Below are 144,179 nucleotides of genomic sequence, written 5' to 3'. Positions count from 1 at the left end.
AAGAAAAGATAATCTTTTCTGAGCTGACCACGTGATGCTCCTAAACTTGGGGTAACTGTTTTGATGCGATCTTTATGTTTAACTGTGGTACAAAAAAAAAAAAGCTTTAGGGCAAACATTTTTCTACATAATTCATGCCATTCAGTACACCTCCTACTCACATCAATATTTGTGTCCTCACTGAATTCATTTTGATTTCTTTTTATCCTTTCATAAGTATGGTTTTAAACAGAGCATTTTATAGATGACAGATCCAATATAAGACCCTGCCAAGCATTGTGAAACACATTTTATGTGAAGGAAGGCACTAATATATGTATTGCAATAATTTCTTTGTATCTATTTCTTAGAAGAAATTGTGCCTGCTTTGTAATTCTTTTCCAACACTATTGGAACAATGTCTATAAAATAAGTGATGCAATGTGGAGGGGGTAGAGATGCAATGTGGCAGAGGATGAGATGGTTAGTTTGCGTCACCTATGGACATGAATTTGAGCAAACTCCAGGAGATAGTGGAGGACAGAGGAACCTGGTGAACTGCAGTTCATGAGGTCTCAAAAAGTCAGACACGATATAACCACCGAACAACAATGCAGACACTCATTTACCATTGGAAAGTAGATATGATCTATTGTCAAATAAATACAACAAACGGAGAGTAAAGCAAGATGGTGACATGGGGACGCCTGAGTGGTCCTCCTCCCATGAACACCCTGAATGCACAGATACACACAGAACAATCAGGGGACTGGCTGAGCAGATCTTACACATCAGAGGAGTGAGAAAACACCCACATCGGAACAGACAGGAAATGTTGAGACACACTCTTGCCTTAAGTCCCCATACTCACCCAACACAGTCCCCAACCCCCAGATTCTCCCTGAAGAGGACAGAATGTGGATTCTGCATCTAGCACCCACAACTTTTAAGACTCTCACTGGAAGGAAGGGCTCCACTAACACCTAGCTCTGACTGACAAGGAGGCTTGTGTCTGTGACACCCACGTGATTATAGCAAATAAAGAGTCAATTCCTGGGAACTGCCCTGACTAGCTGGTGGTTAAGACTTCACCTTCCAATGCAAGGGGTGTGGGCTTGATCCCTGGTCAGGGAACTAAAATCCCACATGCCTCACAGCTAAAATACCAAAATGTAAAAGAAAAGCAATGCTGTAACACATTCAATAAAGACTTAAAAAATGGCACATATCAAAAAGAAAAATAAAAAGAAGAGTCAATTCCTTCAGGTGCTTGAGCACCTGACACCCTCAGGGATCAGGGAACAGCCCAAATCTCCTCTCACAACTTCCTGGAAAGAGGGTCATCTGCAAACTTTGCAAGCTTCTGCCTGAGGCCAGACTTTTAACTTAGCAGGCATTTCAGGCTGACCAGGATCTTCCCCAGAGACCTGGGAAGCCCACAGACATTTCTGCCTTCCCCTTTCAGCCTGCTCCAAATCCCAGTATATCCCTGGAGGGAGCTTGAACACACAACTGCATCCCAGTTTTCAAAGCTGCTGCCTAAGAGACAGGTCCCCAGATTGCTTCGTCCTAATAGCCAACAAGGTTTAATTCCCAACTTCCCCAGCACTGAGCCACCAGCGGAGCAGTGGGCAGTACTTAGGTGCTGATCTCCCTTCACAGCGCCTTCCCCCAAGGACCAGGGCAAAGAGAACAGGTAATACAAACCCAACCCCCGGTCTTTTCCTAAGAAGGGTATATCTACATGTTTTAGAAGCTGCTACCTAAGGACTGGTCTCTAACTTAGCAGGCATCTAATTTGAGGACAGGCTGCCATCCTCCCTAATAACCAGGAGGCCGGTGGATACCTCTTCCACCCCTTGAAGCCTGCTCTAGTAATAAAACCAAGTGTCCAGTATCTCCCTGGAAGACGCCTGTATACACATCAAGTGAGTGAAGTGAAAGTCACTCCCTTGTGTCCAATCCATGGATTTCTCCAGGTCAGAATACTGAGTGGGTAGCCTTTCTCTTCTCCAGGGGATCTTCCCAACCCAGGGATCAAACCGAGGTCTCCTGCATTGCAGGTGGATTCTTTACCAACTGAGCTATGAGGGAAGGCCACATGTCAAACACCCTAGCTTTTGCAGCTGCCCCCTGAGGAATGGGCCCCCAGGTTCCCTGACCGCTTTTCCACCCACCTCCCCTTACACCTAAGGCCAGCAGAGAGAAAACAGGCAAAAAACACCCACCTCCCAGTTTCTCCCTGAAAGGGGGAAGGGGCTTAATTAAGTACGAGCTTTCCCTTCTGCTGCCCGAGGGTCCAGTTTCTAAGTCAGCCTACCATGAGTATAGGAGGATCAGTTGCATTTCTGTACATCAACAACAAACTCTCAGAAGCATTTACAATAGCATCAAGAAAAAAGCAAAATACTTAGAAATAAATTTAATCAAAGAGGTGAAAGATTTGTACACTGATGGCATTCATGAAAGAAATTAAATGCACAAATAAATGGAAAGATATTTCATTTTCAAGAATTAGAGGAATTAATATTGCTAAAAGGTCCATACTACCAAAATTATCTATAGATTCAATGTAATCCCTATCAAAATTCCAAAGGCATTTTTCATAGAAGTAGAAAAAACAGCCCTAAATTTTGTATGGAACCCCAAAAGACCTCAAACAGCCAAACTAATCTTGAGAAAGAAGAGCAAAGCTGGGGGCATCATGCTTCCTGATTTCAAACTATATATCAAGCTATAGCAATCAAAACGTATGGTACTGGCATAAAAGAAGACACATAGATCAATGGAACAGAATCAAGAGCCCCAAAATTAACACACAACTATTGGTCAAATAATCTTTGACAAGAGCACAAAAAAACACAGAATGAGTGAAGAATAATCTCTATAATAAATAGTGTTGAGAAAACTGGACATCCACATACCAAATTATCAATGCCAAATGGATTGAAAACATAAAGGCAAGACCTGAAATTGTAAAATTTCTAGAAGAAAATAGGGAGGGGTGGTAAGTTCTTTGACACTGGTCTTAGTAATGAGCTACTGGACTTTAATACAAAAAAGGAAAGCTCCCCTCCAAAAGAAATAAAGCAAAAAGAAACAAGTATAACTACATCAAAGTAAAAAGCTTTTGCACAGCAAAGGAAAGACAATAAAAAGGAACTCTATGAAATGGGAGAAAATATTTGTAAACTTCATATCTGATAAGGAATTAATATCCAACATATATAAGGAGTTCATACAACTCAATTGAAGAAACATGAATAACCCAATAAAATAGAAAGCAAAAGATGTAAACAGATATTTTTTGAAAGAAGAAAATCAAATAGTCAACAGTCATATGGACAAGTGCTCAACACCACTGATCAACACCACTGCATCAGGGAAATGCACATCAAACAAAAAGACAAATGCTGGTGAGGATGTGGGGAATAAAGGAACACTGATACAGTCTTGGTGGGAAGGTAAACTGGTACAGTTACTATGGAAAACAATATGAAGATTCCTCAAGAAATTATAAATAGAACTATCATATAAAAGGTTATGACCAACCTAGACAGCATAGGTTATAACCAACCTAGACAGCATATTAAAAAGCAGAGACATTACTTTGCCAACAAAATCCGTCTAGTCAAGGCTATGGTTTTTTCAGTGGTCATGTATGAATGTGAGAGTTGGACTATAAAGAAAGCTGAGCACCCAAGAATTGATGCTTTTGAACTGTGGTGTTGGAGAAGACTCTTGAGAGTCCCTTGGACTGCAAGGAGATCCAACCAGTCCATCCTAAAGATCAGTCCTGGGTGTTCATTGGAAGGACTGATGTTGAAGCTGAGGCTCCAATACTTTGGCCACCTGATGCAAACAGCTGACTCATTTGAAAAGACCGTGATGCTGGGAAACATTGAAGGTGGGAGGAGAAGGGGTTGATAGAGGATGAGATGGCTGGATGGCATCACCGACTCAATGGACATGAGTTTGAGTAAACTCTGGGAGTTTGTGATGGACAGGGAGGCCTGGCGTGCTGCGGTTCATGGGGTCGCAAAGAGTCGGACACGACTGAGCGACTGAACTGAATTGATCATATAAAACCCAGCAATCCCACACCTGGGTGTGTATCCTAAAATCATTATCTTGATGAGATATTTGTACTCTCACATTCACAGCAACATTATTCACAGTAGCCAAGGTATGCAAGCAACCTGCATCCTCCTACAGATGAATGAATAAGAAAATGTGGTATATGTAGGATGAAGCATTACTCTACATTCAAAAAAAGGGAATCTTGTCATTAGCAACAACATGAACAAAACTTGAGAACATTACGCTAAGTGAAATAAGTCAGAGAGAGAAACATAAACACCGCATGGCATCACTTACATGTGGGATCTAAAACGACAAACTAAAAGTCAAACTCACAGAAACAATAAAAAGTAGCGGACAGGGACTGAGAATTGGAGGAATAGGGAGCATTTGGTAAAAGGGTAAAAACTTTCATTTTTAAGATGAATAAGGGCCAAGGATCTATTGTATAACATGATGACTGTATTGCTAACACTATTGTATAACTGAAATTTGCTAAGAGAGTAGAACTTTGGTGTTCTCAAACACACATAAACAGGTAAATATGTGGATGATGTCTATATTAATTAAACTGATGAGAGGAATTCTTCCACACTATATATATATATATCAGTTTATCACATAATATACTTTAACTATCCTATAACTTTTTTGTCAATTATACCTCAGTAGAGCTTAAAAAAAAATGTGAGAAAAGAAGGAATCATGAAAGGTTGGCAGTTACCATAGTACAGTTGTTTTTCAAAATTTAGTTGTATGAGAACCACCTGGAGATCTCTCTCTTTTGAGTCGTTTCCAAACACAGTTTGAGAATTGAAGATTTATTCAATTTAGAACGTTACTTCAGGGAAATAGCTTCCCTGATGGATTCTTAAAGACCTAATTATGAAGGTCAAATACAAACTATGAAGAGAAAGAAATTATAAGAACTATTTTCAATCATGTATTATAACTTTATTTCGTATTTCAAAGAAACAGTTTTCTCTGTCTTTGGAAATTGAATTGATTTTTGTGAAACTGAATATGAAAATACCCAATAAATAAAATATTTTCAGTGTTTTTCAACAGTGGGATGCTGTTTTGCCTTTCCTGTGTTTTATTTGTTTGTTGCATGCATACATTCATCTATGACATTAAAATATGATAACTGTATTTTTATATTTTTATTGCTAGAGAAATTAATGGTAAATCATATTTACTAGAAGATGTGAAATTTATCAAAGAAAATATGAAACTTATCAAAGAAAATGGATATGTTAATTCAGTCAACTGAAATACATTATTAACTAGCTACACACTACAGAAAAAATCATTCAAACAAATGATATGCATTTTATCAATAATTCTGAGATATTTGTTTATTTTGTACAAATGCAAATGTGAGAGCTTTTTTCAACTACTCAAAAAGAATGCGGGTTTTTAAATCATTAAGTACAAATTCGGACATATAATTTTAAACAAAATAAAACTGAATGTTACTTCTGCATATAATGAAAGGGTTGATCTTTGTTCTTTTATATTTCAAACTCTATTTTAACAAAACATCAGGAAGAAAGTTAGATATAAGGATTTTTTGAATTTATAAAATAGATTTCTTTCCAGGAACTCAGAATTACTTGCATTTATTCTTACAAGATGCTGGTCAGGCTGCAGGTTTTATTGTGTTGTCTTATGACTAAGGTGTGTCTGGCAGAATGAACCCAACTCCTCCTGACTTCTAATCAAAGGAGCAGAAAAGAACCGAGCAGATATCTGTGGGTTGAGTCTGATTTTGTTTTAGACATGAGGTTCATACAGGTCCCCTACCTTCATGAGCAAGTTTTTTCCAAGAGCATGTTTGCAGTCCAATTTGCATGCAAGTCCAACGAAGTTATCCCAGGTACCCAACTAACACCATAGGCTATATAGCACTGCACTGCAACAGGTTTAGAACACAAAAAAACAAGGAATGAAACATTTTTAAATTTTATTTTTATTTTTCTATCTTAATTGGAGGATAATCACTTTACAATACTGTGATGGTTTTTGCCATACATCAATAGGCACCAGCCACAGGCATACTTGTGTCCTGGACTCCCTCCTGGACTCCCTCCCACCTTCCTCCCCACCCCGCCCCTCCAGCTTATCACAGAGCATGGCTTTGTCCTACATCAACCCCCCACTGGCTGCCTATTTTACCTATGGTAATGTTGTGCCTCAATGCATTCTCTCAAATCACCCCACCTCCTCCTATGTGCAGGGCAGCAAAGGATACGCAGACATAGAGAACAGGCACTTAGACTCAATAGAAGAGAACATTTTTAATCTCACAGTACAGTACCTTGAAAAGTACAGTAGTACCAGCTACATCACCGCTGTTTTCACGCTTACTTCTGGACATCCTGGGCTACTAGCTACTGTACTACTGTACTACTGTATTAGATACAGTACTGTACTCTAAAGTTCACAAAAGCACATCCACGTGTAGAGGGTGCACACATGTGAAAATGGATCCCACACATGTGAGCTAACACACATCTATGAACATGAGAATGCATGTTCACATCTTTAGAAGTTCACAACTTGAAGATTTGTATGCAGGGGACTCACTGTATTGTGTTTGTGGGCACCCTGCCAAAGTAGCTGCCATGGAAAGATAAACATGCCATGAAGCTGCATCTGAATCCTATGTGTTTAGTCCTCTCTCTGGCAAAGGGCTGAGTCACCTTCAGAGGCAGTGGATGAGCCACTTCACTGCCACACTTCACTCAGTGAACACACTTCATTTCCATCAAACACAGCTCCAACTAATTTTTGATGTCTTACTGCTTTCATCTGCTACCCTCAATAGGTAGATTTTGTTGACAACATAAATTTCCAAAGAATGAGACTCCAAACTAGTCTCTGCCTTTCATAGGTCTGTACAATAAAGATAATGTTGATAAACACTACATTAGATAACACTGATATTCTCTTATAAAACAATCTTATTTAATGCTCGATACAACTCATATGCTCATCTGATGTGACAGTCGACTCATGGAAAAGTCCCTGATGCTGGCAAATACTGGGGGCAGACGGAGCAGAGGGTGTCCGAGGATAAGATGGCTGGATGGTGTCACTGATGCAATGGATGTGAACTTGGGCAAACTTTGGATGATGGTAAGGGACAGGGAGGCCTGGCTTGCTGCAGTCCATGGGGTCGCAAAGAATCAGACATGACTGGGCAACTGAATAACAACGATGACAACTCACATTATTGGATTCTTAAAAAGTAGATATTGAGAGATCACATAACTTGCTCTTGACCACAGTTGATAAAATGCTTCCCATGTGCAAACTCAACATTACCCATTTCCAAGTCACTTGTGACTAAGGCAAGGAATACATGAGCAGTGGACACAAACACACCATTAGCAATGCACAATGTGAGAAAACTATTTATGATGAAATGACTAAACAATCTGTAATACAGTAGACACTATGTCTACGCATCAGAGAAGCAGTCTTGGACTGGGCACCACTGCATGCCAAAAGAAGAACCTCACCCTTGGCTGATCCCGGTTTTGTGGTACTTGAAGCATATTCAATTTTGGGACCCCTAACTTAAGGAAAACATTATGTGAGTATGAATAAAAATAAGGGATAAAAGTACATATTTATTATAAATTACAGAAGAAATCTCAACAAATTTTTTTAAAAAAAGTTAAACCACCAATTATCACAAAATCTAGAAAAATAACACATCAGTATTATTAACAACTTGATACAGTCTAATATTTTATTTCACATAATTTTTAGTGCATATTCTTGGACTGCCTCTTCTTGTGAAAATTATAATATCTTTTCTAAGCAGAGAATAGAAAGATGATATTCAATTGCTCCTCGGGCATGGCTGATGGAAAGTTGGATGTGGCTTTGAAAACCATTGATTCCAAAGCGTCTTTCTATGTTCCATTTCTTTGTTGACAATGCCACATCTGTTTCCAGAGTGCTTCTTGTGTGGGGCAAGTCATCAAAACCGCTCGCACCAGCTCCTGGTCCAGCTTGGCCACCTTCTCTGTGCCCTCATCCCTTGCTATGCCATCCCTCGCCAGGCCTTTGGTTTGTAGGGCATGGTGTAGTCTTGAATCTTGGTAACTTCTGAGCAGGGAGCATCTCTAAATGAATTCCTTCTTCTTTAAGTCAAAGACGGGGTCCAGATGCATGATGAGCTCCACCTCATAGATGTCTAATTTTTGGAGGTAAAGCTGCCAGTCTATTGACCTATCCAATGCCTAGGGGAGCCAACATGGGACAGAGGGTATTTCCCATGCTGGGCAACGTGCCATGCTGCCAGCAGCTCTCCACACCCACTGTGGAGAGGGCCCCATGATTCATTAGCTTCCTGATATAGACACCACTGCCGTAATACTTTACATATTTATAGAGAAGTAGGAGTTGGCACAAACACCCACAGTGTTTGCAATAATGGAAGCTTCCCAGACACCACAGGAATGACTTGTTAGAAAACAAGGAAGCCCAGGTGAGTCTGAATAAGCTCTGCTTTCATCCTGGAAACTTTGAGTTCTTCCATTGAACCAGCTCAGATCTGCTAGCTAACTTTTTGCTAATTTATCAAATGTTTAAGAGAGTTAACAGGGACATTTAAGAGAAACTGGAGAAGGAGGAGCCTGGCAGACGTGGTCCATGGGGTCGCAGTGAGTGGCTATCACTCACACACTCACTTTAAGAAAAAAGAAAATCTCTCCTTCATGCCATAAAAGAGAATGGCATTTGGATTCAGATAGATCATATCTGACTCTACCACTTATTTCTATAAAATGGGAGTACATATTGTGGACTGTTGAGTAAGAGAGTTAGAGAAATGTTATATGAGCAAATGACAGTACACTGCTTGGCCTGTACATTTTTAATGTTAAATCCCTATAATCTCTCCTGAACCAATCAATACCAATATTCTCTACCTTGAGCTATGAGGACCAATATTACCCACCAGTGGAATAATTTTTACTGCTGTAAACTTGTCAGGTAGGGTCCCTTGTTCAGCAAAGGAAACTGAAATATGTATTGTCACAGCCAACATCAATATGTGTCTTCTTTGTTTAATGTTTCATTTATGAGTTTAGCACATAGATCCCCCATTGGATTTGCATCCTTGCTGTAAATCTCTGCTCAGTGGAGTAATTCTGAATGTATTCACAATGAGGAAATTTTGTATGAATGACTCACTGACTTAGACACTTCTTGATGTGTGTGATCCCTGCTACATTGTTCAACCCACTAAATTAGATTTCCTCAGCATTGTTGCTAGCCTGTCTCAAACCCGGGATTAGCCAAGCCCTACAGTGCTAAGGGGCTGGCTACCCAGCTAAGCCTGCTGATTTCATCTGGTGAATTTGTGCACTCCTTCCTGCTGCATCCTGCTGCCAGGGTTCTCAGAAAGTAGGAGGGTCTAACGCAGTCTCTTAAGCCACTTCCTAAAGTGGTACACAAAACCCTCTGAGTAGCAACAGCGTTGAAAATATACATTAACTCCCTTTATGACTTTAGCATATAGTCATATGTTAACATATAACATATCCCTATGCATGACTTTAACATTGTCATTAAATATGCATGACTGCTCTCTATAAACCACACTTACTTAAATAAAAATTGCAAAGGCCAAAATGGTGCTAAGAACTTTACTATCTCTCCTATTCTTTGTTATAACTCCATAAGGTAACTAGGAAAATGATTCCCATTTTATAGAGCAGGATTTGGCAAACTATGGCCCATGAGTCTGCCTGCCATCTACTTTGGTGTGCCCCACGAACTAAGGATGGATTTTAAATGTTTAAGTGGTTGAAACATAATAAAAGGAAGAATAATTGTGACATGTGAAAGTTTTATGAAATTCAAATTGCATACCTGGAAATAAAGCTTTTTGGAACATAGCGGCATCCACTTGTTTGCATCCTGTCTATGAGGGTGTTTGCTCTACACGTCAGAGCTGCGTAGTTGTGGCACAGAGACCCTATGGCCAGCAAAGCCTAAAACAGTTACTCTCTGACCCTACATAGAGAAACTTTGCTGACCCCTGTTTATAGGTAATGAAGGTAAAGATCAGAGCATTCAATAACTTACCCAAGTTACCCTAAAAGTAAGTAGTAAAACTAAGAGAAAATCTGGACCTGATTAATCCAAGAGATCATATCTTAATGATTCTGTTGTTAAAGTTTTCGTTGTTATGGAATTTAGTGAATCTCACACACGGAAAGGATATTGCATTTTCATGACTCCGTGGTCATATTTTCTATCTTGACCATTGCAGACAGGTTTGGCAGAGGATGACTGCTACTGCTTCTGTAAAATGGTGTGCTGCTGAGTTTATAAGAGGGGTATTTTGCTTTGCTGGCATCTGCATGGCACAGTGCAAGTCCTGGTGCTACTTGAAGTGGAATGATTGCCAATCTCCGTATTATAAACACTGCTACTTCTAACCTGACTTCAAAAGCACAGCACATATGCTAGGTTTTTGGAATTGGATGAAAGGTTTGGGAGCATGCCCAAGAAATAATTATAAATGATTATTCAAAATTATACATTCAGTTAATTGCCAGTAAAGAGAAAAAATACACCCTTCCTGGCTTCAGAAGGCAGAAATAGTGGCAAAAGATTCAATGCATTAAATAAATGAAAAAAATTACATCATCATAATCATTTTCTCAGAGCAGCATTTTAATATCCAATATTCATTTTAAAATCAAGTGAAATATATTTATAATTTTATTTTATTTGCAACTTGACAACATGATTTAAAATAATTGTACAGTCTGTTTTTGGTTTTTTTTTTCACCTTAGTGGCACATAATGCTAATTTTCAAGGATGTTATTTTGTATGTTACAGTACACAAGGAAAGGCATGATAGATTAAGGGATGCTGTTTTTAGGTCTTTGCAGAAAGGCATAAACTGTATTTCTCCATAGACTGGGGCACAGTGGCAAACTGATAATTAGAATTGTGACTTATGAATTAACACATTCATAATCAGTATCTCATGATCATTGTCCATGGTATTAGGATCTTTGAACTGAAACATCTAATCTGCATTTGTGCCATGCCTGCCCATTCCAGAAGGCTTCACTCTGCAATTATTATGTTGGCTCTTAGGATATCTATTTTTGTGACTTGGCTGTGAAGATAAATGGCTGGTCTCAGAAGAGCACTGCTTTTAATAGGCTAGTGTCTACCTTAAGTGGGGAAGTAAAAAAGACAAGGCTTTTTTTTTTTTCTTCCTAGATAAGAAGAAAAGACATATGTATTAGAAAATTATAAAGTAAAAAGTAACTTTCTAAAAATTAAAGCTGTGTGTCCTATTTCCAGTTTCATTTGTGAGGAACTTAGAAGCTGCCACTCCATCCTAATAAAGGTAAAAATCTTTATCGATTGATGGTGGGGGGAATAAATTGAGAGATTGGGACTGGCATATGAACACTGCTATATATAAAATAGATCACTGATAAGGACCTTCTTTATAGTCCAGGGAACTCTGCTCGGTATTCTGTAATGACCTATGTGGAAAAAGAATCTGAAGAAGAGTGGATATGTGTGTGTGTGTGTGTGTGTGTGTGTGTGTGTGTGTGTGTATACATACACATAAACTGAATCACTTGCAACATTGTAAATCCACTATATGCCAATAAAACTTTAAGAAATAAATAACAAATTAAAAAAAAAGAAAGGAAAACCAACAACTCTCTTGAATCCATAAGACAGGGGAAGATGCTGGATAAACCACTGCCCCTGAAGTTCAAGACACACACAGGTACGAACGTATGGACACCTTATCTTCGACAAAGGAGGCAAGGATATACAATGGAAAAAAGACAACCTCTTTGACAAGTGGTGTCGGGAAAACTGATCAACCACTTGTAAAAGAACGAAACTAGAACACCTTCTAACACCATACACAAAAATAAACTCAAAATGAATTAAAGATCTAAATGTAAGACCAGAAACTATAAAACTCCTAGAGGAGAACATAGGCAAAACACTCTCCGACATGAATCACAACAGGATCCTCTATGACCCACCTCCCAGAATATTGGAAATAAAAGCAAAAATAAACAAATGGGACCTAATCAAACTTAGAAGCTTTTGCACAACAAAGGAAACTATAAGTAAGGTGAAAAGACAGCCTTCAGAATGGGAGAAAATAATAGCAAACGAATCAACAGACAAAGGATTAATCTCAAAAATATACAAGCAACTCCTGCAGCTCAATTCTAGAAAAATAAATGACCCAATCAAAAAATGGGCCAAAGAACTAAACAGACATTTCTCCAAAGAAGACATACAGATGGCTAACAAACACATGAAAAGATGCTCAACATCACTTATTATCAGAGAAACGCAAATCAAAACCACAATGAGGTACCATTATACGCCAGTCAGGATGGCTGCTATCCAAAAGTCTACAAGCAATAAATGCTGGAGAGGGTGTGGAGAAAAGGGAACCCTCTTACACTGTTGGTGGGAATGCAAACTAGTACAGCCGCTATGGAGAACAGTGAGGAGATTCCTTAAAAAGCTGGAAATAGAACTGCCATATGACCCAGCAATCCCACTTCTGGGCATACACACCGAGGAAACCAGATCTGAAAGAGACATGTGCACCCCAATGTTCATCACAGCACTGTTTATAATAGCCAGGACATGGAAGCAACCTAGATGCCCATCAGCAGACGAATGGATAAAGAAGCTGTGGTACATATACAGCATGGAATATCACTCAGCCATTAAAAAGAATTCATTTGAATCAGTTCTAATGAGATGGATGAAACTGGAGCCCATTATACAGAGTGAAGTAAGCCAGAAAGATAAAGAACATTACAGTATACTAACACATATATATGGAATTTAGAAAGATGGTAATGATAACCCTATATGCAAAATAGAAAAAGAGACACAGATGTACAGAACAGACTTTTGGACTCTATGGGAGAAGGCGAGGGTGGGGTGTTCTGAGAGAATAGCATTGAAACAAGTATACTATCAAGGATGAAACAGATCACCAGCCTAGGTTGGATGCATGAGACAAGTGCTCAGGGCTGGTGCACTGGGAAGACCCAGAGGTATGGGATGGGGAGGGAGGTGGGAGGGGGGACCGGGATGGGGAACATATGTAAATCCATGGCTGATTCATGTCAATGTATGGCAAAAACCACTACAATATTGTAAAGTAATTAGCCTCCAACTAATAAAAAAAAAAAAAAAGACACACACAGATAAACACAGGAGCCATACCTTATTGGAGCAGAGACACAGAAGCAGAAATCACCATGGAAACCCAGGCTCAGATAGGAACACCTGAGCTGGAGTTAAAGACTTGCCGGAGTCTCAGTGTGGACACCGGTGAGAGTTAAAAACTCCAGGGGGACCCAGTCCCAAGGGACTCGACAACAATGGGAGACTTGCCTAGAGGAACTCAGCCAGATTCCCACAGGGAGAACGGAAAAGGAGCCACTTTGAAATACTCTGGAGCACTCTGTCTCTCTCAACAAGGCTGCCCCGAGGTCAAACGAGGGCACCAGAGTCTAACCTCCTGGGGAATCATCAGAGTCTAAAAAACTTGGGTGGGCTTCCCTGGTGGCTCAGATGATAAAGAGTTCTCCTGCAATGCAGGAGACCCGAGTTCAATGCCTGGGTCAGGAAGATTCCCTGGAGAAGGGAATGGCTACCCACTCCAATATTCCTCTCTGGAGATTCCATGGATAGAGGAGCCTGGTGGACTGCAGTTCATGAGGTCTCAAAGAGTCAGACACGACTGAGCAACTGACACTTTCACTTTCTTTTCACTTTCAAAAAGCTTGGGTAAGGGATTTACCCAAATCCAGCCCACTCTAGCTATCCTGCCTCACACTAGAGAGAAAAAAACTGAAAAGCATTTGTGAAGTTTACAGCCCAGAGGCACAGGCTAGCTAAAGCACCCAGATCTGATAACAGGACTATAGAAGGCACCTTAACAGCATGTTACTAGAAGCCTATTTATAGCAGTTTCATTTACCCAGTACATTATGTCCCCTATCAAGGAAAAAAAAAAAATTGCAAGTCCTACAAAAGGCAAAAAACACAGTCTGAAAAAACTGAGCAAGCATCATTACCAGACATGGCTGAGATGTTAGACCTATCAGACTGAGCATTTAAAATAATAGTGATTTAAAAAATAATAATAAAATAAAATAATAGTGATTAATATGCTCAGGGCTCTAATGGATAAAGTGCATAGCATGCAGTAACAGATGGGTAATGGAAATAGGGAGGTGGAAATCCTCAAAATGAACCAAAAAGAAATGCTAGAGATAAAAAACACTGTAAGACAAGTAAAGAATGTCTCCAATGGGCTTATTAGCAAACTTGATGCAGCTGAGGAAGGTGTTTCTGAAATGGAGGACCTTGCAATAGAATCCTGGAAAGGTGAAAAGGAAAGAAACTAATGACTATTAAGAAAGACAAAATATCCAAAGACTGTGAGACAACTACAAAAGGCAGTTGTTCATGGAATTCTTCAGGCAAGAATACTGGAGTGGATAGCCATTTTCTTCTCTAGGGGATCTTCCTGACCCAATAACTGAATGTGGGTCTCCAGCATAGTGGGCAGATTCTTTACCATCTGTGCCACCAGGGAAGTCACCAAAGGTATAACATATAAATAATGAGAACATCAGAAGGAGAATAGGGTAAGGAAGGAACAAAAGAAATATTTGAAAGTTTGCCAAAATTAATGTCAGAAACCCAACCATAGCTCCAGGAAGCTCAGGAAAACATCAAGCAGAAGAAATGCTAATAAAACAACACCTCAGCATATTACTTTCAAACAATGGAAAATTAAAGTTAAGGTAAAATTACTGATAAAAAACTAGGGGAAAAAAATTATCTACAGAGGAATAAAGATAAGCATTATATCCAATTTTTCCTAGGAAATTATGAGTAAGAAGAGGTTGGACTGAAATAGAGTGTTTAGAGTGTGACATGAAATATTTCCTGCCATATTGGTTGGCACGAAGTATCACAGCCGTAAGTGATTTCTGGCCTTCAAATGTGAATGAGGGCTTCCAAAACTTCAATCCAACAGATGCCACACCCCTCCATGGTGACCGCTGAGGAGTGTGAGGATTTGGGGAGTGGGAACTGAATACAAGAAGCAGCCATCTGCTGTATCTGCCACTTCTTAAGGTGAACAAGGAAACAAGATTTGGCCCCAGATAGCTGAGGTGCATATGAAAAGCATGGATTCCATGAACCTAGATGCTTGCATCCTTCTATAGATAGAACACTAAATTCCTTAACTTGATATTTGATCTTTCCTTACCTCACAATAATCTTTAATGTTCAGACTGCCTGCTCCCTTTGTTGAAAATTTGTTTATAGCCTTACTCCCCCTTCCATCTCCTTGAACCAGTTTTCTCAGAGTTAGTGAGATGCTATCTCCCAGGGTTCAGAGTCCTTAAACATTCCCACCAAATAAAATAACTGTACTTTCAGGTTGTGACTAATTTTTTAATCAACAAGAAGAAAAACCTGGAGAACCTAGAATTTTGTTCCCTGTGAAACAAAACACTTTTGAAGGGTAACTTCAAAAGTGAAGAGAAATAAAGACATTCTCAAACAAACAAAAAAACTTGAGTGAATTTCTTGCCAGTAAACCTGCCCTTAGCTTGCAAACATTGAAAGAAGCTCTTCAGAGAGAAGAAAAATAGTAAGTCAGAAATTTCAGTCTACACTAAAAAGGAAGAGTATCAAAGAAGGAATAAACACAAGTATAATAAAAGCATGTATTTTTCTTATTCTTAATTGATCTGACAGAAAACAGTTTGTTCAAAATAGTATTATAAATAATGTATCAATCACATATTTACATGTATATGTCTATATTTACTTGAAATGAAAGAAAGCAATGGTACAAAGGACAGAGGAAGGAATAAGAATTATTGTGTTATTAGAAGGTACTCACACACATGTGAAGTGATATAGTGCTATTTGAAAGTTGATTTGAGCTAATTAGTTATAAATGCATTTTGTAAATTCTAGGGCAACCACAGGGGGGGAAAAAAAGAAAGAAAGAAAAAAGTATAATGATATGCTAGTAAATGAGAGAAAATGTAGTAATATAAAATGCTAAATTAAAACCAACTGTATCAATAACCACTTTGAATATAAATGGTTTAACTGAATCAGTTAAAAGATGGAGATTGTCAGAGTGAATCAAAAAACATGACCCAACTGTATGTATTTTCATACTGTTCTTGGGGTTCTGAAGGCAAGAATACTGAAGTGGCTTGCCATTCTCTTCTCTGGTATGACAAGGCAAAAAAATAGGACACTGAAAGATGAACTCCCCAGGTCGGTAGTTGCCTAATATTCTACTTGAGAACAGTGGAGAAATAACTCCAGAAAGAATGGAGAGATGGAGCCAAAGTAAAAACAACACCCAGCTGTGGGTGTGAATGGTGATGGAAATAAAGTCTAATGCTGTAAAGAAAAATATTGCATAAGAGCCTGGACTGTTAGGTCCATGAATCAAGGTAAATTGGAAGTGGTCAAACAGGAGATGGCAACAATGAACATTGACATTTTAGGAATTAGCAACTAAAATGGACTGGAATGGGTGAATTTAAGTCAGATGACAATGATATCTACTACTGTGGGCAAGAATCCCTTAGAAGAAATGGAGTAGCCCTCATAGTCAACAATAGAGTCTGAAATGCAGTACTTGGATGCAATCTCAAAAATGACAGAATGATTTCTGTTTATTTCCAAGGAAAACCATTCAACATTACAGTAATCCAAGCTCTGTGCCCCAACCAGTAATGCTGAAGAAGCTGAAGTTGAACAGTTCTATGAAGACATACAAGAGCTTCTAGAACTAACCCCCAAAAAGATGTCCTTTTCATTATAGGGGACTGGAATGCAAAAGTAGGAAGTCAAGAAACACCTGGAGTAACAGGCAAATTTGGCCTTGGAGTACAGAATGAAGCAGGGCAAAGGCTGACAGAGTTTCATCAAAAGAATGCACCAGTCATAGCAAACACCCTCTTCCAACAACACAAGAGACAACTCTACATGTGGACATCACCAGATGGTCAATACCAAAATCAGACTGATTATATTCTTTGCAGCCAAAGATGGAGAAGCTCTATATAATCAGGATAAACAAGACTGAGAGCTGACTCTGACAAAGATCATGAACTCCTTATTGCAAAATTCAGACTTAAATTGAAGAAACTAGGGAAAAGCAATAGACCATTCAGGTATGACCTAAATCAAATCCCTTGTACAGTGGAAATGACAAATAGATTCAAGAGAATAGATCTGATAGACAGAGGCCTGAAGAACTATGGACAGAGGATGGTGATATACAGGAAGCAGTGATTAAGACCATCCCCAAGTAAAAGAAATGCAAAAAAACAAAATGGCTGTCTGAGGAGGCCTTACAAATAGCTGAGAAAAGAAGAGAGGCTAAAGGCAAAGGAAAAAAGGAAAGATATACCCATTTGAATGCCGAGTTCCAGAGAATATCAAGAAGAGACAAGAAAGCCTTCCTCAGTGATCAATGCAAAGAAATAGAGGAAATCAACAGAATGGGAAAGACTAGAGATCTCTTCAAGAAAATTAGAGATACCAAGGGAACATTTCATGCAAAGATGGGCACAATAAAGGACAGAAATGATATGAACCTAACAGAAGCAGAAGATATTAAAAACAGGTGGCAAGAATACACAGAAAATTGTACAAAAAAGATCTCATGACCATTATGATGGTGTGATCACTCACCTAGAGCCAGACATCCTGGAATGCAAAGTCAAGTGGACCTTAAGAAGCATCACTATGAACAAAGCTAGTAGAAGTGAAGGAATTCCAGTTGGGCTATTTCAAATCCTGAAAGATGATACTGTGAAAGTGCTGCACTCAACATGCCACCAAATGTGGAAAACACAGCAGTGGCCACAGGACTGGAAAAGATGAGTTTTCATTCCAATCCCATAGGCAATGCCAAAGAATGCTCAAACTACTGCACAATTGATCTCATTTCACATGCTAGCAAAGTAGCACTCAAAATTCTCCAAGCCAGGCTTCAACAGTACGTGATCAGTGAACTTCGAACAGGTTTTAGAAAGGCAGAGGAACCAGAGATCAAATTGCCAACATCCGTTGGATCATTGGAAAAGCAAGAGAGTTCCAGTAAAACATCTTCTTCTGCTTTATTGACTATGCCAAAAGCCTTTGACTGTGTGGATCACAACACACTGTGAAAAATTCTTCAAGAGATGGGAATACCAGACCACCTGACCTGCCTCCTGAGAAATCTGTATGCAGGTCAGGAAGCAACAGTTAGAAATGGACATTTAAAAGAGACTGGTTCCAAATAGGGAAAAGAATACATCAAGGCTGTATATTGTCACCCTGCTTATTTAACTTATATGCAGAGTACATCAGGAGAAACACTGGACTGGATGGAGCACAAGATTCTGGAATCAAGATTGCCAGGAGAAATACCAATAATCTCAGATATGCAGATGATACCACCCTTATGGCAGAAATCAAAGAAGAACTAAAGAGCCTCTTGATGAAATTCAAAGAGAGTGAAGAAGTTGGTTTAAAGCTCATCATTCAGATAACTAAGATCATGGCCTCCAGTCCCATCACTTTATGACAAATAGATGGGGAAACAATGGAAACAGTGACAGACTTTTCTTCCTGCGTCATATCTTTTTGCATTTTCTTACTGCCCATGGGGTTCCCTAGGTCAGAATACTGGAGTAGGTTGCATTTTCCTCCTTCAGCAGACCATGTTTTGTCAGAACTCTTCATTATGACCTATCCATCTTGAGGGGCCCTGCATAGCATGACTCATATCTTCATTGAATTACGCAAGCACCTTCACCATGACAAGGTTGTGGTCCATGAAAGGTAGAATGATTAACATGTATAATTATTCTTCTGTCCAATCCTATAGAACGTGCAACAACAAAAGTGGCCTATCATGTGAACTGTGACGTTTTGGTGATTGTGATGTGTCAATGCATATTCATCGAAAGAAAAGTACCATTCTGAGGAGTGATGCTGATAATAGGGGAGGTTATGCACATGTAGGGGCAGAGGGCATGTGAGAAATCTCCGTAACTTTTCCTTTCGTTATAAACCTAAGATTGCATTAAAAAAACTAGTTTTTTTTTTTTAAATAAGAAAAAATAAATAAATATTCTTAAACTAGGTTTGCTTTTATTGTCTTTATATCAGTTTCTTGACAAAACTCGTTTCAAAATTAAGCCATTTTTATATAACAAGTAAAGCATGCAAATCTTTGACTTGTTATACTTCCCTCCTCCTATGAGTCCTCTTAAAACACTTTTCTGCATGCCTCATTGTGCTTTTGGGCTTTTATTATCACTTTTTATTTACTTGAGTCATTCGGCTTGCTCCATATATTGTAAACTCTTTGAAGTCAACTACAGAATCTTAAAAAGGTATTTGCATTTCCTGCTATAGGGGATTAACAGAAAATCATTGACTTAAATGGAATAAAATATGTACTTGTGGAAATGTACATTGTAAGGAAGGATGAGTGCTTTTGTTTGACAGGCGCAGAGACTTTATGTGCTACATGGTTTTATGCATTAAAACTAATAAAAACCCTTCTACTTTCAATGTCTGATTTGCTTTCATCATTTGCAAAGATAAAGATTAGATACATATGAAATGTTCAGAAGAATTTATTTTATTATGAGGGGACAAATAAAGATAAGGGCTACTTTAGAGGGAAGAAGATTAGACCTGAAAGAGACTTGCAATTCCCAAGGCAAGAAAGGTACAAAACGCCATATTAGGAACATTAGAGAGAGTGCTTAATCTGAGCAGAATTCTTAGTGTTATCTCCTTTCTAGGCCCAATCACAGCATCTGAGCCTGTTCATCTCTTTCTTCTCTGACTCCAGTAATTATTAAACACAGTACAGGCAGATTATTCTAGAAACCATAATATTTTATAATTCTAAGTGCCTTTAATTGATTTTCCTGAAGCAGATAGGTAAATATGATTCTCTATTCTAATTTATGATACTAAATCTAGCTTGAATAGACTTTGTGGTTAAGACATTACTGGTCATACAATGAATTTTAAACTGTAATCAGTTCATCTAGTGACAGATGAGTCAGTTCTAAAACACAGTATTTTCCCCGTTTTATAGGCTTTGAAAACTAGTAGTTTGAAATTCTGATTCTAATATTTATTAGCTTCTTGGCCTTTAGATTATCAGGAAAGTCTTGTGAACTTCAGTTCCTACATTGGGTAAGGAGGGATGATGGTAGAAGAATCAGTTGAAATAATGCATTTTAAATTCCTGTACATATAAGTACTTGGTAAATGCTAGCTATTAATACTATTATAATTAGTGTTGATCTACTGTGCAGCTGTCTCTGTCATGGATCTCTTGACCTCTGGGGCAGATATTTTTGAATGGATGATTAAGGTTGATAAAGTTTGAACCAACTGGACTTCCTATCTGTCCATTTGGGACGTGTTATGTAAAGAGAATTTCTGCCAGTCTCATCAGTCTCCAGTGTTGGCTCTCCATACTTAGTAAAGCAGAGGATCATGAATTCTTATGGCTTTTCCATTTTCATTTTAGTTTTTTATCTAACTCTAAATAGTAAGATGTGTTCAGTCTTATACTTCATTAGTTATTTCAGCTTAATCTGAATAGAATATATAAACTAATGGTATGCTTAAAAATGTATTCCTAATGTGCTTTTGAACTGGTGTTGGAGAAGACTCTTGAGAGTCCCTTGGACTGCAAGAAGATCCAACCAATCCATCCTAAAGGAGATCAGTCCTGGGTGTTCATTGGAAGGACTGATGCTGAAGCTGAAACTCCAATACTTTGGCCACCTCATGCGAAAAGTTGACTCATTGGAAAAGACCTTGATGCTGGGAGGGATTGGGGGCAGGAGGAGAAGGGCACAACAGAGGATGAGATGGTTGGATGGCATCACTGACTCGATGGACATGGGTTTGGATAAACTCCAGGAGTTGGTGATGGACAGGGAGGCCTGGCGTGCTGCAGTCCATGGGGTCACAGAGTCGGACACAACTGAGTGACTGATCTGAACTGAATTTGTTGTCTTATAATGTTTTATAATGCAATATATATATATATATATCACATAATATATAACTGTATTGTACAATTATATGTGTGTGTATATATATCTCCAGGCTATTTAGCCTTTCTTTCTGTAAGGTAGCTGGATGAAAATGATCACAGTCACAGGACTCCAAAGCAACTGCAAATGATCTCTCTTATTACTGAATATAGTAAAACGGACAATGAAAATTTCCTTTCTCAAATGGCAAAAAAATTATATTTTGATGATCAATAAATGATATGGATTACATAATTCTAATGATCTTTTATTAAAAATAGTATACTTTACCACAAAGCTAAGTCACATTTGTCCCAAGAAGGCAAAATGGTGGAGATGTGATCCTTCTCCTTTTCTGATATATATACAGATACAAAATATCTCTTACAGCTAAGCAAGCAAGCCTACAAATTTGGCGTAGGGGGATATCAACTAACAATTTGAAGAGGGAACCTTTTTCATTGGAAAATTCTTTATGCTTAAAAATGGAGGAAGCATGATTTCTCTCTAACATAATGTCATTTATCAAACGTGGATCCTAGGAAGTATGTGAATATGTTTGTGTGTGTACATGTGTGTGACAGTTTTGCAGGAGATGACAATGAGGTGAAACAGACAAATCAGTCCTAAAGAAACAAGTTTTAATATTTTATTTGAGTAGAATATACTATAGCTAATTTTTGTGATTTCAATATTAAGTTCTGATAGTGTAAACATTTCTGACATTATTGAGGCTGAAGAATTTCCTAGAAGCACTAAGGGACTTAGCATTCAGTGGCTCTCATGTTGTGATCCCTGGGCTAACAAAACAAACATCATCCGGGGACCTAGAAATGCACACTTTAGGTCTCACTCCAGACCTAATAATGTAGAAATTCTATGAGTTAGATCCAGACATCTATGTTTTCATGAGCTCTCCAAGACATTGAGATGCACATGAATGTTTGAGGACCTCTGGTCTAAATCAATTCCTCATAAAAAGGAGAAATCTGATGTATGTGCCAAGAAGCCTGGAGCAAATGTAAATCACGAGTTTAAGTAGAATGTTTGCCAACAATGCCTGTTCTAGATACCGTCAGGTCCAGTCTAGTTATGTTACTCCTTTGACTCAGGGCGGTTTATACACTGCCACACCTGCTCGACATTGTCTCCTTAACTAGCTCAAGCTCAGCCACAGTTTAGTCTTTAAGATGGATCTTGATCCTAGTCAGGGATATTCAAGTAGCTCTAAAGCCTCCATTTGAGGATGAGTGTCATGATGCTCATGGCCAATCTGACTCACCCTACTGGCTAGTTCTACTTTATATAGTTATCAAATTACATCCTTATTTCTGAAAAACAATTAAGCATCTGTACACCTCTTCTCATGTTTCTACTTCTTATCCCAGAAGGTAACATGTCCACCCTAATATACTCCTAACTTCCCTTCTTACTAGTTGCCCTACAAGGTTTCATTGATCAGTAAGAAGATTACTCAGAGACAAAACCAATTAAATAGGCCATTGCTGTGCGCATGCATGGGATGAAACATGTGGGGCAAGAAAGGGGACAAAGAGAGGTGGGAGGACCATAAGAAGCATGAAACATAAGAAGCGTGGATGTAAGCATTAGCCCTGCTTCTCAGCCAGGCCGAGTGTGGGACAGAACAGACGCTAGTGTGCCGGGTATTTCATTATCAAAGAACCCTAGAAGGCAGAAAACACAGAATTCAAACACTAAAATTTCACTCCCCTAAACCCTAATTTCTCAGACTGAGAAATTTTTTTCTTAGTAAGAAAACACTGCTTTCTTACTTTGTTCTCTCAATCCAGAATTTTCCTTGGATACCCACCAAAGAGGGCTACCTGGTGGCTCAACAGTAAAGAATCAGCCTGCAATGCAGAAGATGCAGGTTTGATTCCTGGGTCAGAAAGATCCCCTGGAGGAAGTTATGGCAACTGACACCAACATTCTTGCCTGGAGAATCCCATGGAACTTAGTGGGCTATAGTTCATGGGGTCACAGAGTCAGACATGACTGAAGCAATTGAGCATGCATGCACCCACCAAAGATCTCCAGTTTTAGAGAAACTTAGTTGCTTAAATCAGTTCCAAAGTCAACCCAAGATGCTGTCAGGAGTAGCCCCTTTAGCCAGCCGTAACTCTCTATGCCAGCTTCTTCCAGATAAATTAGTGATTTATATGTTTCATATACCAACCTTTGGGGCCCTCCTCATATTCCTTGTTAGTACCTTCAAACGTTGAATTCTGTGTTGGACTACTGTGGTCCCTTGTTACACCTCCAATAGTCGAAGTTATATCCAATACCTTCCTTTGGTTTTTCCAGTTGGAATAGCTACACTGTCCCCATGCCTCATTAGAAGTGATTCTAGTTTCCAGTTCTAAGCAGGTCTGTTTTCTGTTCTAGTTACTCAGTCCATGTCTGATCATATTTTGAAATATAATAACTTTACTCAGCAAAAAAAATCAGGACAGAAGAGATCCTTTGTGAAAATACTTCACCATTCAGTTTGTGTTTCTATCACGAAAAATAATCTGCATAAGAGAAGTTCAAGAGATAACATAGTTAGGAAGCTATTTTCCTTGGTTGTTACATTTAGCCTAAGGAAGTTGAGGAAGTATTTAAGATATAGGGTCAGGATCTTGGATTTAAATAAGAATTTCCGAGGAAAGTGTTCAGGAAAACTGTCATTAACTATTTAAAACATACAATAAATTGCAAAATAACCATATTTTCAGCAGGGGAGATTCATTCACTTTGTGGACTGGTGAAAAGAAATAAGGCTAAAATCTCCGTTATTTGCTTTTCTTTCCTCTCTTCTCTTAATTTCTTTCCTCTTCTCTTTCTAGCTCTTTCTGGGCAGTCTTAGTGTAATTACCCACTTCAATTATCCACTTCAATGCAGATTACTTCCACATCCAACTCGGTCTTCTCCCCTGAACCTCAGATACACACCATTAACGGCTGCCTACAACCAAGTGTCTCACAGGTACCTGAAACAACTACAAATGACTCAGCATCCTTCCCCCCGCCACACACACACATACACACAGCACACCTACCCCTTCTTCTATGTAACTTACATCAGGTGAGAAGACTATGCAGCCTTCTAAGCTAAGCAACTCAAATTATCAAAACTCATCCTTTCCCTTTAATGAAAATCATATATTTGATTATCAATTATTTTATTCTAATGCAAAAATACTAATCAATTTTTTTTCCTCTTCATCCCCCAGTGCCACTGCATGTATTCATCATGAATTAACAATTTCTTGGATTACTGCAATAGGTTTTTAGTTGGACTCTGGGTTTCCTTCCAACCCATTTTTAGGATCACTTCCTAAGATTAATTTTGCAAAAAAAAAAAAAAAAATTAAAGGTTATTACAAACTTAAGAGCCTTCAGAGATTTCTCACTGCTTTCAAGATACTGTCTAGACTTTAGCTTGGCACATAGGATGTCTTAAAATTTGGCTCTAAAGCTTCTCTTCTGACAATTACTGCTCCTTATTTTCGCACCCATAGACACCAAGACCAAACCACACAAACCTCTCTATTGTTTTAGGAAAAATGCCATGCCTTTTTACATTTCTTTCTCTGTATATTCTTTTCCTCTGCCTAGAGTAGATCCTCCACCTTATCTTCCTGGAGTACACTGTGGCTTTTCACATGGGATGTTGATTGTTTCCTTGTGACTCTTTGCTCACTAAATTGTGCTCGCAAAAAGAGGGTTTAAGTGTACACCACAGGTATCAAGCAAGTAATAGACATGTAATTTCAGTGAATGAATACATAAGTGAATCCAAGGCAGTGTCCCTAATAATTCCTATAAATGAGAATCTTAGTGATACTAGAATGAGGTAGACAAAATTGTTGAAGAGATAACACATTTTAGGGAGGATGAGAAATCTGGAAAGATAACATTATCTCTTCTCTTTTTATTTGCAGAATGAAGGAAAAGTTGGCTTCACATTTAAAGCATCCCAGAAAATTCTCCTTTGCCTCTCCATCAAAAACTAATTCAGAAATGATGTCACAAGTTTCCCACTGTCTAATACTGAGACAAATCACCATTTGTAGTGTCAGGGGCACTACTTCTAAGTGAAATGCAGATGGTGATCATGAATGACACATAGACACACGTTTCAGATCTTTGATGATATTAAGAAATAATTGATAAAGTTATTGCATTTACTGTTTAAAAAAATCTTTAAATTTTAGGGATACATAATGAAAACACAGCTGTGACATGTGACATGACTTCAAAATAATATTAAATGGTGAGATAGAGTCTGGAAGAGTGGTGACATAGAGTCTGGAAGAGGCACATTTATCCATGGGTTATGAGTGTTCAGGACGGGTGATGAATGATGGTCATTCATTAAAAGACCTGTCCAGGTATGCATGTTTGAGAGTCTCTCAGTAAGTTAAAAATACTTTTTCCATCATGACCAAAGCCTCCACATGTGTGAACTATTAAAGTGACATCAAATATTGTTCTTGTTATTTGTAAGGCATTGATACTTTTTATTCTAGTGTCTCCTATTCTATTAATTTTTTAAAATGGAATTATGGACCACTAAATTTATTTGGTTTGGTAGTAGTAATGGCAAACACTGTTTTACAAAATGGAATAATTTTTCATATGTCTCACCCTGTTCAATATTCCCTCTAAGAGTTTTCTGTATTCCATACTAGGTACTAACCTCCCTGTAAGGCTCCCAGCCTGTTAAACATCTTAGCTTTTTTTTTTTTCTTTTTTTTTTAATTAGTTGGAGGCTAATTACTTCACAACATTGCAGTGGGTTTTGTCATACATTGACATGAATCAGCCATGGAGTTACATGTATATTGCTCTAAATTTGACACACGGTTTTTGTCACAAAGTCTGCCCTAGAAAATTTTTCTAGAATTGGTCTAAACAGAGGAAGGTTAAGGTAGGCCATGGATAAAGCTAAGGCAACCTAGGAAGGAGAATTCATGACATCATAAAATCGTTTCCCTGACTCAGAACAGGCAGACCCCATTTCTTCTTTGATTGCTCTTCTCAGGCACGGATTTTTTCTTTCGTTCTTTAAATTGAAGTCTTTGTGACATCGCTGTAGAAAGGGTCACCCAGAATTTTTCCAATACCATTTGCTCCCTTTGTATCTCCATATTTTGGTAATTATTATTGTTGATCAACTTTTTCATTGTTAGTGTATTTGTTATGGTGGTCTGTGTCCTTTGATGATGCTACTGTGACTGTTCTGAGGTGCTGGGAACCATGCCCATATAGGATGTTGAACTTAGGACAATAAACGTGTGTGTGCTGACTCTGTTCTGACCAGCTGCTCCCTGTCTCTCTCCCTCTCCTCAGACCTTCCCATTCCCTGGGGCACAACAGTATTATATTAGGCCAAATAATAACCCTACAGTGGTCTTTAGGTGTTCATGTGAAGAGGCATTTGATGTGGCAAATATCACTGTTGTCTTATTTTAAGAAATTGTCACCCCGCCTTCAGCAACCCTGATCAGTCTGTAGCTATTGAGGCAAGATCATCCACCAGCAAAAAGATTATGACTCACTGCAGGCTCAGATGATGTTCAGCATCTTTTAGCAGTAAAGAGTGTTTTAAATTAAGATACACACATATACTACAGTATAATCTAAACAAAACTCTTATTATGCTGCTGCTGCTGGGCTGTGCTTAGTCGTGCTTGCCTCTTGCCAACCCCGTGGACTAGAGCCCTCCAGGCTCTTCTGTCCATGGAATTTTCCAGGCAAAAATATTCATACTGGAATGCATTGCCATTTCCTACTCCAGGGGGTCTTCCCGACCCAGGGATCGAACCCACTCTCTTGGGTCTTCTGCACAGGCAAGTGGATTCTTTACCATCGTGCCACCCAGGAAGCCATAAATTTTATAAAACACTGGGAAATTTAAAAATTCTTGGGCCTGGCTTTACTGCATTTTCCTTTTATTGTGGTGGTCTGGAACTGAACTCTCAGTATCTCTGAGCTGTGCTTGTGTATTTGAACAGAAACATCTCTCGTTCCAGGTGATTCACACCCTTTATTCAAGCTTGCCCCTCGTATAAAAAAGAATCCTCCTGCACGTCCATCCTTCCCTAGACGCCACTCCGTGTGGAAGCATCTGAACTCCCCTTACTGTCCTGGTCTCTTTAGCATTACATTCTCATTTTCTTCAGGTTTGCAACCACAATGAAATGCCCTGCTTTACAGAGGCTCCAGGCATCAAACTCACCAATTCAGTTATGCTGGTAGAGCCGTTTTTCTAATTTTAAAAAATGTAATGTCGTTCTGTACTTCTAAATACTTTCTCACTCACCTAGGTTATTTTGAAACTTATTTTCTATGGTGCTAGATAGGTCTCCTGAGGCGGTGTCGTCTACAGAAAATAGATATTTTTTCTACTGCAGCATTCAGCTTAATGATAAAATTGAATGCTATGGGTCACACCAAACTACCTTTTGTATTGTCATTTCCAATATAGTGACACTTTATTCCAAGCCTCAAACCTATTTTAACTGATCAATAAGTGTATTCAATAAAGAACAACTTAGTCTCACTGTTAAGGGAAGAGTATCATTACTGGATATCAAATGTGGATAAATTATTACATGAAATATAATAGTTAATCAAAAAATAATGTTTAAGAGATAATCCCAAAATTCATGGAGAAATATTTTGAAATATGTAAAAATATAAATTCATGATGTAATAACTAAGTGAAAAACATCAGGGTCAATGGTGAAATACATGGTATGAAGAAAAAAAGTAAACAACATACAATATATTGATTTTGTACAAAATTATTTAATATTCATTTATCAGATCTAACAACAAAATTTAGAAGAATATTTGCTAACATTGTAGGTATACAAAAATTGACCCTCTTAGGTTTATAATTTCACTTTTTTCTTTTTAAATATTCTGGAACCAAAATGAATTTTATGATAAACTTTTTTTAAACAGCATCACACATAAGTCACACATTATATGAAATAATGATTCTACTTTGTATCCCTTAGCTTTAAGGCACATTAAGAATCAACAGATATTCACAAAAGAAAAATATCTGTGGAATAGTATTTGAATAACTGGAAAATCTTGAGTAAAATTATAGTTTAGTACAGCCAGAGTTAAAACTTATTTGGAGCACATCTCAATTAAATAAGATATCTGCTTCCACAAATGTAGATGTTGAAATAAACCCAGACTTCAACAGACCATGTCAAAATTGTGGCCAGCCCCAATCCCTGAAACAGAGGAATACCAGAATATTCAGGACAAGGGCACTTAAACTATTCTGAAATTATCTGCCAAGAATTACTTTGAAATCATACCTAATTTCTTGAGTTTCTGCTTACAAACCTATATATTATGTAGAGAGTAAAAATTGTCTCACCAAACTTTAATATGTAAGTACATCCAAGCAACATTATCTTTCCACCAATAATAACATGGGGAGAAAAAGGAAACATTGCTTGAAATGACTACATCCATGAAGCCTGGAAGTGTCTGTTGAAAACTCAAGACCCTGAGTAAATTATCTGAAGCATTATGTGCTTGCTTAGTCTTAACCCTGGGAGTTCCTCAACTTCAGAAACTTTGGAAAGTTACCATGTATAGATGCTGACATACAGATATTTGTGGAGGAAAACAAATAGGAGAATAGTCAAAGATAAAAGGCAGAGAGGGAAGTAAATCTGCTGTGAAAAAGCCCATGCTACCTCACAAGTGAATGGAATGAAGCCCTGGCCTTCCTACTCCATCAGTGAGAAGGGGACTCAGGAACTACTTAAAAGCTCTCCCTGTTTCCAGAAATGATGGCAACTGCTGTGGGAAAAAAAGAACAGGCTTTTGCATGTAATTAAACATGATTAAAACTCTCGTCTTTATGTAATTTCAGTTTTATACAATTTCAGTTGCATTGCTGTAAATTTCAGGACTTCCAATTTCAGAGCTGCCTAATGACAGCCATTAGCCCTTAGCTCTGAAAGAAGCCCCATCTAACAATAAGAAAGAATGGGTAATATTAAAGCCAAATTGGATGGTTAACTCCGGGTTCTGCTTTTAATAAATCTGTAAATGATTATGGTCCAGAGTCACAAAAGCAGATTTTTCTAAGAACAAAATGAAAAATCTCACTCATTAAACATCAAATCTAATAGATCACACAATTGTCAGATGGTTCTAAAATTTAACACACAAACAATTAAAAACATTTTCTTATTGCAACTGAATTCCTTATTTGATTACAAGGAAATACACATCCCAAAGGCTATTTAAAAACTCAATTCTTTCTGGTAAATATACTTGACTACTTTTCCTGTGAAAAATGACTGTTCACTCTTAATGTTTTATTTGCATACTGTTGAATTATTAGGAAGAAGTCTATTACACTCAGCTTTCCAAAACAAACATACTCCTGTTATAGCAGTTGGAAATTCCCTATGTTACAAGGGAGTTTTAAAACCAACTTTTATGAATGATGTGAAATTGAGTACCATATTCTGGATTTGAGTGTATCAAATGTCCCTGGCTGTAGTTACTTGTTTATTTTTGCAACTCTTAAAGAGATGGCTAAAGAGAAAGACAACTACTTTTAAAGAAGTTTCCTCAAGCAGAGTGGAGTAGAAGCCAGCAAGTTATGATGTGGGTATAGCATTAAAAATACAGCCTTTTGTACTCAAACCCTAGTTCTACTGATAAGAGAGCTGTTTAGCTCTTGAAAAGTTACACAACTTCTCTGAGGCTTAGTTTTCTCATGTTGAAAAAGGAGGTATTAACTTCACAGGGTGACTGTGAATATGTGATGAGACAATATACTTAACCTTGCATTCAATTCATTGCCTAGCTCCTAACCCAGTGGAGTTCCATCTCTAGAGCAAAAGCATGTTAGAGGCAAGTTCACTTCCGGTTCCTTTCTCTTCCTCTCCTTGTCAAAGGTCAACTGGAAGGAGGTCAAAAATGTTGCCTAGCAATTAAAAGTGGAGACGCCTAATTTACGTTCAGAGAGCAGCCTCACCAACTAAGAGAGTTTTAAGCTGTGCAAATGCTTGGTAGGCTGGCAGAATTCAACTAAACCTTTCCTAGTTGATTGCTGTTGAGTCAGGAAATGTAAACATTCTCTCATCTAATTCTCAACAGTCTGGGTGAAGCAGATGTTGACCATATTTGGGAGGTAACATGTGACAGAATGTTATAGAAACTTTAATACCATGACTTATTGGTGATGTGGTTTGGGGCATTAGCTCTCTGAGTCACAATATCGCAATTATCACCTATAGATAATGAGGAAAATGGTACCGATAAAATACTGCTCTGAGGACTTGAGATTCTAGCTGAGGACCTCATCTATGAATGCTGGGTTTTCTTCTCCTGCTGTTGTTTATTTTCTTGTCATGTTTCTTATCATGGCTTTAAAAACTGTGGAAAAATTGTTAATGACGTAGTTTAATGTTATTATTTTACTTAGGAATGATGCAGCTTTTAATATTTGGCTGAATTTTGAATTTTTAAAACATGTTGTCCCATACAGCAACTTAGAAGTTGTTAAACAATATATTTAACATGTCACGTGGGACTTCCCTGGTGGATCAGATGGTAAAGGATCTGCTGGCAATGCAAGAAACCCAGGTTCAACCTCTGGGTGGGGAAGACGCTCTAAAGAAGGGAATGGCTCCCCACTCCAATACTCCTGCCCGGAGAATTCCATGACAGAGGAACCTGGGGACTACAGTCCCATAGGGTCGAAAAGAGCCAGACACAACTGAGTGACCAACACTTAACTTATGGGACTTCCCTGGCAGTCCAGTGGTTAAGAGGCCATACTTCCACGTCAGGGCCTGCAGGCTCAATCCCTGTTCACGGAACTAAGATTCCCACATGCCTTGCTGCACGGCTGCACCCGCACATCCCCCCCACCCCCCAAAAAATGTGTCATAGAAATGCTTTCCACTCTCAAATAATGCATTGTTTCTTGAATTCTGCTCTTTGTGAATGAAAAAAAAGCCAAGTTACAGTTTCCGTAATGAATATGGAACTTTTATTTCATTACTCTAAGAAAGGCAAAAAGGGACGTATGAACTACATATCATCACCAAACTAAAATATAGAAAGATTTAAAAGTTTCAACCAGGCCCCAAGGTCATGGAAGAACCAAGCCAGGCCATGGAGCACTTCTCATTGTCATCAGGGTGCTCTCAAGAAAACACTATGCACTTGGAGTGCATTTGGCACAGTATAGTAAAAAGCAAAGGGTTTTGCGAGCAAAGAGTTTTGCAAGCAAAACACCTAATCACTGTCATACTAATCCAAGATAAAAATTTATGTGGAAGTTTACAGTTTTAAAGTCTTCTTCATATTAGAAAAAGGAGGGGAATAATTTAGGTTTTCCAAATTCCTTCTGGCTTGCTATAAGTTTGAAGGAAAGAATGACTATAAAGGTTCAGCAGCTGATGGTTGGGATGGCTACAGTTTCCCTTAGTCCAAAGTGGAAATAAGCACATTCTGAAAATAAATTTCTATGATTAATTTGAAATACCTGAGGTCAATATTTTGCAAATACCTCAGATAAAAAATGTGCTGAGATATGTGGTTTAAATTGTACTACTGTTGCCCTACCAGTTTCAGGAAAAATTAATAAAACATTAATAAAATACAAGTTATCCTGTAGAATTTAAAAGTAATTGAAAACCACAAATGCTTTGCCCTATTTTCACATAATCTGAAGATATGAAAACCCCACAAAGACATACTATAAAAGACTGCTGACAGTGTTAATGATCATTTTTAATAAGGAAAGAGTTTGTAATGAATGGCTAAAATCCATACACCACTTCTCCACTAAAGCTTCCATTGAAGACAAGCAGATCTTCAGTCTGAAGAAAACAATTTCATTACATTTGTCTTACCATTTAAAAATCATGTATTTATAGACATTTCATCTATAGTGTAATTAAGCACAATTAATTTTATCACACAGAACAATACTGTACATATGTGAGTTGGTAAACACATACATCACACCTCAAATTCTGCCCCCATAGAAATTTATTAGCATATTACAAAAATATGCTAATTTTTCCATGCTAACATTCCCTAATGTTCTTTGGACAAATATTTATACCCATATTGATTTTATATTTTAAAGTCTATTTGTAATTACAGTAGCTCATTTATTTTTGTGTATGAAGTTTCCAAACTTCTGCATAAATCCTCGAAACTTGTTTTCATTTGGCTGAAATGAGTGGTAAACACCAGTGTTATAATTAAGCATTGGGCTGGACCTGCCATAACTATTTCCCATAGTTGAGGATTTCACTTCTGGGCGGTGTGTACTGCTATTTGGCATGTTGCTTGTTGGCTGAATAGAGCTTTCAATCCTACAAAATGGCTCGAAACGACTGTAAACACGCCGGTCAATTGAATGAGTTCTCAGAAGCTCATCATTGGGCTTTGATCTTGGAGAAGAAGTCGGTTTTCTTTCAGGAACAACAACTGCTTTAATCTCCTTTGAATCTCGGTACTGGATCTGCTCGGTGTTGAATCTGGGGGCAGAGGCATCTCCTGCTCTTTCTGAGAACTTGCTTTCAGCTGGACCTGAAGAAGCTATGGTTTTGTTACTTTCGTCAGATGGAGAATGTATCCTCTGGGATGAATGTACTGCTACATCTTCCTTACTCTTGTGGATGGTGCCTGGAGAGTTGGATGAAGAGGAATGCTTTCTCCTAGGTGATGAATCATTTTTGGGTTCTGATATTTTTTGTTTTTGATTGTCTTCAGCCTCAGAAGTTAAGGTGTCAGAACTACTACACATTCTGTAAAAGGCAGGTGCTTTGTTTTTGGATAGATTGTCTTTCTTTTCTGGGGCAAGGCTAAGTAATGACCTTAACTTCTGAGATCCCTTTTTCAAAAAATTTGGGGAACCCTTCACTTCTTTCTTGGGAGTGACTTCTTTGTTGGGCTCCTCTTTGTTCACATCAAGCAACGCGGCCATGGAAACGGCCTTGGTAGCGGTGCCACTTGGAGGGTCTCCCTTGGGAACCTCCTCTTTCCCCCCCTCCTCCTCGTCCACGCCATGGGTCACATTGTGCATGCTTTTAGAGCTTTTTAACAACTCCTCTTTAGGTTTTTCTGGTTGTCTCACTGGATTCCTGGTAAGTGTGCTATACACATAATGCTTACTATTTCCATGATCTATATTGGCTTTTGAGTGGTCAAAGAATGGGAAACTGCGCCTTTTAAGCAGATTCTCATTTTTCTGATTCTTTAGGTTTTCCGTCTGCTTATTTGCACACAGGGTTGTATATAAGTAGTTGTTTGACTCCGTAGGGCCATTTGTAGTTGGGTTTAAGGCTGGGGGGTGGCTTTCAGGAACCTGTAAGGTGTGCATTTTTGGTGCCTCTGGCTGCAATGAGAGCTTGGGTGTTGACTCCTCTGAGGGTTTGTCTGTCATCAGCTGTGCCCCTGTTGGGGTGTCTGGGAGCTTTTTAGGTGTATCACTTCCCTGGGAACCAACGACAGTTGAATTTGAGGAATCAGTTGTACAGCTGTTGACTTCCTGCTGCTCAGGTAAAGTGGGTTTAAACACGAGAGAGGAACGAAGCCGAGAGTGAGTGTATAGGGCACTGGCTTTCAAATTCTCAGGTCCCTCATAGCCCTCAAACCTGTCGGTGGGAGCAGATCCGTTGGCATCAGGGAGGGCCTCTGAATGGTCATTTAAGTAGGACTCAATCCTCCAGTTACGCAAGAATGACTTTGTGGTATGTTCAAGGGTTGGCATGCGTTGTTGCAAGAAGCGAATATGATTATCTGTCCCATTAAAAGACCTCCGCACGTTGGAATTCCTTTCTGGAAGATTGGTCATCTTCCTCTGGGCAAGGCGGTCAGCAAAACTCTGCGCAGGTGTGTGCTGGCGGGCTCCGTAGCCACCCCGGGATGAGGATGCCACGCTGAGGCTGTCTGAAGGCCTTTTCCAGGTCCCAGGAGCGTTAACATTCCGATTCAGAGCCCTGTTGAGCAGCAAGTATGGCGTCGTTTCTGGCTGTTCCCCGGCATAACTGTGCCTCTTCCAATTTTCATTTAACTGACTGTGCTGATGCTGACGGACTGGACCATTAAAGTTGGGAATAAAGTGAGGTTTGTATGCATGATTTCTTATGTTGTATTTGTCGTGCTCATTGCGAGTATATATCCCTCTGTTTTTGAAGTAGCTAGAATCTAGTTTATGAATGCTGTCTTGTCTGCCAAAAAGGTTTCTTTGGCTGGAAGCAGAAGCTAAGGAAGACACTGATCGCTGGTAAGTACCATTCTCCCAGAGAGCTCTGCCATGGTTCACCCTGACTGCCTCTTCCGGAGCGAAAGAGCTGGGGACACAGGACCTGGCATAGAGAGTTCTAAACTCCTCATCGAAGGACTCCACAAGTTGTCCTGTGATGATCTGAACCATGCTGAGGTGCGCTTTTTCAAAAGACCACATGTAGCTGGAGGAAGGAAAAAAAAAAAAAGTCAAATGTTAACTGTGCTGATAACACTTAGTTCTACTAAGAAGTGTCATTTAATGTTGACAAAGAGTATTTTTGTTTTCTTTAATTACTGTAATTTAGAACTTCAGTCATTACATCTTTGCAATATGTCTCCTCACGCCTGTATTCCTATTTTAAATAACAAAGCAACTCAAGCCCTGGCTTTGAATCCATCCATAACTTTGAGAAATACAAGAAAAGCTGAGTGTGCATTTTGCATCTCTGCCTACTAAGATTTTATGGAGCAAAACTTGGCATTCTACTTCATATGCAGCATCCTGGTCAGGTGCAGGCAAGCTAGTATTAGAGGGAAAATTGAGAGAACTGGCTTCTTCCAAGCCAACACAAACTTGGACCTTAGTTTCCTCCCAGCCAGAATGGGAATAAGGACAGTATAATTGTTAAAATTCCTTATGGTCATAACATGTCATTATGCAAGACAGTCTGTGCTAATGTACACATTTCATCTCTGTGTCTTAAGTGTACATGCAGTTTAGGGTGCTAGAAGTTGGAAACGGACATAGGATTTGTGGCAGCAGCCTCAGACACTGAAGGCATCCTTCAGTTCACTCTGTCCACAGTAAATTTAGTCCTCACAAACCAAGCCAGTTAGAATGCCAATTTAGGTCTCTGCTTGTAGAATACAATTGCTTTTATGTACAAAAATGCCTTTATTGTATTTGGAATTTCTAAGTCTCTTTCCCAGAGTTTAGATGTGACAGTTGTCTTGAAGTTTCATATATAATTTTAAATCTTATTTTAGAAAATCTTGATAATGTAACAGAGTCACTGAGCTGAAAAAAAATGCTATGTAATATGCTATGTCGCAAAAAAAAAATGGACATGATAGAATGGGGGGGTGGTAATATGCAAGGAGCATACTGTTTATACAGGGAAGACAGTAACAAAGGCTGATGGAAATAGTAAAAGAATGTACAGAACAATAAAATACATAAAATATCATAAGCAGCAGTGTGCGACTTAAAAATCTTATACTGATATGTTCAATTTTTTCTAGTGTGCTTACTAAATGCATGGTATGAACAGAGTACATCAGGGCACTTTTTATGTACAGATGTGTGGCAACCATGATGACTTCCAAGAAATGGTACAAAAGTGAATTGTTACAGGAATTTTCAATCCAGCTGTAGATGTGAATATAACATTTGCTAAAAACAGCAAGCAAAGGCATGAATGATCAGCTTTCAAATAGAAGAATATCCCCAGAGACAGAGAGTTTAGCAGTATGTTGACAGAAACTAGCAGCCAGGGAGTTCAGACTTGAAAAGTGGGAAAACCATTTTGGTGAAAGAAGAAACATGGAAAAAGAAAGGAAACAAGAGTGGCCATGTTTTGGTTGAACACAGAAAGCGAATTATACTTAGTTGAAGAAAGAAGCTATAGAACAGACTGATAGGGTCTTCCCTGACAGTCCAGTGGTTAAGAGTTCACCTTCCCAATGAAAGGGGTGAGGGTTTGATCCCTGGTCAGGGAAGTAAGATTCCACACGCCTCGTGGCCAAAAAACCGAGACAAAAAACGGAAGCAATACTGTAACAAACTCAATAAAGACTCTAAAAATGGTCCACAGCAAAATAAAATCTTTAAACTAGTGGAGGAAATTTTGAAAACAAAGCAAAGAGATCACAAGATTAAAAAAACAAAAAACAAAAAACAAAAAATTCTCTCTCAGTCAAACCTGTGGGCAATAATAAGTATCTTCCAGGTTTTACAGTGACAATTTCAAATGAGGGTATCCAATTCAAGATCTGATTTACACACATTGACAAAGAAAAGTTTATGTGTTTTATGTCCTCATTCTTGGTATCATGATGTAACCAGACACCTCTTGTGTCTTCCTGATGACACTGTCCTCGTGATGTGAGAGCGGTCCCACAGTGTGTGATATAGGGGTATAGATGCCAGACCTCTCTAGAAATGCTGGGAGCCTAGCATATAAAGACACTGCCTGGCAAAGAAACATGCATAAAGCAGATAACTAATGAAAACCTCCAGCGGAGCACAGGGAACCCTGCTCAGCGCTCTGTGGTGACCTGGAAGGGAAGGAAATCTGAGGAAGGGGGATACACATCTGTGTACCGCTGATTCATTTTGCTGTACAGTACACACTAACACAACACCATAAAGCAACTATACTCCAATAAAAATAGCATCGTCAAGAAGGAGGCATTCTGAATTTGCCTACAAGGAAAACAATGGCAATACTAGAACAAAAGAAGTGAAAGCTGTTTTTACCCAAAAGGGTGTACATTTTTAACCAGTTTCCACAAAAACCGGTTCATAACTGTTCCACCAGATCCTGTCCTCATATTTGCTGATGATAAGAAAAATCCATAAAGATTAGTCAGAAAAAAAAAAACCAAAAACCCAAAATGGCAAGGGCTACAAGCATCATTTTTTTTTAAAAGAAGTTTATTTGAAATTAACATGAAATAATAGAGAGTAGAGTTGTTAGATAATAGTTTTGATGAATTTTAATAATCTGTGGTCCTACAAGTCCATATTCACTTCCACAAATAGTAACTTAAGTTCTTCTCTATCTTATGATATAGATGAGAAGATAAAGAGTTTCTGCAGCCATTTGTTTGTTCTTCCCAACACCAGTTTTAAAGTAGCTCAGTTATAGTCAACTCAACAGATATCACCTATTAATAGTAACATGAAGCTGACATGAAGTTATTGCTGAAGATAACCTTCAAAGTCAAGTTAATAACAAAAATAGAAAGCACTCATTAGGATGAGATTTACTAGGTAACATCATTTAATAAGTCAAGTGCACTTTCATTTTAATTAAAATTTTCAATTAAAACCCCTCTAAAACCAAGTGGGTCTGAACAAATAGATATACAAATAATGTCTTTGCAATAATTCATTAACTTCAAGCACTGCTCTTAACATGTTTCCCTTTAAAACTGCAAAGAGGATTTTCACTAGAGGATCCCTGAGCAAATATTAACAGTTAAAACATGCCTAGAATAATAGCTGATTTTGGGGGGCTTTGGATGCATTAACTCATTTAATTCTCATGACACGAGGTAGGTTCTATGATTATTCTCCTTTTACAGAGGAAGAAACTAAGAGGCACCCAAAGTAAGTAACTTGCCCATGGCCATTCCCTTCAACGTGCTGCCTCCTTCTTCTGGACTTCTAAGTTCTTAACACAAGAGGCAGACTTTTCCCTTTCCTCATCCTGTTGATGTGCACAGCTCTCCTGAGCTTCCCCCACAGCTTTTAGTCTGCTGTGCTCTGCTGACCCAGGAGTTCAGGTGTGTGTCGGCATTTTTATCTGCCTATTGCTCTGGCCTTACTGTGTGACCTATTCAAGATCTATGTCTGAAATTTACACGGGAGTTTTAAGGCAGCATTTTACTCTAGAGCCAGCCAGACCTGGACGTGGTTGCCAGACCTGAACTGCTTTTCGGTCCTTAGTGGTGATGCTTTTAGACAAGCCATGGAACCTTCTAGAACTTCCGTTTCATCACATATAAAATGTAGATAAAAACAAGTAATTAGCCTCTAACTAATAAAAATAAATGGAAAAAAAAAAAACAAGTGCCTTGCAGACATGTTGTAAGGACTGGGAATGAAACATAAGGGCCAAGTTAGAACAGATGTGGATACAGTCCTCCAGTGGTGGTATAGAAAGACGCCAAGGAGTAGACCTGGGGCTGGAAAACCCGCTCACCATAGCATTTAACCGTCAGACTCTTCAGTGACTTTTCAGGAATGCTCTGATTATAGCATAATAATCATCAGGGTCTCAATAATACTAAAATAAAAGCAATCCATTAAGCAGTTTCTTCAAGGTGAATCAGTTTCTGTTTATATGAACAATTATTATGCTTCACACTGTTTTCATAAGGAACAAGAACACCTTAAGCATTATAAAGCTTTAGGGAACCTGAGATATCAATTCCCTCATTTTGGGGAGGAAGAACTTGAAGCCCAAGTAAGTTATGTGACTTGCTGATGACTTAATATTCTTTCAGCCAGAACTGAGACGCAAGTCTCTCCAAGTTTTCCATGCAAGGGTTTTTCTTTTATTTTTAAGAAATAACTAAGCAGATTACATTAAAGCTTGAAACTCATAAATTCTATAAATGATTGATAATTCTGGAGTGTAAATACAATTACCTTACCTGTAGGAACCATACATAACTTTCTGGCAGTCAACCAGCAAAAATTTCTGTTCCATTTTTCCATGAAATTTTGCTCCTGTTTTGGAAAGATAATCTTGGCCTTTTACTGTCCGCACTCGAATATTCTAGAATTGAATGTAAATATAAAGTAAATATTATGGTTAGAGTGGGGACATTTTGAAAACTAAAATGTACTAACATAAAAAATTTTAATCAAAAAGTACACATGTAACAATTTCTTTGAACATATAACAACAACAATAAAGATAGGGAAAAGTACATTTTAAAACAAAACCTTTCTGAAAAGAAAGCACTCAAAGAAAATGGTCACTTACATAATGCATTTTAATATAACTTAAATCATTTAAACATGACGGTTTTATAAATCTCTTAGGGTCCTACTGCAAGAGCTCCTCTCAGGGTATAGTAACATGACAACAAAATAAGATTAAAATTCACCCTCATCTTGATGACTCAGACATCACTGAAATGATTGTGACAAGAAAACATATGCTGAATGAAAGAATCACTCAGTCAGTTGTTTCAAGTTTGCCCATGCAAAACTGAAATATTAATTATGACTGACAGCAAAGTGAACTCAGGAGCTTAAGTGCCCCACCATCAAGAAAAGCATCCTGTAAAACCATCATGAGGATGATGAAGTTGTAATCTGAAAAGGACAAGGGGACCCTTCTGTGGTCACCACCTTAAATATATGGTGTACATTTCCGGTGATATAGCTTAATGTGCCTTTCATTTGACCGAGAGAGAGTACCTGCAGAAAACAAACAAAGTGCAGAATTCTTACTCTGAGACGTTGAACTTGACAGCCCTGTTTCTCGGTCATACTTAGGAAATGACTAAACTTGGACTCATCAAGCAGAATGTACACAGATATTCCTCGAGCTGATGCCTCCACGATTTCTTTGAAAATGTCCACGTCTGTAAATATATCCATCACTAAGGCAATGACCTGTTAAAGATACGAATAGGAAACAATGTTAGGTACCCAATAGAGGAAGATCAAGAAAGTGCTTGCTTTCAGAAAAAAATGGATAAAATAGAAAATAGCTAAATGTATACTGTAAATAAACTATATACAGATTTATCGTATTAAATAATTTCATACTAGCTTTAAGTCAAAGGGAATCTGCATTTCAGTAGAGTGTTGAGTGAAGGGCAGATGTGAATCTTGGTGATCAAGGTTGTCTGCAGGGTGGAGGGAGGAGGCAGGTAGGTGAAGGGTGGAAATCAGTGCTACTGTTCTCATGGGAAATGTTTCCAGGGGAAAGCAAGATTTCTGGAACTAGTTGTTAAGAAAAGTCTTGGTGAACTGGGACAGAAAAAAAAACTTCTAGAAATAGAAATATAGCTGAGAAAGGACCAAAGATAAGAAAGGTATAAGGAGAATTAAAGACCAGAAAATTAAATACATATGCCTAAAATTAGCTGGGCAGACAGAACAAGTAAAAGAAAAAGAAAAAAAAGAACAAAAAGAGATGATTAAAAAGGTAAATGCAGAGAGAAATATCTTAAAGGAACAGGGCCCTGAAATGGAGAGAGACCAAGTTAACTGCTGAAAACAACCATTACTGACTGAGAAGCATGGGGAATGAAATGATGCTGCCTGCCCGATGCGAAGGACAGAGTCCCTGCCCTCCTCGAAGCTTACAAAGCGGGAATGAGGCCATAAAGAATGCATAGAGGAGGGAAATTACGTGATACGCTGTAAGATAACATTTACTGGGGAAAAACGGGAACAGGGTGAGGAGGGTCACGAGTTCCTGGAAATGGAGAAGTGGGGGGTCTGTGGCATCTCTGAGAGAATGTCCTTTAAAAAAGCCCTTAAGCTGGATGTCCTGACAGATTGTATCTCAGGCAGGGGGACTCAAAAGTGCAAAGGTCCTACCTCAGGTTAAGAAACAGCAAGGGTGGGAAATAAAACAAGAAATGGAAAAACTTACCAGAAAGCCTTGAAGACATTACAAAGCTTTCAGTGTTTTTTCCTAAATAAAATGTAAGCTGTTGAAACTTTTTATTGAGGCAATAATATGGTCTCATGTATGTTCGAAAAAGATTGTTCTGGCCTCTGAGTTAAGAACAGATGGTAAGACTGGGAGGCAGGGTGGAAACAGGGAGGCCAGTTAGAACCACCGGAGCGATTCCAGTGGGAGGTTACGGTGGCCGGGACTAGAACGGTCCTGGGAGCAGCCACTTCCAGTGATGAGGACAAACAGTCAACATGGGGTGCTTTGAGCGGCAAGGACTTCTGTGTGGGCTGAATGTGGGATGAGAGAGAAAGAGGGGGAAAGAGCACGACTCTAAGATTTTGGGGGCTCTTTAACCTCAAGGACCAAGTTGTCATCAACTGACATAGGGGAGGGTACAGCTGGAGTAACTTTTAGGTAAAAGATTAAAAAGTCAAGGGACCTGGATTTTCAAGGGGAATGCTGCGTAGGGAGGTCTAGGTCAGAACTGTCAACTGGGTGTCATGGGGTAGAGATGATGATTAAATCCAAGTCGACAGGGGACACTAGGTGAGTAAGTTAGGTGGTCTAGAACAAGGGGTAGGACAGCAAAGAAAGGCTAAGAAAAGGGGGCATCCTGAGAGGTGCGTCAAGACGAGGTGTTAATAAGAAGGATGTCCTCAAGGGTGTCCTATCATGCTGCAAGGCCAAGTAACACGGGGATTAAGCATTCTTCAGATTTAGTAATAGACAGGTTTTGGATGACCTCACAGTGTAGTTTTAGTGGAATAGTGAGATCAAAAGCTTTCTGGAAGGGGTTTAAGAGAGCTCGAGTGGCCAGACACTGGAAATAGCAGGTACAGGTAACTCTTTTAGAGTAATCTGGCTACAAGAAGAAGCAGAAAATGGAGCAGTAGGAGTGGGTTAAGCTGGGTCAGTGGAAGTTGTATATTTTAAGGTGAGAGAAATAACAGCAGGTCTGTGTGCTAACGAAATGCTCCAGTGAAGAGTGAAAATTCACGATGCAAGAGATAGTTGGAGGCGGTATGGGGAACTGAGGGTTTCTGGAGGAAAGTCTTGGAACAGGCAATAAAATATAGGCTATGGGGTTGAATAATCAGAGTCCAGGGAATAAGGCCAGTAAAAGACCACTGTACCACCAAGGAGAAGCCAGGTGGAAGGTGCCGGTGGAAGGCAGGGGTGGCGCCTGTGGGGGCGAGTAGGGAGCTCTCCTCTGAGCGCTGCCGTTTTCTTTGTGAGATGGACGGCCTTGGGTGATGGAAGACAGGTAAGAGGTGTGAGGGAAGAGGCATTAAGTAGTCACCTAAGATGACAGAAAAGGCAATAGGTTATGAAGATAGTGTAACTGCAGGGCAGCATTAAGGACCCAGCACGTCATGAATTTGAAATGGGACCATTCATTGTGGTTGTGAACAGGGGAGCAGTCATGCAGCACGCAATCAACAGAAATGCTCCTGTGAAAAGTGGAAATTAACGATGAAAGCGATAGAAGACGTGTAATGGAGGGGGCTTCCCTTGTAGCTCAGATGGTAAAGAATCTGCCTGCAGTGCAGGAGACCCGGGTTCGATCCCTGGGTCGGGAAGATCCCCTGGAGAAGGAAATGGCAACCCACTCCAGCATCCTTGCCTGGAAAATCCCATGAACAGAAGAGCCCCGTGGCCTGCAGTCCATGCAGTCACAAAGAGTCAGACACGACTGAGCAACTAACACTCACACACACAGTGTGCAGCAGCTAAGAGATTGACCCCGGGATTTAAACTCGATCAAGAGAGGAGAGATGATGGTGTCACGGATGGGAGAGGCAGGGAAACAGGGGTAGGATCAATGAATGTGAGGTCTCACTGGGGCTAAACGATAGTTAAATGTTAAGGAATTGTCATCAATTTTTTACAATGACAGTAATACAATCATAAAAGGTAATATATAGCCTTTCTTTTAAATATGCACATTAATATAGCTACAGATAAAAATGTTGCCTTGTATTGAATTCACATTATAAACGGTGAACCAAAATTGGTGATGAAAAGTGGAAGCCAGTTGATGGTACATGAGTGTTCTATATGCTGTTTTCTCTACTTTTGAAAATTTCCATAGCACAAAGTTAAAAATAAGTAGATAAATGAATAAGTGGGCATTGGATATTAGCAGGTTTCATAGGTACCAGGTGCCAGAAATACAGGCAGGAGTACTGGTCAGAGAAGGATGAATTAGGTCCTACAGGATCTGAAAAATAAATAGATAAATGAATAAGTGGACATTGGATATTAGCAGGTTTCATAGGTACCAGGTGCCAGAAATACAAGCAGGACTACTGGTCAGAGAAGGATGAATTAGGTCCTACAGGATCTGCAGTTGCAGACTGTGATGCTATCAAGGCCATGATTGGGAGTCAGGGCTGAGATGCATGTAGGACAAGACCGTGGGAGGAAGAAGGAAAAGGAATTGGTCTCTAGAAGGACCCTTTACACACATATTGAAACTGCCACCATAAGTGCTGGAAAGAGTGACAGACACCAAGGAACAAAAATGGTCAAGAAACAAGAAGGAGAAGAAATGCCCTTGCAATAGGCACAGGGCAGCAACCACTAAAATAATGTGTTGGACATACTGCAACTACATAGATGAAGAAGGTCATGGGTAATACCTGGTTTAATCCAATAAGATGCTAGAACAAAATACTGGACCATGTTCAAACAACACAAGATGACATTCTTTAAACTATCAATAAAACATATTTCAATCAGATTTTCTTTGGGAAGAATAATCTCAATCATTCCAATGGCCTCCCAAGACCCTTTCAAGGGAGAAGCTAGTGAGAACAGCCTCATCTGTGTCTTCTGCATACTCTTTAGAAAATCAAACATGTGAAAACCTTCAGTCATACCCACAATTATTAATGTGTTTATGATACAATAATGAGTGATGTGATGGTATATGGACATTGACATAAAGAAATGAAAGTGTCCATTTTACAAACTTATTTTACAAAATAACTTTAAAAACCATGTCTGGAGCAGTCTAGCACTAATTTTTTAACTAAAACAGGATTATTTTTTTAATAGAAAAATAGTATCATACTATATGGCATTAAAAAAAAATGACCAGCAAATCTAAAGAATTTATTTATAATTTGCCAGAGAAATCATGTAACAGATTACTTCAGACTTTGGATATGAATACAGATGTATGACAGATAAATAAAGGATTTTGTTTGTTAAAAGTAATTGAAGCCATTCAGCCAATGGATGATTCTAGCACATATAAGATAGAATAAATGACCGTCTCTCTTGCATGACAGATAACACAATACATCAGGATCTGGGAAACCAGATTACACATCTCTGACAAGTTTATCTGATTGCAGCAAAGCCAGGCACCTTATCAGGATTGCTGGTTCCCAGTGCCCTCAATAGATACCTAGAAAAATTATATAACGTCTACAGAGAATTTCAGCTGTGCCAAGAAAGGCAAAATAAAATATAAAATGCAGCCACCTTTTTAAATGGTGGTTTATATTCATGGAAAGGAATGATAATGAGAAATGAGCTATGCCAAATCTGATCTGAAGGTATTACATTCCCAGCTAGTTAGCTAAATCACATTGTGCTGTAGAAATAACCAAAATGACTGTATCTAATGAAATAAAAATGATACACTTGATTAGCACAAGGTTTTTCAAAGGGTACATTAATTAATTTTAGAAGTCAACACAGAAAGTATTTACATTAAATGGGATTCATTAAACTACCATGTAACATATTTTTAAACTTTTCTTGCCTCTTCATTAGTTACTTTTAATCTTCTTTGATAAATTGGAAATGTAAACAAGCAAATGCATTCCTCAGCAACATGAGACTTAGAAAACTTTTAGGAAGGTATTCTGTGTCACTTTTAAGATTTGAGAGATATCTTGCATCTTTTAGTAGTTTCAGAGAACTCGATTCAAGGATGTGAGTTTTTGCTTATTTATCTCAGATTAGTAAATTTTCCCGAAGGGACCTAGACACAATGAATTAAAATAATATAAATAGTGACAATATATTTATGGTAACTTCATACTCATGATACAACTTAAATTCATTTAGAGAAGGAAATAATGAATTGTTATGTATTACACTCTAAAAATAATTCAGAGAAAGGAAAAAAAATGTTCTATTTCTACAAGAATGTTAGGAGTGAGTACATAGTAGAATGACATATGCTACCAGGGCTTTATGAATAAGCCTTAAATAAATCAATAAAGATTATTTTTAGCCATATAACTGGAAGACTAGCATTACAGGCATAGAGGCAAAGATTAGAATGATGATCACAGTAATATTTTAATAAATGTTTATTGAATTAACCTAAATATAAGCACAAAGATTATCCACTTTATGAATATGGAGCAAATTTATTTAGGATTTAACTGTATAGCTCCTATGAAGGATCTTGCAAATCTAAAATGCATTTAGATTTGATGTTGATACGAATATAAATCCTGAAAAATAAAATATCCATATAAAATAGTATCCTGGGAAAATGTATCTGATAGCAACATGCATATTGAAAATATCTAAATTCTATTGAATTGTATTGACTAACGTGGATTATGAAGCACCCCTTTTATTGTAATGTTATTAAGTGCAGTGAAACATATTTTATTTGTGAGGTAGAAACCAGTGAGAAGAAAAATGAAAAGTGTGACAGATTCGATAGAAAATGCTTATCACAATGTTGGCACTGATTACTTGCATTTCCTTAGAAACATGCCTCATCACCTTCAGAATTTTAATTCTGAAACCTGTGTGGCTTTCTCCACTGTAATCAATTAAGATAGAACACTATTAGCAATATGCCTTTATATGACCCAGATACTTAATGAAATGTAAGTATACCTTGGGTTAATATTCTGTAGTTACAGAACCATCAGCATGACCTTCAAAAATTGAAAAAGTGAATATTATACCTTTTATGCTTCAAAATACTAAGCACGATTTTAAAGTATGCAGACTTCCTTGGTAATTTTCTACATATATACAGGAGGAGGATTTACTCTCTTCAAACAGGAGAAAAGCTAAAAAGGAGTTCAAATTAATAATAAATAAGAGCACCTTAATAATTACATTTATAATAAAAATTAACACGGCTGGAAAACCTTAAAACTGAGCAATAGAAATTAAGATAAATGATCACTTAAGAAATATTTGTTTCTAAATCTGTACTGCCTGTTAAAAGCAAGGTCCTAAATGAATCTTATAAATAAGAGAGCCTGATACTAAGAATAAGTGATTTTGGCCCTTATCCTACTGCAGCCTAAGTGAAAGTACCCATTTTGTGTGAAATTGCATATATGATATAGTTATGCACTAGAGTTAGTTTCAGCTTTACATTCGTTGTTCTATAGTTTAGTCGTGTCTGACTCTTTGTGACCTCGTGGACTGTAGTCTGCCAGGCTTCCATGTCCTTCACTGTCTCCCAGAATTAGCTCAAACTCTTGTCCACTGGGACTTCCCTGGTTGTTCAGACGGTAAAGCATCTGCGTACAATGCGGGAGACCTGGGTTCAATCCCTGGGTTGGGAAGATCCTCTGGAGAAGGAAATGGCAACCCACTCCAGTACTCCTGCCTGGATAATCCCATGGATGGAAGAGCCTGGTAGGTTACAGTTTGTAGGGTTGCAATGAGTCGGACATGACTGACGGACTTCACTTTTCACCTTGTCCATTGAGTCAGTGATTCCATCCAAACATCTCGTCCTCTGTCATCCCCTTCTCCTCCTGCCCTCAATCTTTCCCAGCATCAGGGTCGTCTCCAATGAGTCTGCTCTTCCCATCAGGTGGCCAAATATTGGAGTTTCAGCTTCAGCATCAGTCCTTCCAATGAAGGTTCAGGGTTGATTTCCTTTAGGATTGATTGGTTGGATCTCCTTGCAGTCCAAGGGACTCTCAGGAGTCTTCTACAGCATGGCAATTCAAAAGCATCAGTTCTCTGGCATTCAGGCTTCTTCAGGGTTCACTCTCACATCATTCATGACTAATGGAAAAACCAGAGCTTTGACTATATATAGACCTTTGTTGGCAAATAATGCCTCTGCTTTTTAATACTCTGTCTATGTTTGTCATAGATTTTTTTTCCCAGTAGCAGTTCAGTTCAGTTCAGTTCAGTTCAGTTCCTCAGTCCTGTCAACTCTATGTGACCCCATGGACTGCAGCACACCAGGCCTCGCTGTCCATCACCAAGTCCTGGAGTCCACCCAAACCCATGTCCATTGAGTCAGTGATGCCATCCGACTCTCATCCTCTGTCTTCCATCTCATCCTCTGTCTTCCCCTTTTCCTCTGCTCTCAATCTTTCCCAGCACCAGGGTCTTTTCCATTGAGTCAACTCTTTGCATGAGGTGGCCAAAGTATTGGAATTTCAGCTTCAGCATCAGTCCTTCCAATGAATACCCAGGACTGATTTCCTTTAGGATGGACTGGTTGGATCTCTTTGCAGTCCAAGGGACTCTCAAGAGTTTTCTCCAACACCACAGTTCAAAAGCATCAGTTCTTCAGTGATCAGCTTTCTTTTCTTTCAAGTAGCAAGCAACTTAATTCCATGGCTACAGTCACCATCCACAGTCATTTTGGAGTCCATGAAAATAAAGTCTGTCACTGTTTCCATTGTTTTCCCATCTATTAGCCATGAAGTGATGGGACAGGATTCCATGATCTTAGTTTTTGAATGCTGAGTTTAAGCCAGCTTTTTCACTCTCCTCTTTTCACCTTCATCAAGAGGCTCTTTAGTTCCTCTTCACTTTCTGCTGTTACAGTGATATCATCTGCATATCTGAGGTTGTTGATATTTCTACTGGCAATTTTGATTCCAGCTTGTGATTCGTTCAGCCTTGCATTTCACATGATGTACTCTGCATATAAGTTAAATAAGCAAGGTGACAATATACAGCTTTGACGTACTCCTTTCCCAATTTTTAAAACAGTCCATTGTTTCATGTCTGGTCTAACTGTTGTTTCTTGACCTGCATACAGGTTTTGGAGGAGGCAGGTAAAGTGATCTGGTACTCCCATCTCTAAGAATATTCCACAGTTTGTTGTGAGCACACAGTCAAAGGCTTTAGCATAGTCAACGAAGCAGAAGTAGATGTTTTTCTAGAATTCTCTTGCTTTTTCTGTGATTCAGTGCATGTTGGCAACTTGATCTCTGGTTCTTCTGCCTTTTCAAAATCCAGCTTGTACTTCTGGAATTTCTTGGTTCCCATACTGTTGAAGCCTTGCTTCAAGGATTTTGATCATTACCCTGCTAGCATGTGAAATAAGTGTGATTGTGCAGTAGTTTGAATGCTTGTTAGCCTTATCCTCCTTTGAGATTGGAATAAAAACTGATGTTTTCCAGTCCTGTGGCCACTGCTGAGTTGTTCAAATTTGCTGGCATATTAAGTGCAGCACTTTAACAGCATCATCTTTTAGGATTTGTAATAGTTCAGCTGGAATTCCATCACCTCCACTAGCTTTGTTCGTAGTGATGCTTCCTAAGGGTCACTTGACTTCACATTCATTATGAATACTATAATTTTTGCACACATATAAATATACTAACAGCTAAACTGGTATCAACTGATTTGGTCTGATATGAATTGTGTAGTCTTTGGAAAGTCACCGAAATGATTCTGAATCTCACTGACCTTTACTATATATTAAATTATCCACAGAAGATGGTGTGTGTATCAAGTTCTAAAATGCTATGTTTCAATAAATATTCACTTACTCCTAATTACTCAGCAATTGTATTAGAACATATATTGTGCTTAGCTTTTTAAAACCTTACTGACCATGACCTGGGATAGTAAAAACAAACAAAAAAAACAAAAAACACGTGGGCACTGTACTAAAAGTCAACAGAAAATGTTAAATGCAAATATCTAGGCTCTGTTATAGGTACAACATACCTTTGTAGACCTAGTACATATATTTGACAACTCAGAAGCATTGCATAAATCATTTTCCTGTTCCTGCATTGTGTTACGTGATTGAAAGTACTTATACACCAGTGTTAGGGATTAAATGTTTGTATCTTTCAAAAATTCATATTCTGAAACCCTGAGCAGGCTTAAAAGAAATAGCAAGACGAATCATAGTCATATTACTGATTTCACAGTTCAGCCCTCTTACAAGTTCTTGTCTTTCTAGCATTTTCTGCAAAGTGCCTTCTCCTGAAAACTGGCCTGACAAGGGTCCTGGGCACGGCCTGCCAAGCCAATGGGTAAGAATCTAGATCTTGGTATGCTGACAAAAGTAACTTGTTTTCCTGAGGCTTTTAGGAGACCTCCTTTGGTTGTAACATAATTATCCATTGGCTTGGAATAGCTATTATCTTATTTAAAATTTTGCAATACAAAGGGGTGTCTGTCAAGATCCCCAGGAGAAATATCAATAATCTCAGATATGCAGATGACACACTCTTATGGCCAAAAGTGAAGAGGAACTAAAGAAGTGATGAAAGTGAAAGATGAAAGTGAAAGAAGAGAGTGAAAAAGTTGGCTTAAAATTCAACATTCGGAAAACAAAGATCATGGTATCTGGTCCCATCATTTCAAGGCAAATAGCTGGGAAAACAATGGAAACAGTGATAGACTTTATTTTCTTGGGCTCCAAAATCACTGCAGATGGTGACTGCAGCCATAAAATTAAAAGATGCTTGCTCTTTGGAAAGAAAAGCTATGACCAACCTAGACAGCATATTAAAAAGCAGAGACATTACTTTGCTGACAAAAGTCTGTCTAGTCAAAGCTCTGGTTTTTCCGGTAGTCATGTATGGATGTGAGAGTTGGACCATAAAGAAAGCTGAGCATGGAAGAATTGATGCTTTTGAACTGTGGTGTTGGAGAAGACTCTTAAGAGTCCCTTGGACTGCGTGGAGATCCAACCAGTCCATCCTAAAGGAGATCAGTCCTGAATATTCATTGGAAGGACTGATGCTAAAGCTGAAACTCCAGTACTTTGGCCATCTGATGGGAAGAGCTGATTCACTAGAGAAGACCCTGATGCTCGGAAAGATTGAAGGCAGGAGGAGAAGGAGATGACAGAGGATAAGATGGTTGGATGGCATCACTGACTCAATGGACATGAGTTTGAGCAAGCTCCGGGAGTTGGCGATGGACAGGGAGGCCTGGCGTGCTACAGTCCGTGGAGTCGCAAAACATCGGACATGACTGAGCGACTGAAATGAATTGAACTGTCAGGAACAAAGGAGAGAAGGGCACTGTAGGCAGAAAGAAAAGAGGGAAGAAAGAAATAAGAAACTAGCTATACTGAGAAAACTGCAAAGTAGAGCTTGAAGGAAAAGAACGGTCTGGGTAATAGGAACTGAAGAATTACGGGGGATCAGCAGGAATAGCTAGTGGACCCACTGAGCTGGGACATGGAATTCTGCTGAGGAGAAGTCAGTCACAAAGATAGAAGGATCAGAATGGTCAGTTTGGCCAAGACTGTAGAGGTCAGCCCTTGCATGCCAGGCTAATTACCGATTCCATAAGGCATAATGGGGACACATTTAAAGCTTTACAGCGAAAGAATTATGTGATCAGAACAGTACGGTTAATATGTTAGTATACATGGGATCAGTGAGAAATTGGGGCATCTATCAGCAGGTAGAGGCATTAAAGAGCTTCAGTCCTAATGGAGCATATGTGTAAGATCCCAGCATGGACAGAGGCGGCAAGAATAAAAGGAAGGGATGGAGGTGAAGCTGCAAAGGATGACTTGACAAGAGTCCATGGCTGAGTGCTTGAGGAACACAAAAGGGAGAGGCTGGTCAGGGCTCATTAGGTATAAGAGACCTGAATTACATGCAGAAGTATTGTACCATTATAGGAACATTTGAAATTCCAAAGAAATATTTTGTATCCAAGGCAAACCAAAACAATGTGATAAACACTGTGCTAGAAAGTACTTTTTTGCCTTTTCTATCTACCTGCTTATCAATTATCCATGCTTTTCTTCTTTTTTTTTTCTAACCATTGAAACTTAAGTGTTTGTAGACATACGGGAAAAATTAGGTGGATATCAAAGGAACAATATAGGAAAGAGGTAATAAAATTGATGGCATATGATCTCAGTGATGCCAGAGTGGGATGGGATAAGCAGGGCAGGAGAAGTCTGCCTTAGAATTAGGTTCTACAGATGTGCAAAGGCTATAGGGAAGAAGAAAACCAAAGATAACTTCAAGAAATGTTTTGATGGTGTACAGCAACTCACCTACCTACAAATAAGTTCTGTTCCAAGAGTGTGTTCGTAAGTCCGATTTGTTTGTAAATCCAACAAAGTTAGCCCAGGTATCCAACTAACACAATTAGCTGTAAGGTACTGTTCTGTAGGGAGATCCAACCAGTCCACCCTAAAGGAGATCAGTCTTGGGTGTTCATTGGAAGGGCTGATGTTGAAGCTGAAACTCTACTACTTTGGCCACCTCATGCGAAGAGCTGACTCACTTGAAAAGACCCTGATGCTGGGAAAGTTTGACGGCAGGAGGAGAAGGGGACGACAGAGGATAAGGTGGTTGGATGGCATCACCGACTCAATGGACCTGAGTTTGAGTAAACTCCGGGAGCTGGTGATGGACAGGAAGGCCTGGCGGGCTGTGGTTCATGGGGTTGCAAAAAGTCGGATATGACTGAGCGACTGAACTGAACTGTTCTGTAACAGGTTTATAATACTTTTCACACAAATAATACATAAGAAGCAAGCACACAAAAAAGAAAACGTTTTTAACCCTACAGTAGAGTATCCTGAAAAGTCCGAACATCAGCTGGCACACAGGGGCTGGCATCTAGCGCATGGGCAGGAGGAGTCATTAACTGGAAGATGCGAAGTGGGAAAGGGTGGAGCGGAAGGATCATCAGCGATGCGAGACCGAGGGCGAGCTGCGGCCTCCCTCACGCCAGATGCTGATGGAATGCACATCCGCACCTTTGAAAACGTGTAGAGGACTTACTGTGCAGAGTGTTGTGAGAGAGGAAATGGGAACATTAGGGGACTGTCATGAATGCCCTCAGCATATACTTCATGGCTGGAGGTAATGCCCAAATCTGGGGCTATGGTCAGTGAGGGCTCAGACTGTGGGTTTGCAGGGGATTGAAAAAGATTCAGAACAGCTGCTCTGAGGAATAAGGCACGAAGTTAACAGGGAATTAAAAGGAGTTCTTCGGTGTAACAGTGAGAGCCCAACTGAAAATCCGTTTGCATGTACACTTCAAATCAACACTGTTAGAAAGTTTTGGAGAAATGTTCCAGCAACATTCAACAACTGTCAAAAGACAATTAGGTAAAGGGGAAATTTCAAAACTGACTAGACATTTAATATTAATGAACTGTTTGAGTTTGATAATTTATGTGTTCTTAAATGCCGTTATTTTTAAGAGAATAATATTGAAGCAATGACAGGTGAAATGATCCATTATATGTGATTTTCTTCAACTTAATTCAGCAGTAATGAGAGGTATGGAGGAAACGAAATTGAATACAAGTTAATAATTAATGAAATAGGCTAGTGGGTGCATGAGGAATCATGTTGTTCACTTTTCTGTTACACATGTTTGAAATGTTCCAGAGCAAGATGATACGGAATCAAGGACTTAACTTTTACTCCATCCAATTCCATCTTCTTCTCACTCTTTTCCATCTTTACCTTTTAAATTCAGATATTATCCTTGCTAAGTTTTCCCTTTATCTGTTTATTTATTTTATGCATTTGTCTGTGTCTGGTCATAGTTGTGGCACTTGGGACCTTTAGTGGCAGCATGTGAACACTTAGCTGTGGTATGTGCGATCTAATTCCCGGACCAGGGATCAAACCTCAGGCCCCGTGCACTGGGAGCATGGAATCTTAGCCACTGGACCACCAGCAAAGTCCCTCCCTTTTATTTTTGTACTCCTTCTTCCTAAATCACTCTTCAGTATTTCCTTTGCTTCCACAACTATCTGTCCCATCTCTCTGAATCTGGGATCTGCCATTTTCTAATGAAGTGAATTAACTTCTTATCTATAAAATCCAGTCAATAATTCTTACCCTACAGGATTGCTTGGAAAACTAAGATGATGTATATCAAGTCCTTAGAAAGTGGCCCGCTGTAAAGGATCGTACACATTACAAGCACGTGGCAAAGGATCATTAAATACTTGCTATTATTCATGCAAGCAGATCAAATCAGTCAATTGAAAAGGAAATCAGTCCTGAATATTCATTGGAAGGACTGATGCCGAAGCTGAAGCTCTAATAATTTGACCACCTGATGTGAAGAACTGACTCACTAGAAAAGACCCTGCTGCTGGGAAATATTGAAGGCAGGAGAAGAAGCAGATGACAGAGGATGAGATGGTTGGATGGCATCACTGACTCGATGGACATGAGTTTGAGTAAGCTCCAGGAGTTGGTGATGGACAGGGAAGCTTGGCGGGCTGTGGTTCATGGGGTTGCAAAGAGTTGGACATGACTGGGGGACTGAACTGAACTGAACTATTAATGAAAATATGGGTGATAATGTAAACTTGAAAGATAGACATTTTTGTTATATTTGAAGAAAATTTGAGCATTCCAAATTTAAACAAATGAGTAAAACATTTCACATGTTTCAAGCCATGTTTTCTTAATTCATAGATTGATTATAACCAAATACTCCCAATAATTAAAACAACAGCTACAATAACAAAACTTTCTGTTCCTGCATTATATTACATTATTACATTATATTCTTTTTTTAATTTATTTTTTATGGAAGGATAATTGCTTTACAGAATTTTATTGTTTTCTGTCAAACCTCAACATGAATCAGCCATAGGTATAGATATACCCCCTCCCTTTTGGACTTCCCTCCTATCTTCCTCCCCATCCCACTCCTCTAGGTTGATACAGAGCCCCTGTTTGAGTTTCCTGAGCCATAGAGCAAATCCCATTGGATATCTGTTTTACAAATGGTGATACAGGTTTCCATGTTACTCTTTCCATACATCTCACCCTCTCCTCCCCTCTCCCCACGTCCATATGTCTGTTCTCTATGTCTGTTTCCCCACTGCTGCTCCATAAATAAGTTCTCCAGTACAGTTCTTCTGGATTCCATATATATGTGTTAGAATATGATATTTATCTTCCTCGTTCTGACTCACTTCACTCTGTATAATAGGTTCTAGGTTCATCCACCTCATCAGAACTGACTCAAATGCATTCCTTTTAATGGCTGAGTAATAGTCCATTGTGAACGGAAAGAGTAATGTGAAAACTTACATTACCATATGTAAAATAGACAGCCAATGGGGATTTGCGGTTTGGCTCAGCAAACTCAAACAGGGGCTCTGTATCAACTCAGAAGGTTGGGATTTGGAGGGAGATGGGAGGGAGGTTCAAAAGGAAGGGGATATATGTAAATACCAGGACTTCCCTCGTGGCTCGGATGGTAAAGCGTCTGCCTGCAATGTGGGAGACCTGTGTTTGATTCCCGGGTCAGAAGGATCCCCTGGAGGAGGAAATGGCAACCCATTCCAGTATTCTTGCCTGGAAAATCCCATGGTCAGAAGAGGCTGGTAGGCTATAGTCCATGGGGTCACAAAGAGTCAGACATGACTGAACAACTTCACTTTCACTTTCATATGTATACCTATGGCTGATTCATGTTGAGGTTTGACAGAAAAAAAAAACAAAATTCTGTAAAGCAATTATCCTTCAATAAAAAAAAAAAAAAGAATCCATCTGCCAATGCAGGGGACACAGGTTCGATACCTAGTCCAGGAAGATTCCACTTGCCTTGGAACAACTAAGGCCATGTGCCACAAGTAATGGAACCCACGCTCGGGTTAGGAGAAAAGATGCTCAGGGAGGGTCTGTAGGCATCTACGTCCCCCGTCCAAGTGGGCTGGGATCACTGACCTGCAACCACAAGCTCCTTCCTAGATTGCATTCTTGAGCAATAATTATGTCTCTTGAATGTCAACAATTAAATAACTTGACGTAAAAAAAAATATCACATAGTGTTGCAAAAATGCTACAGGTCCTATTTATCCAATAATAATCTCTATTTGAATAAGAAATTTGAATATCAAGGAGTTTTACATAAAAGTCATGAACTATTGCAGTAGCATTTTTGTATTCACTGTAAGTCTTCCTGTGTCTTTACCCTGTAGTCAAGTTATATGAACTTAATCCCCTGTTTATTTAACTCTACTGCTCTCTTTTCTCTCTTGGAGAATTTTTTTTTTTTTACCACTAGCTTCTGAGAACTGTGTATTATTTTTTACTTTGATGCCTGAAAATTGAAAGACAGCATACCTTTGGTGGTAGGGAACAGTCATTCTAAAAGCTAAGAGACAGGGGAATAACTAATTTTCAGGGTATCATCAACCTCAATTGAAAACAATTAGCCACATTACTTAGAATATTTCCTGAATAATTTGTCTCCCACACATCCAAGTTTCTTAAGTATTCTGAACACCTAATGATACTCATTCTATATATATAAACAATATTTAGATACAAAGCAGTGAATGTTTATCAGTTGGGCTACAAATACGAGACACAAGTTCCCTATTTTATTAGCATTTCCAAGTCTTCATTAATATGATTAAAATCTCATTGTGAAAATCTTCACTTTCTCTGCTAGGAAAATTCTAAAGTATAGTTTATTTTCCTTCAGTAGGTTCATAAAAAGGGTCTTGTCATAATTCTAGGTTGAAAGTCTGTTTATTATGTATACTACATCTGAACATTGAGGTTTTATTAAAATAAAACTGCCTTTATCAAAAGCTGAGATAGCCACATTTATTCCAGCCACTTTCATTAAGTTAAGCCAGATTGTTTTATCCATAAAATTAAGGAAGATCCATGTCTTTACATATGACCTTTGATTAATATTCTACATGTTACTTGAAAAATAAAATATTTTATATAAATATATCCTTTAGCAGCTCTTAAAGCTGTAAATATTGGCAAAATGGGAGCTAATGATTAAAGAATAGGAATAGAATGAGATGAGGAAAAAAACTGTACAAAAATTCTCTTGAATACATTAAATTTGCTTACTATACCAAATTTGTCAAATGACATTTGAAAGCCATTTAAACTTCAAATATTTCCAAAGGTCAAATAATTTCATCTTTTAGGACACAAATAATATTTTAAAAGTACTTCCATTCTAAGAAAATTGAATGTGGAGTTTCAATCTGGGCCAGTGAAATATTTTTGAAAAAAATTAAACATGCCTGTGAATTTAGGTTTCTTGAGACTTCATTTCTGAAAACAGATCAAATGGCAAAAGAAAAGTACACTGGATAAGCATTAATAGGTTCAGATAATCATAGGGGAAGAAAAAATTATCCAAATCATTACAATGTAAAGCAGTTCAATAAGAAATCTAACCTTCAGCTTTTATTATTGAGCTGATCAAAGGCAACAGAAAGCCTCCTGACTGATAAGAGAACCAAAGGAATCTGTCCTCCGAGAGGAGGATAGAAAGGGGTGTGCAGTGAATTTAACTATCTGATAGGAAAGAACACTGTCAATGACATATTTGGTTTCAAATTAAAATTAAAGAAATGAAAGTTTCATGAGTATCAGAGAAGATCTCCAGCCCCACTTTCTCAGAGAGGCTAATTATTCAGGTAAAAGATAATCTCATGGGTTTTTAGACTTAATATTAGATCGCCTTTTTTTTTCACATTGAACTCAAACTTCCTAAATAAAATTTAGGAGAATTTCTTTCAATTTTAGTGTCTGGGTCAGAAAGTAAACAAACAAGTAGACAGCAATATTCTTATGACATGAAAAAATTTATAAAGTATGCTTCATAATTATACACACACACAGGGAGAGAGAAAGAGAATGAGCAAGAGAGACATGGTCTGTCTCTTTCAACCACCTGGGGAGGAATGATTTTTTATAAAAACAGACTAAAAAAGGGAAAACTTGCAATAATTTCAGTTATGGCAGGGACAATGGCATTTTTTCTTTTATCCTGTTGTATGCATACTTTTAGAAACTGAGATGTTATTTACATAATGTATATGTTATATGCTTATAAGTAAGGAATGTTCTCCTACTATACAAACTGCCATAAGAGCACGTTTTTAGAAAAGATCGTTTTCCAAAAAGCAGTGTGAAGAATGTAGTCTGAACGTAGAAGGACCAACTAGAAGTCTGCTGTAAAGGTTCAGAATCTGATTGGCAACAGGGATCATATCAATGTCTGTCAAGAAAACATTTCCCTAGGAGTTTTCAATGTTGAGAAATTAAAGAAAAGACTATTTACAGAAGTGTGGGCACAGTTAAGTAAACTGACTGTAGAGACCCAAGTCTGTCACTTAAGGGGAAGAGAGAAAAGGGGAAAAACAGAAAACAAACTTCTTAATCAAAAGGGTTGGTGCACTGTTGTTGATTTAAAAAATAAAATCAAATCCCCACTTTCTCTTTCTTTATCAAAATCTAACTCCCCTCTCAGAAAACGAACTTTTTTCCTTCCAGCACCTCCCGTCAACTGGATAGTGGGGTACACAAGGAGAAAATACTTCTGGACAACTTGCAGGTTTCTGGATTGAATGACTGAGTGGCTGATGTCGTCAGTGACAGACACCGGCAGATGGGAGGTTGGAAAGGGAGAAGGTTGGCTTTGGGTCTGTGGATTGTCAACCATCTATGACACAGCTACGTGGAAACCCTTACAGCCTGCTGGTTGTCCAGAGAAAGCTCCTGGCCTTCAAATTCGACAGATTTCCCCCCATAAGTCAGACTATTTAAGAATACGTAATTTATAAAATCAAATGTAAACTCTTTACAGTGGCATGCGGAGTCTGTCTTCATTTCAGGCCTCACTGCATCTTCCATGTTCCCTGCGATTCCTTCTGTCTAAATCCCCACCTTCTCTTTATCAAAATCCAACTCCCCTCTCAAGGCCGAGTTTACCTGCAGGCCTCTTTCACAAGGCTGCTGCTGATTCCCTGAGCCTGCATCAATACCATCCTAATGTATGCTCCACCTATGTTTTTTAATACATTTAGCACAGCATTTATTTCATCAGCCTTGTTGCTCACTTACTACTTTCAAGGGAGTAATAAGCTAGGGGAGAGTGGGGGAAATGTACCCCATCAACTTAACAATACAACTCAATAAAATTTATTAAATTATTCAAGCTATTTCTCTGAAGCATCAATTATGGTTATTTTCAAATAGTAAACAAGCCAATGTTTTTAACTGAATATTTACACTTCTTATTTTGAATTCCTAAAAATTTCCATTATTTTTCTAAAGAAACTGTTGCTGTTGTTCAGTTGCTCAGTCATATACAATTTTTTGCGACACCATAGACTGCAGCACGCCAGCTTCCCTGTCCTCACTGTTTCTGGGAGTTTGCTCAAAGTCATGTCCATTGAGTCGGTGACTCCATCCAACCATCTCATCCTCTGCCATCCCCTTCTCCTCCCACCTTCAATCTTTCCCAGCATCAGGGTCTCTTCCAATGAGTTGGCTCTTTGCATCAGGTGGGCAAAGTATTGGAGTTTCAGTTTCATCATCAGTCCTTCCAATGAATATTCAAAGTTGAATTCCTTTAGGATTGACTGGTTAGATCTCCTTGCCATCCAAAGAACTCTCAGGAGTCTTCTCCAACACCGTAGTTTGAAGGCATGAGTTTTTCAGCGCTCAGCCTTTTTTATTGTCCAGCTCTCACATCTGTACATGACTACTGGAGAAACCATAGCTTTGACCATATGGACCTTTGTATGCAAAATAATGTCTCTGCTTTTAAATACACTGTCGAGATTTGTCATAGCTTTTCTTCCAAGGAGCACGCCTCTTTTAATTTCATGGCTGCAGTCACCATCTGCAGTGATTTTGGAGCCCAAGAAAATAAAATCTGTCACTGTTTCCATTGCTCCTAAAGAAACTTTCTCAGAAATCTCTCGACACTTTTCATTTACAATTTAGAGTCTGTGAGGGAGGTAGGCTGGAGCACGTGAACTGATGGTACAACTGTGTTATTGGTCTTCTCTTTCTGGGAATTATTTTATGCATGTACACCTGCATGAAATAGCTAGAAGGTGCCTAAAGGTCATCTGCCTGCTGTTCAAATGAAGTATGTCCTAAAACTTATCCTAAATGGCACAGGTAATAAAGATAGAAAAAGCAAAGAACAAAAAAGCCTCTTGATGAAAGTGAAAGAGGAGAGTGAGAAAGCTGGCTTAAAACTCAACATTCATAAAACTAAGATCACAGCATCTGGCCCCATCATTTCATGCAAATAGATGGAGAAATAGTGGAAACAGTGACAAACTTTATTTGTCGGGGGGTGGGGAGGCTCCAAAATCACTGCTTATGGTGACTGCAGCCATGAAATTTAAAGACGCTTGCTCCTTGGAATAAAAGTGATGACTAACCTAGACAGCATATTAAAAAGCAGAGACATTACTTTGCCAACAAAGGTCTGTCTAGTCAAAGCTATGGTTTTTCCAGTAGTCATGTATGGATGTGAGAATTGGAGTATAAAGAAAGCTGAGCACCAAAGAATTGATGCTTTTGAACTGTGGTGTTGGAGAAGACTCTTAAGAGTCCCTTGGACTGCAAGGAGATCCAACCAGTCCATCCTAAAGGAAATCAGTCCTGAATATTCATTGGAAGGACTGATGCTGAAGCTGAAACTCCAATACTTTGGCCACCTTATGCAAAGAACTGACTCACTGGAAAAGATCCTGGTGATGGAAAAGATTGAAGGCAGGAGGAGAAGGGGACGACAGAGGATGAGATGGTTGGATGACATCACCGACTCAATGAACATGAGTTTGGGTAAACTCCAGGAGTTGGTGATAGACAGGGAGGCCTAGTGACTGAGCAACTGAACTGAATAGAATATAACGTAACATGGAAGGTATTAGTAAGAATCATCCTTCCCAAAAAATTAGTTGGGCTGGATAAATAGTATTTTCACCTCAGTGGCACCAGCAACAAAAGCTGAAGATCATGGATATTAAAAAGTATTTATTTAAGATCACACATAAGTGATAAAGCTGCAGCTAGAACTGAGTTTTCTTCTAGTTCAGTAGTCTGCCATCAGGCCATATGACCTCAACCCACTGCCTGAGTCAGGGGGAAATGTGTATCCCTGAGGAGGTTCCAGAACATGGTGACCATCCCTGGGTAGAGTTCAGTTTGGTCCCAGATGTGTGGTTAATGCCTCATCGATAGTGAAAGGCAAAGAATACTTTGATGCAGAGTCCCATTCTTGAAATACAATTGTACCCCATTTTTTGAATCTTGACTAAAAGTTCTGACAATCCCCACAATATTATCATTGGATTAAGCTAGTATCAAATTCTACTTGGTCTCTACACTCTATTTATAGCTATGTCTGAGCCACTATGGGACAGAATCTTCATTGGAGAGATTCTACTCCAAACATGTATAAAACCCAACTGACAGCTATCAGAATGGCTATCATCAAAAAGACAACAAGTTAACAAGTGTTGGTGAGGATGCAGAGAAAAAGGAAATCCTGTGAAGAGATGGTGGGAATATAAATTAATGAAACCACTATGGAAAATAGTATGGTGGTTTCCCAAAAAATTAAAAATAGAGCTACCCCATGATCTACCAATTCATCCAAAGAATACAAAAAAGAATAACTCAAAAGGACATCCATATCCCTATGTTCCTCACAGCATTATTTATAACAGTCAAGACACGGAAACAACCTACACATCCATCTGGAGATGAATGGGTAAAGAGGGCGTGGCATAAAAATAACAGAGAAGCACTAACTCAGCCATAAAAAAGAATGCAATGATGCCACTTGTGATAACACAGAGGGACCCTAAGGGTATTACGCTAAGTGAAATAAATCAGACAGATAAAGACAAATACTCTGTGTCTTGACTTACATGTGGACTCCAAGAAAACAAATGAACATAACCAAATAGAAACAGAGTCATAGATACAGAGAACAAACAGGTGGTTGCCAGAGAGGTGCGGGTTGAGGGCAAGAGAAACACAGGTGAGGGAGACTGAGAAGTATAAACTTTAAATTACAAAATAAATGAGTCACAGATATGAGATGTACAGTATGGAGAAAATAACTGATAACTATATAACATCTTTGAATGGTGACAGATGGTGACTAGATTTACCATGGTGATTATTTTGAACATATAGAAATATCAAATCATGGATTCCCTGATAAGCTCAGTTGGTAAAGAATCCACCTGCAATGCAGGAGACCCTGGTTCAATTCCTGGGTCAGGGAGATCCGCTGGAGAAGGGATAGGCTACCCATTCCAGTATTCTTGGGCTTCCCTTGTGTGACTCAGCTGGTGAAGAATCCGCCTGCAATGTGGGAGACCTGGATTTGATCAATGGAGGATCCCCTGGAGAAGGAAAAAGCTACCCACTCCAGTATTCTGGCCCGGAAAATTCCATGGACTGTATAGTCCATGGGCTCAAAAAGAGTTGGACACAGATGGGTGACTTTCACTTTCATGCTATGTACCAGCAATGTACTATGGTACAATGTGCTATGTACCACTACCATAGTGTATTAGGCCAATTATGCCTCAAAAACAAATTCATAGAAAAAGAAATCAGATTTGTGGTTACCAGAGGTGGGAAGTGGGCTGTGAAGAGGGAAGGAGAAACTAGATAAAGTTGTCAAAAGATACAAACATTCAGTTATAAGATAAACAAATATAAGGGATATAAGGTACAATATGATAAATATAACTAAGACTGCAATATATTATATGAAAGGTGTTGAGAGTAAATCCTAAGAGTTCTCATCTCAAGCGACACTTGTGTCTATATGAGATGATGGAAGCTTACTAAATTTACTGTGATCATCATTTCATGATGCAAATACACCTTAAACTTATATGATGCTGTACATAAATTCTATCTCAGTAAAACCGGAAAGAAAATGTATATAAGCTCACTCTGGATGCTTTCCAATACATGAGATATGTCTCATAAATATGTATCATAAATTATATGAGATACGCAAACTATGGCTAGATTTTTGTCTTTATATAGCTGACGAGCGGTTATTTGAAAAATCCATCTCACTAATGAACTTAAAAATCAAGTAATCAGAATATATCGTATGTTCATCCATGCTAAAAATATATAGAATATTTAAATGAGATAGGTTTCAAAGTGTTTAAAGAAGTTCTACTTCATGGTGGCAGGACTGTGCTTTGAAGATATTCCTGAAAACGGAAGAGTCTTGCCAGGTAAGGAACTGTACTGAAAAGATGTAAGTAGAATAGCTCAAAAAAAAAAAAAAATTGCTTAGTTCCTAATGAAGAAATGGAGAAACAAAACAAAGTGGGATGAAGAAATAAGCAATTTGAAGCTGAATGAAATCAATAATTACAATTCCTATTAATAGGATATCTTTTACCAGCATCCTTGCCAGCATTTGCTAGATTTTTTTCCCCCTCAAGAAATGCCAAGAAGGCAGAGAGCTCCATTTGGTCAATAAATGAGGTAGCAACAGTTGTATTTCACAAGTGTTAAGTCCATTTAATTTTTCTTCCTCCAAATTTTGGTAAAGGAGAGCCTTAAATAAATAATGGTATTTTTTTTTAAATCCCTCAAGTGGATTTTCTTTCATGACAGGTTCTATGTCACATCAGCTCAATGTCATTCCTTGAATAAAAATCAAATGGCCACTCAAGCTAAATAAGTTATCATAACACTTAGGTCATTATGTCTCTCTTCTGTGTGTGTGCCTAGCCGCTCAGACATGTCTGACTCTTAGCAACTCCATGGCCTGTAGCCTGCCAGACTCCTCTGTCCATGGGATGCTCCAGGCAAGAATACTGGTGTGGACTGGACTGTCATGCCCTCCTCCAGGGGATCGTCCCAAGGCAGGATTGAACCCAGGTCTCCCACATTGCAGGCAGATTCTTTAAACTTCTGAGCCCCAGGGAAGCATGTCTCTTCTGAGATTTCTTCAAAATTGAACACATTCTCAGAAGTTTGGTCCAGTATTTAACTGGAATCTTGCATAGAATTTTTAAAAAACCATTTTTGAGCAAAGGCATGAATTAGGTCAACTCTGCCCTCTTGAAGTGTTTTCAAGCTGTGAGATTCTATGCTTATTAAAAAAGAAACTTCACATTTCACAAAAGATTCCCTATGAAAATATCACCAAGAATTCTCCCTTACTTCCTCCCTCTCATGCCATCAGCTCCTCATGAGACCGGTTAATGAGACATTAGGCACGGAAGTTGAAAGTCAAGATCAAATGGGAGTAAAGAGAGTAAGGAACTGAAGAGAATATCACGGGGCTATGATGTCATCCAGAAATGTTAGCCACATTGGACATCTTCTGCTTATATATTTCAGCAACACTGAACAATGCTTTGGAGTTGTTTGGTTGTTTTCCATGGTAACAAGTCCAAAGGATTGAAATCAGCATATAAAATTATATGTCTAAGAAAAATAATACATTCTTAAATAGCATTAGATTAAATAAAACAATGATGGGAATAATCATTTAATTTAATTGAAATATAATAAGACTAATCTAGACAATGGCTTTATGCCACTGAAGAAATGACAAAAAAGGCTGAAAAGTACGTCTAACACTTGTTTTTTGCTGTTAACCATCACTTAAGAAAAGGCACTGTCTGAAATGGAATGCATAGCTCATACGAAAAGTAGACTTTCTCCACATAACTGTAATGAGCTTTATAGTTGATAGTCCTATTTACCCTAAACACATTACAATAATAGAATAAAATGGAAATGGGCACTTCATAAAACAGGATGAATTTTAATATAACCAGAAAAGAATGTCTAATCAAAAACGCTCTTACATACACATTGAATGAATGAGATTTCATAATACTTGCCATACCTGTAAATGGATGTTTCAGTATGTTGTTATTTAGTCATAATATTTTAGGAAATCTTAGATAATTCTTAGCAACATCGTATCAAATCATTATAGATGTAAAATCACCTATTAACTGTAGGAATAACCAATAATTGTTTTGCTTCTGACTCTAAATTCTACTAGATCGAGTTCTAAGTTTAGAAAGATTTTTTCTTAATTAAAATTTAGATGATAAAATCAGATAAAATAGATAAAGCAGTGTAAGCAGCTTCTGGCAGGAAAGAGCTCTTTGCCGAAAGAGTTCTCTGCATGCACCCCCTTTTGTCTTGTCACTAACCTCACACCAGGAACCTCAGTCCTCTGCTTATCTCAGTCTTAAGCACATTTCTCAAATATTAATCACATGAACCTTGCCCAATCTGTTCCATAGATGAAAGAAGTAGAAATGAAGAGTAAGTAATTAACAGATGACCAGATCACTTCTCCAGCTTCCCCTTCAGTAATCTCGAGAAATAAACTATGTACACAAGATAGCAACTAAAGAAAGATCCCAAGCAGGTGACAAGCCTGGCCACGGGGAGGGATGGCAAGGACTCTCATTCTTATCCCAGTGATTCACCGAGATCATCCCCCGTTTTTCCCTTTAAGAACTTTCATGGTCAAGCAGACTCTTTACAGTTGGTTTTTGGGGGACATGAGTCTGCCTTCTCCCCAGCAATCTGATTAAAGGCAACTTTTTTCTATCAATCTCTCTGTCTCTCTCATTGATTTTTCAGGGGCAAGCAACAAGCCTGAGTCCGTACCAGTCACCAGCTTCATTCAGCCCATGTGTGTTACCAATACAGGCTCGTTGTCACAGGTTCTGCTCCTTTTATCTGCTCTTAATCGAATAAATGACCAAGCTTATTTCTAAATACAACCAGACATTCTGTACTTTGTGGGCTTTTGAAAATCCTGTTTAAATGGAATTCCGGTTCTCTGTAGAGATAAAACAGGAAGGTCAGATCAAACAAGGGCCTGGAATTTTTAATCTAGTTCTTTCAGCACAAAGACACACACACAGAGCTTCATCTTCGGACAAGGGAGGAAGCTCTTTTCTGAAGAGAGGACCCCAGGCACCTGGTCTTCGTGGAGGCAGCTGTGAGAGGCACTGCTGGAGCCCACAGGCATTTCCATTTGGCCCCAGGCTTCCACGTTTGCTGTCCTTTTCTCCACCTCTCCCATAGGGAGGAAGCACAGAACTCCACTCGCGGGAGGGACGGAGACCAGGGTGGGCAGCATCAGCCACTCCGCAGCTCTACCCCCCTACCTCCTAGCAGTTGTGGCCTCTGGAGGGGTCTTTTCCAGGCCTCTCCAGAATGTCCTTCCTTTTCCTTACAGGTCAGTAACCTCCCTTCCCCCACCCACCACTCCTTCCCTCATTTTCTCTCTCTTTTTAAATGGAAGGACAGCTGATTTACAGTGTTTCGTTTGTTTCAGGAGTTCAGCAACGTGATTCAGCTGTATTATCTTTTTCAGATTCTTTTCCATTATAGATTACTATAAGATGTTGAATATCGTTCCCTGTGGTATACAGTAGATTCCCTGTTTATCTGTTTAATAACAGTGTGTGTATATGTTAACCCTAAACTCCTAATTTATCCCTCCCCTTGGTAACCATAAATTTGTATTCCGTGTCTGTGGGTCTATTTCTGATCTGCATATAAGTTCATTTGTATCCTGCAATCTGACTCTTGGGCTTATATACAGAGAAAACTATAATTCAAAAAGCTACACATACCCCAACATTAACTGCAGCACTATTTACAACGACCAAGACATGGAAGCAACCTAAATGTCCAGGGACAGATGAATGGATAAAGATGTGGTACAAAAATACGGAACCGGAATACTACTCAGCCATAAAAAAGATGAAATAATGCCATCTGCAGCAACATGGGTAGACTGAGAGATTGTCACACTAGGTAAATAAAGTCAGAGAAAGATAAATCTCATATATGGGGGATCTCTCATTTTCTCGGTGTCTCTGTTTTCCTCTTTCTTTGTTCCCTTGAATATATATTTTCCTTGCTCCTTTTTACTGCTTGGCTTCTTTAAAAGTTAGTCTTTGGCTCCCACAACCTCCCTGCCAACGCTGGCTGGCGTGAGGCTCCTAGGCCAGAGCCCACTCTGGCTCCCACTCTGCTGGCCCCACAGCTTTAGCACTAGAGGAATCTACAGAATCAGCCTTCTGAACTTAGGTCAATGTTTTAACAGTCAGAATCTATTTGGCCCATCCATGGAACAAACTAGAACGGGCAGAGTCATTCATTATCCATCTGTTTAGTTTTTAACTAAAGTGCACTGAGCTCTCATGCTTTGACAGACCCTGCGAGGTATTAAACAGAGGCTGGAGGAGGGGGGCAGGGTACAGTGGAAGAGTGTTTATCTTAGAAAGGATTGGGGAGGCAATCATCTAGGTTAGAACAATAAATAATCTTTGGACAACAGTCCTTCTAGGTAGAAACGATAACTTCTATAAATCCATTCAACAAAATACCTTAGGACTTTTAGACAATGATGCTACTCACTGCTTTGGGACAAGTTTTGTTTGCTCAGGTGGACTTGCTGATAACTGTCTGCATGTCAGCACATGTAGGGACCATCACTCCTTAACACTGTCAAATATTTGAGAAGACCAGCTAATCTGTAGACATTTTAAAGAGAGGGAAATAGTCTTTCATTTATGATTTTTTAAGACTATTGACCTGTTAAAGTTGGATGTTAAAAAATATGCAAACAAAGACTTTATTTGTGATTAGTCATAGGAGACTTCCCTTTGGGGCTTCCCTTGTGGCTCAGCTGGTAAAGAATCTGCCTGCAATGCGGGAGACCTGGGTTTGATCCCTGGGTTGGGAAGATCCCCTAGAGAAGGGAAAGGCTACCCACTCCAGTATTCTGGCCTAGAGAATTCCATGGACTATACAGTAACAAAGAGGTGGACATAACTGAGCAACTTTCACTCACTTCACATAGGAGACTTAAAATAGAAAGCAAATATCTTGCAACTTGGTGGCATCATAGTTCACTGGGGATTTTGTAAGGATTTCTGAGGCTAGAGGTCATGTAAAAATGCACCTCATTTTACTGCATTTTGCTTTATTGTACTTCAAAGATATTGTGGTTTTTACAAATGGAAGCTTCTGGCAACTCTGCCATTGAGCAAGTCTTTTTGTTGCTATTGTTGTTCAGTTGCTAAGTCATGTTTGATATTTTGCCTGGTGGCTGAGTTGCTAAAGAATCTGCGTGCAATGCAGGAGACCCTGCAATGCAGGTTCAATCCCTGGGTCAGGAAGATCCCCCAGAGAAGGAGATGGCTACCCACTCCAGTATTCTTGCCTGGAGCATCCCTTGGACTGGAACCTGGTGGGCTATAATCCAGGGGTCGCAAGGAGTTGGACATGACTGAGAGACTAACACACACATGAACTATAGCATAGCAGGCGCCTCTGTCCACTATCTTCCAGAGTGTGCTCAAATTCATGTTCATTGAGTTGGTCATGCTATTTAACAAAGTCTACTAGCATCATTTTTCTAGCAGCATTTCTCACTTTCTGGCTCTGTGTCATATTTTGGCAATTTTCACAATGTTTCAAGTATTTTCATTATTATTATATTTGTCATTCTGATCTGTGATTGGTGATCCTTGATGTTACTATTTCAAAAAGATGACAACTTGCTAATGGCTCTGGTTGATGATGGCTAGCATTTTTTAGCAATAAAGTATTTTTAATTAACATTAAAAAAGCAAATATCTTGACCAAATGGAGTAAGACAGTAACCATCTAGGGTGCCCAGGACAGTTTCAGCCTAACAAAGAACTCCTATCCTGTCACACCACTTAAGGGTTGACACTAATTCCTTAGTGAGGAGGAGCTAGGAAGTGACATTAGAACTTACTCTATATACACATGATCTGTAAGCATATAGAGCAATGATTCTAATATTCACCTAGAAATGAAATGTGACTACAGAGAGATACTCAAAGGAAAGAATAACTGAAAGTGTAATATCATGATAAATAGTATGCTATGGCATATTAAAAATAGATCAGTAGAAAGGAACAGAAAAAGTAAAGAAGAATGAGTTTTAAAATATAATCAAGAATCTATTAAAGGTGTTTTTCAGACAGTTAAGAAAGAACTATGTTATTACATTAGCAGAGTTAGGAAATTAAAAAAAAAATAAAGACTAATACTCTAAAAGAAAAATGATGAAAGCAAATCCACATGGTCAATACAGCGTAAGAGATGCAGTACAAAAATTCAATAACAGACAGTAATGCAAATCAAGCTATCATGTTTCACCTATCAGAAGTGACTGACAGCACTCCCTGTTGGCAGGTGGTGAGGAAAAAATCTCAATGGTCATATAAATTGAGACAATTTTCCAAAGTGACAATCTGGTGATGTTCTTTACAGTGAACAGGTTTGAGTACCAAACCACATCCACCAGACCAATTCCCTGGACTCATCCTGATGGAGATGGTACTCAAATGTAGAGAAGTATATGCACATATTTGACCCTTCACTCCCTGTGACAACACCCATCAGTAAGCAGTCTATGTGCCCAATAAATAACACGTCATTACAGTTACGGTACAGTCATATCACGGAAAACAGGGGAAAAAAATAAGCCAAGCTCCAAGCATTATGTAGGATATAAACCCACTGATTAAAATACATAGAAATATATACATAGGAAAAAACTACAATTATAATCACCAAATTTGTTTCAGGTTATTTTTATTGTCTTCTATCTTCCTCTTATTCTTCTGTGGTATTTATTGTAAGTGATACCAGTTTGTCAGGAAGCATTTAACAAGAGGCTTCCTGGGTGCTGTTTTGGATCTGTCAGGAACCCTCTGGCCCTTACTGATTCCTGAATATTCAGGAATTAAGAGGAGAGGCTCACCTTTCCCGGGGCAGAGGAATCCAGGCATTTCTCATTACGGTGATAAGTGCCCTCTTCCTTTTTATGAGCCATAATTGTTTGCAACTCTCTCTTAATAGGGATCATCTTATGTTTTGTAAGTCTGGAATTTTACTCTTTATCTTTGCTGAGAATAACTGCAGTATATATGCCCAAGCCATGTTGATTAAAACACATTTGCTCCATCAGAGCTTTGGTCCCCGTGTCTTTCTTTCTTTTCTCTCTCTCTCTCTCTATTTCTGGCTAATTCCTTGGAGCATGGAGGCCTGCTGAGCTCACTTTCTTGCCCGGGCTTTTAAGACCCTCTCAAGAAGGCACACTGTGGCTTCACCCACTCGAAAGGGTGCCCGGTGCCCACGTGCAGCAGCGTGAGCCCTAAGAACAGGGCTCTATTGACTTTCCACGTAAACCAGGGGATATCAGCCTCTTTCTCTCTCTTACTCTCGGAACCACCAGGTTCTGGTCCGTTAAAGGACCAACAAGCGCTATCAGCCTCTTTCTCTCTCTTACTTTCTTATCGTTGACTCTGGACCACCAGGTTCCGGTCCATTAAAGGACCAACACTAGTTCTTTTTTTTTGATTATCAAATGTATTTGTTTTAAATGTTTATGAAATCAAATAATATAATATTCACCTTTAATCATCTTGTTCTATCCTAGAGGCTGAAGTTGAAGAGTCCCTCAAGATTCCTGAGCATAGAGAAAACAAATACAGTACGTAGCACTCCTTGAAAAATTCTATCTTAATGAGACATTTCTGCCTGAGTAAGTGAGCTACAGGTTACATATATGTAAAATTTTGGACCTCACTAGTAGTGCTGATTTAGTCGCTAAGTCGTTTCTGACTCTTGCAACCCCATGGACTGTAGCCTGTCAGGCACCTCTGTCCAGGGGATTCTCCAAGCAAGAATACTGGAGAGGGTTGCCATTTCCTTCTCCAGAAAACTCTTCCTGGCCCAAGGATCAAACCTGGGTCTCCTGCACTGCAGGCAGATTCTTTACCGACTGAGCTATGAGGGAAGCCCATCATTAGTAGAGAACTAGGAATAAAATGAAAGGACAGTCTGACTCACTCACAAATAAAGGAGGTCTGCCTGGAATTCAATAGTTCTTTTAGAACCTACACAAAACTTTTGAAAATTGTTGAAAACAAGATAACTATAAGTATTAAGAAGGGCATGTAGCCTCTCCTATAATCATGGCAAATTGACAGAATTCTCAGACTATGATCACAATAGAGCTGAAGACAGAGATCACAGGAGACTTGGACATTCCTTCTAATGAATTTCTAGATAAGAAAAAATTCCATATAATAGACATTGGATTCATTAAATGTCTACTTTTGGAAGTCGCTAGAGTCAAAACAATGGAAATACGATTCAAGATTAATAGAGGTGAATTCATGATTTACAGATTCACAGCTCTGAAATAGAAGGCCAGGGTGCTTGGGGACACGGTCTTGTTTTTGGAGTCAGCCCTGGGGAGTAGCGTTATTCTATCTCTCACACCATGCAGTTGAATGTCAATGTCAGAGACAAGACGCAGACACAGGACACAATGTCTGACCGAATGAGGACTTCCCAGGTGGTGCCAGTGGCATAGAACCCGCCCGCCAAGGCCGGAGACATGAGACACGCGGATTCGATCCCGGGGTCAGGAAGATCCTCTGGAGGATGGCATGGCAACCCACTCCACTATTCTCACCTGGAAAACCCCATGGACAGAGGAGCTGGTGAGCTACAGTCCATGGGATCGCAGAGAGTCAGACACAGCTTAGTGACTAAACAGAAATAAGGTAACCTCTTAGCTGGGAGGTGGATGAAATAAGAAATATGAAAATAAATGTATGGTTACCATTGGGAAGTAAGGTGGGTGGGATAAATTAGGAGTCTGGGATTAACAGATAAACACCACTATATGTAAAATAGATAATCAACAAGGACCTCCTGTATATTACAAGGAACTCTAGTCAATACTCTATAACACTCTGTATGGGAAGACAACCTGAAAAAGAATGGATACATGTATATGTATAACAATTACTTTATTGGACACCTGAAGTTAACAGAGCATCGTAAATCAACTATACTTCAATATAAAACAAAAGACATAAGGAAGAATAATGGTAATAAACTATTTGAAATTTTTGTGCCTAAAAAGAAAAGAAAGAAAAAATTGTGTTGAAAGTGATTCAAGCAAATGATGGCAAATTCACAAATCATGAGCGAAAATGAAGTCGGTCTTAACTTCCCTAAATGAGAAAGAGCCAGGGATGGGAAGACAGCTGACCTCTTTCAACTTGAAATGGGGGCAGAGGAGGGATGACTCCTGGATGGAAAAATAGTCTGTCAACTTAGCTACTTGCTGTGCAAATGACATACCTGTCACTGAACAACATCAACCTGTCAAAGTGCTTAATTACCTTAAATTATTTTATAAATCTGATTAATAAAAATGTTCTGAATGTAAAATATTGACTTCTCTTCAAAGTCACTGCAAGGAAGAACTCAGTGCCTCAACAACCTAACTTCAGTCAGCAGCTGCTCTTTCTTTCCTTTATGTTCAATATTAAAGGGCTGAATAAAGAAAACAACGCTATTTTCAGAAGAACCTACAGAAGTTATTTTATAGACTTTCCATAGCAAGGCAATGCTGTGTTATTACATTAATAAAAAACAAAACAAAACAAAACAACAACAAAAAAAACTTCTCCCCTGAGTAAATAATGTGTTATATATTTTTTCCTCTGACAGGAAATTGTTTTTAATGTTTATTCATTTATTTGGCTGGGTAGGGTCTCAGTTGTAGCATATGGGACCTAGACCCCTGACCAGGAATCAAACCTGAGCCCCCTTCATTGGGAGCACAGAGTCCTAGCAGCCGGGCCCCCAGCTAAGTCCCAACAGGGAGTTCTTTCACAGAATGGCTTCAGGGGATATGATGATCAATCATCTACGTGCTTTATTGTAACAGGCTTTCACCATATTTGCTTCAAGAGGATAATAATACACTTTTTTTTTTAATTTTGAGCAACTTTGTAAACCTGGTAGTCTTACTGACTGAGAGCCTATACTGAAGTACATGTTTTCTCAATTCCCCAGTCCCCATGGTGTTTCCAGTCTAGGAAAACATAAATGCATTAAAATGAGAGCCAAAGAACTCAAGAATAGCCTAAAAAGCAGGATCAATATTAACTGAGTTCTGAGACATGTGTCATCTTTAACCTTTAGGCTTCTTCTTTGTAGCTTATTCAAGAATACTGATTTGGTGAGACACATAGGCGGATTCTCACTTCTTTCCACATATGTGTCAACAAAAGCTTTTGTTGCCGGGAACTCAGTAAATCAGTAAAGTTGACAAGTGTCAAAGAAGAGTCATGATCTATTGAAAAAATTTAAATTTTGACCTATGGTCGCCCTTTAATCTCCTAATACACAATTAGAGTTGCTTTGAATGTTGAATATTCCAGGGAGGTCACACGTGGGGTCCCTGCACCCCACATTTCCCAGCCATTCTTACCAGGTCAATGGGATGGCCCAACACAAGCATCAATTTTTGCATCTCTCAGTTCTTGCTAAAATAACTTATTTGGTTCATGCTGCCATTTAAGCTGAAAGCACAGTCAATTCAGCCTCCATAATCAAGCATTTTATTTGCTCTGTACATTTGTTATACATATACATATGTGTGTGTGTGTGTGCACACGGGCACGTGTAGTGTCATTGACATATGCCTTTTTCTCCCCTCAGTCATCAACATTTACTTGATTAACAGCAAAGACAGAATCTGTGGCACCAAAACTATTATTTTTATGAATGCTTCATCTGAGTATGTAAAAACAGAAGAAGTGTTTTATTTTTTGGTGTTTCTGGAAATATGAGAAGGAAATCCTGCCAACTGCTGACTTCACTCTTCAGTATCACTCTCATTTTCTTTCTGCCTCAATCTTCTTCAAGAATACCACGCTCCCATCAAGTGAACACTTTCTTTACACACTAAGATTGTGCACCACCACCCCTGCCAGGCCGTGAATGAGTAGTTTGAAAAGGGCCCCCAGAATTCTGCTCTGGGGCCACAGGGTGGGATAAGGCTGGGGACACCTCACTCTCTCCCCATCACTCCATCCACTGAAAGGCCATGATCTAAAGAGAGACAAGCTGTTCATTCCTGCTTTCAAGTTGTGCCTTAACCTGAAGTAGACTGTAATATTAATTGCATGAATAACTTTGTGTACATACTTGCACTGAACACATCAAAGGTGCATTTTCATAAAATTTTAGTTGATTTTAAATGTGATGCTGCATGTTGTAAGCATCTGTAAACTGTATATCATGAGATAAACTCTTTTAACCCGTTTCATACATCAGGCTTGACTTTTGTGTGTTTTAAACTGAATCATTTCATTCCATTGTGGTTAAAAAGTGTGCTGACAATCATTTGGCCCTTGGAGCTCAATTTATTTTGAGTTATGAAAGTCTGAGAATGAACATTTGAAAGCATTCAGTTTGGCAATTTTCACGAGCTTTTGAACAGAACACTGATAGACCTAGGTAAAGAAGGCACTGGATTATAGGGTATGACAAAGGACAAAACACACTGTATTACCTGGTATGACTAAAGATAAAATAAGCATTTTGAATCAGGCTTCAAGTTGCTGCATTTACTATTACATCCAAAATCCTCAGTGCAGGTTATAATTGCATGTGATTTCTAAGATGCCTAAGAGAGAAATGTTTGGAAAAACCTTGAACCAATTCTCCCATTTGCATAAATGTTGTATGTAAAGTTCATGTAAAATATCATAAGGCTTTTCTAATTTCTACTTTATCAGTTTATACCACTGATTTTGGGTTTCATGACAAATCAGAATCCATCTATTTCTCATTTTTATTTAAGAAATATGCTGTGTATTCACTGTACACAGATGCGCACAGGAGCCTGGAAGGTAACACTGAACAAACCTGGGAAGTTCAAGAAATGCTCAGCAGAGATGTGTTAACTAAAATGTAAAGGTTAAGGGGAAATCAACAGGAAAGATGACTATAGAAGAACAGAGGAGAGGGTCCCAAATCAGACCTGACTAGAGATTATGAAAGTCTGAAGTTGAGCAGAGGCACTAGAGGCAGAATGCTGGTGGAAGAACCAGTCTTGATAGAAATGTGTCTGGGGGCAGGGAAGTGTGGGGGAGAGGAAGGAGTTAAATCTGTTAATTTCAAGGCTATTACTTTGGGGTTTTTTTGTTTTAATTTTTATTTTGTATTGGAGTATAGTTGAGTTACTATTTTGGATGCATATGAGAAATGGAATATTTCCTGCCATGTCGGTAATCAAGGATTTCACAGTCATCAGCAATTGTGCCTCTCCACTGTGAAGAGGTGAGCCCTGAGGAAACTCAGGATGTGAAAATACAGGATACTGGCCCCAGATAGCTCCCCAGGATCAAAGGAATGACTTTAGGGAGCCCAGACTCTTGCATCTTCCCATACAGAGAAAAGCACTGAACTCCTTAACTTGACATATCTGGTTTTCATTAATTAACAGTAAATCTTTTGATGCTGAACCTGAAGCTCCAATACTTTGGTCACCTGATGCAAAGAGCTGACTCATTGGAAAAAACTCTGATGCTGGGAAAGATTGAGGGGAGGAGGAGAAGGGGGCAACAGAGGATGAGATGGTTGGATGGCGTCACCGACTCCATGGACACAAGTCTGAGCAAACTCTGGGAGACAGTGAAGGACAAGGAAGCCCGGTGTGCTGCAGCCCATGGGGTCACAGAGAGTCAGACATGAAAATCTTCTGATGTTCCCAACTACTTGCCCTTTGTTGCAAAATTCTATATATCCTAGTTTCCCCCTCACCCCCTCAGAGCAGTTTCTCAGCACCACCTGAAATGATGTTTCCCAGGCTACAGTCCTCATTTTGCCCCCAATAAACTTAACTAACAACTCTCACATTGTATGTTTTTTCAACACATGATAAGATGGTGATAGAGTCAGAGAGGCAGACACTCATCTGGGGAAGTACTAAGTATGGAAGGCTTGGGACACTCAGAGGGTGATGTCCTGAGATCTCCACTAGTCACATCACTTCATTCTTTGTGACCTTTGTCCCAAATCTTCACAAATGACCTACAAAGACCAGCCATCTCCGTATCTGAGTCTCTGCCAACTGTGAGCATCTCTGGGCCTGCTTCACACCTAACAGAGCCAGTGATGAGCCCCCACAGGCTCCTGGGCTACCTGCACTGAAGTGGGGTTGGCAGAAAACTCTTCTCTGAGCTGCAGACAGCTTGGCAGGAAAGAGCATCAGACAGGAGCAACAGGCAGGTTCAGCTATGCCAGAAGCTTCTGGTTCATTTCGGATTTAATTCCCAGGGAATACACAGGAAAACCATACTGGATCCTTAGAAACCCTATGTAAGACAAGAAGTTTAGCTAAATATCCAAAGGAGGAGGAAGAAAATATTAGCCACTCTAAGAAAGGCTACCCTGAGTAGAGGGTGGAAGGATATTTCCCTTATTCTGGTCTTCTCTTGGGCCCCAATAATTGATTGTTTTCCTTCAGTATGCTGTAATTATCACATCGAAATTCCATAACTTTCAAGGTTGCTAATTAGGAAAACAGTATAGGTACTATTTTTATTTCCTATGTGTCTAATCGCTATCTGCTTGCCAAAATCTTGCTGGCTGTGAACTGGCTGGCATGGGCCCTGCTTAATTCTTCTGGCAGATAGACGCCGTTTAATACTTCTTCTGGCAGATGCGTTGGTGTTAACTGACATGTCTTTTTTTACCGTCACGTTACCCTACTGGTCTAGACAAAAAGAAAATGACTGGAAGTTCCAGGATATTCACCAAATGAAAGCTTAAACACTTTGACCTAAATCTGACAGCTAACTTAACAGCTAGGTTTTCATGTTCTTTTGTCTTTTTCCAGACATCCACAGAATTTTTCACACAAAAATTATTACCAGAGTTTCTGTCAAAGGCTATAAGAAAAATGTGTGAGTCCTCTGTCCCTATATTCTATGTGTAGAGAACATAATAATATATAAGCACATGTCAGAAATTTTAATCTTAGCTAAGAGCTCTCCAACTTAAAACATTTAAACTACTCAGGATATACAGCTATGCAATCAGGCTTTTATTCTCAAGAAGAAGATTGCAAGTATCATTTTAGATTAATCGTGGTACCCAGAACTGTTGTCAATCTCTGGTCTCCCGACTTTCCAGATGCTGTTGTCAATGTTTTCTATTATCGGGTCACATGGCAGGTTACTCCGTTGCAGGGCAGCAGAGTCCTGCGTGGTAAAGCTGTCCTAGGTCTGCTGATGGGACTAAGTAACCTTCTGGGTCTCAGAGAGAAGACCTGGGAAGGAATGTAGCAGTAACGAGTAGGAAAGCAAGAGCAATAGAAATAAGAACCACAAAGATGAGAGGGAAGGAAACAGACATCTCACTAAATACTAACAGGATGGTGTCAAAAGTCATCTTATACTATTCTAGGCTGTACTGCTTCCATGTAATTTCTTAGACTCTAGACTTGATGATAATATTAAATTACGTTGAATTTTTAACAAATACAACTGATTTTTATTAAGGAAGATCTTTCCAAGCATTTGGGGTAACATATATAAATTCATAACAGGTAAATTTTCCTAATAATTACTGAAATGTGACTAAACACCCAAATATGTTTGTTGTTTTTATTCTATCAATTTTAGATTGATAACATTCTTAAATACAGAATAATTTTCCCTTGATATATACACAAACATATATAAAATAGATGAAACAACAAAGACCTACTGTGTAGCACAGGGAACTATATACAATATCTGGTAATAATCTGTAATCGAAAATGATATATATATATCTATATATATGTGTGTGTGTATACAAGATATATATATATATAATATCTTGTAATAATCTATAATGGAAAACAATATATATATATATATGTGTGTGTGTGTGTGTGTGTGTGTGTATACAAGATATATATATATATAATATCTTGTAATAATCTATAATGGAAAGCAATATATATACATATATATATGTGTGTTTGTGTGTGTGTGTGTATACACACACACACAATTGAGTCACTTTGCTGTACTCCTTAAACTAACATAACATTGTAAATGAACTATACTTCAATTTTTTTTTGATCGACATTTTTTTTAATGTATTTATTTTTAATTGAAGGACAATTGCTTTACAGTGTGTTGATTTCTGTCAAACATCTACATGAATAGGACACAGATGTACCTATGTCCCCTCCCTCTTCTTTTTTTTTTTTTATTTATTAGTTGGAGGCTAATTACTTTACAATATTGTAGTGGTTTTTTCCATACACTGACATGAATCAGCCATGGATTTACATGTGTTCCCCATCCTGAACCCCCCTCCCACCTCCCTCCCCATCCCATCCCTCTGGGTCATCCCAGTGCACCAGCCCCGAGCACTTGTCTCATGTATTGAACCTGGACTGGCGATCTGTTTCACCCTTGATAATATACATGTTTCGATGCTGTTCTCTCAGATCATCCCACCCTCACCTTCTCCCATAGAGTCCAAAAGTCTGTTCTGCACATCTGTGTCTCTTTTTCTGTCTTGCATATAGGATTATCATTACCATCTTTCTAAATTCCATATATATGCATTAGTATACTGCATTGGTCTTTATCTTTCTGGCTTACTTCACTCTGCATAATGGGCTCCAGTTTCATCCATCTCATTAGAACTGATTCAAATGTATTCATTTTAATGGCTGAGTAATATTCCATTGTGTATATGTACCACAGTTTTCTTATCCATTCGTCTGCTGATGGGCATCTAGGTTGCTTCCACAGACTTCAATTTTTTTAAATGGTTAATAAAAAAAAAGAAAAAAAAAACCTTCCCTGACTTCTGAAGCATAGTAGTAGACTGAATATGACTCAAATTTGATAGTATTTAAAGTACTGTAAGAGAGTGACAGTATTAAAGGTTGATTGCAGAGGCAGTTGATGTATCCTAGGGCCTTATGAGCCTTCGCTTATGCCCTTCTTTTGTATGGTTCTCTTGTGTTTCTCTTGCTATCAGGATGTCACGCTAACTCTCTCTCTTGACAGCATGGCTGCTTGTGTTCTAATTTAATATTTGTAATCTGATCTGGGTTTGTAAAGATTTAAGAGCTAATTTGAATTTTGTATAATATAAGGGACTCCCTGGGTCAGGAAGATTCCACTGGATTAGGAAATCGCAACCCACTCTAGTATTCTTGCCAGGAAAATTCCATGGATAGAGGAGCCTGGTGGGCTGTAGTCCATGGGGTCGCAAAGAGCTGTACATGACTGAGCAACCGAGCACGCACACACACAAGGGACTAAGAGGCCTGTTCCACCAAAAAGCTGTAGATTTGTCACATCTACTTTGGCTGTTCTAGGCTTGATTTCTTTATTTCTTGATTCTCTGCATCATTCTAGATGGGTGCTATAAATAGGCAGCCAGATCTGCAAAGGTAGCATGTTGGTGTGTAATTTAGTTTTAAGCAATCGATACAGTATTTTAACCAATGATTTTTTTTTTAGGCTTTGCCATGCTTATCTCTGGAAGGACTGATGCTGAAGCTGAAGCTCCAATACTTTGGCCACCTGATGTGAAGAGTTGATTCATTGAAAAAGATCCTGATACTGGGTAAGATTGAGGGCAAGAGGAGAAGGAGGCGACAGAGGATGAGATGGCTGGATGGCATCACCGACTCAATGGACGTGAGTTTAAGTAAGCTCTGGGAGACAGTAGAGAACAGGGAAGCCTGGCGTGCTGCAGTCCATGGGGTCACAGAGAATCAGACATGACTTAAAGACTAAACAGTAACAAATGTTTTCAGTTTTTGGTTTAAGAGCCCATTTTTCCCTAATTTAGATGCAACCTCTCTCAACAGAGACAACCATTACACACAACATTTACAACACACACAACCAAAAACTATGAACATGAACTTGGCATGTTTATTTTAGAATAAATGATGCCTTGATATTTGAGTATGTGTCAAAATTCTCTGGCGCAACAATCTTTAAACACAAACTGCCCTGAGACAATAAAAGCCAGAACCACAAGCTGGCACATCTACCTGAGAACAGAAAAAACAGACGTATATGATAAAAAGATAAGTACAAGTCTCAAGGAAGGACAACGTAGTAATGAACTGGACAGTGTGCTCAGCGTGTCTGACTCTTTGTGACCCCATGGACTGTAGCCCGCCAGGCTCCTCTGTCCATGGCATTCTCCAGGCAAGAACACTGGCGTGGGTAGCCGTTCATTTCTCCAGGGGATCTTCCTGGCCCAGGGATTGAACCCGTGTCTCTAGTGTCTTCTGCATTGGAAAGTGGGTTGTTTATCACTGGTGCCACCTGGGAAGCCCACAACACAGTATAATAGCAATTTTTGCAAGACTAAAATGAAAAAAACAGAAGGGATCTTAATGGGGTATCAAATCTGTCCCTTTACCTTCCCAAGAATATATCTGCCACAGGCAAACCAAAACTTCTCCTATTCAGGCTCAGCAGTGATCATCTCTTCAAATCCTCACTCATCCACACTTTGGATGTTACCGTGGCTGTTTTCCCACACCCCTTCTGAGTTACAGAGTCCAAGGCAATAAAGTATCTATGAATGCCCTGGCAATAATTTGGTTTTAGGCTTGGAACTATCATGCTAGCCTGGGTCAAATTACTTAACTTTTTGAAATGTCAGTTTCTTTATTTGGAAAATGGGAAAATAAAGCATACCCCAGAGTCTTTTCAAGGATGAAATAACAGTCTTTCAGGCATGTAGCATCAGACCTAACACATAGCAAAGGCTAGGTGATAACTGAGTTTGAATGCCAGGCAGTCGGGACCCAGGGCTCATGCCCATGTTCATGATCCCTGCCCTAAGCTGCCAAATACATTTGCATATTCTGAAGTTTCTTTCTGAAAGGTATCATACCAGATTTTACCCTGCTTATTCCCAATAGTTTTCTGGCCAAAGCCATTTTTCATTAGCAGCCCAATTCCAAGGGTCTACTGCTCTTTCTAATATGTCATCTATTGAAAACTGGAGATACAGGGTTTGTATTCTATTCTAGTAAAGAACAAAAATGTTAATTCAAACACCAGATGGCTAAGGCACACCTCTGTAGAGTTCTGTTTCTTATGTTCCCTAAGATGACACATATTTTTAATTAAAATCTCCTCAAATATGTTCTCTCAAATATAAGACACCTACATAAACTATATTGTATTTATACCATATTGGGCATATGTGCATTTTTTTTATTGGCAGACATCACAAATATGATATGTTACAGAAGGTAGATTATATTTCCCCAATTCATCTAATGATTATTGTCCTAAACAAAATCAAGAAACTCATTAGTATCCATGTAGACTACATATACCATCTATCGGGGGGTGGGGGGAAATTGCTTCTAGGACCTGGAGTTTGTAAATTCTGGGCAGATCTGTTGCTTCGTAAATTTAGATACAGGACACTGGGAAAGTTTTTAAATCAATGGACTGGAGGCCACTGGCTGCATACACCACAGCACTTACGGGATTCAAGTGCAGAAGACACACTATTAAATATGAGCCAGGAAGAAACTCTGCTCTCTCACCCTTAAATTAACCCCCAAACTAACAGACAAACGTAAATGTCCAAACGGAAAAAAACAGTCTCCTTCATGGAATAATTCAGCAGTACAGATTTCCAACCACTGTAAAACATATTGATTAAGGTTCAAATAAGGTGACACGAAACCAATTATTTTTTAGCACTTGTAACACTTAAAGTAATTTGAATGTCAAACCACTTCCAGAATGGAGAGGAGCAGGATGATCACAGGAATTAATACTGAGGCCTCACATATATTCACACGTGCACAAGAAAGGACTCTGAAGGTTCCTTGTATTTCTCTTCACATAAGTATTATCAAAGGAGAATCCTACATGCTAAACTTTAGAAGGATTTTTTTTTATAAAAAGTCACTTTCCATCTGCATCATTTTGTTCATATATTTGACCTTCAATTTAATTTAGAAATTGACTCCATATATAACCTGATTTAGTAGAAGAGTAACATTTTAATTGGTCCATAGATGTCGGGCATACATCATTGCTGGAAATGTGAAACTTGTGAGGCTGAGAATGTCTTTTAACAACCAGCAGCTGATTTGGCAAAGATCATCTCTAGAACCAAGATATAAAGTGTTAAGTTACTGAACTGACTGATATCAGAAATTTGGTTCATATTATAAGTGCTGATGCATTTGGCATAGTTATTAAACATAATATGCATTCTGCATATTATTAAACAGTTTAGACTTGTAAAAATGTGTCCTAATACATCAACTATAAAATGGATTAACAAATAACTATAATAGGAATAGTCTGTGTCAAGGAACACGTCATTGGTGTAAATCAAAAGAATTCTCAGACGTAATCTCATCTCCCTAGTTGAGATCAGGCTTCTTACAATAGTTATCTAACGCTGAATAGAGAATTATCTCTAAAATGCAGTGGCTTCACACAACAAACATCAATTATCTCACAGTTAGTGTGGGTAAAGAATGTGAGAGCATTAAGTTAGCTGGGTGGTTCTGACTCCGAGCCAAGGGCGTAGTCATCTGAGGCTGGCTGAGGAGTATCTGCTCCCAAGGGGGTTCACTCACACATCAGTTGTAGGAGGTCTTGGTTCCTGGCCCCGCGGGCCTCTGTATAAAGTGCTGAGGGGCCTCATGACACAGTACATGACTCCTCTCAGAGCAAAAATCATCCAGAGAGAGGGGTAAGCAAGACATCCGACTTATCACTTGGTCTCACTTCTACCACGTTCTATTCATTCGAGGGGAGTCACTCAGTCTAGAACACACTCAAGGAGAAGGCAATTCAGCTCTACTTTTGGAAGGAGGGCTGTTAAGAGTTGTGGACATATTAGCACAGGCAACGGTAAGATGGTGTGCCCAAAGTATATACAGAACTAGTAGGCAGAGATGAAGAAGAGCATTTCTGGAAGAGGGAAAGGCAGAAGCGAATATTTAAAGGTTGAAAATGGCAGATCTCAAAGCTCGGGATGGGGAATACATGTAAATCCATGGCTGATTCATGTCAATGTATGACAAAACCCACTACAATACTGTAAAGTGATTAGCCTCCAACTAATAAAAATTTTTTAAAAAAGCTACAGGGGCGGATACTGGATGCATCGGTGCTTCTGCGGCACTTGTACAACGCAAAGGTACCGGGGTTTGTCATCAGAGAAGGATGACGTGGATCCTTCTGGCAAGTGACTGCAGGGATACTGGAGAAAGCATAATTGTTAGGTAGCAAGATGAGTTAGAGGGACTATTGTGATTAACCATGGAAAGTTGAGAACAGAACTTGGGCGGTATCAACGGAGAGAATTAGAAGGAGGGAGACGTGGCAGAGGTCCACACCTCAGGGCCTGATGGCAAAACTGGAGGTGTGCGGTGAGACACGGATGAGTCACATGCGATTCCAAGGAGGCCTCAGTATCAGAGAAAGTGAGGATGCCTCTCACAGAGAGAGAAGACAGGAGAAAACGTTTAGTGAACTTCATAAACCCTTTTGGACACAACTGCATCTAAAAGCCCAGTGAGCCCTGTAGGTAAAGATGTGGGCCAGTCAGGAAAAATGAAAGGGCAACATTCAGAAGACAGTCCACACCAGAGCTGTAAAGAGGAGGTGTGGACGTGGGAAGGTGCACCACGGGATAATGTGCAGAAAGAACAGACCCAGGGATTAAAACCTTTTACACATTCACTTGCAGGAGATGGAAAGAGCTACAAAAGGACAGGAGGAAGCAGAACAAAGACAGAGAAATGTCAGCGTGAACAATGGTGAGAGAGGAAAGGTGACCAGTGCTCACAGAGGGGTTGGGGAGCCTGAGGTTTGTTAAAAGCGGCGGGCGTGTCTCAACCACGTGAAAACCAGTGGGCTCTGAGGCACCGGGTTAGAAAGGAATGGAACAGAGACCCAGACTGCAGAGATGAGAGGAGAGAGAAATAAAGGAGCAGAGACACTTGACGATCTACTCCCTAAGGAAGTATAATGATTTAAAAAATGAGAGAAAGAATGATATCAGGATGGAGGCAAGCAACTCACTCAGTCTGTCATACTGGAAAGCAGAGAGAAATAACCATAAATATGAAATAAAGGTATAGAAATCAAAGCAATAGCACTGCAGGGGGCAGTTAAGATCATAGATTCTTTTTTTTGTCTTTCTCTCTGAAGAAAATAGATTAGAAGAGATAACAGCCTACATTAGACTTCTGCCAGGGAAAAGCTAGCAGTTGAAAGGGATTCACTTGGAAAGTCCTCACATCAAGGATTTATCCAAGGAAGCAGTTCTTAGAGATTAAGGGGTAAAGATGTTCAATACAGTTTCAAACGCTAAGCCCCATTCAAGAAATTCTGTAGTAAGTGTGGAGAAAAGGGAACCCTCAGGCACTGTTGGTGGGACTGTAAACAGCCGCCACGGAGAAGAGTATGGAGGTTTCTTAAAACACTAAACACATAGCTACCAGATTACCCAGTAATCCCACTCTGGGGCATATATCCAGAAAATGCCATGATTCAAAAAGATACATGCCCCACAATGGTCACTGCGGCACTAAATTTACAACAGCCAGGACAAGGAAGCAACTTAAGCATCCATCAGCAGAGGAAGGGATAAAGATGTAGCACATCCATCCCATGGATACTACTCAGTCCATAAACAAAGAGAGATACTGGGTCACTTGCAGAGACATAGATGGACTGGAGGGTACCATACAGAGTGAAGTAAGTCATAAAGAGAAAACCAAATATCATATATTAACGGGTATATGTGTAATCTAGCAAGATGGTACAGATGACCTTATTTGCAAAGGAGAAATAGAGACACAGATGCAGAGAAGAAATATATGGATGCTCAAGGGGAAAGGGGAGTCGGAGGAGTGGGAGATCGGGATTGACACATATGCGTTACTGATTCCATACACAGAAGAGGTAATGAACGAGAACCTAGTTTCCAGGACAGGGAACGCAGTGCTCTGTGCTGATCTGAACGAGAAGAAAATTCAGCAAGGAGGGGGTATGTGTATGTGTGTGGCTGGTTCACTTTGCTGTACAATAGAGACTAATGCAATATTGTAAAGCAACTAAACTCCAATAAAATAATTTAAAAAATTATCCTGTCACCCCTTCTTTATTATGCTGATTGCATGAGTTGAATATATGGTGACATAGGTCACAGCAATCTGTAAGTGGTTTCTTTGGCAGTAACTAGGAAATCAAAAACAGAGAGTTTTTCTACTTCTGGGGTTGAGGGGAGAATTTCACATGTGTAATCAGTGAGTGCATTCCTTGGGTCACACTTCCTGAAGTGTTATTTTAAAATGATTATTTGGACTCTCAATTTATTTGGCCTTACCATTAAAAATAAAACAGAGTGGACACACACGTTAATGTGAAACTAAGCTCTGGGAAACCTGTGACTGAGCTCCAGGGATTCTGCTACTGTGAAACTATGGAAATAAATCCTGAAAGCTCTGATGATTGAATCAAAACGGGTCTACTTTTACAAGCACATTAAAAGGCAGCTGACGTGACAACCTTTTATTATAGAAGCAAGTTGCATGGTTTTTCCAAATTGGATTGTTAACAGAAATAAACTATTTGAAATTTAACATACAAAGAGAAAAAGGCCTGCGTGCTTGGTTCAATGAGTACATTTATTGTTTGAATGTGGCAGACATTTTCTGAAAAAAGATGAAATGAACATACATCTGAAAAAATCAACACTACATTTTCCCAAACCTTATGCTTTCTATACTATAACTTTGATGAATATAATGCTATAAAATCATTGTATTTGTTTTCACTTGGGGCGGTTCTTTCCTTTTGATACTTTTAATAGATTCTGGCATTATATATTTTTGTTTAAAAATGTTTAGGTAGTTCCCTGGTAGATCAGTAGTTAGGACTCTGTGCTTTCACTGTTGTGGCCCCAACTTCAATCCCTGGTCAGGGAACTAAGATCCCACAAGTTGTGCAGCACAGACAAAATCAAAAACAGAATATTTTAAAAAATTAAGTTTAACAGAAATGGTTAAAATATAAAAGTTTTATGTATAAAGTGTGTATGTAAACATCACTATTAAATAATATATTATTATACATGATATTTATAAAGTTTATAAAGCCATTTTAAAAAGATACACACAGAGGTTTCTTTTAAGGCTTTAAACCTAAGAGCGCTTAAATTCTATTAAATTTCCCATAGAGTTAAGCAGCTTAAGCAATATGCTTTAAGATTTTATACATGAAGAAATGAAAAGTATGCACATATAAAACATATGTAAACATGAACGTCTACCCTTGCACAGACAGAACAACTATACATAAACTTATTTGCACTTGTATACTATTTTAAGTAGTATTTTAAACATAAGACTGCATCATTTGTAGCTTAAATAGATGAAACTACGAAGATGATGGTTGAAAAAATGAGTTTGATGATGTGTACTGTGTGGAAAAATGTTGGAAAGTAAGGCATAGAGAGGGAAAATACGATACAGGATGGTTTCTGTCCATAAACATGTTGGAAATTCTTAAAATAAGAGTAAAATAAAAAGTCTTTAACTGATTCACTGAATGAGTAATAACTATATTTTAAGTAGTAGACAAATTTTAAACAACTTCTCGAAACTTTAAAATAGTGATAACTTTACCCTTTAGTTTATTTTTAACTCTATAAATATATATCTAAGATATGCATAAATGTTTTTCTTCAATTCACATGCAGATAGACTCTGTGATATTTAATGATACCAACTCATTTTAAATTAAGTGAAAGGCAGTCCTCTGATACAAGGCTTTGATAGCTTGTGCTAGACCAAATTTCTTACTGGAGACAATAAGGGCTGAAAAACAAAAATAAAGGCAGCCAGGATTTGTGGAGCCAAAATCAGAGATAAAGGAGAAACAACAGGAAACGGGGTGTTTCCTGCCACTTTTCACAGAGAAGGGCAGTAACGGCAGTGAGCTGTGGTGAAGCGCTTGCAGCAATTTCAGAGCGATGGAGAAAGCAAAACTGGGCTCTCATACCACCAACGCAGAAAGCACTTTAGGACGCTGGATGGCAGAGAACAGAGAATCACAGCAAAGTGAACCCAAGATTCCACGCAGTTATTGCCCTAAAGACACTCCCGCAATCTTAGGTTGCTCACAGGGGAGGGAAGAAAGCTGATAGTGGGTAGAGTTTAACAGAGCTTTTGACAATCAGATTACGAAGACATAAAAATTGGAGTTGAGATTCTTCCAAGAAAAAGAGGCTCCTATAAATACCTCCAGAGAAACCCCAGAAGAGTTACTCTAAAGTAATGAAAACTGGGAACAGCCCACTGTGTCAGACTAAATGTCATCCTCATACCTCCGTCTCTATGGAATAGGTTGATTTCCTCTTACTTCAACTGTCAGTTTAAAGAAAACTAAGTCCTCTTTAATGGAGATTGCTTCTGCATCTTTTCGTACTAAATAGACAGCATTCAATCAAAACAGTTTCCAAGGAGGTGAAAGGATGCAAACAAAGGACCAAAAACACCAAGAGGAAAAACAGACACAGATAACAGAGAGAGATGTACAGTGATCCAGATCGCTGGCGTTACAGAGACAGACTCTGAAATAACTCACTGAGGCATTCAACGATTATACGGGAGATGTGGGTTCAATCCCTGCGTCAGGAAGATCCCCTGGAGAAGCAAATGGCAACCCACTCCAGTATTCTCGCCTGGGAAATCCCATGGACAGAGGAGCCTGGTGGGCTACAGTCATAGGGTCACACAGAGTCAGACATGACTGAGCGACTAAACAACAACGACAACAATTATATGGGTGAAAAATACCAATACCAAAATTAAGAATTCAACAGTTGAGTTTAATAATAAATAATCCTCAACAAAAGGATTACTGACTTAAAGATACCTACATAGAAAACATTTACCTCTCTGTATAAAATGATGAAATGATGGAAGAGATAAAATGATGGAAAAGAGAAAAAATGAACATAAAATATATACAGGTTATGTTTAAATAAACAAAAATTACAAAAACACACGAATTAATACCAGCAATTAGAATTCCTGGGATAGGAACAGAAATAGGATAGTGAATCAACATTTGAGCAGATGCCAGCTGAGATACTTCCTAAAGAGCAGACAGACACAACACAGATTAGAGAAGCTCTACTAAGAAAAATATTTAAAAACAAGTACTCACTCAGTTACATAATATTAAAGCTACAGAAATGAAAATAAATTCTTAAAAGCAGATATAGAAAAAAGATATATTATCTATAAATAAGCAACAATAAAAGTCAGCTGACTTTACAAATATAGTGATATTTTATTTTAAAAAATTTCACAGAAAGTACTGTTTACATTTCATGTTATATTCAACATTGCAAAAGAAGCCCTAGCAATGTAATGAGGTACTCAAAAAATATAAAACTTATATGGATTGAAAAAGGGAAAATAAAACTAGCATTATTTACAGATATGATGATATGCCTAGAAAGTCCAAATAGTCTATATATAAACTATTGGAATTAATAAATGAATTTATCAAGTCATTGAATCCAAGGTTAAAGTACAAAAAATACATGTATTTCTATACACTAGCAAAGGAAAAATTAGAACAAAATGTTCAAAATATCATTTTGAATATGATCAAAAAGTAACAACAGCTAATAAATCAAATGATATGTAATACCTATATACAGAAAACTACAAAATCCCACTGAAAGAATGTATTTATAACTAAATAAATGGAGGAATAGACCTCACTCATGAATTGGAAGATTCAGTATTTTGAAGTTTAATTCTGTTCAAACAGTATGTAGATGCAATATAATCCCAATAAAAAGCTCAGATTTTTTTTTTTTTAATTGATAAAAGGATTCTAAAATTCCTACAGAGAAGCCAAGGATTTAGAATAACTAAGCCAATATTGGGTGGTTTCCCTGGTGGCTCAGACGGTAAAGCGTCTGCCTGCAATGTGGGAGACCCGGGTTCAATCCCTGGGTTGGGAAGATCCCCTGGAGAAGGAAATGGCAACCCAATCCAGTACTCTTGCCTGGAAAATTCCATGGACTGAGGAGCCTGGTAGGCTACAGTCCATGGGGTCACAAAGAGTCGGAAATGACTGAGCAACTTCACTTTCAAGGCAATATTGAAGGAAAACAAAACTAGAGGATGTAATGCTACCACATAGAGACACTTACTATAAAGGTATAAAAACTAAAACACTGTCGTCTTGGAACAAAGTTAGGGATAGATCCATGGAACAGAATACAGCAAAAGTATACTAATGTCTGAATGGCAATAGTGGCACTGCAGTTACACATGGAAGGGATGATAAATGCTGCTAGGTCAACTTGATACTATTTCTACAAAACCTAAAATGGACCCTGACTTCATGACACATATAAATCAATACCAGAAGGATTTGCAGACCCAAAGGTGAATGTGTGCATGGTCAGTTGTGTCTGATTCTTTGCAACCCTGTGGACTATGAGCCGCAATGACTGCAAGCCGCAGAACATATTCGCAAGACATGTATCTGACAAAGAATTCACGCATGCGTGAGCGCTCAGTCATTCAGCCATGTCCAACTCTCCGATTCCCTGGCCTGTAGCCGTCATGCTCTTCTGTCCATGGGATTCTCCAGGCAAGGGAACGGAGTGGGTTTCCATTTCTACTCCAGGGATCTTTCCAACCCAAGGATCAAACCTGCATCTCCTGCATGGGGAGGCGGGTTCTTTACCACCGAGCTACCTGGGGAGCCCCAAAGAATTCACAGATGGTGAAAAAGATTCCTAGAAATCAATTTTAAACAAAGAAATACCCAGCTTAAAAAAAAAAAGGAAGAAGAAGAATAAAACAAGGGGTGAAGAACCTTGAGCACTATGACAAGAGTGGCGAACACAGCTCATCTAAAATCCAAAGGACAAGTATCAACGTGACAATATCATAGTGCAACTGACCAATCCAAGTCTGCTGAGGGAACTGATCAGAGCTCAACTTAGCAAGTAAAACTGAACAAGGATTTTAAAAGATGAATGGGAGGCAAAGAATAAGCCCAGGGAGGCTCCACAGAGGAGAATAATCATGTAGAAAATCAGAACACAATCAGCTGCCTTGGAAAGCCTGCAGAAAGGCAGAGAGGTAACACTGCAGTCAGCTGAGGGGAGGGAAGAGGAAGGAGATCAAGGGCAAAGGTGAGCAGGAGCCGCCTTCCACAGGAGGAGCCTCGTATATGCCATGTTTGTCCACCTGGACTCTGTCAGGTAGATCATCAGGACCCAAACGTAATAAGACCTGCACAAGAGTGTCCTGAGAATTCAGTGGTTTGCCCCGCACCAATAGGCAAGGACTATTAGGTGCTCTGTCTGGGTTCAAGTTCCAGCATCACCTTTCCTACTTCAAATCCTAGTAAAAAGTTATTAATCTCTTTGTTCTTCACCCATGAAAGGAGGCAACAGAGGTACCTATCTGAGAGAGCTGCTGTGAATATAAATGTCAACCCATATAAAGAGCTTACCATACTGCCTGGCACGTACCAGTCAATAAATGCTAGAGAGTATTAATGTCAGGAACAAATTTAGTGCTCCTTCCCAGTAGAGAAGCAACCCAGGATGTAAGTGTTTGAGAATGGAATCAAGACACCTGAAGACAATCTGTCCTGAGGGTTACTAATCAGTTAGGTGACTTTGAACTTTGGGGCCTCTTCAAATTTCCAACTGCTCATAGTAAAAAGGCTACCTGGCCACCGGGTTCATATTCTTTTCTTTTTTTTTAAGTAACCATTCTTGAATTTCAGGCGGCTTGATTATGACTGCTACTGTGACACAGACACTGATTGTTTTCCACGATTATGGATTTTCCAGGAGCACATATCGGATTGATATTTAGCCAAATGGCAATGTTCTGCATGCTCACATTTATTTACTTGCTTAAAACAGTCATTTGACTTACTGGGGGAAATTGATAGGTGATGATTAACAAGACACTAATACAGCCTGAAACAAAGTTTAGAAAGAAAATGTACACTTACTGATTTCTCTGCTTTTAAAGCTTCGAGAGTGCTTATTGAGTAGCCAATAATTACACAAAGACGGTGATGAGGCTTTCTTCGTTTCTAAAGGAATGTTCCTGGGATTCTCATCATATCAGCACGGATGCACAGAGGAGTGGGAGGAGGGTGGCGACAGATCTAGATAGAAGGACCCGCCCCGCCTACAGCAGCGGCTGCCCCGATGAGAAACGGGACATTATCACTGATATTATTTACCACTGCCAGTGCACCGTGTCATAAAAAGGCAGACTGCCTTTTAGTCAGTCTTATTACTGCTTTCAAATTCCCAAGAGGCAATGAACTTCCTTATTACCTGCACCCAGGCACCCTTCACTGCCCCCCCGTTCTATGCCACTGCTTATCAGCACAGGAGAGCAAGTCTTTTATTATGGGAAAAGTCCTAAGTGGAAAAGTCAGGAGGCAAATTGTTATACATAATTTCAAGTGTGATCTCAAGTATATCACATACGAACATTCTATGTCAGAGATGTAATATTGGGTGTTCAGAGATGTACACACACATATAAAATACACACTTGGGTGCATATGTACTTTCCTGTCCATCTATTTATATCTTAGAGGGAAGAAAATACTTAATTTTTATTTTCTTAACTCTTTCTTGCATTTTCCCCATATTTTCTATAAGGAATATGTATACTCTGATAATAAAAAATAAACCTTTATTCTATATATTCATTGAACTAGTAATCCCTGTCTGCTAAGAAATATTTTGGCAAAATATTTTTCTACTTTGAAACTTTAAGAACTATCTCTATAACACTCTGATACATAGAATAAAAAAGGTGGAAAAAAATCCAGACCCCTTGTAACACATAGGTCACTCACATAATGGCCAATACCCTCAAGCTCTTATCTATAAATCTCCCATAAATCTTTTAGCACGTCTCCCAAATACTAGACTCTAAACCACTTGAAGCATTTCTTTTTCCATTTGTATGACCTAGTAGAGTGTCTTGAACTTAACAAAGATTTAATAGATACATATAAACTATATATAGTATAGTATATAGTTGTAACTTTTTTTTCAGAAATAAATTTTATTGACTTAAAATCAAATAGTTAGGACATTTAAAAATAACTCCCCCAAATCACCTTCCTTAAGATACTGAATTAAGTAGTTATAGTATTCTACCTTTGCAAGAAATTGAAGGTATAATATATTCTCATTGCAAGAAGATGTCTTCAGCTCTGGGCCATTATCAGCCTCTTGGTGAGCTTTTACCAACATCTGTTATAACTTACTTATATTTCCCTCTACATTTTAACTAACCAACAAAATGTTAATATGTGCAAGACCAGATGTGATGGTATCACATTTCATGACCTCCCACTATCCATACTCACAAAGCCGGACTTAAGGACCTTTACAGTTTGATCTCAACACCCTCTGCCTTCCTTTTTCCAGCCCCACTCTGCTCCCTCCACATTCCCTGTTGTCGAAAAGGCCAGACACTCCAGGGTACATCTCCTACTCCTCCACACACATGATCCACAGTGATCTCTCAAGAAAGTGAGGTCCCAACAAATGCCTTCCCAGTTGTCTTTCCTTCACCAGATCAGCATATAGGGCTGCTTAACACTTGCCTTTGGGAGGTTCTGCTTCTCCGCAGGTTTTGTGACCTCCTGCTTTATCAGGCCTTGGGTCATCATCCAGCCAGGCTTCTTATCTCACACGTTCTATTTACCTACTTATTTGTATCTCAGGCTTATCCAGCTATGTCCCAGTCCATTCCTCACCAATGACCTCAGGACCAGGACTGTCTCCAAATCCAGTCACTCTGGCTATAGATTATAATCTGAACCCTAGTCACTATTTAGACAGTGGCGACTGTAGTCACCAGTCAGGTATCTCAGGGCTGTGGTGAAAATGATAACTTAAAGGCCTCTGTGACTTGGTCTCCGCCTGCATCTTGATTCGAACACGCTGATGACTCTGAAGCCAACTTCCGGGACAATGTCATCATCCCAAATGCTCAGATCAAAAATGTTGGAGTAATCTTATATTTTCAATTTATTTCATACCTTGTATCTTACTGCCTTTAAAATATATCCAGAATCTGATCATCACTGCTACCATCATGGCAATCTAAGACAAGAAAATCTCACACTTGAATTACTGTAATAGCCTCTGCTAAGTTCATTCTTGGGTTCCTTCCCAGATGGCGCCAGTGGTAAAGAACCCGTCTGCCAGTGCAAGAGACATAAGAGATGTGGGTTCAATCTGTGGGTCGGAAAGATCCCCTGGAGGACAAAATGGCAATACACTCTGGTATTCTTGCCTGGAGAATCCCATGGACAGAGGAGTCTGGAGGGCTACACTCCATGGGGTCTCAAAGAGTCAGACGGTTCAGTTCAGTTCAGTTCAATCGCTCAGTTGTGTCCGATTCTTTGTGACCCCATGGACTGCAGCATGACAGGCCTCCCTGTCCATCACCAACTCCTGGAGTTTACTCAAACTCATGTCCATTGAGTAGTTAATGCCATACAACCATCTCATCCTCTGTCACCCCCTTTTCCTCCTGCCTTCAATCTTTCCCAGCATCAGGGTCTTTTCAAACGAGTCAGCTCTTTGCATCAGGTGGCCAATATACTGGAGCTTCAGCTTCAACATCAGTCCTTCCAATGAATATTCAGGACTGATTTCCTTTAGAATGGACTGGTTGGATCTCCTTGCAGTTCAAGGGACTCTCAAGAGTCTTCTTCAACACCACAGTTCAAAAGCATCAATTCTGTGGCCCTCAGCTTTCTTTGTAGTTCAACTCTCACATCCATACATGACTACTAGAAAAGCCATAACTGAATAGATGGACCTTTGTTGGCAATATCTCTGCTTTTCAATATGCTGTCTAGAATGGTCATAACTTCCCTTCCAAGGAGAAAATGTCTTTTAATTTCAAGACTGCAGTCACCAACTGCAGTGATTTGGGAGCACAAAAAAATAAAGTCAGCCACTGTTTCCATTGTTTCCCCATCTATTTGCCATGAAGTGATGGGGCTGGATGCCATGATCTTGGTTTTCTGAATGTTGAGCTTTAAACCAACTTTTTCATGCTCCTCTTTCATTTTCATCAAGAGGCTCTTTAGTTTTTCTTCACTTTCTCATATAAGGGTGGTGTCATCTGCATATCTGAGGTTATTGATATTTCTCCCGTCAATCTTGATTCCAGCTTGTGCTTCATCCAGCCCAGTGTTTCTCATGATGTACTCTGCATATAAGTTAAATAAGCAGGGTGACAATATACAGCCTTCACATACTCCTTTCCTGATCTGGAACAGTCTGTTGCTCCATGTCCAGTTTTAACTGTTCCTTCCTGATCCGCATACAGATTTCTCAGGAGGCAGGTCAGGTGGTCTGGTATTCCCATCTCTTTCAGAATTTTCCAGTTTGTTGTAATTGACACAGTCAAAGGCTTTGGTATAGTCAATAACGCAGAAGTAGATGATTTTTCTGGAACTCTCTTGCTTTTTCAATGATCCAACAGATGTTGGCAAGTTGATCTCTGGTTTCTCTGCTTTTTCTAAATCCAGCTTGAACGTCTGGAAGTTCATGATTCACGAACTATTGAAGCCTGGCTTGGAGACTTTTGAGCACTACTTTGCTAGTGTGTGAGATGAGTCAGACACGACTGGAGCAAATTAGCAAGCTTATTATTGAGCCCTTATAGTTAATTTTCAATACTGCAGCCAGATGTATCCTTTTAAAATACAGCATATTTCAAATTGATCATGTCTCTCTTTTGCCCAAAATTCTCCAGTGGCTCCCCATTTTACATGGAGCATAAACCAAAGTCGTTGTAATGGTCCATGAGGACCTCATGATATGTCTCTGAACTCACCTGCTCATCTCCCTTTGGCTTCTTGGGTCTAGGAACTGGCATCCACACTACTCCTCTGATACACAAGCAGGCATGTCCTTGCCCTAAAGCTTACCCCATGTCCAGTCTGCTCTGCCCACAAGTAGATGCAGGGCCCATTCCTTCTTTCCTGAAATCTTAACTTCATCATCACCTTGTTGATGAAGCCTCTTCTGAGAACCCAATTTAAAATCTTAAACTGTCCCTTGCCACCACTCAATGCTCCTTACCCTCCATATTTGTGTTCTGTTTTTCTCCATAGAAAAACATTTCATTTATTGTGCTTATTACCTAAATATCCCTATTTGTCCATAAGCTCCATTCAAAGACAGTGTTTCTTTGGGGTTTTATTCCCTTATGTATCCTCAGAATTTAGAACTGTACTTGACATGCAGTTGTACATTAAATAAATATCTGCTGAATGAGTGAGCTGCCTGCTATGCTGATCACCTGTTAAAGCTAGTCGAAGCCTGGCTGATCCAGTCATAGCTGAACGCAACAGAGGCCAAAGGACAATCTCATTGATTACTTCTTCTAAGGTCTCATTTATGTGAAACCCAGAGAATTTGTTTCCTTCCCGTGTGTCCTAATACAGTCTGCATCCTAGGTGCTACATCCCATCCACGTATCACAGTCCTCTGTCGGTTCCAGTCGGCCACTCCTGACTTCTAGCAGCAAGCCCCACTGTGGCCTTGTGCCTGGCCCGTTTAGAACCAGCACTCCCACATGGACACCAACCACTGTCCCTGCCAGACCCTCTCACCAGGTCTTCTACAGCCCCCATTTGGGAATACGCCACCATTCATACTTTCCAATTATGATCCTTTTGGATCATTACCACTGACTTCTTCATGCCTATTACCAGAAAGCAGATTATTCACCATTAAAATACAGATCATAAAAGCACCTATTTCACAAGGTGGGGGGTGAAGGTCAATTTAAAGTAGTGCATGTAAACTGCTGAACAGTACATGACACATAAGTATTCAACAAATATTACATGTTACTGTTACTGGATTACACAACACAAATCCTTTCCTCAAAATCAGTTGCTAGTTCCAGTTATGATAATAAAAGCTAAGCAATGTTTTTCAAGAAATTTGAAGAGTGACTAGTTAAATGACATGTAAAATAGATATAAAGTATATGTTTTATGATGAATCTGTGGCAACTCCAGGAGAATGGGCAAAAATCCTTGAGCTATAAAACATCAATCTGATGCAAGAACCTCCCTCACCTCAAAAAGACATCCTAAAGCAACCCCCTGCCATTACATTTCATGTCTTATTAAGAGAACAGATAAAGAAAGGAAAGTTATGTCCCTTTATTCTCATGGAAGTTAACATTTGATAAGATACTTCAATCTGACCTGAGGTCCTAAGTTTATCACCCCAAACAGCTGCAAACCTCAATTAGTTTATATCATTTTTTAAAATAATTTGGCTTATTTATTTATTTTTGGCTGTGCTGGGTCTTCGTTGCTGCATGGGCTTTTTTCCAAGTTGCAGCCACAGGGGCTGTTCTCTAGTTTCAGAGCACAAGCTTCTCACTGCAGCGGCCTCTCTTCGTGTGGAGCACGGGCTTCAGGAGTTGCGGCCCCTGGATTCTAGACCACAGCCCCAAGAGCTGTGGTGCAGAGCTTAGCCAGTCCATGCATGTGGGGTCTGCCCACTCTAGCAGAGACTGAACTGGATCTTTTGCACTGGCAGGCGGATTCCTCACCACTGAGCCAGCACGGAAGCCTCCATTTGCATCACTTTAAACAGGGATGCCCACAGAGTTGAGGTTAAGTTCTCTTCATCCATGCTCTTTTGACTTCCCATTGGAATATCACTTGCCCCTTTCTCCTGTGCAGAATGATTTTTCTGGCTTTGCCCAATAAAAGCATCTGAGTTTGCAAAACTGCTAAATTCTATCCCTATGAACTTTCGGTATCACATAGACATTAGGGAAACCGAATGTTTTATGATCATAATGTTTTATGATGACAATTAGACCTGCCATTCCAAAAACTACTAAAGGTGGGGTATCAGAAAAATATTACACACTTCAATAAGTACCTGTTTATTTTTTATTTTAATCCTATGACAGGAAGGAAAATGAGTAAACAGAAATTATCATTAAAAAATAAACTGTCTACTTCAGAGATCCCAGAATACATTGAACTAAGTTCTGTGCCATGGTCAATAACAATCCCCCTCACAGTTAAGTAGAAAGAATATACATACCACATGCAATCCTAGGGGAATTTCTTCTCACAGCTCAAATTGTTAAAAAAAAAAAGAATTAAAGGATAACAAAAGATAATAACTGAGGGCAGAAAATGGTCTTAGAAACATTTCCCTTAATCAAATAAATCATGTGCACTCTGAATAATTCAAATTTTAAAACCTTTTTTTCCCCAACTAGTAATAGAGATATAGGTTAATATCACCAAGGCAGAGTTTCTGATAAGTTTACTGTCTCCTATAAATGATTTTAAGTATTATTTTAAAAGTTAAACTCTTTCCCAAATTGCCACTGTCAAATAAAAATGGGTTAAAAGTGAAAATCAAAGGTGATTTTTAGATTTTACCTGATAAGACATATCCTGGTAAAATACCTGAAACTCATAAATCACACATGACTTTAGTATAAAAAACAAGCTGGATATCTTATATAACAGTTTTATTTGTATTTTTTTCATACATTTCAGATTAATTGCTTCCATTAACAAAAAAAGAAGCAGCCCCTCTGTCTGGAAAGTAAGAGTTTTAAGCTGAGATGACTAATTAGGGTAAGTCTTAAAAAAATATGTCCTATATTACATTTTTAATTATATCAGAACTATTTACTAAGTAATAATAGTTCATAAACTCAGGGTTACTTGAACTTTGGACACTAAATGTCAGGTCTAAAATAAAACTTACAAAAAATTGCTCTTTTTTTTTATAAATATAAAATCTTTGTATAAAAATCCAAAAAATTTTCACTTTTCAAATTAGAGAGAAATGGAATGACTCTTTTTTTTCTCTTGGTCTACAACAATGTTCCCCGTCCTCCCCCTTAGCATTTCACCAAAACTCTGTATCTTTTCAGATCTTAGCATGGTTTAGAATTTCTTCTTCAATTTTGAAAAACTGTCCATTAAAAAGGATGCCTTTCTGCACATCCTGAGTATAAAATCTGTAACATGTAAGCTGTCTTCACAGTAGGTAGTATTTTCAAGTATGCATACTTATGTTGAATCAATATTTTCCCATTTTGAACCTTCTAAGCAATAACCCTTGGAAAATGCTATGCACTTTGCTAATGCACTGTTACATAATCACCACAATACTTCAGAAATGGATTTGAGTCATTTCACCAATAGCTAATAACCTCGGCTGCCATTCCTGGTAAGATGCTGTCTTCTTAGATGCTGGACTTGGTCATTCATTTGCTCTCACTTTTAAAAAAGAAAGGCCAAATCACAGTGATGCAAAAATAAAGGCTTATGAAATTTGGACAACATAGAGGTCTGGAAAAATATAGTAAGATGAAGAAAAGTAGAAGGAGGAAAAAGAGGAGTAGAGGTCATTATCATCTCAACACCACACGCACCAAACATATGGGGGTAAAATGGTACACGTGTCAGTCCATCCATTCCACTCTCACCAGGACCCACTGGAGTATTAGCATATCCATTTCACAGATGGGAAAACTAAAGCTCAGAGCAGTTGTAGTACAATGTCTAATGCAAACAGCTGTTTGAGTTGGGATTCAACCTGGGCCTAACTGACTCTGCAATTCAGAGTCTTCATGAGATTCCATGAAGTCTCTTTGAAAAAAAGCATCATTTGAAATTGGTCAGTTGAAGGAGGATACAATATTTTGCCCATAAAAGTTATCAAGTGAATCAAGAAACCTCAAACACTTCTTTGCAGCCAAAGATGGAGAAGCTCTTTACAGTCAGCAAAAGCAAGACCAGGAGCTGACTGTGGCTCAGATCATGAACTCCTTATTGCCAAATTCAGACTGAAATTGAAGATAGTACGGAAAACCACTAGACCATTCAGGTATGACCTAAATAAAATCCCTTATGATTAAACAGTGGAAGTGAGAAATAGATTTAAGGGACTAGATCTGATAGACAGAATGCCTGATGAACTATGGACAGAGGTTCGTGACATTGTATAAGAGACAGTGATCAAGACAATCCCCAAGAAAAAGAAATGCAAAAAAGCAAAATGGCTGGCTGAGGAGGCCTTACAAATAGCTGTGAAAAGAAGAGAATCAAAAAGCAAAGGAGAAAAGGAAAGATATACCTATCTGAATGCAGAGTTCCAAAGAATAGCAAGGAGAGATAAGAAAGCCTTCCTCAGTGATCAGTGCAAAGAAACAGAGGAAAGCAATAGATTGGGAAAAACTAGAGTACTCTTCAAGGAAATCAGAAATACCAAGGCAATGATTCATGCAAAGATGGGCTCAATAAAGGATAGAAATGGTGTGGACCTAACAGAAGCAGAAGTTATTAAGAAAAGGTGGCTAGAATACATAGAAGAACTATAAAAAAAAAAAAAAAAAGATCTTCATGACCCAGATAATCAAGATGGTGTGATCACTCGCCTAGAGCCAGACATCCTGGAATGTGAAGTCAAGTGGGCCTTAGGAAGCATCACTACAAACAAAGCTAGTGGAGGTGATGGAATTCCAGTTGAGCTATTTCAAATCCTAGAAGATGATGCTGTGAAAGTGCTGCAATCAATAAGCCAGCAAATTTGGAAAACTCAGCAGTGGCCACAGGACTGGGAAAGGTCAGTTTTCATTCCAATCCCAAAGAAAGGCAATGCCAGAGAATGCTCAAACTAATGCACAGTTGCACTCATTTCACACACTAGCAAAGTAATGCTCAAAATTCTCCAAGCCAGGCTTCAACGATATGGGAACCACGAATTTCCAGATGTTCAAGCTGAATTTCGAAAAGGCAGAGGAACCAGAGATCAAATTGCCAACATCCACTGGATCATCGTAAAAGCAAGAGAGTTCTATTTCTGCTTTATTGACTATGCCAAAGCCTTTGACTGTGTGGATCACAATCAACTGTGGAAAATTCTGAAAGAGATGGGAATACCAGACCACCTGACCTGCCTTCTGAGAAATCTGTACACAGGTCAGGGAGCAACAGTTAGAATTGGATGTGAAACAACAGACTGATTCCAAATAGGAAAAGGAGTATGTCAAGGCTGTATATTGTCATCCTGCTTGTTTAACTTATATGCAGAGTGCATCATGAGAAACGCTGGACTGGAAGAAGCACAAGCAGGAATAAAGATTGCCAGGAGAAATATCAGTAACCTCAGATATGCAGATGACACCACCCTTATGGCAGAACGTGAAGAACTAAAGAGCCTCTTGATGAAAATGAAAGAGGAGAGTGAAAAAGTTGGCTTAAAGCTCAACATTCAGAAAACTAAGATCATGGCATCCGGTCCCATCACTTCATGGCAAATAGATGGGAAAACAGTGAGAGACTTTATTTTGGGGGGCTCCAAAATCACTGCAGATGGTGACTGCAGTCTTGAAATTAAAAGACACTTTCTCCTTGGAAGGGAAGTTATGACCAACCTAGACAGCTTATTAAAAAGCAGAGACATTACTGTGCCAACAAAGGTCACGTCTAGTCAAGGCTATGGTTTTCCCAGTGGTCATGTATGAATGTGAGAGTTGGAGTATAAAGAAAGCTGAGTGCTGAAGAATTGATGCTTTTGAAGTGTGGTGTTGGAGAAGACCCTTGAGAGTCCCTTGGACTGCAAGGAGATCCAACCAGTCCATCCTAAAGGAAATCAGTCCTGAATATTCATTGGAAGGACTGATGCTGAAGCTGAAACTCCAATACATTGGCCACCTGATTCAAAGAGCTGACTCATTTGAAAAGACCCTGATGTTGGGAAAGATTGAAGGCAGGAGGAAAAGGGGATGACAGAGGATGAGATGGCTGGATGTCATCACCTACTCAATGGACATGAGTTTGAGTAATCTCCAGGAGCTGGTGATGGACAGGGAGGCCTGGCGTCCTGCAGTCCATGGGGTCGCAAGGAGTCGGACACGACTGAGTGACTGAACTGAACTGAACTGAAAGAGCATTTTTTTTCCTCTTTCCTCTCCCTTATGTAACTGTGTTAAAAATTATATACTTAATATCAGGGTTATTGGTAGTAGTGGAAGATAGGAGAACAGCACCAGGGTTGGCATAGAAAGAGTATTCCCATGCAATTACAATGACAGTTGACATGGTAATGTCAGAGTAATTTAAAAAAGACTTTTTCACAAAATCTACAAACAAGAAATGCCAGAGAGGGTATGGAGAAAGGAGAACAATACCATTTGTATTGTTGTTGGGAATATAACTTGAGATAGCCACTATGGAGAATAAGATAGAGTTTCTTTTAAAAACTAAAAATAGATCTATCACATGACCTAGCAATCCCACCACTGGGCATATACCAAGAGAAAATCATAAGTCAAAAAGACACATGTGCCCCAGTGAGTGTTCATTGCAGCACTGTTTACAATAGCCAGGACATCAAAACAACCTAGATGCCCAGTGACAGATGAAAGAATAAAGAAGATGCAGAATATATACACGGTGGAGTATTACTCATTCATAAAAAGGGGCAAAACTGCATCATCTGTAGAGACATGGATGACCCCGGAGACTGTCATACAGAGTGAACCAAGTCAGAAAGACAAAAACGAATATTATGTATATATGTAGGATCTGAAAAAAGAACTGGATAGATGATCTTATTTATGAAACAAAAATAGAGACACAGATATAGAGAACACACAGATACCAAAGGGGAAGAGGGGATGGGATGAGTTGGGAGATTGGGATTTGTATATATATATAGATAGATATAGATATATATATATATACTATTGATACTGTATATAAAATAGATAACTAATGAGAACCTACTGTATAGCACAGGGAACTCTACTGAATGCTCTATGATGACCTAAAACGGGAAGGAAATTCAAAGAAAAGGAGATCTATGGATACATACAGGTGATTCACTTTGCTGTACTGCAGAAATTAATACAACATTGTAAAGCAACTATAACTACTCCAATAAAAATTTTGTAAAAAAGATTCTTAACAAGATTTCTCTCTCTTTCTCAACATACACACAGACACAGACACACACACACACATTTACACACACATATAATGCATTTACTCAAAGAAAAGCTGTGAAATTAACGTCACAGGATACTACTGTCATTAAATCTGACTAAGCAAAGCTATTTCCTGGAAGAAACTAATTTTGAGTCAAATTTAAAGAATGAAATATTCATGGTGAGTGTTGAAATAGGAAGGGTGCAGAGAGGAAATTCTTAATAAACATTGGAAACATCAGGAGAGAGATAATAAAGGCAGTGATAAACACATAAATATCACTTAGCTGGGCAGGATATGACTGCAAAGAAATGGCAATGAAAGTGACACAGTGTGACACAATAAATACTACCCATGTAATGAAGGAATATAACATACTGAATTAATCAGCACTCAGTAACAGCTATGAGAGACTTGGACAGGAACATTCGATTTAAAAATTCCTAAAAGGCTTTGCTTTGTGTCTATCATTAAATAAGTGAAGATACCACAGTGACTTGTTCAATCCATAACTAGTTAGCTACCAAGCCGCCAGTACTTTAATTGCACCCATCAAGTCCCAGGAAAAGTCCCCATTGTCAGCCCCCTTTCACTTTGTGGTCAAGCAGCCACCTGGTACTTAAGTTTCTGTTATTATTAAGGATCCTGAGGCCATAACAGACACACCCAGGAACAATGACTCAGGGAGCACCCAAGACTTAACTCAGGAGATGCAGGTCTGAGCACCTTGGGAACCACACTGCCCTAATTCTCACTAGATTTTTGCTTATGTGACTTCTCCATATTTCACAAGAGTGAGAGTCACATCCCACAGAAGACGCTAGGCTAGAATTAGGAAACAGAAAAACCAGCAGTATCTGCTTAAACATTTACATATTCAAGATGATCAGAAATGATGACTTTATGGATATCTACCACTAAGTGACTAGAAGAAAAGTGACTTTAATGAAAGATGACTTTTCAAAGTACTTAGAGGAGACATTTTCATAAGAGGTATTCGTGGTAATTAGGAATAAATGCATGTATCATCTTGGGAACACCTCTTGAGAGACAAATAATTACCTGGGAAAAGTCTTGCTAGACGCTATCAGACTTTATAAAGTTGAACCAAATATAATTATGTCAACCATACAGTAACATAAATAGAAGGAGATTAACAAAGAGCCAGTAAATAAAAATAAGATCCTCTTAGGGCACAGGGTGCTACCTGCAGTTGGATTTTCTCATAGGAAAATTCTCAAATAATCAAATATGCCAAAGAAAAGAAAGGAAAACATCTCTGAACAACTTGTAAGTGACAACTGGCAAAAATAAAATGAATAAATACAAATCTGTGAATCCTTGAAATGCTATAAAGATTATATTCTGCTTATAAAAGCAGAATGATTCAGAGATAAAGCAAATGCAATAAATTAGCAAAATTCAAAAACAAAATATTCCCAGTCAAGAGAGATGAGATAGATCATCACTTTTATTTCCTTTCTCAAGGGACTGGAAGGTTAGTTTGGTGGTTATGATCGGACTTCAAATATTTGGACCTGTAAGAAAACGTCTTTTGAATTCTTTTTATTATTTTGATTTTTTTCTATTAAATGACATTTATTTCATAAGCAGTTTATCTCATTTGCAAACAGAACAGTGAAAACAAATTTAAATTCTTTTCTGAGATTGTTAACTGGGTTCAGCTATGCTGGTTCCTTGCACTACTTATTATGACCTCATAGCTTCATAGTCTCATAATGATTAAGAAAAGAATTTCCATAGACTTCCCTGGTGGTAAAGAAGTGGTTAACAATTCACCTGCCAATCCAAGGGACATGGGTTCGATCTTTGGTTCCGGAAGCTTCCACACCCCATGGGGCAATTAAGTCTGAGCCCCACAACTACTGAGCCCCATGCACCCCAGAGCCTGCGCTCTGAAGCAAGAGAAGCTACTGCAATGAGAAGGCCACGCAAGGCAGCTAGAGAGTGGCCCCTGCTCACCGCAGCTAGAGAAAGCCGGCAAGCAGCAATAAGACACAGCACAGCCAAAAAGAAAATTAAAAAACAAAAAAAATTTCCCTAAGAAATGTGGGAGCAAGAAACTTTACTCTGCCCTCTAAACATTATTCAAGTACTTCATGGGGAAAAAAAAGATAATCCTCTTTGTACATTTCATCCTCTCATGACAATTCATTGACAGTTACCAATAAAGAGAATTTGTCCTCTGAAAATAGTTCAGAAACAAGAAGTTTATTGTGATAACTAATAGGCTAGAATCTTAAGGTTTACAAGAGCCTAACTCAGCTGCTGAGTCATGAAAAGCAGGCAGAATCTTTCAAAGGCAACGTGTTCTGACAAGCTATGATTTCATAATAATATTTCACAGCAATATTTTCTGTTCTTATTTTAACATTTTTCACAGGACCTTGTTCAGTTATAGGCAAGCAGTGCAAAATTGTTTAAAAATGTGGTCAAACTCTGTCTTCTCTGGAGTATTGGATCCTTCAAAAGTCTTTAAATTAACATTGTGACATAGCAAGAAACGTCCAAAATACTCGCACAACATACACCCCATATACTTACAGCCCATTGGGCCAAACTATGTATTAAATCTGGCAAGAAACAAACACATTCTCCAATGCTTTTGGGAAAATAACAGAAAACCACTAAGTTATCTACTGTGATTTACAGTCAACTTCACTTTACTCAACTTATAAAGTCCAGATAATTCTCTTTCTTTGAATTCAGAATGGATATATGCATGCAAGGTAATAGACATACCTTGGATAAGTGTAAAGGTAAAATTCTTCCTTATTTTATGCCACTTGGAATTGGTGAAAGAGAAGCAAAGCATCATATTATTGTTTTACAGTTTGGACTTTGAGTTCCTTGTTTGCTAATTCAAGTGGGAATTCCCAGCAGACAGTGACCAGGCAGAGGATATTACTTTTAAAGGTTTACTAAATAAACAGTTGTCACATTAGAAACAAAAATACGTCAGAGGGTCATGACTAATGTTCAGTGTCCATTCATTGCTCGCCTAAGAGCTCAAGCTAACTTCTGAATTTCAGTTTGCATCACAGATGTGCAATGCCCCAAAGGAGACTGCCTGGGGTTCAGGCTGAGGAACCAATAACTGCAAAGATTAACATAATAAAAATACGAAGCTTCACTTATACGTTTTTCACTTTTCAGTTAACACTGTAGTTCAAAAACATACTGTCTCCCCAAACAGAAATTCACAAATATTACTACTTGGTATTTGTTATAATACCTATGAAGTGAAAGTGAAGTGAAAGTCGCTCAGTTGTGTCCAACTGTTTGGGACCCCATGGCCTATACAGTCCATGGAATTCTCCAGGCCAGAATACTGGAGTGGGGAGCCTTTCCATTCTCCGGGGGATCTTCCCAACCCAGGAATCAAACCCAGGTCTCCCGCATTGCAGGCAGATTCCTCACCAGCTGAGCCACAGGGGAAGCTCTCTATTACCTATACAAGGACTCATATATGTTGAACTAATATACTGAATTTATATATAAGTTGAACTATGAGAATTTTAAAGACTGGATCATTCTATGCTCTGTAAACAAATTCTACAGTTGTATTTTGTATTCTCAAGTTGTGCTGCTTTACAAAATACAACTGCGGAATTTGTTTACAGAGCATAGAATGGTCCAGTTTTAAAAATTCTCATAGCTCAACTTATTCAGTGAACGTTTGGATACCTGCCATGTGCCTGATTCTACAGCTAATTTTTAACAATTGGAATAGAAGAGTGCTTTCTTAATGTAATCCTGCTACAGGGGTTAATATGAATACAAAGTCAGCTTTTTTGAGCTTTGAAGATCTAAGGGGAAAAAAATCACCTTACTTTGCAAAGGCTGAATGTGATATTGGTCTTAGAACATTGTGTCTCCTTAATGAGAACTAGAGATTCTTAGTTGCCTGTCTTGCAAACCATCCTGTCCCTGTGGGTTTCAAGGAATCTAATGTATCTGTACTTCATAAAAGCATGCTTTCCCAAGCATCTCTGTGTCTTGTGGACATGAAAGAAAGCAATACCAGGTATGTCTGCATCCCAAACCGCTTTTAGGTCTAAATTTTTATACTGCATAGTATACATAGATAAGTTATCCATAGATATACATAGTATGTATAGATCCACTGTGTGGATCACAATAAACTGTGGAAAATACTTAAAGAGAGGAGCACCAGACTACCTTACCTGTCTCCTGTGAAACCTGTATGCACATCAAGAAGCAACAGTTAGAACCAGACATAGAACAAAGAATTGTTTCAAAACGTGGAAAGAAGTATGTCAAGTCTGTATATTGTCACCTTGCTTATTTAACACACATACAGAGTACATAATATGAAATGCTGGGCTGGATGAATCTCAAGCTGGAATCAAGAAGGACGGGAGAAATATCAACAACCTTAGACATGCAGATAATACCACTCTAATGGCAGACAGTGAAGAGGAACTAAAGAGCTTCTTGATGAAGGTGAAAGAGGAGAGTGAAAAGGCTGGCTTGAAAGTCAACATGCAAAACACTAAGGTCATGGCATCCAGTCTCAACACTTCATGGCAACCAGATGGGGAAACAATGAAAGACTTCATTTTCTTGGGCTCCAAAATCACTGCAGACAGTGACTCCAGCCATGAAATAAAGGCATTTGCTCATGGGAAGGAAAGCTATGACCAACCTAGATAGCATATTAAAAAGCAGAGACATCACTTTGCCAACAAAACTCTGAATAGTCAAAGCTATGTTTTTTCCAGTAGTTATGTAAGAATGTAAGAATTTGACCATAAAGAAGACTGAACGCTGAACAATTGATGTTTTTGAACTGTTGTGCTGGAGAAATCTCTTGAGAGTCCCCTGGACAGTAAGGAGATCAAACCAGTCAATCCTAAAGGAAAGCAACCCTGAACATTCATTGGAAGGACTGATGCTGAAGTTGAAGCACCTGATTCAAAGAGCTGACTCATTAGAAAAGAACCTGATGCTGGGAAAGATTAAAGGCAAAAAGAGAAGTGGGGTGGCAGAGGATGAGCATCACTGACTCAATGGACATGAATTTGAGCAAACTCCAGGAGACAGTGGAGGACAGAGGAGTCTGCTGTGCCGCAGTCCATGGGGTCGCAAACAGTCAGACACGACTTAGCAACGGAACAACAACACAGTATCCATAACCAAGAAATAGACATGTCATAGTTAACAATCATAATCTTTTGTTTATGTAGTTTAAAACTCAATAAACAACTTGGGAAATCTTGTTGTAATTTCCAAAGCACCATGAGGCATGGTGCTGAGTACATAGAAAGCTCTCAATAAGCTTTATTATGTTAATTAAAAAATATTTCTACAGTTTTGTCTGAGCTCTATGATAGAATTTCTGAGATTGATAAGCCAATATAAATATTTCATAAAGAAAGCAGACACCCTAACATGCTAAGCACCTCAGAAACTTACTTCAGAATTGTACATTACCCAGCCTGATTAAATACTGTTTTCACACAACTCAGGAGACAAATAAGAAAATCTATGCTTTATTCAAGGGGTAAATAGATTCAAGAGATTAGATCTGATAGAGTGCCTGAAAACTACAGACGTTTATAACATTGTACAGGAGGCAGTGATCAAAACCATTCCCCCCAGCCCCTGCAAAAAGGCAAAATGGTTGTCTGAGGAGGCCTTACAAATAGCTGAGAAAAGAAGAGAAGGAAAAGGCAAAAGAGAAAAAGAAAGATAATACCCATCTGAATGCAGAGTTCCAAAGAATAGCAAGAAGACATAAGAAAGCCTTCTTAAGTGAACAATGCAAAGAAATAAGGAAAACAATAGAATGGGAAGGACTAGTGATCTCATCAAGAAAATGAGAGATACCAAGAGAAAGTTTTATGCAAAGATGGGCACAATAAAGGACAGAAATGGTATGAACCTAACAGAATCAGAAGAGATTAAGAAGAGGTGGCAAGAATACAAGAAGAACTATACAAAAAGGTCCTAATGACCCGGACAATCATAATGGTGTGGTCACTGATCTAGAGTCAGATATCCTGGAGTGTGAAGTCAAATGGGCCTCAGGAAGCATTACTACAAACAAAGCTAGTGGAGGTGATGGAATTCTAGTTGAGCTCTTTCAAATCCTAAAAAGATGGTGCTGTGAAAGTGCTGCACTCAATATGCCAACAAATTTGGAAAACTCGGCAGCGGCCACAGAACTGGAAAAGGTCAGTTTTCATTCCAATCCCAAAGAAAGGAAATGCCAAAGAATGGTCAAATTCCCACACAATTGTACTCATTTCACATGCTAGCAAAGTAATGCTCAAAATTCTCCAAGCTAGGATTCAACAGTATGTGAACTGAGAATTTCCAGATGTTTAAGCTGGATTTAGAAGAGGCAGAGGATCTCCAGATCAAATTGCCAACATCCGTTGGAACAAAGAAAAAGCAAGAGAATTCCAGAAAAACATCTATCTCTGCTTCATTGACTACACAAAAGCTTTTGACTGTGTGGATCACAACAAACTATGGAAAATCCTTAGAGAAGAGAAAACAAGACTACCTTCTGAGAAGGGAATACTTTCTCACCTGTCTTCTGAGAAACCTGTATGCAGGTCAAGAAGCAACAGTTAGAACCAGTCATAGAACAATGAACTGGTTCAAAGTTGGGAAAGGAGTATGTCAAGGCTGTATATTGTTACCCTGCTAATTTAACTTATATGTAGACTACATCATGTGAAATCCTGGGCTGGATGAAAAACAAGTTGGAATCAAGGTTGCCAGGAGAAATAACAACCTCAAACATGCAGGTCATACCACTTTAATGGCAGAAAGTGAAAAGAAAAGAGCCTCTTGATAAGGGTGAAAAGAAGAAACTGAAAAGTTGGCTTGAAACTCAACATTCAAAAAACTAAGATCATGGCATCTGGTCCCATCACTTCATGACAAATAGATGGGGAAATAATGGAAACAGTAGCAGACTTTATTTTCTTGGGCTCCAAAATCACTGTGGACAGTGACTGCAGCCATGACATTAAATCACTTGCTCCTCAGAAGAAAAGCTGTGACAAACCTAGACAGCATATTTAAAAAGCAGAGACGCCACTTTGTCAATAAAGGTCCATATAGTCAAAGCTATGCTTTTTCCAGTCATCATGAATGATGTGAGAGATGGACCATGAAGAAGCCTGAGCACCAAAGAAAGATGCTTTCGAACTGAGGTGCTGGAGAAGACTCTTGAGAGTCCTTTGGACAGCAAGAAGATCAAACCAGTCAATCCTAAAGGAAATGAACCCTGAATCCCTGAATATTCATTAGAAAGACGGCAGCTGAAGCTCCAATACTTTTGCCACCTAATGCAAAGAGCAAATTCACTGAAAAATACCTTGATGCTGGGAAAGACTGAGGGCAAAAGAAGTGGGCAACAGAGGATGAGATGGTCGGATTGAGTCCATTGACTCAATGGACATGAGTTTGAGCAAGCTCCACGAGATAGTGAAGGACAGGGAAGCCTGGTGTGCTGCAGTTCATGGAGTTGCAAAGAATCAGGCAGCATCGAATGACTGAACAACAACAAAATGCTTTATTTGCCAAAATAAACTATATCCAGAGCAAGAATTAGGGCTCTGTGTGCTTAAGAACAAAGAAAATTTTACCAGATTTACTAACCACATATTTCCTTTCAGAGATTAAGGAAAAGTTAAATGATTTAGATTATGAATGCATCAAATCATCCCATTTCCAGTCCATACACCTTAGACTTCATGGATGAAGGTCTCTCAGATGTATGAACATGATGAAGAGAAGGAAATCGCCAGCTGCAGCAGGGACCCAACACCTGATCTCAGATACTTGCAACACATGAGAAACACAGCCTGCCCATATATCCGTATGTATAGTTCCTGAAAGTAACAAGCATGGTCTGTACATGTAGAGATTCTTACTAACATATGTAAGAATGTTAGTCCCCAACCCCCGGGACACGGGCTGCTACCCGTCTGAGGTCTGTTAGGAACCGGGCTGCATGGCAGGAGGTGAGTGGAGGGTGAACACGCGAGGCTTCATCCATATCTCCAGCTGCCCCGCATCACTCGCTGTACAGTCTGAACTCTGCCTCCTCTCAGATCAGGGGTGGCATCAGTTCTCAGACAAGCATGAACCCCGCGGTGAACTACTGGGATCTACATTGCTTGTTCCTTATGAGAATCTAACGCCTGGTGATCTGAGGCAGTGACGCTAGCATCAGAGAGCAGCTGCTACTGTCTCCCGTCAGCCCCCAGATGGGACCGTCCACTTGCATGAAGACAAGCTCAGGGCTCCCCTTGATTCTGCATTATGATGAGTTGCATGATTATTTCATTATATATGATAACATAAGAATAACAGAAAAAAATTGCACAATAAATGTAATGCACTCAAATCATCCCCAAACCGTTCCTCTCACCCCCTCCACCCTGGTCTGTGGAAAAACTGGCTTCTACGAAACTAGTTCCTGACGCCAAAATGGTTGGAGACTGCAGTATTGATACTACTCTGGTGATTTCCCACGTTTCAAATCTCTCCTCTAGGGATAGAAATATTACCTTTCTTCCTTCTTTGATCATCTTCCGAATGGTTTCCTTAATCGTAAGTAGCTGTGCTCTTGGTGGATGAAAGAGGAGTTCAATGTGCGTCCCCCCTAAGAGTCCAGGCATTACATACGGCCAGCCCAAGTCAAGATTTGGGGCTTCCACGTCGGACTCCACAGGCCAGTAAGTCCCTGAAGATGAAGCATCATCGCAGGAATTATCAGTACCATGTGCCACGCTTTGTGCAACTTTTTGAACATTGTTCAAAATGTAATTAATTTCTTCCTCAGCTAGAAAGCCTGACACTCGTTCCTTGACAAGAAATTCTTCGTATGCATCTAACCCATGTTCAATTAGCGTGTCCACGGCCACTCGGTACCATTCCTTGTAGTGAGGTTCAATGTAATTGTCTGATTTACACTCGTCATTCAAGGAGGAAAGCATTGATGAACACTCCATGCTTGCAAATCTTTGACAAGGGCACTTTCAAATGTCCATTCGTGCAGGAATGAGACGTATCTGGATGTTTAAAAAGAAGAAAATCAAAATCAGAATTTGGAAATCAAATGTCTTAAAATCCTTGTCAACTGTTATTTCTACCTTTATTCATTTTTACTACCAGCTCAATATGATATACATTTTATATTCAAAGTGGCATTAGTAATACCACAATCCACATAATCCCAATAATTATTATGGTATTATTCACATAATATTCAATAATAATGGTATTATTCACATAATACCATAATCCAAATAAGTTAAACTGATTTCCTTTCACAGATTCTTAGTTGATAAATCCCTTCCCAAGATACCTCTAAATTTAGTTTTTCATTTAAGGAAATATAGCTTCCTCCTCTGACATTCTGAAAGCCCATCCTTCTTAAATTTAATCTGGGATTATACATGGTGTGATTAGAATCAGAATAAAACCAATGCCTGGTCAGCCATTTATATAAATCTTTACCAAGTACCTGTTAAGCATATATCCTGATGAAACATAAAAAGCTCAAAACACTTGCCTTCCAGGAATGTATTAATAAGATGAAGAGGTGAACTATACACGCAAAGCTGTTAGTTACCACTTTGAACAAAGACATATACTGCTAAGGGCCAAAATGAGTACTGTTTGTAGTCAAGGCTTTTGGAATCAAAGCAAGTCGAGATCAACACGGAATAGAAGAGATACATTATGGATAGCCTAGAGAAGGAGGTGGGTTTCAGCTGAACCTGGGACGATGAGTAAAAATATGATCAGATGTCAAGAAGGAATATTTTCATCCCACACAGGAATGTAAAACATAAGCAAAAGCACAGAACAGATATGAGCTTGGTACCTTCAGAATTCATTTAAAAAGAAAAAAAAAAAAAAAGACAACTTAGTCTGCTGGAAATCAGGATCCTTGTGTGAGTGGCAGGAGATAAAGGGGAATAGAGAAAATGGAGCTAGGTGTGGAGGCCCACGGGAGGTTGTTGTGATTCAGCAAAACTTGTGCTCAAAACAATTAGTCTGGCAGCATCAGGGGAGTAGAGGAGGGATACGGAGCTGAGAGAGCCTTTCTCTTTTCAAACTCCCAGTGAGGATGTGACAAGAATATTCTAGCAATGGTTCAAAGCACAAACTTGAAATCTGATGGCTTGATGGCATATAGGTGACAAAGACATTCAGGGCATCAAAGACAATTCAGATTTCTCTTAGGAAGGAAAATCTGCCAACCCAAGCCCACGCCCCATCCCTCACAATGCCCCCAAAGTGCTATTCGTTCCCCCATTCCCCGTGTCAGATACTGGACTGGACCTTGTGTCAGTCACCTGGGGGACTTTCCAGGCTTTTGAAGTCACAGTTGCCCTTGTGTGGATGCAGACAAAGTACAACTCTATGATGTGCCACAGGCACTCCCCGGCTCTTTTGACTAAAAATGTCTTTGTCAGTGGCCCTGCCGTAGTTTTCAATTTTCTACTTCACTCAGCCTTACCGAAAAGCAAATCTGGAAGCCATTACCATTTATTAACTCCTCACCTGAAAATACAGGAGTCACTAACCACAGACAAAAGTCATGAAAGAATGGACAGTAAACAGGGCCATAGTTTTGCTGGGGGAGAAAAGGTCAGAAAAGATCCAAAGTACAGAAAGCCAGAGCGGAGGAGTGAGCGGGGCTCAGGGTGACTTACTTTGCTATTTTATGTAACTAGACAGAGACAAGCCTGCCCTCCATCCCTGGGCTTGGAGGTTTTACAGAGAAAATCTAGCAGTAATGAAACCTAAAGATTAAATCTGACATAAGAAAAAAAAAGAGAACATGTTGCATCCAGTCTCCTGGAGGATCCTCAGCTTGAGCCAAAACTTGACCAAAGCCAAGGCAACTGGAACTGTCCCTGGGTTCGGGGACCGTCATCATCTGTGCAACATAGCATCTGAGTTCTGGGCAACACAGTCTTCCTGCCTCCCATGGAATTAGGACGCAGCTTTGGGGTAACATGCTCAAACTCCTCCATGGGCTTGAGGAATAAATACTAAGCTGTCTGCTAGTATGAGAGATACAGTATAAAAAAGTAAAATTTGATTATTTAATACCTCATTACATCCAACTTAACCTATTGACATGTACCAGGATGTCAAGGAGGGAACTTTCATAAATGTCTCAATCCTATATAGGTGCCCAGGGGTTTTCAACAGGAGAGATTTGACGCCACCCCCACTCTAAGCAAGAGCAATGTCTGGAGATGTTCTCAATGATAAGGATGTCTGGGGAGGTGTGTTACTGGCATGCCATGTGTAGGGACCAGGGATGCTGCGAAGTCCACATCAATGCACAGGACAGCCAGCCACAGTAAGGACCAGTAAGGAATCATCTGGTCCAAAATGCAAATGGTGCCAAGGTTGAGAAATTCTCATCAAGTTGCTCACTTACTGTGCATAATATTAAACTACTAAGTAATGACCTTTGCAGTGTTCATTAAAGATCTCTTTCGCACATTAACACTCATTTATTAACAAAGAAATAAGGTTCTTATTTGTTTGACAGATTAATCTGATGAAAGTTTAGTTCCCTAAGGTTTAGTGAAGTGTAGTTTTAATCTGTTAATTCCAGTCCATGAAGGGACAAACATCCAGTGATCACAGGAAATCACACAGATCATCTGTAACTGTTAAAAATAGTAGGCAACTGCTGACTGTTCGTAACAGTCCCAGGCCTCCTAAGCACTCATTTTTAAAATTTTAAAATTTAACTTTTGTGTTCCTAAAACATGTGACACTACATGTCTATTCTATCTGGAAATCAAAATGCATAAGGTGCTTTAAAAAAAACTCAATTCACTTCTGAGCTTTACCTATGCAAATATATACACTGCAAATATTTTTTTAAAAACTCATTCTTGAACTATGTGTAAGCCAAGAAGTCACAGAGATCAGAGGGATTATGAAAGTAAAATAAAGCGAGGAGGACACATATGAAAAATTAATTATGAAAGAAAAACAACAATTGGAAGTGAAAATAAAAATGAAATCCTATATGACTAATCAAAAGCAAAACCAGATATGATGCAGATAAAACACACCACAGGAAAAACGCAACAGCCATAAGCACTTAAGTTGAGATATGATGTATAAGAGTTAAGATAAGAAATAAATACCCTGGATTTGTCCTGCTGGAGAGAAGTTATCCTTCAACCATTATCTACAGATCTACTCATTTACTGCAAGGGCTGTTTACAAGGGGGGACTTATAAAAGAGCCATCTATAGACATGTTAATGGGGGAGAGCAGAGCAAGGCTCCTACATAAAGAGCTACCTCAACAAAACAGCACCTGTAGTTAGTTACAGACTCAATGTAGCAGTTTAAGAGTTCAACTGTTAAACAGTCGAAGGGTTATATTCGAGGACAAAATGAATTGGGCATGCCTTTAAACATAGAAAAATTTAGCATCATTTAATTAAAAACCATTAAACACTCTTAGAAAGTATATTCTCTTCACATATTATTTCACCTATATTCTTTTCACAGGATAGAGCTAGCGAGGAGAGAAAATCTCTCCATGATGTGAAAGCTGAGGAGACGGCTTGGCTCATCTATTATTTAAGTGACTGACTCCAGAAAAAGAACCTTGCAAAAACATACGATTCAAATCCAGATCCCCAAACAACCACATACTGCATTTGCTATCAAACCTCAGGGTCACTGTGGGGAGTATAAATTCCAAAAATGAAATCTGTAAACACAAAAGACATAAACAAAGTATAAAAGAATAGATTTCAATGTGTGGGCCACTCTGAACAACAGTTTGGACATTTCAATTATAAAGCTAAATATACAACTAACACAAGCAACAGTCGCACTCCTAGGGTTGATCCTGAGACGTGGAAACTTACCTTCACACAGAGATTTGGACATGAATGTTTATAGCTGTTTTATTTATAAGAGCCCCAAGCTGGAAACAACTCAAACGTCTTTTGCAGTTGAGTATTATACAAACTGTGGTACCCTATATCATGGAGTATTCATCAGCTATACAGTGAACTAACTTCTGATGCCTGAACAACCTCAATGAACCTCAAGAGAAGTATGCTGGGTGAAAGAAGCCAAATCCCAAAGATAATGATACAGAGTTACAGTTCTGCAAGATATAACCGCTGCCTACAAGGAGGGAAACTGCATCAAAGATAACATCGAATTTCTCTGTATTATTTCTCTCAACTTCATGTGAATCTACAATTATCTTAAAACAAATTGTACTAAAGCAATTTCACCTGCCTTGAATAGAAAACAAAATAAAAATATATAACCAGGAGGGTGAAAGCTTGTGCTCAGGGTCATACCACTAGGTTCAAAGCCTGCTTCGCAAATCACAGTCAGTTCCCTACATACGAAATTTTTAAGTTGTGAGCTTTCAAAGACTCGAACCTGTGTTCCATCAACATCAGGGTGAGTGAAACTGCAGCTTGCCCTCTGATTGTGTTAGCTGGGTATCTAGGTTAACTTTGTTTGACTTATGAACAAATTGGACTTGCAAATGGCACTCTTGGAATGGAACTCACTCTTATGTAGGGGACTTACCGTGTTGGGAAGTTTGTGGACAAGTGACCTATGTATGCAAGCCTCAGTCTGTGCCTGTTACCAAATGCAAGTTTGTGTTCCTGACCCACAGTGAGGTCAAACAAACCGAAACATCGGAGTTTGGAGAAAGGCGTATTGCAGGGTCCTGAACGGACAATGTGTGGCTCCTGCTCAAAAACCGTGAACTCCCGGAAATGCTTCAGCAGAGCATTTTTAAAGGCAGGTGAGGGAGAAACATCCTAAGAAATGTATCACCTGATGCACAATTCTCTGGTTAATGGTGAGGTACCAGCGTGGTGTCACAGGGGTTACATTATCAGTCCTCAGGCTCCAATAGGTCTGAGGCTATATACTCCAGGTCATCAATTTATTTCACTTGGTGATGGCTTTTAGCATCTGAAAAACTTGGGAAAATACGAGATGCTGTTACGGTAGGAGTACTTCAGAGAGATACTAAAGCAGAAGATATGGGGAGGGGTCTGTCCCAGGAAGGGCCCATAGGTCCTGCTCAGTTACAAGTTCATGACATTAGGTCATTCTAAGAAATGAATGAGGCAAATGCCTATAAAGTATTTAGCTTTTATTATAATTATTATTATACTACTATTCCTATTTTACATTTTAACAATATGTTACAGTATAATTACTCTAAAGACATAAAACATTTGGTCACAAAAGTCTTTCAGGAGGCAAAAAAAGGCAGAGTCTCTGTCATCCCATCAGCAATGTTAACACTGTTTTGTCAACTGTAGTATTAAGCCAACAGCTAAACCTAGTCTCCATTGTTTACAGTTTCTGATCACAGAAGGATCATTGGAAAGACTTCTGAAATAAGAGGTTGGTGGGAAAATGCTCCAAGGAGAAATTATAAGCTTCATAAATAACAGATAGTCTGAGGTTATGATTAGCTCATGGGCAAGCAGCTGGCCCCAAATCAGGACTTTGGCTGAAAGAAATCCCAGAGAGATAAGCATTGCCAATGTCCCTGATGTCCTGTTACCAACTTCAGTCTTAGGCTGTTGCTATTCAACCAATGCAGATGACACCACCCTTATGGCAGAAAGCAAAGAGGAACTAAAGAGCCTCTTGATGAAGGTGAAAGAGGAGTGAAAAAGCTGGCCAAAAACTCAACATTCAAAAAACTAAGATCATGGCATCTGGTCCCATCATTTCGTGGCAAATAGATGGGGAAACAGTGGAAACAGTGACAGACTTTATTTTCTCGGGTTCCAAAATCACTGCAGATGATGATTGCAGCCATGAAATTAAAAGACGCTTGCTCCTTGGAAGAAAAACCATGACAAACGTAGACAGTGTATTTTTTTTTTGTCATTTTTTTTTCCATTTATTTTTATTAGCTGGAGGCTAATTACTTTACAATATTGTAGTGGTTTTTGCCATACATTGACATGAATCAGCCATGGATTTACATGTATTCCCCATCCTGATCCCCCCTCCCACCTCCCTCTCCACCCGATCCCTCTGGGTCTTCCCAGTGCACCAGGCCCAAGCACTTGTCTCAAGCATCCAACCTGGGCTGGTGATCTGTTTCACCCTTGATAATACACATCTACAATCAATAAATGCTGGAGAGGCTGTGGAGAAAAGGGAACTCTCTTACATTGATGGTGGGAATGCAAACTAGTACAGCCGCTATGGAGAACAGTGCAGAGATTTCTTAAAAAACTGGAAATAGAACTGTCATATGACCCAGCAATCCCACTTCTGGGCATACACACTGAGGAAACCAGATCTGAAAGAGACGTGTGCACCCCAATGTTCATCGCAGCACTGTTTATAATAGCCAGGACGTGGAAGCAACCTAGATGTCCATCAGCAGACGAATGGATAAGGAAGTTGTGGTACATATACACCATGGAATATTACTCAGCCGTTAAAAAGAATTCATTTGAATCAGTTCTAATGAGATGGATGAAACTGGAGCTCATTATAGAGAGTGAAGTAAGTCAGAAAGATAAAGACCAATGCAGTATACTAACGCATATATATGGAATTTAGAAAGATGGTAAGGATAACCCTATATGCAAAACAGAAAAAGAGACACAGATGTACAGAATAGACAGTGTATTAAAAAGCAGAGACATTACTTTGCTGACAGAGGTTCACATAGTCAAACCTATGGTTTTTCCAGGAGTCATGTATAGATGTGAGAGTTGGACCATAAAGAAAGCTGAGCACCGAAGAATTGATGCTTTTGAGCTGTGGTGTTGGAGAAGACTCTTGAGAGTCCCTTGGACTGCAAGGATATCAAACCAGTTGATCCCAAAGTAAATCAATCCTGAATATTCATTGGAAAGACTGATACTGAAGCTGAAACTCCAATACTTTGGCCATCTGATGCGAAGAGCTGACTCACTGGAAAGGACCCTGATGCTGGGCAAGATTGAAGGTGGGAGAAGGGGACGAGAGAGGACGAGATGGTTGGATGGCATCACTGACTCAATGGACATGAGTTTGAGCAAGCTCCGGGAGATGGTGAAGGACAGGAAGCCTGGTGTGCTGCAGTCCATGAGGTTGTAGAGACTCAGACACGACTGAGCAACTGAACAGCAATGGTGCTGTCGTGGATTCAACTGAGTCCTCCAAGAAAATATGCTCAAGACCTAACCCTCAGTACCAGTAAATATGATCTCATTTGGAGACAGGGTATTCTCTGCAAGACACAAGACATAGACAAAAACACAGAATAACTCCAAGAGACTGAAGAGGCAGAGGTCGGAATCCTAGAGACTACTGCCAACACCAGACCTAAGAGAAAGTCATGAACAGATTATCCCCTAGAGCTTCCAAGAAAAGGGGGTCCCAAGGACACCATGACATCAGATTGTTAGCCTCTACAACTGTGAGAGAATGAACTCTACTGTTACAGGCCAAAATGTGCGGCATTTTGTTACAGCAGCCCTAGGAAGCTAACATAAACACACATAAAGGATAGTTTTTATTTGTAAATCTTAAAAATGTCAAATAAAGGAACTTAAGAAAATTAATTTACCCTTCGCAAATGATTTCAATTGTTTTTCTAGTGTATGTGGTATTATAAAACAAGTTTTCTGACATAACTTCAACATTAGGCAAATTTCTTTAAGGGACATTTTGTAGTCTTTCAAATATTGAAGGAAAAGATACCTCAAATCACTCATTTTAGAGGGGCGATTGACTCTATGATGTGCATCAAAATATTTGTTTACAGAAGATGAGAAAGTGTTTTACAAACGCTTGTTTCAGACATCCCTGTCTGATAAAATCATAATCTACAGTGGACAAGAGTTGAAAATAACTTATCTCTTTTTTCTTCAAATTTTTCAGTTCAGTTCAGTCGCTCAGTCGTATCCAACTGTTTGCGACTCCATGGACTGCAGCACGCCAGGCTTCCCTGTCCATCAGCAATGCTGCCAATATTATGTTTGACTTTGATTTTAAGAAACTCAAGATGACCATTAAAACATTAAAGAAGCCACTACTAGATTTAAACTTCACTGTGATAATCTGCCAAGGGCAATCAGATACCTAATTGTGGCATCCAAACATACTAAGAGTCTAAGCTGACTTCATAACACTCAGGACAAAAGGGCCAATAGTGCAGGTCACAGGCTTCCCCTGAGCAGCCAAGGAATTCAAGCTGCCGTGGCGCTTGCGGTGTGGGTGCAGGCTTGTCCACAGCAGATATGCCCATGTGGCACACGCAGTTAGTGTGGGTGAAAATGCCTCTATCCGTGGTCACCAAGAGAAGCATCCTCTTATCAGACCCATGAAAGGGACAAAGCTATGCAGCTGCACCTCACTCTGTAAATCCCGATGAAAGTATCATCGCTCACTACCTAGTCATTTCTCAGTTTCCTTAAACTCTTTTAACTGGGGAAGAGCATGGCGATCACTTTCACACCAAAATAATCCCAGGGTTTGTTTGCTATTGGCTGCTCTTCAACATACTGGCATCCCCAGTCTAAACTAAAGTTCAAATGTAAGAACATAAAGACCGTGAATTTATGTTCATGACAATAAAACATAGTCATTTATTATATTTGGAAGGATTTATTGAGTAATTCTTGTAGAGAAACGCATAGGAGAAAGAATAAACACTTTACTGAGAGAACATGGACTTCAGTCAAACCGCAAAGAATTACTCTATGCATGACTTAAAATGAAAGAGAAATTAAAGCAAATTACTCTTGGACAAATATCTGACCTATTCCTAAATTATGTTTTATTCTGATATTAGTACACCAAAAGATCCAAGGAATGGAACAAGGTAACCTCAACCAGTTGCATCTTGTGCCAAAAACACTCCATCTCAGCCTCGTCCTGATCAATGTGTGTGACAATTATTTGTACCAATAAGTAGAAGAACGTTGATAAAGTTTACAGAATTGAACAACATACATGCTGGATGACAGAATCAATATTCAAAATGATCTTACATAGTAAGATAATAAATCAACTGGATAGGATGAAACCCAATACAATACATTTTAAAGTTTAAGTTTACATTAAAAACTAGTTCTATAAGTACAGGATGGAGGAGGGTAGGGGGAAGATTATGTCATAAAGAATACTTGAAAAACGGAAGCAGTTCGTCCAAAGAGAACACAGAGAGGCATATTAGGGTAATCTTTAATTATATGAAATAGGAAAGGAGAATGATTTTAAAGACAAACGACAAAGCAGAGGTTGGCTCAGTGACCCAGAATGGGAACAATAGCCTAGGATTTGACTTCTCCTCTGCCACATACTTGTAAGACCTTGGTCATTTCATGACTCCAAACTTCAAGTTCCTATACTGATGGCAAAGGGTTTCTATAAAAGCCTTTTTATATATCAGCCATAAAAATTGCTACAAATGGTGAGGCAGTCATATAGGATGGATTTCATTTAGTAATGTCTCCATTTTTTCTTATTTTCTGTGTACTCTCTTTCTGTAGGTATTCAGGCAAAGGACACATTTTTGGACAGAGTCCTATAACGTGTCACAAGTTGGGTTTTGGGGGGACACCGTTTGTGTTAAAATTCTAAGATGATATTTATATTGTCTGCTGAAAAAACCTGAAATAGATACCCACAAACTTGCAAAATTTACTTGGAAGCAGGGAGGTGGTTAAGCAAGCATGTCTCACTCAGGTGTGACAAAGACCTGCCTACTAAGTCCCGTCCTGGATTCTCCTGGGTCAGCCTCCACCATCCAGCTTCATTTTATTGAAGCTGAATAAACAACATGAAACAGACCCATTTTCAAATGTAAAACAAAAGAACAAAAAAGCCAAGACAGTCAGGTGTCTCTCGCTTCTGCTGGGATGCCATACGGACAACAAGCAGGCTACTGAACTACCCAAGAGCAAAATTATAACTTAAGAAAATTCATCCAAAACCAAAAGGAAACACAAACATAAAAATGAGAGTGCTTGTCTTTGAGTGGTGGTGCTATGGGTGATTTTTTAAAAGCTCTTTACACCTTTCTGTATTTGCCAAATGTTTAGTAATGAATTGGGCTTCCCTTGTGGCTCAGTTGGTAAAGAAACTGCCTGCAATGCTGGAGACCTGGGTTTGATCCCTGGGTTGGGAAGATCCCCTGGAGAAGGGAAAGGCTACCCACTCCAGTATTCTGGCCTGGAGAATTCCATAGACTGTAGAGTCCATGGGGTCACAGACTAGGACACGACTGAGCGACTTTCACTTTTTTAGCAATGAATATATGGGATTCCCTGGTGGCCCAGATCGTAAAGAATCTGCCTGCAATGCAAGAGACCAGGTTTGATCTCTGGGTCAGGAAGATCTCCTGGAGAAGGACATGGCTACCCACTCCAGTATTCTTGTTGGAGAATCCCATGGACAAAGGAGCCTGGTGGGCTACAGTCCATGGTCGCAAAAAGTTGGACATAACTGAGCAACTAACACACACTTTAATCAATGAATATATACTGTTCATACTGGGGAAGAGGATGTTCACACTGTGGGAAAAGAAAGCCGATAAAACAATTATTCTAACAGTTATTTTAAACTTTAGAAAATCCTCTTCTTTCTTCCTTCATGTGGTAAGTTGACTGTAATAGATAATTCAAAACACTACATATAAAACAGTCTAATAACTATTACAAAGCAACACATGAACAGGCACAAAACGTACAGAAAATAAAGCTACATTGTTACGGGGGCCATAAAGAAAAGACAATGAAAATAACTATATGTGGTTAATGAGATAAGTTGCTCAGGGAGACAGATGCAGTGTCATCCCCGACTCTCAGGGAGTCACGACCACGGCCAGGTAAGGGGCAACCATAGCACTTCTGGCACCGAGCATCTTGTGTGACGCCTCAATTAAAAGCCTTGTTCTCTGCCTCTTTCCTAAGGCTAGGAGCCTGTGATCGAGGAGACTGTGTCTGTTTAGCATGCTCATCAGTGCTCAGGATGGACATACCTGTTAAATAGCCATCTAATTACATATTGCCTTAAAAACTCAAAGTAACAGAATTAGAGTTGATTCAAGTGGTGCTAGTGCCAACACAGGAGATGTAAAGAGACATGGGTTTGATCCCTGGGTCAGGAAGATCCCCTGGAGAAGAAAATTGTAACCCACTCCAGTATTCTTGCCTGGAGAATCCCATGGACAGAGGAGCCTGGCGGGCTACAGTCATGGGGTCACAAAGAGTCAGACAGGACTGAAGTGACTTAGCACACATGCAAAGCACAATAGGCCCAAAAATACTGAGGCATAACTTTTTAAAAAATTATAAAATCTCTGCAGAACATTTGGGCTTCCCACTTGTGTGCATGAAGTATGAAAGTTGCTCAGTTGTGTCCAAATCTTTGAGACCCCATGGCCTATACAGCCCATGGAATTCTCCAGGCCAGAATACTGGAGTGGGTAGCCTTTCCCTTCGCCAGGGGATCTTCCCGACCCAGGGATCAAACCCAGGTCTCCAGCACTGCAGAGGAATTCTTTACCAGCTGAGCCACAAGGGAAGCCCAAGAATACTGGCGAGGGGCTTCCCAAGTGCCTAGTGGTAAAGAATCTGCCTACGATGCAGGAGAGGCGAGTTCGATCCCTGGGTCAGGAAGATCCTCCATAGGAGGGCATGGAAACAACTCCAGTATTCTTGCTGGGATAATCCCACAGATAGAGGAGCCTGGCTTGCTCCAGTCCATGGGGTTGCAAAGAGTCAGACATGACTGAAGTGACTAAGCACTCACGCATGCATGTGCAGAACTCAAAAGGTGTAAGCACCTATTTGTTTCTGCTAAGTGGAACTTAGTTTTTTGGTAATACAAATTATTACCCTTTTGTAAAGCACATTTAAGAGAATAATCAGGAATCCAATGAGTACTGCAAAAGTCCTTAGATAAGTCCACGTTCTCTATCAAAAAAAAATTTAATTTCAAATGAGCACTTGATCAGAAGTATGGAGATGTTATCGTGTTACTTGGAGATTCTCCCTAAAATTTTTATTTTAAAATGTTTAATTATGTTAAATTCATTCTGAAAAAATTACTTCTCTGCACTTCATCTTAGTGAAATAAAGTTCTAAGTCTTACATTTTTCAACAGAAATAGTGATGCAAATTAGCTGTAAAGCATGACTCATGTCCCTGTGTCATTAATGTCAGTTCTATTATTAAATAGATTTATTTCAGCAGGAAGAAAGGATTCATTGGGTGCTTAAATGAATTATGATGATAGACGTTTGGTATATCGTTAACATGAAGCTGGAGTAACTATGTATTCCTGAGCAGCATTGAGAAGCTTAAAGTCTACATTTCTTTTTACAACTTGATAAAACACCGCACAGTGAAGCTGCAGTTTATCCCATAAGTCACCCTGATACAAACCATACAAACCCAGATTATGGTTTCAAGAAGTATGTAAATCTCTCTGTTCTAAAGGCAGGCAAAACTTGCAATAGGACCAGGATCTCCTTTTATCTTGAGAACTGCTAGACTGTTAGGGGAAGTGATTTTTATAGTGACAGTTGTTAGAGCCAACAATATCGAAAAACCACAGCTGAAATATCCTCCATGCTGGGTTCCAGGACAGCAGCTGAGAATTACCTTCAAATGTCATCAAGGCCCATTTCCCTGTTTCTAGGCTTGAACTTGGGAGCTACACTCATCTTCGTCCTCAACCGTCTCGGTCAACACTCTCCCCAGGAACCTTACAGGCGAAGGTTGTGTCATCTGTGTCCACAGATGACAGGCGAACCCCCAGACCTGACTGCCCCCTGAGGCTCCAGATCCACACAGTCAATTGATTCTGATATCTTCCCTGGGTACCTTTCTTTCTTTACCGTTAACATTACCAGTTCATGCCCATTTAGGATCTTGACACTAGTTGTTCATCTACCTGGAACATCCGTTCTTTTCACTCCTTTCTTATATGTTACCACCTTACAGAAGACTTCCAGACTGCTGATTAAAAACAAAACAAAACAAAACACCCTGTCTGACAGGCTTAATTCTCCTACCTGGTTTTATTTAACCTATATCACTTATCATGCTGTAAAATAGCAAAGGTATTTACTTACTTGTCACAGCCTGTATCCCCCTCACTAGAATGGAAACCCCTCAAAGGCCACCAAACAGTATTCTAATTTACCAGCGCCCTTACATACCGGTTAGTACATATCCCCACTGTCTTGGAGAGGCCTCATGTCTCATGTTCTCCTCTTGTGTTTTATTCTCGCTGTGTAATCACAAAGGAGAAATATCTAAGGATCCATCTCTATGCCTCCATCCCATCCATCTGCTCACCTCTTTGCCTTGCCTTTCCTCTCACTTCACAACACCCACCTATAGTTCCCTGATCCCACAGGAAGTGGGGTTCAGGATCTTTCAACCTCAGTTTCTGAACTTTAGCAGAATTTATAACAAAGACTTGATATATTTAGCCCAGGGCACTGCAGGCAACAAGGGCCACCTGGAGAGGAAGGTTGAACAGGTGTTAAATGCATTCCTGGCCCACCTTTTGAGTCTATTTAAGGTAATAAAGGTCAACTATGGTTCACGTTGACATTTACAGAAGAACAGGTGCTGTAGGAAAACATAATAATTCTGTGCCCCAATGTGAACTATAAAAGTGGCTTTCCAAATATATTAGTAAAAACAATGTACTTTAGGAAAAAAATGGAAGCTTCTGAATACAATGTCTTGAGAAAATGTATTTTGTGAAGGTATGTTGGGGACAGCCATTTAAATTCAAGGTGTTATAAAATATTTAGCAGCAAAAAAATAATCTTGGACTGTTAGAAAGTAACCATTTAAAACCATGCGAAGATGCTGTGGATACTGTACAAACTGACACACATTTATTTCATTAAAATGCTAAAAAAAGGTAATAATACACCTAGCTCAGAAAAATATTACTTTCAATTTGTGTAAAGAGCCATAAAAAAAAATCAGAACATCTAAAACAATACCAACATCTAGCAGTCTTTTATTTGTCTTTTCCCTCGGGAGTCACTTTTAATCAAGTCTTCCTAGATATCACAGTTGAAATAGAGTATTCCTCTTTTATTTCCTCCCAGAAATTCCCACCCCCCCAAAAAAAAAAATGTGACTGGAAAAACAGTCCATGCTAAGTCAGTCCTTTTATTATTTTCTCAATAAGTTTCTTCACTGCTCCTTTCACTTGTTTATAAAACACAGGCATATGAAGAAATCAGTCAATGAGGTCTAAATAAACACATTTCTTAAATGTGTTAAATGCAGCTGGAATGTATAATGGACCCTAGGCCTTAAGGATTTCACAGGAACAGTAGCCTCGGCCCCCTGTGACCACTCTGCATAATTGTAGGAGGGTGTAACAAAGACAATACCGACAACAACGCACATCTCTAAGTGGAAAGAGCTTAGCACTGCTCTGAGGGTGTTATCACCGTTACATTATCAAAAGCTATCTTCTGTTTGCTTCAGGGGTGTGTGTGCGCGTGTGTGTGTTAGTTGCTCAGTCGTGTCCGACCCCTTGCAACCCTATGGACTGTAGCCCGCCAGGCTCCTCTGCCCATGGATTCTCCAGGCAAGAATACTGGAGTGGGCAGCCTTTCTCTTCTCCAGGGATCTTCCTGACCCAGGGATCGAACCCAGGTCTCCTGCGTTGCAGGCAGATTCTTTACTATCTGAGCCACCAGGCAAGCCCTCAGTTGTAACCGTCCTTTATACAAATGAAGAAAGTCATTCACGTCTCTGCGAAGGCCATGATTTTGTTCCTTTTTTGGCTGAGTAATATTCCATTGTCTATATGTACCACACCTTCTTTATCCACTCCTCTGTCTATGGACATCTATGCTGCTTCCACATCGTGGCTTTTGTAAATAGTGCTGCAAGGAACACTGAGGTGCATGCATCTTTTGGAATTATGGTTTATCCAGGTATAGGATGGACACAAAGGAGTGGGGGGGAAGGAGGGGTGGGATAAATTGGGAGATTAGAAATTGACATAAACACACTACTATGAACAAAGCAGATAACCAATGAGCACCGTGTATAGCACAGGGGTGAGGAAAAAAGAAGGTACAATATGTTTGCAGGACATATGTTAAGTTAACCTGAAAAATTGCATTTCAATATACATTAGATGCTGACAAATACTGTTTGATTCCAGGTATATACCAGATAACTAGAACAGTCAAATTTAAAGAGTCAGAAAGTATACCAGTAGATGTCAGGGGATGAGGAATGAGAGGAGGAAGGGGGACGGGGAATGGGCAGTTAGTGTTTAATGGGGACAGAGGCTCAGTTTAAAAGGTGAAAAACTCATGATATGGATGATGGTGAGAGTTGCATCCAACAATATGAGTACCCTGAGTGCCACTGAACTGTACAGATAAATATGGCTAAAACAGCATGCTTTACATTATGTGACTTTTACCATAATAAAAAATATTAAAAATAAAAGTCATTCAGAAAGATGGTAATGATAACCCTATATGCAAAACAGAAAAAGAGACTCAGATGTATAGAACAGACTTGTGGACTCTGGGAGAAGGCGAGGGTGGGATGTTTCAAGAGAACAGCATCGAAACATGTATATTATCTAGGGTGAAACAGATCACCAGCCCAGGTTGGGTGCATGAGACAAGTGCTCGGGCCTGGTGCACTGGGAAGACCCAGAGGGATCAGATGGAGAGGGAGGTGGGAGGGGGGACCGGGATGGGGAATACATGTAAATCCATGGCTGATTCATTTCAATGTATGACAAAAACCACTGCAATGATGTAAAGTAATTAGCCTCCAACTAATAAAAATAAATGAAAAAAAATAAAATAAAAGTCATTCATATGAAATGTAAACAAAATAAACTGGGTCTCCTTCAAACAATGTTATTATGCAATGATATTAAAATCAAAGATAACAATTTGCTTCTTTAACTTGAATAATTAATGATTTTATCAAGTCATTTATTCCACATGTGATATCTTAGTCAGGATGGTCAAGGGTTCTTGTGCCAAATTTCTGAGGAATAGTATTCAGGATCCAATGGCTTTTGAAGAGAGTTTATGCTCTTTTCCATTTAGGTTCCTTGTCCTAACTCTACTATGTACAAGATGTAAACTGCTAGACGGGAGTAAATCTACTCTATAAACACAACACAGAATGTAAAATAGTGTGAATACATTGTCTTAATAATAGGGCTCTGAATGAGGCCTTTGAGGATATACCAGCTGCAACTGATTTTTCAGGATGAAAATCAGGACTTTAGATATGAATGTACAAGAAGTGGCCAACTGCACAAACAAACGCTTTTGCAACAAAGCAATGTTCGTGTCACTTTCAATGTCTAAAGGCTGATGCTTTTTGCCTGGCATTAACAGACATGGAAATTGTAGACATAGGGTATACTTTTAATTTTCTTTTGTATCATTTTCCTGCTGAGATTCTTTTAAAATAAAGATTTAATTATATGTATAAGTGGTTCCCTCCTTAGTTCTTTTGCCCTGTGAACTTTTCTGCATTAGACACTAACAATCAAAGTAACTCTTCTGTGACAAATCCAGTCTTTAATCCATCCATTAACAAATATTTCAATTTCCTGCCCAGTAAGGCTGTCAGCAAGCCAATATGCAATTTCAATAACATTGTTACCCTCTTTTTACTGTCTTATTTGCACTCTATTTGAATATTTTATTCCAAGTTGAACTCATTTTATAAGTTTATGAAAAACAGAAAAATGAAAGTCTCCATGGTAGAGACAAAATGCTTATCTAATAAGCAGAATACAATCAAGGCAAAGATGGAATTATTAGATATGCCAAATGAGGTAAATGTTTAGTTTTAACCAGATGATCATTGTACATCCGTTCCACTGGGAAGAAAAAGAACAAAAATTTTAAATGCATAAAAATGCTGCAAATGTATTACTAAACATTGTATTTAATATTAAAGTGTAACTGGAAATTTTTTTTATAACATATTTTGGCTGTTAGAGAATAAAATGTCCCTGGTAATTTATATTTTTAATATAATTTTATTTTACAGAGTCTTAGAAACTTATAATATGCCAAAGTAGAGACTTGAAATGATGGAGAAAGATGACAGATGGAAATGAAGAAAGATTTTAAAAAAAACAGATGAACAAAAAACATTATTTTATTGAACCCGCAAATAAAAGTAATCACACAGAATTTCAGAGCAGAATGACACACACCAGTGATCAAGTATTCAAGCCCTCATGGCATCACTGAAGAGGCTGAGAGAATTTAAATACTCTGTTCAAAATCACCACTAACTCAGGTCTGATAATGTCCAAGTTAAGTTATTAGTGAACATATACAGTATCTGCTGGGATTCTCAGAGAGCATGAAGGGAATACTAACAAACAGAAGCAGGGATTGGGCGTGCAGAGCAGAGCAAAGATGAAAGGTGAGGTGACAAAAGAAGAGGAAAGGAAGGAAAGAGAGAAGCAAAAAAAGAAAGAGAAGACCGAGGCAAAGAAGGGGGCAGGAAGGAAGAGTCAGGGGCAAAGAGCGATCACAAAGGCTAAGACAGGACCAAAACATTAAAGGGCAGTAAGAAAAAAACAAAGCAACGGCTGAGACTGAAACAAAAAATAAAAAATTAAAAAGGAAATCATTGGGGAACACTGTCAACAGTAATTTACTGTAAAAACAACTTTATTTTGCTCTTCTCAAACAATTCAGGAGTTACATTTATTTGAGAAAGATGTAGATTAAAAAAAAAATCAATCAGGAAACAGCTGTTGAATGAGTCAGATGAGACTAAGCATTTAGAGGAACTCGCTGTTTATAGTGAAGCCATCATCGCTATGCATGTATATAGATGACAGGCAGACACCCCACGATGAGCAATTCTATCATGGCCATTGAGGTGGAAGATGCCACATCTTAGTGCTCTGGAAACTGCCTTTTCTTCCCCAAGTGAGTAATGCTTATACAATCTGAGAAGCAATGTAACGATAAATAGAGATCTAAAACTCTCTGAAATGAAAGCTGGGTAACAGAAGTAGAAATAACGAGGTTCCAGTGACACTCTGGGGAGACCTTAGCTAACGCTATTTTATTGAACCCTCAAATAAAAGTGATCACACAGAATTTCAGAGCAGAATGACACACACCAGTGATCAAGTATTCAAGCCCTTCATGGCATCACTGAAAAACTTGAGAGGCCGAGAGAATTTAAATCCTCTGGCCAAAATCACCACTAACTCAGATCTGATAGTGTCCAAGTTCACAAATTATTAGTGCACATATACAGTATCTGCTGGGGTTTTCAGAGAGCATGAAGGGAATTCCAAGTAAAGGAACCTTATCCATTAATATCTGTTTGTACTTATTATTAGGTTCTTAACAATGAACTTCCTGAGAGCCAAGAACAATGCTAACCCCTTATTCCCAGACTAGAACACATTGGTGAGGGCATCATAGCCAATATGTGTATGTTTAATGAATGGATAGTACACAGCCTGAAGAGAAACTAAAGAGCCTTCTGATGAGGGTGAAAGAGGAGAGTGAAAAGTTGGCTTGAAACTCAACATTAAAAGAAACTAAGATCATGGCATCCAGTCCCATCACTTTATGGCAAAGAGAAGGGGAAATACTGGAAACAGTGGCAGATTTTCTTTTCTTGGGCTCCAAAATCACTGCAGATGGTGACTACAGAAATGAAATTAAAAGACACTTGCTTCCTGGAAGAAAAGCTATGACCAAACTAGACAGCATATTAAAAAACAGAGACATCACTTTGCCTTCAAAGGTCTGTATAGTCAAAGCTATGGTTTTTCCAGTAGTCATGTAAGGTTGTGAGAGTGGGACCATAAAGAAGGCTGAGCACCAAAGAACTGATACTTTTGAACTGTGGTGTTGAAGAAGACTCTTGAGAGTCCCTTGAACTGCAAAGGGATCAAAGCAGTCAATTCTAAAGGAACTCAACCCTGAATATCTATTGGCAGGACAGATGCTGAAGCTGAAGCTCCAATACTCTGGCCACTTTATGCGAAGAGCTGACTCACTGGAAAAGACCCTGATGCTGGGAAAGTTTGAAGGCAAAAGGAGAAGGGGGTGGCAAAGGATGAGCTGGTTGGATGGCATCACTGGACATGAATTTGAGCTAACTCAAGAGAGAGAGGAGGTCAGGTGTGCTATGGTCTATGGGTTCATAAAGAGCCAAACAGAACTTAGAAACTGAACATCAGGGGCACGGAAGCACAAAGTGATAACCTTACACATCATGACTGCGTAACTTTCGTATTAAATTCTTTACAACAGGCTGCTTGGACTTCCCTGGTGGCCCAGTGGTTACGAATCCACTTTGTTATGCAGGGACACGAGTTTGATGCCCAGTCAGAGGACTAAGATCGCACATGCCACAGAGCAACTAAGCCCTCGAATGGAAATTAGTGAGCTGTGCCCCACAACCAGAGAGTCTGTACGCGTCAACAAAGGATCTCACATGATGCAACAAGGACCCTGCGTGCTACAACTGAGTCCCACAGCAGCCAAAGAAAGGACGCTATTGAAAAAAAAGTAAATATAGGCTGCTGCCAGTAACATGGAGGTTACACCAGACCCTACGCCAGTCCTCAAGAGACTGCCCACTACCACCGCACCTTCCCCAAGGATGGGCTCAGCCTACAAATTATTTGACACATAGCTCAGAAGATAAATGGCCTGTGCCTCTAGGGGACATCTGGCCTCACTCTTAAGGACAGTGTGAAAAATAAAACACAAACTGGGTAGTAATTAGATGTCCCCTGAGGAAAAGTTTCCTTGTATTAGCCATGATCATGTGACTCAAGCAAGTCCCAAAGTAGACGTGTCCAGCGGGTGAATATCCCTTATTTTTGGATCATCTCTCCAGCCCAGGCTCACCTTCCTCACAGCATCACAGCGGCTCAAAATATCGTTTGCCTCCCTCAACCCCGTCCCTAACCTCTTACATACGCTAGCCTCTCAACTCCTCAAAAACCCTCCTTTCCTAATGGAAGTTAACTGGCTCCCATTCAAATTCAGCTCCACGCATCCCCTTTCCACTAGAGCCCACCATTCCCCACCTTCAGGATCAGCCACCCAGAGTACACATCTCCCAACAGGCAGATGCCGATCCCCTTTGGAGCCCGGCTCTACTTTGCAGGCTGGTAGGAAGGAAGAGGCACCTGTAGGCCCCAGCATGTTTGCTCAGAAAAGTGCTGGTGGATTTAATTCTTCATGGAGCGTAGGTGATATCTGTATAAATTTTAACCCATGGTATCCTTAAAGTCCATCATTTAGAATTGTGTTCCCATGGTGGTGGCAGTGCCGAGGGGGGGGGGTGGCATTCTGATCGATGGGTGGCAGTGAAAATCTGATCGATTTTCAATAAATTCACCAACAAAGTCCGAAAATACCTCTCACTTCCAAGTTAGAAATAATTAAACAATCAAAAGTATATTTAAAACACTGTGTTTCACAGACTCTGTGAAACTGTGAAACATCCCTGGAACACTTAGATTTGGCAAGTTACAGAGGGAGAGACATGAACTTACCTAACTAGCTACACAAGCACAACTTGTAACTTCACAATAATTAGTTAAATTAAGCTAAGTGTGGGGCCTTTTCTAAAGGTCTCCTCCCACCAGATTTATATTATAGAAGAGGCCTGATTTACTGGAATCACATTTTCACCACAAGGTTCTCCAAACTTGAAGGATCCTTCCTTTCCCAGCTTGGAAACACAGCCGTGTGATGCAACTGGACGGGAAGCAGGAGGCGAGCTGTTGCAGGATGACCAAGTCACAATCAAGAAAAGCTCTACCACAAACTGTAAGGAGTATGGGAGCAGGAGGGGATATAATAGAAAGAATAATAAATTAACTAACCCATCCCAAAGAGTTTAGTCAGTTATGGTTAAAGCAACCTCCAAAGAGTGATCACAAAAAACATCACTGAGTCAGCAGCAAGAGGTGTGGTCTGTCTTCCTGTGCGCAATCCCTTTCAGCAGTTGTTCAATGGGTGATGCTTCCCACAATACATTCTGAGCATCTGGGGTCTAGAATGTGCCAACTTGCAGGGCAGGATCCACCCAGCCCCTCAGGCAGGCTCTGCTGGCTGCAGCCAGCATCCTTCACAGGTGTACACACCACGTGCGCTGTAAACTCAAAAGCAAGGGACGCAATTTTGACTGGAAGGTGCGTGGGGGCCTCTATCACTCCGGGAACAGTAGGAAGACAGGGAGAAATCAAACAAAACCAAGGACCCAGCCCACCCCTACCCGATCTGGTTTCACACCACTCCCCCTTCTTTGGTTATTCTGGAAGACCAAAAAGACCAGCTTTCTCTTTCCTCACTGTTTCCTATCCTATTTCCTATCAAGTCTAATTCAGCGCCAATCATGGATTTCCCCGGGGCTCTGCCTGTGTTGGGGATGAGACAGGAGAGAGGGGCGGTGCCTGGCCCTAACCTGGCAGAAGAATCTCCAGGGGACTCTGGAAAGGAGCCGTGGGACATGCAGCCTTGTCTTGACTCCTGGCCCCCAGCGCGATCTTTTCTTCTGCTCTGGCCTCCTTCGCTCTTGAAGTGAAGTGAAAGGCGCTCAGTCGTGTCCGACTCTTTACGACCCTGTGGACTATACAGTCCATGGAATTCTCCAGGCCAGAATACTGGAGTGGGTAGCCTTTCCCTTCTCCAAGGGATCTTCCCCACCCAGAGATCGAACCCAGGGTCTCCCACATTGCCGGCAGATTCTTTGCCAGCTGAGCAACCAGGGAAGCCCTAAGCCCTTAGCTCTTAACTCCACCACATAACCGCATCCCTCTGGGCACAGTCCCCAGGCAGACCTGTGCTCCCGGACCGCCAGTCTCTTCCCTATAAAGCACTGCTGTGTCTTCACCCACCGTAATTCCGACGACTGAAACACACACGTTACCTGCCTCCTCAGCACCCCCACGCCCCACGGAGGTGATCATTCTCCCAACAGGAGACAAAGAACAGGCCTAACGTCTCCATGCGACTCGCCAGCAGTAATCGCCTCTCCTCTGGAGGCCACCAGAACCCGCAGCAGCGGTTCTCAGAATCTGATAGGAAGCAGAACGACCCGGCGAGCTTGTCAAGGTCACAGACCCAGGGGCCAGGAAACGAAAAGTTTCTAAAGTCTGGACCCCTCTGAGAGCAGAAGCGGGGCCCACACAATGGGGGAGGGTGTCCGGGCAAACTTGGATTTTCCTTTTTGAGCTCGGTTCCCCACGCGGCATCTGAAGTACACCCACCGGCAGTGCGGTCGCGGCTCCCGCACATGCGCCCCTCCAGGACCCCCCCCACCCCCGAGACCCCCGGCGCCGCGATGAAGCGGGATCTAAAACCCATCGCGGGCGGCGCGCGTCCCTGGGGAGGCCGAAGGCGGCCGGCCGGAGACGGAACTTTGCAAACTTCCTAACCCGCGCGCCCAGAAAAGCAGAGAAAGCCGACGGCCCAACTCTGCACGCCCGCGACCGTCCGGCCCGGCGCGCGCGCCCTCCCCTCCCGGCCGCCTGGGGTGCCGGCGGTCCCCGCCCCCGTCGTCGCCCCGCACCCTCCAGGGAGGCTCGGGAGCAGGGACCCCACTCACCGCCGGGAGCGCCCCGCGCCGTGCACCGCCGCGCCCTCGCCGAAGGTTCGCGTCCCAGGAGGCCGAGGGTGCAGGAGGCGGGGAGTCACCTGCGCGTTGGGCGGCGGAGGGCAGCGCGGGCCCGCCCGGGCCGCGCCTCCAGGGCCCAGGTGCCGCGCCGGCGAGGGCGGGGTGGGGACGGGTTGCAACAGGTCCCGCGCCGGGTCGCACCGCAGCGCGCGCAGCTGGCCAGCGTCCCGGAACCTGTCCGAACTCAGACATCCAGCCCTCGGCCGGCAAAGCAGAAAACCCTTCTTTTTCTGTCCGCCCTTGGGGCTACCCAGCCTCGACAGGTCCCGGCATCCGGGCCCGGGTGAGCAGACCCCCCGGAGGCCGGCGGCGCTCACCTGGCCGGGGGGTGTGCGCGCGGGGCGGCGGTCCGCCCCCGTCCCCCGTGCGCTCCCGGCTCAGCAATGCGGGGGGCGGCGCGGTGGGAGCCGGGCTGGGACCACCCCCGGGACCCGGCGGACTCGGCTCCCGGGAGGTAATGCTTATCAGGAGCCGGCCTTGCAGACCCTACCCCGCCGCCCGCCGGATTATGTCCCGGCTTGGAGAAGAGCAGGCAGCTGAAAGGTGTCAGACAAAGTGCTTGTGAAGTCACCTTTTTGGAAGAGAGAAGAATGTTAAGTATTTCAGAGATGTGGGACTGTCTTTGGATTGTCCTGGCTACTGACTTGGAATGAAAGGAAGACCTGAGCGAAAAGCAGGTCACTCGGTGGGGTGCCATGGAGCCATGCTGTGGACCCAGAGACACTCTCCTTTGGTTTGAATATAATTGCAGCAATTAATAAAACGAATTTTATATTTTCTTGTCTACATCTCAGTAAATCTGTTTCGAGCGTTTCTAATAAGTGTATCATCGCGTTGTCTTCCAGCTCTAGCCATTTGCCATAAATGTTAAGAATGCATCCTAGTAGGGAGAAAAATGGATCTTTAGGGGAAAATAGGCGTATTTTGAACTTCTGGCTAGATGTGTCAATTATCATAAGCTGGCATTGACTTTTTAAAAGACTTTTATGGTTATTTTTCCCAGAATAAATCACTTGGGGAAAATGCTAAACTGTTGAGATTTGGGTTAGGTCCTCCTGAATAGATACAGGCAAATGAAATTTACATTTTCTAGATGTTGAAACAGAGCAAAGGACAAAGGTGGAAACGAACAGTAAGTCCCATCACATCACCAAGCTAAGCTTCCAGATTGTGCTATTTATGATCTGTAGTCTCTTTAACAGCAAGTAGAAAATATTCTTGTTTTACACGTTTAACTTCTTTCTTCTCTTTCTGCCAATTCCCATGTTTCACTTTTTAATATTTTTGCAATTCTGCTCTTCATTTTTCGCATGCCATCTTCTGACACGCTCAGGCCATGTTCTCTGTGTGGATTTTCATTTACTGCGCGCAGCTGGTTTAGTCCCTAATGCGTGTCTGACTCTTGCGACCCCATGGACTGTAGCCCGCCAGGCTCCTCTATCCATGGGATTCTCCAGGCAAGAATACTGGAGTGGGTTGCTGTTTCCTTCTCAAATATAAGCACCTGAAACTATGTTAATAAATATATGCTTATCTTATTTTAAAAACAGCAAGAGTATTTAGACTAAACAAAATGGCCCATGAGAAGTTGAATTTTATTGATATACATTCATACATAAAGCAAGTGAAATCGCAAAGAAGGATATCTAGTAGGATGTTAGTTATTCAAAACAATAAAAGAGAGGAAACTATAAGTAGAGAGGAAGAATCTATTAAAGGGCCTATACTGAGGGCTTTCCATCTTTAATGGGTTGAGAGACTGTATCGAATTGACATGACGCCTTAAGGAGCCTGCAAGCTAGATGAGACGGGAGACATGTACAGCAAACAGAACTAGCATGAGCCAGTGAGAGGAACTTTAAGTGGAAAGCTCCGGGTGCTTTCCAGGCAAGAGGAACAAATGATTAACTGCTTAGATCATTGGGGAATGCAAGCAGAATTTCACAGAAATGTTGGAATTTGAATTGAGTCCTGACTGATAAGCAAACTCGACAGAAGATGGAAGCTGACATACAACTAGATGCTGAGATCACAGAGGAAAGGTTAGAGGTGAGAAAGCAAAAGTGAGTTTTGAGGCCCTGCACAGAAGTGGCGCACACGGCCATGGTTGCAGCAGGCCTGCGCTGGGAGGTAAGTTTAGGAATAAATTACAGATATTTCCTCACCTGCAGAATGAGATCATGGTTATTTACTGCCTAGGATTGTTGTAAGAATTATGAATTAGGACTAGTACTTGTAAAGCCCTTATCTGGGCACTGATGTGGGGTAATAAGTGGCCACTGTTGTTATACTTGGGCTTCCCTGGTGGCTCAGAGTTTAAAGCATCTGACTGCAATGCAGGAGACCTGGGTTCGATCCCTGGGTTGGGAAGATGCCCTAGAGAAAGAAATGGCAACCCACTCCAGTATTCTTGCCTGGAGAATCCCATGGATGGAGGATCCTGGTGGGCTACAGTCCACGGGGTCCCAAAGAGTTGGCCATGACTGAGCGACTTCACTTTCATTGTTATACTTGGGCTCAGATCGTGAAGATTCCTGATTGTAAAGCTGCAAAGCAGAGACCTGGTATCTACTGATGGTGAAATAATGACTAATCTCATAGTTGTTTCCCATCTAGATGAATTCTAGAGTGTAAGAAAGAGCAGTTGGTCCAGCTGTGGTCTAAAAAGGGTGGCGGGGTGGCAGCAGTGACAACAGAAAGGAGACCAATCCGACAACCATTGAGTCTGAAAATCAGTGTCATGTGGGGTCAGAGTGGATGTGGAAGTTCAAAGGAATGAAATAAGAAATAACCAGAGTGGCTAAAAGTTATCAGTAGGGAAAAGGAAAGAAATAAACTAGCTATGTAAGTGAAAAGTAGGTCTTCCTACTTTTGAAAAACAGGGTCATGTGAAATTTATTTCTGAGATGATGGGGACCTCTCTAAATCTATAAACATTGTGAAAAGGAAACAGCAGAGATTAGAAAGAACAGTGGTAAGGAACAAGATCCAGGTAGTGCGGGAAAGAACACATAAACCTCAGTCTTTCCCGGAAACCTGTGCTTAGTATGTTCTAACCTTTAGTTTTTTAACAGTAGCATAGATTGAAACCAGGAACTAGAAGTAGAATTTTACAAATAATTTTATACTTAAGAAATAACAAACAAGATGAGTGAGAATATGGTATTTATGACTAAGAGGCTCCGAAGACAATATTTATTGATCAAACAGCGAGTCCGTCTTTACCCCATTCCACAAAATTTAGGCTGAGGTCCAAGAACAAAATAGTGGCAATGTCAAAGTTCATTCAACAGAGCTTGATCTATCTCCCATATTGAGTTCACATACACAAGGCATTTCAAAACAGTTTGAAGTATTTTTTCTGACCCTCAAAGTACTTATAATTTCATTGAGAACACAAACTATAATGAAATAGAATAACAGAGTAACATATAGATGCACAAAAGTATACATAAAAATAAGAGAGAGAAATCATAGAAGGGAAAAAACAACTAAAGTTTATTGGAAAATCAGAAAATTCATATTCTCAGTGACTATTTTTTTCTGTTTATTTTGCTTTTAACAAAACTGTGTTCCTTCAAAATGTCTTAGAAAAATGATACGAAGCAATTTCAATGAATTACTATATTTCAGCCATTATTAATAGATCAAAGGAGCACTAAGCTTCTGGTCCTTTCAAGAGCTTTAAAATAAACATTTTAGTGCACTTCAAGGCAATGCCTTCCAGGCAGATAAAGTCATTGATACAGAAAGAATGTCATATCTAACAATAAAATACTAGTTGTGCTTATCAATAACATTTTCCCCCAGTACTTTGGGGGAAATTAAGAAGGAAAATTCCTATCAATGTTGGGCAAAAAGTACTGTTGGGTGAATAATCACATGAGTTTAATTGTCCTATGACATTTCATGTATGACTAGTGTGGAAATCATTGAAATGAACATTTTATCTATGTTCCACATTTAATTTGTTTCATAAGGTAAGTGTCATTAACTCAACACGTATTTATTGAGAACTTTCTGTAGGAAAGGCATCATACCAGACACTAGTTAGGGCAGAGGGGGGAAAGTTAATTAGGCATAGTAGGTATGCCTAGAAATCAGCTGTTTATCAGAATCTTTGATGTGTGTGTGTCTGTGTCTGTGTATGTTCATGTGTGTGTAAAGATGGAAAAATTTTAAATACAATTTAAAGTCCAAAAAGATGCTGTGATTCTTTGTGAAAAGAGGTATGGAAAAATGCAGTTATATATAAGTAGGTGCATATGTAGATTAATCATAGTTTTTCTGTTTTGTTTCCACCACTAAATTCTTTTAGAAGGATGGGAAATGTCAAGTATTATTGTACTTTGTACTTCTTCCATTCCTTGAAATTATGGTGTTTTACTGTGTAATTATTTTTTTCATCTAGAAGTAAGTATAAAAGGTTAGATAATTGTAATAAATTATTTTAGGAAGTGAGGTAAAGAGAAACAAAACAGTAATTGAAATGCAGAAAAGCATCCTCTTATATTTTTAAATAGCCCATTAGGTCCTACCTTCTCACAAATGCATTTTCTCTTCAGTTTGGGCAGAACAAATAGCCCGCTTACATTTTTTATGACGTCCACACATAACTTTAAAAATCTTACCAGTATTTACTAGTAAAATACATAATCATGCAATGAAATAGAGGGACAGAACATGTAGTGGTGCTAACAGAAGATATTTAATGAAATGTACTGATTATTGTGCTTACTTTATTTTTTCAATTTTCATTAGTGGAAAACACTATTTGCAAAGATGTATGAAAATTGTCCAGTTTAAATATCTTTTAAATGGCTTCACTTCTGAAATGTCATTAGCTATTTTATCATTCTTATGGATGAATATGAGTCTCCTAAGGCAGTTTAGAGTGGCAATATGCAGCAGCCACCATCACCAGTGTTATTAACATAATCACTAACATTCATCACTCTCCTATGTTGTATGAATTATTTAGGGACACATCAGTAGTGATTGTTCTAGGTGTTCTCAAGGTCATTCATACCTGGAGTGGATTTCCCAGAGGGCAGGTGAGGTCTGAGGTGTAGCTTGTACTTTTGCAGTTAAAGCAATGAGGGGGTGGAGAGTGTGAAAACAGTAGCAAACTGCCAATCCTACTGCCTTTTCTGGAAGGTCTAATTTGGGACTATCTGCAGTCCTATATCCCTGTCTCCCAGACATACCACGTTTATCTGCCCTTCATCCCTTTGCCCACATCTGCCCTGGGGATCTCTATCCCGTGATGCCCGCCCCCTCTCCTGTGTTCCCTTCTGCCTCTCTGCCGGCTTGCTATTGCTCACCACCCACCCCTATTCTTACAGTGTCTAATTCTAGCTTTGGCTAGTGTGGGCTTCTTAAAATTCAAAAGCCTTCATCTCTTTACTACTTCTCTGCCAAAAGTGTGCGACCTTATACAATAAGTCTCCTACATATGAAGCTTAAAGCTGCGAATTTTCAAAGATGCTGTAAGATTGAGTGGAAGGCAGCGTGCGTTCTGCCTCCAATTGCCACCAATCCTTCAGCTCCAAGATTTCCCACCTCCCCTCCCTCCTGCAGTAAGTCTTCCTGCCTGTTCATTCAACGCCAGCCCTTGTATGCCAGCTGTTGGGCTACTTTACTTTGTACTACAAGATTTAAAAAGTTTTCTTCACTTTTGTGTTAGTTTTTATGTATTACTTACGTAAAAAGTATTATAAACCTATTACAGTGCAGTACTATGTAGCCGACTGTACTCGTTGGGTACCTGGCTAACTTTGTTGGACTTAATGAACAAATTGGACTTACAAACGCAGTCTCAGGATGGAACTGGTTCTTATGTAGGGGACTTGCTGTAACATTCTTTTATTTTTCTACTATCCACAATGTTGCAATAAACGTCTTTGTGCATTTAAGGAAGGTCTACTATGAGCATCTCCTTTGAGTTAAATGTTACCCTTTCTTCCACTGGGAAGATTTCCTGACTTTTTAGACTGGGTCAGTTCTATATTTGTATATTTCCATGTGGTTTTTCTTCCTGAAAACTATGGTAATTATATTTTCTAAATAATTTATTTAATTATTTTATTTCTGGCTGTGTCAGGTCTTAATTGTGGAACCTGGGGTCACTGATTGAGAAGGACAGACTTAGCTCCCTATCAGCTTATGGGCTCTTAGTTCCCTTACTAGGGATTAAATGCATGTTGCCTGCATTGGAAGGTGGATTCTTAACTCCTGGATCACCAAGGAAGTCCCAGTAGTAATTATAATTTTAAGTTTATTTATGCAATTGTTTCACTCCTTTAGTTTCCAGAGAATAAGCTTCTATCTTTTCCTGTCCACTACAGGACCCCTGGTTCATAATAGGGGGTTCAAAAATATATGACTAATGGAGAGATGATGAGATGGTGGAGGAGTAGGTGGATGTGGAATACTTCTCTCTCCATGGATGCATCAAGAATACATCTTCAGATGCAGAGGACCCCACGGAGCACCAACTGAGAGCTGGCAGTATCCTTGACCACCAGAAAGGAATATACAGATCCACACAAAACTTGGTAGGATGAAGGGAGGAAGGGAAAAAGAGGGGGAGAGTGAGACTGGACCTGCTCCCAAAGGGTGGAGGAACTGAAGCAGGGGTGAGATCCCCACGTAGGAGCAGTAGTTTGGGGCAGGGCAGAGGCATCTGAGGCTGTTGGAGACGGAAGCAGCTGATCTGTGATGGTCTGAATGGGGTGAGATCTGCATAGACAATCCACGCAGCAGCCGCCACACCCCGGACAGGGAGGCAGGTCCTCTAGTACATGCTATGGCTGGGAGCTGGAGGTGGGGATTGGAGGGCAGTCCCAGGGTGCGGACTGCTGTTGACTGTGGGGAGACGGCCCCAGGAGATGTGAGGGAGGAGACCACAGCAGGGAGGGCCCTTGAAGGAGAGCTGGGCAGCCAGGGAGCAAAGCAACACAGCTGAGTCACCGAGGTGAAGGTGGCGGAGCCATCACCATAGCCTCTCTTTCCCCCCACCTGCAGGGCCAGCAGCTGCCCAACGGAGGAAGATCCCGGGGAGGGTGGCCTTTGAGAGCCTGGTAAGCTGACCAACAGGTAAGGACATCAGCCAGGGGTGCCCTTTGAGCACCTGCTGTGCCAAGCAACAAAGAAGGACCAGCCAGACAAGCCCTTGAACGCTAGCTGCCAGCAACTGGAAAAGGACTCTACGGGCACCTCATCTGCTGCGCCTGCGGCCACTGGCTTCCCTACACATCTGGTGCTGCCGGGTTCCCCACGAGCCAAGCAGCCACACACCCCCATGCCTGGTGTTCTCTGGGGCAGAGTGGCCAGAGGCTGGGAAAGAACCCCACAGTGCCTCTCACCTGTGCCCATGACCACCAGACACTTGCACACCTGGTGTTTCCAGCGTCCATGTCCAAGCAGCTGTGCCACCTCCATGCCTGGTCCTCACTGGGCAGACCCACGTCCTCCAGGGCAGCCTCAGGGCAGACTCCTGGGGATGACCCACGTGCAGAGGTGGGGGTAAAACCATAACTGAGTCCCAGAGGCAGAGTGGCTAAAGAGGATTGAAAATCTTTCCACCAGCCACTGTCACCCTGATACCAAAACCAGATAGAACACTACAAAAAAGAAAACTACAGGCCTCTATCATTGATGAACATAGATGCAAAAATCCTCACCCAAATTTTAGCAAACAGAATAAAAAAATACATTAAAAGGATCACACATTGTGATCAAGTTGGCCCTTATCACGGGGATACAAGAATTCTTCAGCATACACAAATCAATCAATGTGATATACCATATTAACAAATTGAAAGACAAAAATCATATAATCATCTCAATAGATGCAAAAAAAGCTTTTCACAGAATTTAACATCCATTTACAATTAAAAAAAAAAAAAACTCTCCAGAAAATACGCATAGAAAGAACATACCTTAACATAATAAAGGCCATATATTACAAACCCACTGCAAACATTATTCTCAACAGTGAAAAACTGAAAGGACTTCCTCTAAGATCAGGAACAAGACAAGGGTGCCCACTCTTGCCATGATTATTCAAAATAGACTTGAAAGTCCTAGCTAGAGCAATCAGAAAAGAAAAAGAAAGAAAAGGAATCCAGATTGGAAAAGAAGTAAAATTCTCACTGTTTGCAGGTAACATGATACTATACATAGAAAACCCTAAACATGCTGCCAGAAAATTACTAGAGCTAATCAGTGAATATAGCAATTTTGTAGAATATAAAGCTAATACAAAAAAATTCCTTGCATTCTTATACACTAACAATGAAAAATCAGAAAGAGAAATTAAGGAAACAATCCCATTCACCATTGCAACAAAAATAATAAAATACCAAGGAATAAACCTACCTAAAGAGATAAAAGGCCTGTATGAAGAAAACTATAAGACACTGATAAAAGAAATCAAAGATGATGCAAACAGATGGAGAGATATACCATGTTCCTGGGCTGGAAGAATCAATATTGTGAAAATGAATGTACTACCCAAAGCACTCAACAGATTCAATGCAATCCCTGTTAAACTACCAAAGGCAATTTTCACAGAACTGGAACCAAAAAATTTCACAATTTGTATGGAAACACAAAAGACACCAAATAGAAAAAGCAATCTTGAGAAAGAAGAATGGAAGCTGGAGGAATCAACCTGCTTGACTTCAGACTATACTACAAACCTACAGTCACCAGGAAAGCATGGTTCAAGCACAAAAACAGAAATAATAGGCCAACGGGACAAGATATAAAGTGCAGAGAGAAACCCATGCACCTATGGGCACCTTATCTTTGAGAAAAAAATGCAAGGATATACAATGGAGAAAAGATAGTCTCTTCAGTAAATGGTGCTGGGAAAATTGGGCCACTGTGTGTAAAAGAATGAAATTAGAACACTTCCTACCACCATACACAAAAATAAAATCAAAATGGACTAAAGACCTAAATGTAAGACCAGAAATTATAAAACTCTTAGAGGAAAACATAGGCAGAACATTCTTTGATATAAATCACAGCAAGATCTTCTATGACCTGCCTCCTAGAGTAAAGGAAATAAAAACAAAAATGAACAAATGGGGCCTAGTTAAACTTAAAAGCTTTTTCACAGTGAAGGAAACTCTAAACAAGGTGAAACCCTCAGAATGGGAGAAAATAAGAGCAAGCAAACTGGCAAAGGATTGGTCTCCAGAACATGCAAACAGCTCATTCACCCCCATACCAGAAAAACAAGCAACCTGATCAAAAAGTGGGCAGACGCAAACAAACATTTCTCCAAGGAGACATATGGATGTCCAATAGGCACATGAAAAAATGCTCAACGTTGCTTATTACTAGAGAAATGCAAATCAAAACTACAATGAGGTATCACCCACACTGGTCAGAATGGCCATCATCAAAAAATCTACAAATAATACATGCTGAAGAAGGTGTGGAGAAAAGGGAACCCTCTTGCACTGTTTGTAGGAATGCAAATTGATACAGCCACTATGGAAGATGGTATGGAGATTCCTTAAAAAACTAGGAATATAACTACTTCATGACCCAACAGTTCCACTATGGGGCATATGCCCTGAGGAAACCGTAATTGAAATGGACATATGCAGCCCGTTGTTCATCGCAGCACTATTTACAGTAGTGATGACATGGAATAGACCTAGATATGCACAGGCAGATGGAGGGATAAAGAAGTCATGGTGTGTACACACAATGGAATATCATTCAGCCTCAAAAGGAACACACCCGACTCAGTTCTAATAAGGTGGAGGAACCTAGAACTTATTTTACAGAGTGAAGTATGTCAGAAAGAGAAAGACAGGTATATTTTAACACACATATATGAAACCTAAAAAGATGGTAGATACTGAGCTACCTATCTGCAGGGCCGCAGTAGAGATGCAGACACAAACAGACTTGTAGACAAATAGGGGGGAAATGGGACGAATCAAGAGAGTAGAATTGAAACATACATCACCATAGGTGAAATTAGATAGCCAGTGGACTTTTACTGTATGATGCAGGGAGTTCAAATCCGGTGCTCTGTCATAACTCAGAGGGATCTGATGGGGTGGGAGGTGAGATGGAGGTTTAAGACAGAGGGTACATATGTACACCTGTGCCTGATTCATGTTGATATATGGCAGAAACCAACACAGTATTATAAAGCAATTATCTTCAATTAAAAGTAAATAAAAATTTTAAAAAGAAAATACGACACTTAAAATGTTTAACAGTAACTCCTTAAGATCAAATATTTAGTCATGATCACATCACCTATAGTGTCGTAACCTTGATTGGCTCCTGATTAAAAAATAAACCCATAAAAAAATCCTAGTTAAAATATACACGAATGATGAATAAGGAGGTGAATGATACATTAAATCCAAGCGCACTTTCTCTTTAACTCTTCCAAGTGGTGCCTGCGTACTCACGTTTTGTCTCTTAGTATTTCCCGTAGCTGTTGCGTGCAGTTGCTCAGTCAGGTCTGACTCTTCGCGACCCCGTGAACTGCAGCACGTCAGGCCTCCCTGTCCTTCACTGTCTCTGAGTTGCTTCCAGATGCCCTGTGGCTCAGATGGTAAAGAATCCGCCTGCAATGCGGGAGACCTGGGTTCGGTCCCTGGGTTGGGAAGATCTCCTGGAGAAGGAAAAGGCTACCCATTCCAGTATTCTGGCCTGGAGAGTTCCACGGACTGTAGAGTCCATGAGGTCGCAAAGAGTCGGGCACAACTGAGGGACCTTCACTTTCACTTTCATGTCCATTGAGTAAATGATGCCATCCAACCATCTCATCCTCTGTTGCCCACTTCTTCTCTTGCCCTTACTCTTTCCCAGCATCAGGGTTTTTTCCAATGAGTCAGCTCTTCACATCAGGTGGCCAAAGTATTGGAGCTTCCATTTCTGCTTTCCCTACTGCAAACTGAGTTGATGTGGTATTTTAGAGGTGTGAATTTCAAAAATCACACTTCTATATTGCTCAAAGTTCAAATATCAGAATGAATCTTCTAATCGTTCTCTAATCATGAGAATGAAGTCACTCATATTTAAACACAAACAGACCCACTTGTGAATAGCGCCATGTTCTGCCTTCACCACCAACCATATTCCAACCAAAAGTTTATTTCCCCAGAGGGAATTATTTTAAATACACTAGAGTTCATTTAAGCAGATGTTCCTTAAGGCTCCAATTCTGCTTACAAGGAAAATAAAGCTCACCATCATCATGATTATTAGTTGGAGAAAAGACGTTAAGGAAGAACATTTAACGAAGAAAAAATGACAGAAATATGAGATACTTTTGCTATAGAGAGTCAAATTATATTGCTATTTGTTATTATATAAAGAACTTTAAAAAAATTATATTTGTTATTATATTTTTAATTAAAAACCTATTATAAAATTCAGCTGGGACATTAGAACACCTGTAGTGAGAAATGGTGAAAAGAAAACAGAAATCCAGATGGAAAAAAAAGATTTAAATCCAATAATATGACCAAAGTTTATGAGCCCAAGTTTTACAGCCAGATGACTTTCCTTCAAATCC

General features: G+C 39.6%; 1 protein-coding gene across 1 annotated transcript; it reads right to left on the bottom strand.

The window, feature by feature from the left end:
- Positions 1–31,256: 31,256 nt before the first annotated feature.
- On the bottom strand, positions 31,257–132,608 carry FAM83B (family with sequence similarity 83 member B). Its single transcript, XM_020878258.2, has 5 exons — positions 132,548–132,608; positions 109,467–109,970; positions 39,728–39,892; positions 38,920–39,044; positions 31,257–34,718 (listed from the first exon to the last, which is right to left on the bottom strand). Exons 2-5 carry the CDS (start codon positions 109,908–109,910, stop codon positions 32,408–32,410), a joined length of 3,045 nt encoding a protein of 1,014 aa, XP_020733917.2. The 5' UTR covers positions 109,911–109,970; positions 132,548–132,608; the 3' UTR covers positions 31,257–32,407.
- Positions 132,609–144,179: the final 11,571 nt, after the last annotated feature.

This window comes from Odocoileus virginianus, chromosome 27 (genome assembly GCF_023699985.2).
Source record: "Odocoileus virginianus isolate 20LAN1187 ecotype Illinois chromosome 27, Ovbor_1.2, whole genome shotgun sequence".
In the NCBI taxonomy this organism is placed as follows: domain Eukaryota; kingdom Metazoa; phylum Chordata; class Mammalia; order Artiodactyla; family Cervidae; genus Odocoileus; species Odocoileus virginianus.
This window is presented reverse-complemented; position numbering and strand designations above follow the sequence as displayed.

Coding starts and splice junctions, on each gene's coding strand:
- FAM83B (XM_020878258.2), bottom strand. CDS start 109,910: ATGGAGTGTTCATCAATGCTTTCCTCCTTGAATGACGAGTGTAAATCA. Junction 39,893..109,466: donor TGATCAAAGAAGGAAGAAAG/GTAATATTTCTA, acceptor TATCTTTAACAG/GTCATTGCCTTAGTGATGGA. Junction 39,045..39,727: donor GTCAAGTTCAACGTCTCAGA/GTAAGAATTCTG, acceptor ATTCAATTCTAG/AATATTCGAGTGCGGACAGT.